General features: G+C 31.6%; 4 protein-coding genes across 8 annotated transcripts; 1 reads left to right on the top strand and 3 right to left on the bottom strand.

Moving 5' to 3' along the window:
* Positions 1-6,877: 6,877 nt before the first annotated feature.
* LOC133179451 (tenascin-like) lies at positions 6,878-16,624 on the bottom strand. Its single transcript, XM_061314207.1, has 19 exons — positions 16,518-16,624; positions 16,317-16,383; positions 13,668-13,690; positions 13,374-13,431; positions 13,050-13,069; positions 12,694-12,745; positions 12,439-12,461; positions 11,925-11,976; positions 11,649-11,668; positions 11,238-11,289; positions 11,104-11,120; positions 10,311-10,371; positions 10,140-10,162; positions 8,834-8,885; positions 8,513-8,553; positions 8,074-8,125; positions 7,508-7,539; positions 7,357-7,414; positions 6,878-7,048 (listed from the first exon to the last, which is right to left on the bottom strand). Exons 3-19 carry the CDS (start codon positions 13,668-13,670, stop codon positions 7,044-7,046), a joined length of 621 nt encoding a protein of 206 aa, XP_061170191.1. The 5' UTR covers positions 13,671-13,690; positions 16,317-16,383; positions 16,518-16,624; the 3' UTR covers positions 6,878-7,043.
* A 9,515-nt stretch (positions 16,625-26,139) lies between these two features.
* On the bottom strand, positions 26,140-54,704 carry LOC133179450 (tenascin-X-like). The gene is made up of 19 exons (XM_061314206.1): positions 54,605-54,704; positions 54,414-54,474; positions 43,986-44,002; positions 43,580-43,649; positions 43,407-43,475; positions 42,357-42,376; positions 39,354-39,411; positions 39,185-39,250; positions 38,072-38,088; positions 37,475-37,532; positions 37,307-37,372; positions 37,039-37,061; positions 35,885-35,942; positions 35,713-35,781; positions 31,619-31,638; positions 29,850-29,901; positions 26,663-26,721; positions 26,521-26,584; positions 26,140-26,310 (listed from the first exon to the last, which is right to left on the bottom strand). The coding sequence occupies exons 1-19, from the start codon at positions 54,683-54,685 to the stop codon at positions 26,300-26,302; spliced, it is 939 nt and encodes a 312-aa protein (XP_061170190.1). The 5' UTR covers positions 54,686-54,704; the 3' UTR covers positions 26,140-26,299.
* An 18,421-nt stretch (positions 54,705-73,125) lies between these two features.
* Positions 73,126-102,476, top strand: LOC133179093 (centrosomal protein of 164 kDa-like). Of its 5 annotated transcripts, none has more exons than XM_061313826.1 (36): positions 73,126-73,193; positions 73,485-73,603; positions 77,046-77,157; positions 77,310-77,440; positions 78,537-78,578; positions 78,742-78,815; positions 80,126-80,254; positions 83,862-84,044; positions 84,222-84,296; positions 85,375-85,461; positions 85,613-85,743; positions 86,060-86,098; positions 86,515-86,632; positions 87,055-87,152; positions 87,513-87,644; positions 89,290-89,407; positions 90,198-90,374; positions 91,024-91,143; positions 91,407-91,529; positions 92,173-92,316; positions 93,122-93,205; positions 93,392-93,460; positions 93,552-93,745; positions 93,980-94,164; positions 94,271-94,332; positions 94,463-94,557; positions 94,666-94,819; positions 94,977-95,024; positions 97,934-98,098; positions 98,325-98,457; positions 98,563-98,721; positions 98,964-99,084; positions 99,179-99,267; positions 99,418-99,487; positions 100,587-100,751; positions 101,757-102,476. In XM_061313826.1, exons 2-36 carry the CDS (start codon positions 73,516-73,518, stop codon positions 101,890-101,892), a joined length of 4,050 nt encoding a protein of 1,349 aa, XP_061169810.1. In that variant the 5' UTR covers positions 73,126-73,193; positions 73,485-73,515; the 3' UTR covers positions 101,893-102,476. The 5 variants fall into 5 exon arrangements, with proteins under 5 accessions (XP_061169810.1, XP_061169813.1, XP_061169812.1 ...); XM_061313829.1 differs by lacking the exon at positions 101,757-102,476 and adding an exon at positions 101,142-101,400; XM_061313828.1 differs by lacking the exon at positions 94,977-95,024.
* A 13,031-nt stretch (positions 102,477-115,507) lies between these two features.
* Positions 115,508-116,759, bottom strand: LOC133179449 (putative ankyrin repeat protein RF_0381). Its single transcript, XM_061314205.1, has 3 exons — positions 116,365-116,759; positions 116,081-116,179; positions 115,508-115,989 (listed from the first exon to the last, which is right to left on the bottom strand). The coding sequence occupies exons 1-3, from the start codon at positions 116,681-116,683 to the stop codon at positions 115,613-115,615; spliced, it is 795 nt and encodes a 264-aa protein (XP_061170189.1). The 5' UTR covers positions 116,684-116,759; the 3' UTR covers positions 115,508-115,612.
* Between the last annotated feature and the right edge of the window lie 17,543 nt (positions 116,760-134,302).

The raw sequence follows: 134,302 nt of genomic DNA, 5'->3' as shown, positions 1-134,302 counted from the left end.
TGACGACGGGTGATATTCCAAAAAATAGTGACTGCGCAGATTTATGCGCTCAAGGTTCACTATTATTTGTATTTGTATAAAACATTCAGTATAATATAATAAATATTGCATGTAGTTGGGTGTAATACTGAAAATTTTCACCCCTCGAAAACCAAATACGTCAAAAAGGGGATGGGTTTCTTTTCCAACTTCTACATAGTTTTGCCCCTGCAAAAACTGGTATAGACCTTGGAAATGTTTAAACGGGCTAAGAGAAATCAAATGCATCAAGAGTACTTAATTGTTTTTACCCAAGTTACATGCCAAAAAAGATTCAGAGAGACGTCACATAAAGTTTACGTTGATTTGAACTGAAGTTAGGGTGTCAAAAGTCATTCACGTCCAAAAGTGACATTGATCATGTGTGGTAGATAATAAACTCCTACGAGCTAAATATGCTGCCACAATCAAGTGAGGATCTTTCCCTAATCCTACATATAAATCCATTTACAATATTATATTCACTTAAGCAGCTGTTTATGACATTGTAAAATTATATAAACAAGACCGGTTTATATAATTTATATCAATTTATATAATTAATAATATAATTTATATAATTTTATCAAGATAAGTGTATGGGGTATAGGGAGCAGACATTGAGAATCAATGTTGTCGGACCTCATGAAACTAAACTAACAGTCTTCCAAATAACCCGGGAGTCCAATGCCAGGGACCTGTTAAATTTGCAGCCGGGCATGTAAATTTGCCAAATTACATGTCCGAAGAGGGCATATGTGAATCTTCTTTCATTGTACAATCTTTACTTGCCATTTATTCTGTCCTACCCCCATTATTCGCTTAAATGTTGCTATATGTAATGTCGATGGATTGCATGTCTACATTCTCGATACGACCTGTCAAATGATTGTCAATCTAATCATTGAAGTGTTTAGTTTAACCTATTTGTTTTCTCGAAGTTGCTTGCTAAATTACGAAATGTTCATCAATGCCACATACTGTGGCACTACAGTCATGATCCCATTTCTGAAATTCAGTTCAGTTAAACCGGCCAACAAATGACCAGCATGCAACTCAAAAGTTATTTATGAACAAAAACGCTTTAGAAAATGGCAATCACAGGCCATGGTTGGTTTACGACGCTGAAAAAATTAATATAAATCCTTTATCCCTAATGGTTTTTTTTTGTTGCACAATACTGGTAAATGTAAGAATTTTGATCAGTAGGACATGTACAAATTTGAATGGGCTGGGTAAAAATGATAGGTCTACATGCCCGAAGGGCATGTGCTGAAAAAGAATTGTTGTGAAGACTGAACTAAAGCGACAGCACCGGGTGATCATATAAAGTCCCCTTTATTACATAATAATTTGGCAAATTATCAACACATCAAGCTAAAATTTCCAACATATCTTAACGTTCAGAATTTTTATTTTTTAAGTTGAAACCTCGTGACCTGTGAAAAAAATGAAATTTGTATCCCATCTAAAGTCTTAAAATGTATCAAGGTAATTTTCGATACAAATTTGCAGTTGGGGTTATAAATGAAGAATAAAACCAGAGACCTCGGAATGGAATACTCGGAAGTCTCTGGTTTTATTCTACCCCCAACTGGAAGTTGTATCCCATCTAAAGTCTTAAAATGTATCGAGGTAATTTTCGTGGAATAAATGAGTGCTTTACAATAAACAGACTCGACCAGAGACGTCTGAAACGATTTATTTGACAAGAAAAAAGTCTCTTGAAGCGAACGATGTCATTTTAAAGTAGGTTAATGATTGATAATGATACATGAACAAAAGACGAGCTTGAAGCGGGGGTGCCTGAAATTGAGGTAGATACCTTGTGGTAAAAATAAGTAGGGGTGCACCATATATGGAACAAGTGCCTGTGATTGATAGTCTGAAATTTCTCTTCACCTAAATATTAAAAGCTTGCAGTGATCGCTATAAATCTATACAACAGTCAAGTTACATACGGTAAACTAACATAAAAACAAGATTACAACAGTCATGATTACAGAAGGTATATTTTGGAGACTCTAGGTCAGCAGGTGAATGTAAACAGGTAAACACACGTGGGACAGTCACCGCAAATATGAACCACAAAACGACTTATAACATTAAAATGTAAATATTCATCTGCACACAGATTTTTGCATAATAATAATAATTTTTAAAAAGTGTAAATTAAAATATAAAATAAACAAACCTCAAACCTTGTAACAAGGCTTGTTTCCCTACAATCTTATTCTGGTTCTCTGTCACTGAAAATGCAGGGAACCAGGCTGCGTTATTAACTCGTACACAGATTTGTTGATACGAATAAACATATATACGAAATAAAATATTATCATAAAAAATGAAGAATTTCAAATTGCTTGAAAAATTATCTTTATGTAGTTTATAATAAATGGTTTTAATTGTTTATTAATTTCTATCTATCCATTAAAATTTGATACGAATATCAGCTTAATATGTATCGGTCTGAACAATTATTGTTACATGTATTACACTCCCTGTCACATCTTCATAGTTAAGCCTGTAACCATGGTAAGTAGGAATCAATTTCAGTTGAAGGGGACCAAAACCAAACATTTTCCAGTTTCATTTGGTGGGGAGGGGGGGGGTATAAACCTCAAATGATCATTTTATCTCTGTCACTGAACTGCTGAAAATAATGAAGGGAACTAGGCTGCGACAATGATTTGTTGACTGAATTAAAATACGAAATAAATTATCATACATACGAAATAAAATAATTTTATGAAAAAATGAAGAATTTCCAATTGCTTGAAAAAAAGAAGCTTTTCATGTATGTGATTTACAATAAATGGCTGTACTTTTATATTTTCTATATATCCATTAAAATTTCACAGTATCAGTATTTCACTATTTGCAAACATTAACAATAATATTAAATAAATATTACACTCACTGTGGCTTTGACTGAGTTACTGTCACATCTTCATAATTAAACGAGAATATTCCCTTCCGTAAATATTGCTATATATGTCTGAACTGTTACCAATTAATCTTTCTTTGGTGAAAAAAAACCTCAGGGATGGAGAATAGGCCCGTACGTAATTTAGTTGGGGAGGGGGGGGGGGTGAGCACAACCAAACAACATTTTTCAGTTTCAGGTTGGGGGAGGCTACAAACCAAAAATATTTTAATAAGCAAAAGAAAAATACATTATCAGAGGTTATTATTGAGGGGGCCCAAAAGCAAAAGAAAAATAGATCATCAGAGGTTATTATTGAGGGGGCCCAAGCATAAAGGAGCAATGTTTTCTATAGTATACCTAAATTTCAGCAAAATTACAGGGGGCCTGCCCCCCCCCCCCCCGTTCCTTCAGCCATGTATTGTATCAAATCTGCTTCACCCCGATTCAGATTTTTTTTAAAGCATATATATTCTATTAGCAGAGGACCACATTATATTAATAAACAATTATTAAATTACAGCTATTTTTTTCTTTCAGGGTCTGTTTCATTTATACTATATCATGATGATCATGTCCTGCATGATGTTTACAGAAAGTTTAATTTAAATTTTTAAGCTCGAAATAGCTGCGTCAATTTGCGAGACTATTTTTTCAACATTCGGCCTAATCTTTAAATATTTAATTTGTTTGTGGACTTGCATAAAAGAATTAAAAAATATAGGGGCCTATCATTTAACTTTATTTCGAATTTCCTTCAGGATTTTATGTACCGAACTATAGTCTAACGATTATTTAAAATCATACTTTTTTTCTTGAAAGCTAAATTACTAGGCAAAAAAAAAACCCAAACAAAAACAAAAACAAAAAAAAACGAATGTTTGTCTTGAGTATTCTTAATTACAACTTATTACTGTATCATTTTAGTTACTTACCCAAATTTCTCAACATCCATGGTGTTCAGAGGTCATCTTCTGAAAACTGAAGGGGCATTCCGATGGCATTCGGAACAAATGACGGAAAGCACTTGCTAAGAATTCAAAACATGGTTCATAAATTTACAATATTTTTCCTTTTTAGGTTTTTAACATAAAACATGGAAAACTAAGTGAAAGAAACACTCATTTGAACAAATCAAAAGCGGAAAAAATATATATGCTAGATTTTTTGTTTAATTGCATGTTTTTCATGGTCTCCAAAATGCAGAAAAATTATCCTTTGAAATTATACGTAGGTTATAAATTCTTTTCTTTTTTAGGGAAGATGATAGAAATTAGACAACTTTTGAATGTTAAATAACAGAGTTAAAGATTAATAATATTTAATGGCAGACTGTTTATTTATCTTTAAAAAGACATTTGCAATACTGATGAGGTCAAAATAATAGGGAGACCGAAAAAGGTCGCCTTAATCCAGTGGTCTCCCTAAGCCAGAAAATATATCCTCCTTGGTCTCCTAAAGCCATATGTCATATATATATATATATATATATATATATATATATATATATATATATATATATATATATGAATAATGAATATATGATAAAACACTCTATAGAAAAAAAAATATCTTTGTATAATATAGTTACAGATTATCTTCCTTTTCTGTTAAATCCGCTGTCCTGTTCATGCATACAGGTTACGTTTTAGCTCTTTTCTTTTTATGTCTTGAAATTGAATCAATAAATTGTGAGCGTGTGTATGAATATACTTTTTCGGAACCTAGAATGTGGTTCGATGGTGACTTATTTATGTTCAAAACAGATTTTTTTTCCAAAGTGGCGTTAAAAAATGACCCCGGTAGGTTAATTTTTTAGATTCTTTCTAGGAAGTGAGTCAACAATTTAGACCCACCCCCACCCCCGAATCAAATGCATGGTCATCCCTTAAGCGAAGGAAGAGTCACAGTACTATACGTATGTGTAGACTTTTAAAATGTACTTGTATTTTGACTTGTATATAGAGAGCGGGAGTTTTTTCTTACTTTTCTTAAAATAAATGCAGGAGTTAAATCTGTTTTCCGTGTGATTTTTTTTCGGTCAAATCAGAGAATGTTAGAATCGTAAAAGCAACCACAGGTTTGTCAACTTGAATTACACCAAAGAAAATATGGGAATAACGTCGTCTTGAAACGCCTTGGAACAAAGATTTATAATTCTTTACGTTTACAATTAATCTATAAATACAAGATGTGTTTGTGAAACAATGATTCCCCCGTATGGCAGCTCACAGCAAAGGTAAAGTTTCTCAAATGCAAGTCAATCTCCAAGGTCAAGAGATCAAAAATAATGTTAACAAAAGAATCATCTTGTCACAAGGAATACATCCTTTTATATATAAAAGCCTTATATAAAAGCCTTAGCATCAACTACAAGTATTAAAAACATATGCTCAAGATTAAAGTTTTTCAAAAAGTAGGCCAAACTCCAGGTTATAGGTAAAAGGATCAAAATAAATGATACCCAAGGGAAGGTCTTGTCACAAGGATACATTTGTGAGATATGAAAACCGTAGCCGTTCCAAAGTTATAACAAAAGTCAAGATTTTTCAAAAGTAGGACAAACGCAAAGGTTAAGGTCAAAATTGTTGGTACCCAAGGGATGGTATTGTACAAGGAATAAAAATGTGAGGTATAAAAAACTAGCACCAAAAGATTTGTTGTACTGTTGTAACCCGAGGGAAAGCCATATCACATGGAATACACACGTGAAATATGAAAGCTCTAGTACCCATCGTTCTAAAGTTATGGCCAAAATTATTTCTTTTTCAAAAGTAAATTAAACTCCAGGGTCAAGGAAAAATAGTCAGAACAGTTGGTACCTAAGGAAAAGTCTTGGCAAACGAAGTACCCTTGTTAAATACGAAAGCCCTTGCACCAACTGTTCAGTGGCCAAGGTTCAAGTTTTTCAAAATGTATGTCAAACTCTAAGTTTAAGGTCAAAGAGTTTCACATGTATTTCTTCATTTTCCGAGGTTAAAAGAATTACTGACACAAGTAAATCGACTTCTTAAGTAGGTTATTGTCTGTAGAATTTGTGGTATCAAAAACTGATGGCGGATCTGTATTGTTGAAATGTATGATTAAGAAAATCATTTTTCCAATAATATTGGTTGCTTGAAAAGTAAAATCCAGGTCCAAATGTTGTGTACTATAAATTTATCTATTTCAATTTCCAAAATTATTTTAACCTGCTCATTGTAATATAATGACAAATTTTCCTTTAAATATGTATCTACATGTTACCTAATTTTTGGAGATTTTAGGGGAGGGTGCTTTCGGCACACCCTCAAACAATGGAATTTACAATTTTTTTTTTAAATTTCTTAATTTAAAAGCTAGATTCAAAGTGTCCAAAATTTTAAAGTTCTGAAAAGTTTTGGACGCATAAGAGTTGTACAAATTTAAATGGATGGATTTTTTTCTGTAAAAACTTTGTATGTTTTTAAATCTCAGGTGTTTATATAAAGGGAGGATCATGTGACTGGAAAATACTTACATGTATATTATTTGGGACATGGCTTATTGATGCTTGGACTGGGAAATGAATAATGTATACTCAGCACAGCCGTTAATTTCCAACACAGCCGTTAATTTCCATCTAAAGTGTTGCATTCTTCACCAAGTATTACAATTTCTCAAGATTCAGGCCATTGAAATTTGCAGTATTATTTTTTACCAGATAACATTTTAAAGTGAACCCCTACTGTGGTTACCCAGAGGGAGTATATTTTTTATTAGGACAATTGTGGCACATAAATCTCGCCAAATATGCTGACTGATATATTTTATTAATTCCTTTGTTATACATGTACATGTAATTACGTGAAATACTGGTACATGTACCTGTATATGTTTAATGCATGCATGTAGTTGCCATATTCGAATTTGCTTTGAACATTTTTTCTCAGAATAACAATAAACAGAAAAATATTATTTCATCATTTTAATTTTATTCTATTTATTCAGAATTATGCTTCCACAGCTATTGTCTTTCTTTCTTCTCAAGGAAAAAATGTTCGTACATGTCTTTCGGTTTATCCTCAACCTGTGTCTGTTCCTGTAGCCTTTCTTTCTTGTGACTACCATTCTTCAGTTATTAAACTGCAATAATTTATGATATAATTGCGGATTAATATTTATATACATGTATGATATATAATATAATACATGTATGATATATAATATGATACATGTATAAGATATGATATGATACATGTATATGACATGATATAACATGACAAAACATAAAATGACATGACATATAGTAATGCTCAATGTTAAACAATCTGCAATGAATCGAAATTATTTATTTTATTTCTCACATCTGGAAAACTGTATGTATGAGACACTTTTTAAAGAAAAATCATATAACCCTTTTTTCATATTTCATTTCATGCAATATAACTTACGGCGTCTTGGTATGCAGCGCCCTCTCACACAGCGGTAGCCAGCTTGGCATTGTGGGCTCTAATAATACACATTACATCATCAGCAATTTTACGAAAATCCTCATTAATTAGTTATAAAAGAAATGAATATAAAAAAACATTGTTATCTTACGCTTCGACAAAACTCCTGGTAATTTTCTGTACCTGAAAAGAGATAGTTTAATAATTAATTTAAGTTTATAGTTTTGGTCGCTCATATTGAATTATCCAATCTTGTAATGAAACAGAAATTTTCATTCATTGTTGCAATTCCCGTGGACAAATATTTCTGTACTAGAGTGGGAAAGATTTATGATATACATGTATATTTTAATATATAAAGATGCACAATAGGACATAAGGTCAAAGGAATGTGGGCGAATTTGATATGAATTAGACAGGAATCCGAATGTTTGCGCACTTAAAAGTGAAAATTTCAAAGATCCTTCAACTGATATTATAAATTCTAATGATACCTCGGGTTCCTGTGGTATAGGGAAAATATATATATAACCGATGTTTTTATTTGTTAAAATATGCATATTAAGAAATATTGCAACACGTGTCTTTAGGTACAAAATTTTTAAAAAAAAATTAAAATTAATTTAATCTTTCTTCACAAAACTTAAAATTGATTGTTTATTATTATTACTTATATCAGTGCATTTGAAAGAAATCTTAACATTTGGAATAACTTACCCATAGGAACACACTGAGAGTTTAGACACCGGTATCCTCTTTCACAGTTAATCTAAAGCATAGAAATGTATTTATATATACCTGCACCGTCATCACTACCATTTTATATCAACACAAAAATTATATCAATAATACATGTATTTGAATGTGATTTTCATTATTTATTTAAAGCATTCAAATTTCTTTGTATGGATAAAAATTGGCAATGAAAGACAAAAGAAATTTCTGAGCTTAATTAAAAATAGTCATTTAAATAAAATAGACGAAATTCATATTTCACTGTTCTATAGAAAAATAAACTGCAAACAATTATTTTCTCAATATTATTTAGCCTTTATGATTTCAGGTTTGACATATAATACTAACTGAACAAGACTAACATCTCTGTAAAGCTTACAGGAAGATGTTTGACATTAGGAATAAATTAAACAAGACTTACACCTCTGTAAGGATTACAGTAAGAGGAACCCTGGCCCTGACCTGAAGGAGAAAAACAAAGACTATAAAAATCTTGTTTCAGACAGAGAAGAGTTTACTGTAAAAACATGAGAAATATTTCGACGCAAGTTTAACATGGGAATTATCCACCTTTTTCGCTTTCGTTAGTGATTTGTATTTTTTTTTGGGGGGGGGGGGGGGGATGGGGTGTAAGTGAACGTTACGCTGATATTGTGGAGCTATTTTCAGATTAACAACATAGTCTTTTCATTATTTTTTTTTTATTCCAGACATTATATTAAGTTATCATATTACTCCATACCTTGAACACAATATCCATTACGGCATCGTTCGTACAACTCGCATTCTCTGTCCTACAATTATAAAGACGTTTATATTTTAGTAAAAGGAAATAACAGCATTGCAAGTACAAACAGATTAAAAATAAACTATGGGTTTTGATATATTCACATAAGCAATGACACTGTGTGGAATGCTATCTAAAATATCATGCACAGTGTAGTTCCAATAAACTCGCCGATAATGAAAAAGGTGAAAATAACTAACAGTGATTGATCTAAAAGAAAAGACTATACAATACACATCCGTGAACAGGACATAAAACACGGACTCCCTGGAATTCCAGAGTTGGGATCAGAAGCTCAGGAGGAGTAAGCATCCCCCGTCGACCGATCACATCCACGTGAGTCCTATGTATTGATCAGGTAGACGGAATTTTTCATAATCAAATTTAGTATAAAAGCAAGGGCCTTACAATTGGTATGAACTACGCCAGTCAAAACACGACCCAGTGAGAAGTTATACGTATTTGCTAACAAGTTCATTATAACATCAATAAAATTTACGAAATGCTGAGTTTAAACGAGGTTGTTGAAATCCATATAACATAAACTCATATGTGTCAGTAGCCTGACTCGGTTCAAAAATTGATCGTACTCAGAGCTTGCTCTTGAGTTTCGAATAAGGTGGGAGACATAAACACCACATTCAGGTGACAGCGGAATATTAACACTAAAAAAGGAAAGTTGGCGATGGAAAAATTGAAGTAATCTCGTTTGCTATACAATTTAATTGTTAATGGGCCCTTTTCATCTACAGCCAGTAAAGCATCCAAATATGAAACAGATATGAAAGAGTCTGTAGTGTCTTTTATTTCGAGTTTACTGGAATATAGTATGGATGTGTTGTTGATGTTTTCATTCAAATACTTATTTAGTCGAATATGATTTTTTTTTTGGAACAGAGATTTATTTTTGAATGAAAGTATATGTTGTTGAAGACATATTTGATACGTATTTTTAGGCACGTTATGTGTGTAGTGAGACCCCGATATAAATGTAAAACGATTAATCATTACCTGATCAATACATACATGTAGGGCTCACGGCGGATGTGACCAGTCGACAGGAGATGTGTACTCCTCCTAGGCACCTGATCCCACGTCTGAAATTTCCACTGGTCCGTGTTTGTATTGTTTGTACATATATTTTTTTTTTAGATCGATCACTGTTCGTTATCTCCACCTTTTGGTTTTGAACCTTCGATGTCAATGATTAGATTGATCATTATGCTATTAATGTTGAACATTTTTTTTCTTCTTTTCTTACCATCCTGCATCGCCTCGAACTTCCTGAAAGAATATAACACATTCACAAAATTATTTCTAATTTCATATTTATTCAATGTATCATTTGATCGGCAATTATGTTTAAATTTCGATTTTTAAAACGCTCTTTTTTTATTTACTGGTACTCAAATTGCAAACAATCTTAAGTTACCTAAGTTTGATTCCATACAGGTGCCGAATCGACAAACTTGACCAAATCCACAGTCATTGTCCTGTATTTAAACAAGATATAGTGATTTTTTTACTGTTACTATTGATTACTGGCTAAATTAATCCAATTTAATTGAAATCAAGTTTTTAAAGAAAAAGAATTCAAATGTTTTACATATATTACAGACTAGATTTCACTGTGAAAGTTATCCCTTTAAAAATATCATTTTTATTCAATGGGAAGTAATGAAAATAATTCTGCAGAATGAAGACCCACTTGTAGTCACTATTAATAAATGTCCTTACTTTTTGCTAGCAAACAAGCTGTCAAGACGTGCTCTCTCTCTCTCTCTCATTTTTTTTTATAAATATAATATTCATGGATTTTAATGTACATTTTGATACTGAAGAATTGGATATTTGAAGTGCTTTTAGGTGATTATGAAACATTGACAGCAAATACGCTCATGTAGTTTAAAAAAATCCTCTGAAAACTTTCAGAACACGGAGACGGTTCTTCTCAATCTAAAAGAGGATGATTATCGGAAAGTCTTTTTAACAATTTTTTTTGGTTTATTAACGCTTAACCTATCTATTTTCCGAAACTATTTAAAAGATATTTTTTAAATATGCATCAAGAAAACAAAACAGTATAGCCAAATCCATGCCGACAACAAAGCAATATTCATATTATTTTATTTTTCGAAGAAGAATAAAGCTATAAAGCAAAAACTGCTAGATGAATATCAAGGGATATAAAGTATAAAATTCTGATGTATCTATTTTATACTTACCCTATTGCAAAGTGTGTCTGAAAAAGAGAATCAAAATGGATAATTGCATCTTCTTCGATTTCACAAAAATTCAATTTGCCGTTTATTCCCAGTATATACAAGAAGTAAAATGTAACACGTTTCTTATTCCTAACCTGCGAGACAAGTTCCACCTCGACATCTTTGATTTGGTCCACAATCAATGTCCTTTAATACAAAAAACATAGTTTTTTTTTTTATTCAACAACTAAATAAGCAATCTCAGTAATTATTCCTGATTTCTTAATTGTCTACCATATTTACGTGAAAACTCAAAGAACGAGTTGGGGTACATTTTAGCATTGAAGGTCACAAATGGGGGGACACGCGTGGTCATTAAACACGATGCAAAATGGACAGATGCTCAGAGAAAAGGCAAAGAAAATTCTGGATGCACAGGCTAAAGACATTCCGCCCTAATGATATCAATAAACTGAACGACTTCGCCAGGATGAACTTGAATTAGGTGAAAATGTTTGACAATGCCTAGCAAAAAACATATGTATGTAACACATATTTCAACCTACTCTCATGCATTGTGTTGAATCTGAAATGAAAAAAAAAATAAATCTGTGAAACACCTTCCATACTTTTCACGTTGAACTAAAACGAAGTATAATTTCAGAGTAAATAGAGATTTGTGTTGATCTTTAATATGAAATCATTTACTAATCATAGACCAAAACATTTACAAGTCTTTAGGATATCTTCGTACAAAATCAATCAGGTTGTGTTCCTTTCATATAGGAGAGTGTTTGCATTAGGGTGTTTTGGGAATTGTGCGCACGATAATTTATTTTTACCTGAATAGCACCTGCCGCCAACACACCGTGACCCAAATCCGCAATCTCTTTCCTGTAATCAGAAGGAACTGTTAATTTATTATTTGTAGGCAAATACAGCATGCATGGTTAAACATGTTAACTTAATACAATTAATATAATCATCACTTGCTGTAAGTGTACATATCATTATACCTTTTTACTATGACTAATGATGCTACAAAGTGTTTTTAAGATATGTAAAAGTTAACCGATTTCATTATATATTTAATTTGAATATAATTGTCAACATTGTCTTTGAAGGGTACATTAATTCTGTTTACTATAGCATCGGGTCTTGAAATGAATATAATAGTACAAAGATTTTGAAACGTTCAATTCCTTAATAGATGTTAGACTTACATTGAAAAGATTTGCATAGTTTTGCATTTTATTTAATAATCCTTCTTTCGATACTACGTGTAGACTTCGAGAGTGAATAAACAATTGCATATCTTTTATTCCTGATCGCAGCTTCAAATTCTTTTTTACTTACTGATCGGCATTCTCTAGTGGTATCTGAAAAAAGAATGACAACTCTCCATTCGTACTGCCAACACATAATTTAGAGTAAATTTCAAATAAATCTGTTGATTTACATTCGTCTTGGTATTAATTTTGAATAAACTGTAATTTCAAAAAAGCTTTGTTTTCAATTAATAACATTTACTTTTTACAATTTCCAAAACATAATAAAGGTCTGTGTACATTATACATAAAGATTATACAACTTATAGTACATTGTACATACCTGCTACACATGTCCCCATATTACACCTTTGTCGAATTCCACAGTCGTGGTCCTTCAAAATTATGCAAAGAATATAGTATTTAATTGTGTTTTTGTTGGAAAAATTTTTAACAAATAAAGAAATTTTGAATTTTTTTCCATTCCTAAAAGAATTCAAATTATCTTATTCCTATCGTATGCGAAAATGAAACAGGGTTCAATATTTGGTTTGATTTTTCAAAATTATATGTAATTTAAATGTAAATTACATGTATTTGGATATTTTTTTCGTTGAAATAACCTTAAAAAATGAATAACATAAATATTAGATGGGGAAAATGTGATTAAATTAATTAAATTTGTTTGTGTATACTCACAAATCTACAGGTTCCCAAAGCTGTAATATGGAATCACATTTGTTTTACTTTATCATAAGATCATTATTGTAACTTATCAGGTACATTTTACATCCAAATAAAATGAAGTTAGAAATTAATATTGCTTAAACAATGTAATATTTGTTCCATCTTATCATACCAATAAATATATTTACGCAAAATTCTTAAACTCTTTTGGATAATATACATTTAAAGGCAATAAAGCCAATTCACAGAATATTTCATTCGTTTTGATACGTGCGATCCATGTTTATTAATTTTTGAAAATATGTAGGAAATTAGAAAAAAATATATTTTACACACTTGGTACACAATACCCTTTTCTGCAGGTGTGTGTAAAAGAATTTTCGCATGTCCCACCCTGAAAAAGAAAATTATTCATATGTTTTGTTGTCTCAGAATGTATTTCATGTAAGTCATAAGAAATCATTTATTAAGCATGTGTCAGTTTAATTTTGAACGTAATTTCAAATTATGCACAATTTGTTGATATATATAAATCCTAAGAAAGTATTTAGATAAATTTTTAGTGATGTTTTTGTTGTAAGAATGTGTAACAGTTATTCAAAGAAATTTTGTTTTCATTTTTTTTTTTACCATGGAGCATCTCTCAAAGTTTCCTGAAACAAAAAAGAACTATACTAATTAAAAAGACACAACAAACGGGGACAACAGAATACTAGAGATGGGTGAATTAAAAAAAAATGACCACCAAACTGAATTTTTTTGGCAAAATTCAACTACTTATAACATATTTTTCACTTATATCATCATATTGCAAATGCATTCTAGTTTAAAATCCTGAAGTGGCAATAGAATAGACAATTGGTTTAAAAAGTTTCAGAATTTTTATGAGTAAAATTTCTTTTGAAAAAATAAAATATCATTACACCTTAAAAGACTTTCTAAAATACATATCACAAGAAATTATAGTTTTTTTATGCTTCAAAATGGTAAAAGGGGTATAAATGATTAAATCTAGACCTTGAATGAGTATCTTCTCTTTTACATGTGACAAAAAATTGGCTTTTTGATTGTTATTTTACATTATTTTTTTCAATTCTGGTTTGAAAAGTTTTAATATGAAAAAAATATGAAGCAATAAAATTCTCCAAAATTCACTTTTTTGTCCATTCAAGTCAATTCTTTAAATCTAAGCCAAAAAAGAATTGTTACATACGAGTTCTCTTACAAAAAATACTAGATTTTGAAGTGACCCTATGTTACATTATTGTGTTGCACTCCTGACATCTGATATGTATTTTATTTAACATTGTTTTAAAAATTATAACACACAATAACCCATTCTTACTTTGTAAATCAATTTGTCGTGTTGATATTTTTCATCGTTTACAGCAGGTTTTTCATATTTTGAAGACCTTAAAACATGATTATTTGCAAAGTGTAATATATATAAATTTTATTCAAAATATATGTGAAATGATGAAAACTATTCCCTGAATTGATTGTAAAATTTCTCTAATTTGTTGATAGACATAGTGTTTTGAACATCAAATAGTATCAAGCATTTTTTTCAACTTATTTTTTAGTAAAGGTAGTTAAAAAGCATCAGTAATTATAAAGCATGCAGTTTTGTTGTACTCCTGACTGCAGTAAAGTTTAAAATTAAAACCATAGAACACAAAAATTCATAAAGTGTTGGCAACATCAAGTGGTAATGAAATTGTGCAATACTTATAGTCCAATACTTCATAATTAAAACAGATGATAGTATTTAAAATTCGCATTTTATCTGGAATTATACCCTATTTTATGCCAAAAAACTAGCTTAGATGTATATTTAGAAGATAAAATATATTTTAAAGCATATTTTCCTTTAGAGGACAAACATAGTAACCCACCAGAAAAATTCTACGCATCATTTTTTCTTTATTTTTATTCTTAGTGGATGATTTATAATTCTAACATATTTGTTGCACTCCTGACCAAAAGCATTGGGGCCTTTAAAGTAGAATTATGAAGTGAAAATTACATAAGAACTTGTTCTGTTGTTTCAGTGAAGTTGAGGAGGAATTACTTGAATTTAATGACAATGTTTTAGTGTGTTTATTTTTAACGTTCATTAAAAAAATCACAAAAAAGATAAAAACACATCCGAATTGATAAAATTGAAAAAGGAAGGATTTTAATAATAAAACTATCAATAATTTAGCATTAAATTATACAAAAAGATCACTATTAATTAATGAATACCTCTAAGCATGAATAGAAGTCTTTTCGACACACAACTTGAATCTTTAAAGAAATGTGTTGCATTCCTGACCAAAGAAATATGGATCTGAAGCACAGACAGATCCTGTAATTGATAAATCTATTTGGTAAAAATGTTCTTTGTGTCTTTATTTTCCAAAATAAAAATCAGAAGATTATATAATGACAATAGTGTTTTCATGCTTGGGAGCAAAACATCAAATGTTGCACTCCTGACATTTTTGGGTATGCACATGTACTTGACTCTCATTAATGCTGCTTGTGATTTATATAACATTTTTAAGTTTTAAAATGTATATCAGTTATTATTTTACACTTCCAAAATTCTTTTTTGTCTTAATTTTCTATCAGAATTTTACAATTGATGTTTTTTGGCAACACTACATTTTTTTTGTTGCACTCCTGACATGATGTAATATTTTTTTAAACATCAGTCATGACCACAACTTGATTAAACAAAAGTTATGACAGTCCACATTTAAACCTCAATACTTTGAATATTATCAGGAAAGTCTTTATTTTCAACACGAAGCATTGTTTTTTATTTCACAGATCTCCAAAAAATATTGAAATTTCAAAATGTCACAAAAAGGTGTTGCACTCCTGACAATTTTAGCATCATATTTGGGCAAAACTTTTTTGTTAATTGAGATATCAACGAGATATTTGGCAGGTATTTAGACGCTATCTTAAGACATATGCTGAGACTTAGAAATTTATTTTTATTGCCTGTATTTTTAGTGTGGGTTGATAAATATGCATTTGGTCATTTTTTTTTAATTCACCCAGATGTTTTACGTACTCTCATCTTAACATTACTGATATTTAATTATCCCAAATAAATGCAATGCAAATAAAGTAAAATATAAATGATCCTATAAAAACATAAGTTTTGTATTTCAGAGAGTCAAACAAACCAATACTAATAATTAAGTGATATTTATAAACTCTATCACCTTCATTCCTAAAACAGATCAAAAAATCAATGGTGAGAAAAATTTCACATATATATACCTCGAGCATTCTGACATCTTCCTGCCAGACAGACCTGATATACTGGACAAGTATCTCCTCTTGGTAACTAAGCAATTAAAAATTTCATAGGCTTGTCAATTAGAGGGAAAAATGAAATGCATATATAATGATAACTTAGTTTTAAAATATTTGTCTGAATATGAGTGTGATTGAAATCAATTAAACATGAGGAATACTTACTGATGTGCATCTTCGGTTAAAGTTGTTAAAATTATTAAAATTGTTAAAGTTGTCAAAGTTTTCGAATTGCGCGCTGACACTGGCTCCCAGTACAATCAATACACCCAAGTAAATCGACAACATTTTCGCCCTAAAAAAGAAATAGAAAAAAAAAATGAAAAAAATGTACAAATCGACATATTGCAAATCAAATTTTAAAAAATTTTCTTATTACATTGTACATTATGATTTCCCTAAGTTTTTTCTGAACAAACCAGAAAATGTTAGACCATTTTTCCAGTCATTTATTTCCTTTTCTCTTGTTTTCGTCGAATTGAGTGTACATGCATGCATGAATTTCTCTTAAAGAATAAAAAAAATTAAAGAAATAATGAATATAATTTTTTATGCTTAAACTATATATTTTGTATTAAGGGGACCGAGTGGGATTTTCATTGCGCAATACTTTGCACAGCATGGTAAAATAAAGCGTATTTACTCTTTTAAAGCAACTATTTTTACATAATTTATCAAAATTAACAAATTTAGGAAATCTTAGGTCAAAAATCTAATTACGTTTTTAAATAACTGATTTTTAAAACGATTTTTTAAATGATGGGTAGATAGACGTCGTAATGGTGTGTTTTTGAACGTTATGAATAACCTTTAAGTTCTTTAAGAGGGGTCATTAGTTATGCCATAAAATAAAAAGTATAAAATATATGCTCTTGAAGTTTTAAACGTAGGAAATAGAGAATCTAACAATTATTTTATCATTTTCTATGTAAATCTGTGGTATCTGTCATGTTTCGTTGTACTCCATAAAACAGGAAAATATAATGAATTTTGATATTTGAGATGCCCCCTCTGGAAACCAGACGGTAGAATTCCGTCTTTCTTGCACAAAATGTACAATATAGTGTTAACCATCAAAAAATATAATTTGAGCAGAAGTCTATAAAAGCATTTGTATAATTTGCTCCGAAGTGCAAAAAATGGTATTTTCCTATATAATCTTATAGTAAATGTACCTGTATTTTGAGATTGTCCCTAAAACATAACCAGGCGGTAGATTTTCACGAAACTTGGCATGTATATTGAAGTTAAAGTAAGAAACATATGATATAAAATTAAAAAGTTTTTTCTATTGTAGTTTTCACACAATAAAACCCCAGTCGACTCCCTTAAATAAAAAAATATGTACATAGATTTGTCGCCCCGTGAAGTAATTAAGTGGGTGCTTTTGGATTTATATCAGTAAAAGACTTGTGTTTGGAGGCTTCAAATAATTATAGCTCTAGTTCTAAGTTGCTATTATCTGTATACAAATGATAAACAATATTCATCTAGGCAAGATACATTTGTCATTTACCCATTGCAGATACGCAAAAATCTTTATAGCTCGTATAACATCATGTTCGCCTATTTGCATATGTATATAGCTACTGTACTCGAATATATATTTGCCAGCTACAAGGAAAATGATCTTCATAAAAATTATTTACACAATTATGTAGTACTATTATTATCATAGTAAATCGATAATCCAAGAGCAACTATTGTAATAACACCTGAGGCTCTGTAGGCCGCAGCAATGGGTTTTTTTCCTCAAAGAACATAGGCCTTCAATCATTTTTAATGTACACAGCGAAAGAATGTATCCGTCGACAGATACATATGCCTTGTATTCATCATTTTAAGTTTTATTGAAGTTGTAATGGTGTTTTGAATTTTTTGAAATCACATTCTAGTTGTCAGAAATGTTACTGACGGGGAATGAAAAGAACACACTTTGAATAAAGCTACTATGCCCTTTATTTCAAATAGGAAAATTATCGTCATATCCTTAGCAAAATATTATATAAATCGGGCAATTTTTCGAATATTTTTCCCGCAATTCCCCGTAAGATTCTTATTTACACCTTTAGTTATAAAAATAGAATACAAATAATATCTATCATATGTATTTACTAAACAGTTTAGTTTCCTTATGTGCGCAAGAGTTCCGGTCTTACAAAGAGTATAGTTCAGGACAAATTAATTAGTGAAAAGATATTTCTGATTACAAGAACTGAAAACCAACTTTACCTTAAAGCTGATCTCACCAGAATGAATAAATGAAAACTTTTATGATACTTTATAGCTGTTATCTGCGCAAATAGTGTGCTCAGAGAACTTATGCAATGTATCATTTGATCATTGACACGTTTAATGTATTGTCTAATTAACACTTGTTTGTTTTTTTAAATACCGATTTTCCTCGGTATCATCGCATGTTTTTAAATCACCCTTAATGCTCTTAAGTTTAAAGTGAAACTTTGAAAACTTTTGAACATCACTTAAATAATCGTGATAAACAATTTTGCTTTAACTGTTGTCCAGAATTTAGTCCCAAATGAAACACAAAAATGAGTGATTGAATGCGACTCATGGTTAATACTTTATCTTTTATAAACGCATTTTCAGGAAAATTACCGATGGATTTTTTTAATTGCATTTTTCATTATATCAAAATGATGTTATTCTTGCGTCTGGTGAATTGTAAGACATCTACCATGTCAGTATGTTGTAATTAAAAGTGAATTCAATAAAACCCTCCGTTTCCTTTATTTTTTTTAATCTCTGTGCTGTTGTAAAACAAAAAAAAAAATAAATAACTTGCTATGAATATATTTTCTAAAGCTATATATGGCGTATCTGAGCTAAATGATATAAAAAATACGAGATTAAGTGTAGATAAACATGACATATGTTATTCAAATTAAAATTTTCACCAATTTTGAACTTGAATGTTTCCATAGTAAAATTGACTTTAAACTGTGTCTGTTATTTAAATGCGGAGTCGGTAAATAAATCGGTTATTGTTTGAAATTTCTAATATCTTTGAAACGTGATTGATTTAAATTGTGTAATTTACAGGAAAGTCATATCTTTATGTAAAGTAATAAAAAAAATAGAAAGATCTTTTTAATTTTAGTTAGTCTGAACTTATAATAAATACGCCATATTTGACTTTAAGTATCTGATATAAATGACTTTATTTTTAATTTAATTTGATTTTATTGATTGATTGATTTTTGCTCTGTGTGTGTGTGTATGAGAGAGAGAGAGAGAGAGAGAGAGAAGGGGTCTGTGTGTGTGTTAAAAAAGTTTTTAAAAAAAAATAGAACTCGTTAAGAAAATAATTTTAGTTTTTTCCTATTGTACTGCTTGCTTCACAATTTAATTTCTTCCTTTTTATTTTCTTAGTTTTTCTTCCATTCATGTTAAACATATGGGGAACAAACAAGGAAATGAATTAGAATCAAAGTTATACTCGCTTGAATAATCTTTAAACACTACATTTTATAACCTTTTCATCTGACACTGTAAGTCGTAAATAGTGATGGATATCTCTATTGTTTTGTTATTGACCTTTCTAGCTGTGTAATTGTGGTGTATTAATAATTAGGCCACACCGATTTCTTACTATCCTCATCAGTTATGCTGATTTACGTATGACCTGAATCGAAGGCAGAAAGTTTCTTTTTTCATTCCTAAGTCAAATTTTTGTATAAAACATAAAGATAAAGAACAGAAATCAAGCTCAAATTCCATTGAAACAATACAAATTTGGAGCAGAGCAAATATTGAACTCTAAAAACATCAGAAGTGGGATCAGTTGCCATGGAGGAGTAAATATCCCCTGTCGACCGGTTACAGCCGCCATGTGTTCCTTGTCATGATCGGGCAAACGGAAAAATCTGTAGACAATTCAGAGTGAAAATAATGGCCTAACAATTTGTGTGTGAAAAATATCAGTTAACTTTCGATATAATGAAAGATGGTATTTGCTGACAAAATCAATGTATCGACTACAAAATTTGCAAAATGTAGACTTTAAATGAGTTTGTTGATATTTTTATTTCATCAACTTATTTGTCAATAGTTTGTCTCATTTTAGAAATTGTTCTTACATTGAGCATACTCTTGCGTTTCTGGAAACTCCATATGAAAGTGATAATGGTATATTGCTACATAAATGAGGGAAGCTGAAGATAGGAAAGTTGAAGTCATTACGTTTATGATAAAGTTTTATTGTTAGGTTACCATTAATGTGTATTTGTGTATTTATATATCATTTTATTTTTTCCTTCATTTTTTAAAAGAAAACCTTAGGGATCCTCTATACACTAATGAAAAATGTTTTGGGAACTTGAGGATAAACTTCACATAAAGGTGTAAATAATGAAAAATCATTTTCAACACATGAACCTGCCATATACCCTCAGGAAAAAAAAAGTCAAAGACAGCATACATGTAGTATTGATAAACAGAAATAAAAAAAAAACAGATGCAAATAAGTGTTCAATTAATTTTTTTGACGAAATAAAATGTTAGAAATTCTTGATTTGATTACAAATAGAGTAAAATGCTGTAAATTTCATTTTACATGTATTTCGTTTTAGATCTAAGAGCAGATCACTCTCACTGCATAAAAATACTGTGGAATTAGAACTCTTCAGTGCAGTGTATAGAGAGGGTCCTTAAACTTCACAGTCAGACGTTATGCCAATTTACTGATCACAGTCAAAGTTGTCCTATTTCGTTTAACACGAGCAAATATTTTAGAATTAAAAACTTGACAGCTACGTAAAAATCTGAGGTTACAAATCTTGCTCCACTACGTAAGATTTGTGTTGGGTGTATATACATGCATTGTATGTACTTCGCAATGCTGAGCTACATAAAGTAACTGGGTGTTGTACCTTGTCGTAACGCTTTGTCTGTCGTGCTGGGTGTTTTATCATTATGTTGTTTTACTGTTCTTCATGTCAGCTAAAAGTTTTTTATATCACACTTTTTTTTATTTATCTAGATTAAAATGAAGCTTATTTAACGAGGTTCGCTCCTGCGCTTTTGAGCAGATTTTTGTCTTAACCTATATTTCAAAAATTCTGCATAATGTTTTAGTTCTTACAATAAATTTGGATTCTACAATACTAATTAAACTATGTTCAGTTAAAACTCCATGATTAAATTCCATACCAAATAATTTACGTGAGGAACTATATTATGTGGCGGAAGGTTTTTTTTTAAGAAGAAAATGATAATGTTTTCTCTTTCGACGTATTTAAAGTATGTTAAGTTTGGATTCTTAATTTTCCATGCAGCCTGCACACAGAGTTATTCTGTGACGTGAACTGTTTTATGCTGGTCCTAAATTATATATTAAATAAACTATCATGAATTCTTTCATCATATTTGATAAATATAGCAAATATATTGTGTAAATCCAGAAAAAATTAGCTCTAATTTAAGCTTAAAATTAGCACTATTTTAGTAATATCTAAAATTTAACATCACAGACCCCCACTTTTAATTTTCTTTTCTGAATATATAAGATACTTTTAACCATTCTTCTTAAATTCAGTAAAGTGTCATTACTTTCAGATGATTTTATTGCTTGTTAAATTTTTAATGCCAGAAAAATGATATTCTTTGAGTGCAAAAATGTCAAATAATTGAACGTGTGAAGTAATTTTAAAAATTTTTGTTGTCACAAATTTTAATGTGTCTATTTAAGATGAAACAAGACTGTGTATGTTCCCATAATTTATTTGAATAGAAAATATTGGAGGAAAAACTTTAAAAATTCATTTATGTGTAAGACGTATTTACAGTGCAAAAAGGTCAAACTAAATGCTCTGTAGCGCCAAAAGAAGCGCATTGACCCCCATTTTTTGTTTTTATTTTTAATTAAGCTATGTGTGTAGATTCTAAAAATATACTTGATAAAAAATTGTCATTACTTTTGATGGTAGGATTCAACCTCCTTAAATCGTAATCGGTTTTAAAATAATAATATTAAAGAAACAGGATTATAAATGCATTACATGTATTTCTTTTGATAAGATATTTTCCTTACTTCCTAATGTCACAAACCGTTCACGGTAGCTCAGTCGGTAGAGCGCTCGCTCCGTGATCGGGAGGTCGTGAGTTCGAATCTCGGCCGCGACAGACCTAAGTCGATAAAAAATAGGTAGCAACTGTTCCTTCGCCATGCGCTCGGCACTTTGAAGTGAAAGTTGAGGGTCCTTCGGATGAGACCTTAAAAACCGAGGCCCCGTGTCACGGCAGGCGTTGGCACGATAAAGATCCCTCACTGCTCAATGGCCCTGAGTGCCGAGTAAAGGTCAAAATTTGAAGCCCTTCACCGGTATATGGTGACGTCTCTATATGAGTGAAAAATTCTCGAATGGGACGTAAAACAATATACAATCAATCAATCAATCCTAATGTCACTGGATATCATACGTTTACAGGGAGTCCACTGTACGGTAAATATGTGCTCTACAAACGGTTCCTATAGCATGTTATAAAGCCCGTTCAGAATTAATACAACATACTTATGACTTGTCAATGTCCATTATAGTACCTCCTCCCTAAAAAGCGAGCTTCATGGAATAATCTTATAAAGTTCACTGCGTCGTGGTGTTTGTATTTTATCGGATCACTTTATCCACTAGCATTTTCGGAGCTTTTTCAGGTTTCTTTGGCTGATACAATTTACATTATTTTCTGCGTTGAAATTGACTGAATTGAATTCATTTCTTACCTGTATTATCCTAGATTACTCAGAATTTACATATTTTCACTGAGAATGTGAATTAATATAGAACTTTTCTTAATATATATACTTGATAACTAACGGAATAAAAACATAAAATGAGAGACTTTTTTATTAAACAAAATGATATGAAGAATGCAGAATGATACTGGACATAAAGAATAATGATATTAATATTGAGAAAAATAGCAAAGAAAATTTAAAAAAAAAAAAAAGATGCAATATGGAATCTTACCAAAAAAAATAAGGAAAAAAACGCGTCAAAATGAATTGTTAACTATGATTGATTTCAGTGCATGAGTAATTATTTGGGACTACGTCGACTTGCCTCTCATGAAAGCAACACTCCATCACAACAGTTCTATCTTTTGTGTGTTATGAGGCATACATTTTCCACAGTGGAAATTGAAATCTTTGACCTTAAAAGTATTCTTATTAGTTAAACAGATTTGCTGCTTTAAAAAATGTCGGCTTTTATGTGTTACCGTTATAGTCTATATGTTTATTTCATTGAGAACTCACTATGACAAAATAAATTTTAAGGCCTACAAGCGAGATACAAACGACTGCGAAGTGTTATGCCTTTTATATGCAGATTTCATTTCTGTGCATTATGGCATATCAAACGTTGCACTCTTTCTTTTTGATTTGTATTAATAAATTTTCCATTTGTATTGTAAAATTTTCCATTTGTATTGTAAATTTTTCCGTTTGCACTGTAAAATTTTTCATTTATATTCTATTTTTTTATTTGAATTCTAAATTTTCTATTTGTATTCTTTAATTCACCATTTTTATTGTATAATTTTTATTTGTATTGTATACTTTTCCATTTGTTTTGCAAAATTATACAATACAAATGGAAAATTATACAACACAAATAGAAAATTATACAATACAAATAACAAATATACAATACAAATGGAAAATTATACAACACAAATGCAAAATTATAAAATACAAATGGAAAATTATAGAAGAAAAATAAACATTATAAAATACAAACATAAAATTATACAATACAAATGGAAAATTATACAATACAAATGAAAAATTATACAATACAAATGAAAAATTACACAATACAACTGAGAAGTATAAAATACAAATGAAAAATTATAGAATGCAATTAAAAATTATACAATACAAATGAAAAATTATACAATACAAATGAAAAATTATAGAATATTAATGGAAAATTATACTATACAAATGAAAAAGATCGAATAATGCAACATTTGACATGCCATAGTATATATGATAATTCTTTTATTAGAACGTAAGGCTTTTCAGTTTGTATTGATAAAACATATCCTGTCATTGATTAATCAAGCGGAAAAGCGTGATAGGAAAAAAATAATGAGTATATAAAATGGCATCTTTAAACAACCCTGGGATAGAAGCAATGTTAGAAAGCATGAGTAGCATTGAAAGTATACAATCAGCTTTATTTAAATCCAACGGGCAGGATTTTGTTTTGAGATTTCAATACACGTACTTCGGTACAAATAAGTAGTATATTATTTACATTAATCCCAGATGCAATGAATAGTAACAAATATTAATTTTACACATTTATTGTGAAACAATGATTACATTTTGTGGCGACTATTTGTCACAATCTATTTATACATAGATGTAAATACCCCGGCGGAACCCAGGGAATCACTACCTGCCTACCGGGATGACCTCCCTAGATCCTTGGCGCGATAGCGCCCCCACAGGTGACTGTGGTGGGAACAGACCTCTTGGTACCAACAAGAGTGAGTGCCACATCAAATGAATGAATTCAAGTTCTGACTCGGGCCCTAACTCTATACCTGCCTCCCCTGGAATACAACAACAACCTGGGGATAATACCCCCAGGGGTAGGCCCCAAAACTTGCCTTTGGTACCCACAAAGATCAAGCTGGTCCCTCAGGTACAATCGGGGTCATAAGGTGCTTGATTAAATTGCGTCCTCTATTTATACCTCATGGTCTCAATAATGTTTAACCACTACCAAGAACGCACGAATTATCGCTCTTGCACTGGTATTAAAAGCATTTATCACAATATGGTGATAAATGCAATAAATTAAAATACTTCTTTTTAAATCAAGCTAGTACAAACATATTCGTAAAAATTATAGGCTATAGGTATACCTGCTGCCCAATCCCATTCACTTCATGTGAATAAAATTATGTATAAATAATTAAAAAAACTATTATAGGAATCAGTCAAGGAAAACTGCAGATCAAGAATTCAATATATGTTTCAATTCTTGCAGCATAACTTTATACAGTGACTGTAAATGAGAATTAAATCCTAAAGAGAAGAAAAGAAAGCAAATGAGATCTGTGTACTTAAAGAAAAAATATGCACACAAACATCACAAATCTACAAAATCCATTTCTTAGCCATTCATTTTCTGTATTCTAAAGTCGTTAACCAAAGTATTTAAATATACATGTATGGAATGGTGAACTATAGTTAATTATGATATATTTTCAACCAATTCCTAAAAAAAAAAATGCAGTGAAAATTTTAAAAGTTTGATTTATTTCAGATTTTGTAAAATATTAAATTTCTATCAACCAGAAGAAACTGACTCTTGAATTTGATGCAGTTTTATGGAAGTTTTTTTTTTTTTTTTTTTTTTTTTTTTTTTTTTTTTTTTAGGGTTTCTTCATATACTCGAGAACATTGATATACATGTATTGTAGTAATTTTACATGTAGATTGAAGTTCAGCTTGCCGAATGCTTCTTGTAATAAACACAAATCTTATCTTTCAGTTTACTTTTATTTTTACCAGAAACAGACAAAAACAATTAGTCCTGATAAGCGTACGATTCTTTTCATGATTGAGATTTATGAAGATGAGCAGGTATTTTCCGACATGTTTGATTGCAAAAGCATGCTATCATATATATATATATATATATATATATATATATATATATATATATATATATATATATATACAATCGTGGCAAATGTAAACATGCATCAGACGTCCTAATCTTTTGGTAGATTAATGAAAGAAATAAACTTGGCTGATAATGTATTTATTTCTACTCATAGTGACAACATTTGCAAATCCATATTTTGTTCCAAATTTAGCTTTCGTCTTTCATGGGGAAACTAGCTATCATATACGCTAAACTGTGATCGATTCCATAAAACTCAGGAAGTGTAATCTCGTGGTTTCCTTATGAAATCACTAGAATGAATGCAAAATTGATAAGGAATTATGAACAAAATGCCATAGCTTTCCAGGAAATCTAATTGTTGATTTGTTGATCAAAAATCCACAATTGTTGAATTGTTGTTCAAAAATCCACAATTTACACTTCAACATTCAATATATGGAACAATTGATTGGATTGAGTATTGAATAAATTATTTGTGACTCTTTGTCAAATTTACTAACCGAACACGCATTGCCTTTGCGATCCGATTCTTAAACACTCTTGTCCACGTGGACAGTCACCATTCTACAAGATAAAAAAAAATAGTAGGTAACATCTAAAACTTACGCAATCAATAAAAAAATTTCGTACAAACAGTCTTACATTTTGACATCCGGTTTCAGAGGGTATGGGTGGAAACTGAGTAGGTCTGGTTGGTTCATCTTAAAAAAAGGAAAAGCTTGGGGTAATTTAGATACAGAAGTGTATTTCACTTTCTCTTTTCTTTTAAAATAATGCTGTAAATATTTATATGCCTTACATATTATTAAGTTTTTGTTGGTGCCAACATTTTTCTCGCATGTTGAGACATTACACCTTTGTTTATCATTAAGTCTCTGGACATTAGTTGTACAATTCAAAGACAAGACATATATTGTGTAGTACTTTTCTCTTTCTTAAATTGAAATTATGCCTGATGCAAGTACGTGATTCCTAAATTCAATGCAGTCTAATCTCGTATGCACAGAAATCGTAGACCATGATGCAGAAAATTGTACATTCATCTTTTTAGTCTTACAATTACAGACATTTCCTAGCTGTGTGTCAACTCAGTTGCTATTTATGTAGCATTGAAAACGATACAAACATTCCTTGAGGAAAGGAAGAAAGTGGTTAGGGTCTATAAGTGAGTCAGATTTTTTTCCGAAATGGTTTTCAATAAGAAGCATATCATCATCTTCACTTAAAATATTAGTTTTTTTTTCAACGGTGTTCAGTGAAATTAAAAGAAATAGTTATTTCTAAACTGGTTACATTTTATTCTACATTGAACAGGCCTCTCATCATCATGTACTAGTAATTCAATTCAACATTTTGATAAATATTTCATGCATTAATTTTTCCTAATATGCCAAAGCCGTTTATACACTATAGCTTTTGTATGTGGATTTTAATGAAAGGAAAACAAATACATGACATTAAAAACCACAGCTTATAGTATTGCTGTGTAACAAATGTCTAAACAAACTATTCCTTCGAATTTTGATGGATATTATGTATGTCAAACTCTTATTGAAATTTTGGTATTAATATTGTTCATACAAGACATGATATCATTATTAAAATATTGCAGAAAATAACGAGAAAAGTCATTAGTGATTGCATAGTTGAAATATGCCTACCCCACTGGTATTAAAGGAACTTGGACACAGATTTAAAGTTAATATTTTCTTAAATTTTCTGTATTTTATCATGACTTTTACATTGCTAAGGCAAATGCTAACGCACTTCACACGGAAATATAATAAAAGTGTGTTCAGAAACTGCTTTTATCAAGAAAACATTAAAACTACGAATTTCGAGACGCGTTTGATTGACAAAAATCATTGCTCTTCACGAAGTTAACGTTACCCTTTATAATTTAAAAAAGTAGAAATTTTGTTGAGTATTAATAAAAATTATTAAAACTATAATCCAGAAAAATCAGAGTCGAAATGTGAGAAAGCAAAGCCAGCACACAAGTGTTGTCAGCCCGTGCTCAGTGATTTGTGCAGAGTTTAATAAATTGAACACAGTCGGTAAAATGTTAACTTTAACAATAACAGGGCTCGTGCCCTGTTTTCAAAAACAGATGTTTGACGTGATGTAAAAAAGAATGTCATTGTCATTGAATTTTAAGAATTTTCATGCTAGTTCAATTTATTTAACTGGTTTTATTTTATTTATTTATTTATTTATTTATTTATTTATTTATTTATTTTGAATAACCAAAGACATTAAAAAAAAAAAAAAAAAAAAAAAAAAAAAAAAAAAAACATACTATGTAACTGTGTGTAGGTCCCCTTAAATAAGTTCTTAAAATGTCTACTTATGTTGGTCATTTAAGTTCTGGAAAAGATTATAATTCCAGTAGGATCATAACCATACCCAGAAAAGTACTACAATTAAATAACTAAAAAACATGAACGTTTAAGGTAATTTAGAAATAACTGCTGGACTGTATTTTAAAAAAAACAATAAAAAACAAACCTGAATTCAATAAGAACTGTATGTGAAAAAAACCAAAATATTCAGAAAATGTATATTGTATTTTTTTTTTTACTTTCTCTTTTTGGAGATACTCTTTACATCATTTTGTTAATACAAAGTGCCAATATTGGAGGGTGTCCTGGCCCTCAATACAGGTCTCAATGGGACATGATGGACTCTATTTCTCCACAAATTCCCTCTGCAACAAGGGTCAGGCATATACATATGAGTAATTACATATTTAATAGAAATTAAAGATTTGATTATATAGAAATGATGTCAGCCTGTAAATTTTTTTTAAATTGTCAAATGCATTGCTTTTCAATTTTGGTATTCTTACTATTAGTTTTTTTTTCTTTCGTTTATATATCATTTTACAGCATCCATCACTGCGCGTCATTTTTCATTATGTTCATTATTTATCATTATGTATAAGGTTTATATACTATGTGGAATTATTAATTATCGAAATTTTTCCTTGTAAAACCATTGTATTAAATTATTATCAAAACTGTGAAAATTGTGAACTTAAATCTTTGAACTCTGTATGTATTTGAATGTATTGATGCATTGTACAATATAAAAAAAATTTAAAGAAAGAAAGAAAGAAACGTGAAGAGGAAGCAGCCACAGTATAGTTGTACATTCTAAGGGTAATGATAAGGAGCGCGGGTAAGTTGAGTGCGATCAGGCCACCTTATAAACGCCTGAAAATAGCTGTTTGAAATAAAAATATTATTTCGTCTTTTTAAAGTAATGGTGCTAGATTAATTCCAGGTAGAATGAAGGCAACTTTCATGTTTTGATCGACCTTTTTGTGTGCACAAAAATACAAGAAACCTTTTTGTGCATGTACACCACAATACCAGAATTAAAACAGCCTATATGCCATTTGTATGACCAATAACTGATACATATGCAATTTGTTGATCGTTTTCTCAAGTAAATTACATTTCTTTATACAAAACAGCGGACAAATCAATTAATTAAAATTTAATCGATTATACCTATCGATTTTACTCTTCTTGAGAATTTCCTGTACCTATAAATATATCTTTCAAGTAATCTTAACGGTAGGTGAGACCTGAAAAAAATTAGTTGAAAGGCCTACACACTGTATAAGGAATTTATTCAGGCGGCTTGAGATACCTGTTGTAACCGTCCTTAATACAATTACTGATTGATTTATGAAGCGGTTTTCATTTTAAATAAAGGAAAAAATCTTGAATGTAAATATAGCATGTTGAAATTGCAGAAAAGAAAACGATTATCAACAGTCCTTTTACTGCAGTGACGGAGGCAACCATATATCATTACTTACATGGTACACACTTTCCATACAAACAGTAATATCCTGGTGAACAATCATCAACCTATTAAAGTAAAACAACCAGACATTTAGCGATTATTTGTTTTCTCCATTAATTTATTTACGAAGTACAGCAGATAAGATATAAAGATATGAAATATAAATAAAGAAATGTCTCCTTTTCATAAAAGTATAACTAATTAAACCATCTAATAATGTTTAAACGTGAGTGAGTTTTATTTTTTACTTACGTTTTGCGCCAGAGTTAAAACTATAATTTTATTTGTTTCGTAAATTATCATGAAATCAAGATGTAACCAGTACGTGAGGATATGCCTACTCCTCCATGGCACCTGATACCTCCTCTGATACTTTAATAGGTCCGTGTTTGATCTGCTTCCGATTTGTATTGTTTCAATGGACTTTTGAATTGAATACTGTTCGTTATCTCCATATCTAATTCCTCTGTCATCGTCTTGACATTTATCATATTCGGATACCAATTACTTTGACCTTTGACCTTGACTTAGGAGTTTGACCTACTTTCGGAAAACTTTAACCTTGGTCGTAACTTTTGAATGGTTTGTGCTTGGGCTTTCATTCTTCACATATGTAGTCCTTGTGACAAAAATTTTCTTTGGACACCAACAACTTTGACCCTTTGACTTTGACCTTGGAGTTTGACCTACTTTTGAAAATCTTCAATTTTTGCCATACATTTTAAACATTTGTTGCTACGGCTTTCATACTTCATATGTGCATTCCTTGGCACAAGACTTTCCTTTGGATACCAACAATTTTGGCATTGACCTTGACCTTAGAGTTTTACCTTCCTTTACAAAACTTTATCCTTGGCCAAAATATGTGAACGTTTGGTTCTAGAGTTTCACATTTCACGAACATGCGTATCACTTTTGACAAGACCTTCCCTTGGGGCCCCATTTTGGCTTTGAGCTTTTACTCACTTTTACAGGTATATTCCTCGAGACAAGACCTTCTTTGGATCCAACATTTTTGATCTCTTGATCTGGATTTTGACTTGCATTTGAGAAACATTAACCTTCGCCATAAGCTGCCATACGGGGGCATCAGTGTTTCACAAACACATCTTGTATTTTATTATTATTATTATTATTATTATTATTAGCTGAAATCTAGATAATTTTTTAACAAGTTAGGATGTTTTTGTTTTTTTGTTTTTTTTTTAATCAAATTCCATTCAAAACGATACGGTAATGAAAACGATACGGCACTAAGCTACGGTTAAAGAATTACTGTACTTTATGTTTAATAACTTGCGTCAATAAAAAAAATTATTCCATCAGCTTCACTGAACAATCTTTCAAAAGATATTATTTTTTAAAAAAGGAACTTCAAGCGCTTTTCATTCAATGGACTTTTGAATTGAATACTGTTCGTTATCTCCATATCTAATTCCTCTGTCATCGTCTTGACATTTATCATATTTAACCCCTTCAGAGACAACGAGCATCTTGCCGCAATACTTATCGTTAGTTGAACGAAAACTTTCAAAAGCAGCGCTAGCGGACGTTACAGAATTTTCAGTAGTAAATAATACATTTTCATATTTCCTTGACGATCATGCAATAAATGAATAACATTATTTCTTTTCTCTTTTTTTTTTTTTTGGATAAATGCTAGTACTTATTCTATTATACATAAAAGAAAAGAAAATATTGACATTGTTTACAGACTTCTTTGATTAAATAAAATAAGCTTATTTCATGAATTGAAAGGATTATTTGATGCATTTTACTCACAAATCTGCATTCTGTTGAACCTGTATTAAAGAAAATGATGAAAAACAATTTTTTACGTTTTCATGGGGGAAAATAGAATAATTATATTCTTATCAAAATTGCTTTCTTTCTTGCCATGACATTTGTTACTTGTTTTATTAAATCTTGAAAACTGCAAGGCTCATAAAGAAATGCTTATATAAATAAATAAGAAAATGAATAAATAAATTCCCAATATAACCTATTTTACATTTTATTAGATTCAAGCAGATACTTTCCTCAATAAAAATCTTAAATAATTACATCTTATTCGGTTAAACATATGTTATATACCTACTTCTTGTACAGCGTCCTCTCCTGCATTCATGCTCAGATGAACAGGAGTAAAATGAGTTGGGACACCTCGCTATTTCGAAAATAAAGAGCATCTTTACAAATTCGAATGAATATTTAGATAAACAATTTCCCAGTCCATCTAGCTAGATAAATGTAAACAAAATCATATATACCTCCAGGTCTCAGGACACACCGACCATCTTCACAGATGATATCCGGGCCGAAACAAGGCTATAATTAAAAAAAGAAGATAGCAATAGTCTACGACATGGTTATTTCGTATTCTGCACCGTAAATCTCTACATGTAACTATTTATCAACGCCAGGGCGTGAATAAAATTCTCGAATTCTTAAAATTAGTTTACACAATTACTTCAAGACAATGAGAATTTTGACATTAAGATCAAATATCAATGTATATACTAATGATAAATTGGATTTTATCACTGTTAATTTATTGTAATACTCCTTTGATAGCACATTTGTTTGGTGACAACAGTAATACTGGTAACAACTATACAGCATTCTGTTTAGAATGGTGCTTACTGTTATCGGATATGCATGCCATTTCTGTAAGGAATTCTTTTTAAGCTAATTTTAAGAATTTGAAATCTTTAGCCGTTTTTGAGAATATCCGTGGACAAAATTTCATTTTGATATCAGAAAATGGTCCATAACATGGAACCGGGAATGATTTTTCCAGTTTCCTCCCTAACAAAATAACTTCAGACTACAACACACTCTTCCTGCAAATTTCATTCAAATCCATCAAGGAATCTTTGAGAAATCGCGTGCACAAAATTAGAAGGTTAGAATAATAATAATATACTAGATACTCTTTTTAATGAAAGTATCACTAATTAAACCATCTATTATTTTTAATTTTTATGCCCCGTATCGAAGATTCGGGGGTATATAGTTTTTGCCCTGCCCGTCCGTCTGTCTGTCTGTTTGTTTGTCCGCAAAAACTTTTACCTTGCCCATAACTTTTGATTGGTTTGAGCTATGACTTTCATATTTCACATGTGTATTCCGTATGACAAGACTTTTCTTTGGGTGCCATCATATTTGAACTTGACCTTGGAGTTTGACACACTTTTTCAAAATTTTATGAGACTTTAACCTTGCCCATAACTTTTGATTAGTTGGAGCTTGGGATTTCAAACTTCACATGTGTATTTCTTGTGACAAGTCCTTCCTTCGGATACCAACCACTTTGACCCTTTGATCTTGACCTAGACGTTTGACGCTTTCATACTCCACATATGTAATCCATGTGACAAGACCTTCCTTCGTTTTTGAGAAGTTATCTCTTGTATGCAAGTAGAGGTACATTTGTATATAATATAATTGAAATATAGACAATCTAAAGAATCATAAAGAAATTCATTTTGAATTCCAAGTAACTCCTCCGTCCCGAAGTACATAAAATGTAAAAAAGTTTAAAGTTTCAGTTTAAAGTTTCAATATATATATATATATATATATATATATATATATATATATATATATATATATATATATATATATATATATATATATATATATATATATATATATATATAAGCACTAAAAACCAACAACACTGTATATCTTAAGTGTCGGATCTACTAAGTAGATACAAGGTCACGGATGGAAATTTATATAAAGCACTAAAAATGACCAACGACACGAACAATAATAATTGTCAAATTTACTGGACGACCTGTCCCTTCCTCAGGACAAAGAAAAGAGTTAAGAAGTAATAAAAACAAAGGAAATAGAGAAACAAAACAACTAGCACTACTACTGAACTACCAAACACTAAATATTTACAGTGTTACATGTTTAATTTGAAATTAATAAACAGTTGTGAACAAAGAAATCCGGAGCGCTATGAATTGCGTCCGGTCTATCGGGTGTACTCTGGTGAAGTCTGAGAAAACATTAGATTGAAATTCTGGTTAGAACTTGAATTTAATTCCTATGTTTTCTAAGACGTTCGAAATAAATTTGATGCGGACGTCTGTGAAAACATAGAATTGAAATTAGAGTTCTTTCGACTCGGACGTCTGAAAAAAATATCAGACTGAAATTGTAGTTCTTACTGGAATTTCAATCCAGTGTTCTCGCAGACGTCCGTGACAAATTGTATCCGCCATTTTTCAATGTTTTCAAATGCTTTGACTGCAACAATTGTAAATGTATGTTCTAAGTTTCAAAAATGGCCAATAAATATTCCGCGGTCCCACCACATATCATTTTCAAGATAAAAATGTTCGTCTAAGCTAAAAACGTGAGAAAAAGTTTCGGGCAATCGATGGATCGAACCTAGGTTGCCTGCATAGAAATCCACAACGTTAATCATTAGGTCATCAGAACCACTGCTTCAAAGTAACAATGGCGAATATTTAGAATATGTTTTATGTCATTTTAAAACACAATTATATATTTAGCATTCTGAAAACACCATCTATTATCCCTAATAATATTGTAGAAAAAGAAAAAGTTTTTAAAAATCTAATTTTGAAAATCACTTTCGTGAGCGACCGAATGTGCCGACGAAGAACAAAAATTGCGACAAATTTAGTATATATTACGATCTATTATTCCTGAAAGTTTGTCTTTGAAATCTTTAGCCGTTTTTGAGATTATCCGTGGACAAAATTTCATTTTGATATCAGAAAATGGTCCATAACATGGAACCGGGAATGATTTTTCCAATTTCCTCCCTAACAAAATAACTTCAGACTACAACACACTCTTCCTGCAAATTTCATTCAAATCCATTAAGGAGTCTTTGAGAAATCGCGTGCACAAAATTAGAAGGTCAGAATAATAATAATATACTATATACTCTTTTTAATGAAAGTATCACTAATTAAACCATCTAATAATGTTTAAACGTGAGTGAGTTTTATTTTTTACTTACGTTTTTGCGCCAGAGTTAAAACTATAATTTTATTTGTTTCGTAAATTATCATGAAATCAAGATGTAACCAGTACGTGAGGATATGCCTACTCCTCCATGGCACCTGATACCTCCTCTGATACTTTAAGAGGTCCGTGTTCGATCTGCTTCCGATTTGTATTGTTTCAATGGACTTTTGAATTGAATGCTGTTCGTTATCTCCATATTTCAATACCCTGTCATCGTCTTGCCATTCATCAAGTTTAACCACTTCAGAGACAACGAGCATCTTGCCGCAATACTTATCGTTCGTTGAACGAAAACTTTCGAAAGCAGCGCTAGCAGACGTCACAGAATTTACAGTAGTAAATAATACATTTTCATGTTTCCTTCACGATCGTACAATAAATACATAACATTATTTGTTTTCTCTTATTTCGGATAAATGCTAGTACTTATTCTATTATACATAAAAGAAAAGAGAATATTGACATTAAGATAACAGACTTCATTGATTAAAAAGAATTAAAGCTAATATCATGAATTGAAAGAATAATTTTATACATTTCTACTCACAAATCTGCACTCACTTGAACCTTTAAAAAAATTATGAAAAACTATTTTTTTACGTTTTCATGAAGAAAAATAAAATTATTATATTCTTATCAAAATTGCATTTCATTCTTGCCATGATATTTGTTACTTGTTTATTAAATCTTGAAAACTACAATGCTCATAAAGAAATGATTATATAAATAAATAAGAAAATGAATAAATTAATTCCCAATATAACCTATTTTACATTTTCTTAGATTCAAGCAGATACTTTCCTCAATAAAAATCTTAAATATTTACATCTTATTCGGTTAAACATATGTTATATACCTACTTCTTGTACAGCGTCCTCTCCTGCATTCATGCCCAGATGAACAGGAGTAAAATGAGTTGGGGCACCTCGCTATTTCGAGAATAAAGAGCATCTTTACAAATTTGAATGGATATTTAGATAAACAATTTCCCAGTCCATCTAGCTAGATAAATGTAAACAAAATCATATTTACCTCCAGGTCTCAGGACACACCGACCATCTTCACAGATGATATCCGGGCCGAAACAAGGCTATAATTAAAAAAAAAGATAGCAATAGTCTACAACATGGTTATTTCGTATTCTGCACTGTAAATCTCTACATGTAACTATTTATCAACGCCGGGGCGTGAATAAAATTCTCGAATTCTTAAGATTAGTTTAAACAATTGAAGACAATGAGAATGTTGATATTTCGATCAGATATCAATGTATATATACTAATGATAAATTGGATTTTGCCTCTGTTTAAATTTGTATTATATTCTTTTTGATAACACATCCATTTGGCGACAACAGTAATACTGTTTTAAGCTTTGCAGCATTTTGTTTAGAATGGTGCTTACTGTAATCAGATATGCATGTCATTTTTGTAAGGATATTTTAAAGAAGAATTTAATTTTATTTCTGAGACTAGATTCGATCTGCAGTAAAATGAAATATTATAAGCTATCTGATGCAAGTAAAATTATGCTGAACATAATGTGAAATGCAACTAGAAACTTATTGCGAGAGGCCTTCCATCCGATTGACCACCCTTATATATCATTTTGTTGCCTGATGCCTTAAGTTCGGACAGATTAAAGATTAATTTTTCCATAGTGCAAACCTTTACGTTGTAGTTATCGCATTTTCACTTGAAGTCCTGTCTTTTCTTCTTTGAGATACAGACAATAATCATCTTTACATAAATTTATTTTTTTTTTTCTTATTTTTAATTTTCTTATTTATTTATTTATCTTTTTTAAATAGTGAGGATGTTATATCAAATTCCATTCAAAACGATACGGTAATGAAACGTTTCACACCAAAGCACATATTGCACCAAGCTACGGCTGAGGAATTGATGCACTTTATGTTCAATAACTTAATCTATGAAAAATAATTCCATCAAATTCACTAAGCAATCTTTCAAAAGATTTATTTATTTATTTATTATATATTATTTTGTAACAAGAGGCCCATGTTTGTATTAGATATTCTAATTATCTTTTTTCTGTGATACTGAGTAATACTGAGTCAATACAGGGACCAAACAACGAATAACAAAATAAAATGATGAATAGTTAAAAGATTAAAAATTTTTAAATACTTTGTTTCTTAGAAATGAATCCCTAAAATATCATACCTGCAGACAAATTGGATCGATGACTGAAATGAAAAAATACCAACTTTTAAAAATCAACAACAATTTTTTTTTTGTAATGACATTTGTCAATTTTTATTTTTCTCTACCTTAAAAACTCTAACATCTTAAATCGTAGGCATAAAAAATAAAGGATACAGATAAATTGTATATTAATTCGTAAGCCTTATGAATAGTAATCAGATTCAAGCAGAGCGAATCTCAATAAAGGATCTTTAATAGCTACATCTCATTCAGTAAATATACTTACGTGTACATCTTCCATTTCTACATTCATAGCCAGATGAACAGGGTAACAGTTGTAGGGCACAATATCCTGTTTTAAAGTAAAGAGAATCTTTACAAATTTGAATGAATGTTCAATTAAATTAATTTGTATGAATAGTTAAAAGATGAATGAAAACAAATTCATTTATACCTCCAGGTTTCACGACGCACTGGCCTTCTTCACAGATGACATCAATGCCGACACAGCGCTTCAATTCAAAAATAGATCATATAGACTAAGAATAGTTATTTTGTCTTCTGTACCGTCAATCTCTACCTGTAATTATTTGCCAGGGCGTGAATAAAATTCTAGAAAATTTAAATGAGTTTAAACAACGGTTTCAAGACATTAAGAATGTTTTCATTTCGATCAGATATAAATATGTATACTAATGGTAAACTGGACTTTGCCACGGTTTAAATTAGTATAACACTGTTTCTTGATAACACATCAACTTGGTGACAATAATAATACTGGCATATCCTTTGAAGCATTTTATTTAGAAAGGTGCTTATTGCAGTGAAATATGTATGCCATTATTCCAAGAAATTATTTTTTACAAAAGAATATTTTTTTTTATTTTTGAGAAAAGCACATAAGGTGCTGTATTTAAAATATATATATATATTATTTGTTTTTATCTGAATTATTATGCAACCAGAACAGAGATCCTGTCCATAAAAGTTAATAACGTAAGTAAAAATTTACTTTTCTTTTGTATGAAAGAAATTCATAAGAATATCTTACCGGACATGATGTTGATACTGAAATGAACAAAAATATCAAAAGTAAAATTTAGGAATCAATAGTTATGTTCCCATAACGAAGTTGGGGAACATGTGCGAGCGCGTGCAATATGTAATGATCAATATTCTTGATATAGCCTTCACTTTTGTAATGTTCAATGAAATGCTTTGATACTCAGAATGTATAGACAAATTATAAGTGTAGACGAGATGGCATGGTCAACGTGTATGCATGTGCGCGCGCATTCAATGAGTAAAATGACCAATATGACCTATGTTCGTGATAGAATCATTAGTTTAACTTTTATTATGAAATGCTTGGATACTCAGAACATACAGTGTAAAGATATATTAATAGTGTAGACAAGATGGCATAATAATCATGCACATGCGCGGACAATGCATAAAATGACCAACAAACTTGATACAGCCTTAACTTTTATATTTTTTCCTGATTTTTTATACTTAGAATATAAAGATATGTTAATAGTTTCGACAGCACTTATTCATGCACGTGAGCGCGCGTTTGTTGCATTGAATGACTAATATACTGTGATACTTCATACTATGACTTTTATATTTTTTAAATGTAATCCTTAGATACTGAGAATATAAAGATATATTAATAGTGTAGACAAGATGACACAGTTTTCATGTGCATGCATGCACTTGCGCGCATGTAATGCATCAAACGACCAATACATTTGGTATAGTCAATTTGATATTTAGAAAATAAAGATATATAAATTGCGGAGACAAAATGGTATGCATGCACGTTCATTTAGTGAAAAGGTCATTAGAAAATTATGGAAAACAATTTTTATGTGTTCGTAATGAAAAAATTATGTAACTAAACTTTTACCAATACTTGCTTTTATTTTTTTTTTTTTTGCCATGACATTTGATACTTGCATTGCTGAACTCCTGAAAACTGCAATGCTCATAAAGAAATTGATTATATACATAATAAGAAAACGAATAAATAAATTTCTAATATAACCTTTTTTTTTTTTTTTTTTTTTTTTTCATTTTCCTAGATTCTAGCAGATGCTTTTCTAAATAAGGATCTTAAATAACTACATCTTATTCGGTTATACATGTGTAATATACCTACTTCTACAACGTCCTCTTCTGCAATCATGCCCAGATGAACAGGAGTAAAATGGGTGGGGGCACCTCGCTATTTCGAAAATAAAGAGCATCTTTACAAATTCGAATGAATATTTAAATGAACAATTTCCCAGTCCATCTAGCTAGATAAATGTAAACAAAATCATATTTACCTCCAGGTCTCAGGACACACCGACCATCTTCACAGGTGAAATTACGACCCACACAAAGCTATAATTTAAAAATAGATAACAATGGACTACGACATGGTTATTTCGTATTCTGCACTGTAAATCTCTACATGTAACTATATATCAACGCCATGGCGTTCGAATTCTTAAAATGAGTTTAAAGAATTACTTCAAGACAATGAGAATTTTATATTTCGATCAGATATATATATATATATATATATATATATATATATATATATATATATATATATATATATATATATATATATATATATATATATATATATATATATATATATATATATACAAATGATAATTTGGATTCTGCCACTGTTTAAATTAGTATTATACTCTTTTTTGATAACATATCTATTTGATGACAACAGTAATACTGGTATAAACTATACATTTACTGTTTAGAAAGGTGCTTACTCTTATCAGATATGCATGTCATTTTGTAAGAATTTTTTAATAGTATTTTTTTTTAGCTCACCTGAGCAAAAGGCTCAAGTGAGCTTTTCTAATCAAAATTTGTCCGTTGTCTGTCGTTGGCGTAGTCGTCGTCGTCGTTGTAAACTTTTCACAATTTCATCTTCTTCTCCAGAACCACTGGACCAATTTCAACCAAACTTGCTACAAAGCATCCATGGGTGAAGGGGATTCAAGTTAGTTCAAATGAAGGGCCATGCCCTCTTTCAAGGGGAGATAATAGAGAATTGGTGAAAAATTAATAGCATCTTTTAAAAATCTTCTTTTCAAAAACCACTGGGCCAGGAAAGATGAAACTAATGTGGAAGCATCCTCAGGTAGTGTAGATTCTATTTTGTTCAAATCATGACCCCGGGGGTAAGGCGGAGCCACAATGGAGGATCAAAGTTTTACATGGAAATATATAGGAAAAGCCTTTAAAAATCTTCTTCTCAAGAACAGCAAAGCCATGATGAGTCATATTTATACGGAAGCATCCTCAGGTAGTGCAGATTCAAGTTTGTTCAAATCATGACCCTCTGGGGTAGGGGGGCCACAATGGAAGATCAAAGTTTTAGATAGCTATATATAGAAAAATCTTTAAAAATCTTCTTCTCAAGAACAGCAAAGCCATGATGAGTCATATTTATATGGAAGCATTCTCAGGAAGTTTGAATTCAAATTTGTACAAATCATGACCCCCGGGGGTAGGGTAGGGCCACAATGGACTATCAAACTTTTACATCGAAATATATAGGAAAAATCTTTAAAAAAAATCTTCTTCTCAGGAACAGCAAAGCCCTTATTGGTCATATTTATGTGGAAGCATCCTCAGGTAGTGTAGATTCTATTTTGTTCAAATCATGACCCCCGGGGGTAGGGCGGGGCCACAATGGAGGATCAAAATCTTAAATAGAAATATAGGAAAATATCTTCTTCTGAAGAACTGCAAAGCCATGATAAGTTATTTTGATATGGAAGCATCCTCACGTAGTGTAAATTCAATTTTGTTCAAATGATGACCCCCGGGGGTAGGGTGGGACCCAATGGGGGATTGAAAATTTTACATAAGAATATATAGGAAAATACCTTCTTCTCAAGAATTGAAAATCATGTTTAGTCATTTTGATATGGAAGCATCCTCAGGTAGTGTAAATTCAATTTTGTTTAAATGATGATCCCTGGGGTAATGGCGGATCCAGGAATTTCGTAAGGGGGGGGGGGGGAGTAGAGTGCAATGAAGCCCCCAGTGGGTCTGGAGCAAGGCCTTGGTGGGGGTCTGGGAAGCTGACAAATTCTTACAGAGAAGAGATGTTTTTCCTTGATTTTAGGATAATGGACATAAAAGTTCTACATTTAAAAAAATTCAAATGGGGGGTGCACGCCCGGCGCGCTAGCCCTGGATCCGTCTTTGTGGGGATAGGGTGGGGCCCAATGGGGGATCGAAAGTTTTACATAAGAACATATAGAAAATATTTCTTCTCAAGAACAGAAAAACTATGTTTAGTCATATTGATATGGAAGCATCCTCAGATAGTGTAGATTCAAGTTTGTTCAAATGATGACCCTTGGGATAGGGAGGAGCCATAATGGGGGATAAAATTTTTACAAAGGAATATATGGGAATTTTTTTTTAAAAACCTTTACAAGTACAACAAAGCCATTTGTAAAATTGACATCAAAGGTAGTTTAAAATTCACCCCCCCCCCCCGGAATCTTTTCAATACTGAACTGATTTGTGCTTGTGCCTAGCCAATGTTTTCAGGTGAGCAATATGGCCCATCGGCCTCTTATTTTATTTCTGAGACTAGATTCGATCTGCAGTAAATTGAAATATTTTAAGCGATCTGAAGCAAGTAAAATTATGCTGAACTGAATGAGATATGCAACTAGAAATTCATTGCTAGCAATGAGAGGTCTTTCGTCCGATTGACCACGCTTATATATAATTTTGTTGTTTGATGCCTCAAGTTTGGACAGATTAAAGATTATTTTTTCCTTGATGCAAACCTTTAAGTTGTAGATATCGAATTTTCACTTGTATCCCTGTCTTTTTTACTTTGAGATACAGACAATAATCAAATTTACATGAATTTATCTTTTTTTTTTTTTTTTTTTTTTTTTTTTTTTTTTTGGATAAGTCGAAATTTACATACATTTTTAAAAAAATTATAGGATGTTTTATCAATTTCCATTCGAAACGTTACGATAATGAAACGTTTAACACCAAAACACATATGGCACTAAGCTACGGTTGAGGAATTGATACCCTTTATGTTCAATAACTTAATCTATGAAAAAAATAATTCCATCAACTTCTCTAAACACTCTTTCAAGAGGTATTATTTTTTAACAAGAGGCCTAGGTTTGTATAAGATATTCTAATTAACATCTTTTTTCTGTGATACAGGGGCCATACAACGAAGTAAAAAAAATGAAATGATGAATATAGGTAAAAGATTATAAATTTAGAGATATTTTGTTTCTTATGGATGAATTTATGTGATATCATACCGGACAAGGTTGATCGATGTCTGAAATGAAATAAAAATATAAACTTTTAATTATCAACATCATTTTTTAAAAACAAAAATGCTTTTTTTAAATTTATTTTTTTGTAATGATATTTGTCAATTTTTATTTTTCTCTATCTTTAAAATCCTTACACCATAGATCATACATAAACAAGAGGCCCATGAGCCACAACACTTACCTGAGTAACTTTGGCCCTGCTGTTCTTCACCAGATATTCCCCATTGTAATACTTATTGTGGCCCCACCCTACCCCCAAAGATCATAAATTATGAACTGGTATACTTTTCCACATTGAATAACAGTATATCAAATATGTCTCAAATTCTTTAATGAAATATGAAGATAACGAACAGTATAATCAATCTTAAAAGTCTATCGAAAGAATACAAATTTGGAGCACAGGAAATACGGAGCTTTAAAAAGAATGAGAGGTGGGATCAGGTGCCATGGAGGAGTAAGCATCCCCTGTTGCTAGAGCGCTTGACCGAGTAGGTAAGTTACAAAAAAAACTTGATTTCGACGTCGATGGAATTTTACACTACACGGTCATTGAGAATGGAAGTGAGATACAGCTATTTGGACATTAATCTTATTAGATGATCGTTAAAAATACAACTTGCAATGAAATTATTATTATTGAAAACATATCTAAGTTACAATGACTCTAAAACTAACATAGCTGCCGAAGGTGAAGAAATATTATATAGAAAGCAAACGGACTCGTTGAACTCTTGTAAATATATATATATATATATATATATATATATATATATATATATATATATATATATATATATATATATATATATATATATATATATATATATATATATATATATATATATATATATTAGATCGAGAAACGTCAAGAATGAATGAATTACTGTAAGATCAAGTAAAGTCAAGAATGAATAAATTACTGGAAAAAATAGAGATATTACTTTCTAAGCCAATACAGCAATTTTTTAGCAGTGAATGTCCTTAACAGGGATCTTTAATAACTACATCTTATTTGGTTGATATACCTACTTCGTTGACAAATTCCATTCCTACACTCATGTCCAGATGAACAAGGGTACTGTTGGAAGCGACATGATGCTGTTTTGAAAGTTAAGAATATCTTTACAAATTTGAATGAATATTCAAATTAATTAATTTTTATGTATATCTAGCACGATGAATAAAACCAAACTCAGGTTTACCTCCAGGTCTCAGTACGCATTGACCATCTTCACAGAAGGTGTCAGGGTGCTCGTTATGACAAGGTAGAATCTATAATATATAAATCTAATTGATATACTTAGATATGGCTATTTCATATTTTGTATATGTTCATATCTACACGTAACTATGTCATTTACCTTTGTTCAGCAATATTTTCACAGCTGTAAGCATCGTTTGAAAATAAGGATTAATAACCATTGAAATATATTTAACCCTCAAGTTATATTATTTTGGCATTAGAAAGTAAGCCACATAAAAAAAATATTATCTGTTTTTTTTATCTGAATTATTATGCAACCAGAATATCGACCCTGCACATAAAAGTTTATCACATAAGTAAAAAAATAATGTGTTTTGGTAATGAAATTCATAAAGATATCTTACCGGACATGATGTTGATACTGAAATGAACAATAATACCAAAAGTAAAATATAGGAATCACTAGTTAAATATATTTTTCAATATCATCATTACTCAGTGTATTTATAAAATATCTGTGAATTTACTCAATTTACTCATGCTTTAGATGGTATCATTCTCACAGAAACAATTTTATTGTTATATTCTCCAAAACCAAGAATAATTATCATCATGTATCTAACATTCTTGTTTGACTAAGTTTCTGGCACATTTGTATGAAAACTGGTATACTTTTCCATTTTGATTAACAGTATATCAAATATGTCTCAAATTCTTTAATGAAATAATGCTCTGCTCCTATTTTGTATTGTTTGACAGACTTTTGAGCTTGAATACTGTTCGTTATCTCCATATATTTCATGAAGATAACGAACAGTAATCAATCTCAAAAGTCCTTTGAAACAATACAAATTTGGAGCAGAGCAAACATGGAACTCTAAAAAGAATCAGAGGTGGGATCAGGTGCCATGGAGGAGTAAGCATCCTCTGTCGTCTGGTCACACCCGCCGTGTGCTCATTGTCATGATCGAGCAAACGGAAAAATTTGTGGACAATTCAGTGTTTAACAAATGTCCTAACAATAAGTTTGAAAAACGTCGGTCAGTATTCGACTTTATGAAAGATTGTATGTGCTGACAAGGTCATTGTATCAACCATAGAACTTGCAAAGTGATGACTTCATACGAGGCTGTTGATATCCTTATTTCATTAACTTGTTTGTCAATAGCTTGCCTCGTTTAAAAAATTGTTGGTACCTAGATCTTGCTCTTGCGTATCGAATCAACTAGGAGATATTAACCCCATATGCAGGCGATAAGGGCATATTGCTACACAAGTAAGAGAAGCTGACGATAGAAAAGTTGAAGTCATCACGTTTATCATTAAGTTTTGTTGTAAAGTTACCATTAACGTCTTTTTCTAGTAAAATATCTAAATATGAAATAGGTATGTAAAACTCTATGGTATCTTTTAAATCAAGTTCATAAGGATATACAGATATATATATATATGAATGAAAGTACATGTAATTACACATGTATTGTAAATTGATAATACGTCGTCGATATATCTAAATGTCGAGTCGAAGGTCACAGCAAGTGTCTTTTTCTGAGATATAAGTTTTTTGAATAAATTCTGCTTCATATGAATTAAAATAAGTCTGCTAATAACGGGGTGCAATTAGACTCGTTGAAATTCCGTCAGATTGTTGGAAGACCTGATTTCCAAAAACTACATAGATATTATAAATCAGAAACTCAAGCATCTATTCTCAAAAATCTATTTCAGGGTTCACGTACTTGTGTGTATAATCAGGATGTTTATTTTAAATTTTTGTTTTAAATAATTCCGTAAATGACCAATGACAAGGTAAGTAAATTTTTGAGTTCCATTTTTATTGAAAAGGCAGCTGTCTACAAAGTCAAAGAGCCTGGATATTAATATAGTGACTTAATTGATTTTGGTATAATTTTATGATTTCAAATTTTCTATAAAAGTTCCTTGGATTTTTTTTTAATATCCACATCTGATTCTCAACACTTTTCCTATATATTGTTGAACAGTTCTCTTGAATTTTCTCCTTTACTACTGTTAGTATTTAAGTGACGAGTAAAGTAAAAAGGTTTGGTAGGACATTTAATGCCGCTACCTATCTTTGTTTGTAATGTTTTTTTATGTAATTAAGGTATGGTAATACAAATACAAATTGTTGGGAATATTAAAAATATTTAAAACGGACATATGCGTTTGAAGAATTTCCTCCTAAGACAGGGCGCTATGGCCGAGTTGGATTTCCACCTGCAGAATTAATTCCCAGTTCCTCTAAAATACAACTAAAATAATGAGCCTTAATTGACGACGTACATTTTCACGCGTTGGAAAACATGATCTCAAAGCCCTGCAAACGCTAACTTCCGTTTCCCACCTACATTTTACGCACTCATATTTCAACATGTTTGGAATTTTGATATTAAATCTTCTTTTTTTTTAAATCCAAAGTTGACTTCATTAATGATTAATAATAGTTTTTTTTTTTTTAAATATTTTCTGTTTCCATTGATTTCTATTGTGAAAAAAAATTATTATAAATATCATATAAACTTTTGAAACATAAGTTGGAGGTAGGCGATTTGCAGTTCTTTCCGTGGATAGAATAGATGGACTTAAGAGTCCTAAAAAATGCAGGGCTCTAATTGGCGAATGATCTAGTCGCCATGGCGCCTAAAAATTATGACTGCCGCCTAAATTTTTTCTATAAGTCGCCAAATTGGCGACCATTTTAAATTGACTTGGTGATCGTCAAATTACTGAACTATAAACATTTTCAATTTTTTTTAAAGAGTAGAAAAGAAGTTTAAAAGTTAGCATTTGACAAGTCTCTATATATTGACTAATATCAGTTTTTAAATTGGCGCCTAAGAAAAAATTGCCTGGCGACTAAAAATTAGCATTGGCGACTAAATATTTTGGATAAGAAGCCAGTTGGCGCCTAAATTTTAGAGGTCACATAGAGGCCTGAAATGTAAATTGAAGTTTCATAATATGATTATTTCTTCCCATAATATAAATCACCGATATCTCAACTGTGTATTTTCAATACATATTTGAATTAAAAAATTCTATTTAAGGATGACCAAATCAAAATCTAAGGCAAGAGGCTCGAGATTTCTTGAAAATCAATAAATAATCAGTCGTGCTATTTTAATCGTCTTGATGCATAGTCAGTGCATGTTTGTCGGATGTTCTCAAGAAAACTGTAGTTGTATATTGAATAAAATAATGTCATATTAAAGGGAGAAGAGTCAACAGACATGCATTTATACTAAACTTTACAATACATGTTCATAACAAACTTGTCTATTGTAATAACTATGTTAACCAGGATTTGACTCCGATTGACCTTTTTAATAATACAATTCATCACGTGGTGTCCAGCTGCGTATGTACTTATGAAAACAATTATTTTGGTCTAAATCAGGTCTGAGAGCGTGTTTGGGTGGTGAGTCATTTGCAGAAATGCACAAATGAAATATCCTCACATATTTACAAGAGAAGTCTTTTAACTTCAAATTGAAATCGCTGTAATTGTTGTATACGATACCATACGCTTGTTCGAGTTTTAGAGAGAGACATGAGATGACCGATAGCCCCGACTCCTAAAGTATCATTAAGTGCCCCCAAAACCACTCCGGGTAGATGTCAAATCCGAACAGCGACACTGATGTATCGTTGCTTCAATTTTGATTCATAACACCAAGACATAACTTGTATGCAAATGTTATATGGAATATAATCATGTATATGTAGATCTTGCTAATGTTTATAAAATATTTTGCATTCACTTCATTTACAGAGTGGTAGAGGATTAGCAAAAATACCCAAAACAGGGCGTTAATTCCACTCATTCTTTGATACAGTGTGTTAACGTGCACACAAGAAAATACAAGAAATCTTCGCAATCTTCTACCCGTGGATGGCATAGAAACTGTGATATCGCAAGGATCTCATGAAAAAGTACGTTTTCAGTATCTATAAGAAGGTTCAAAGTGCACCAAAATTCCAAATAGAAATTCACAAATATATTGATATTTCATGTGTAATTATGTTTCAAAAATTACGTACCAGTTTTTCAACACACAGAGGAATTTAGAGAGATTGATTGAAAATGAAAGACATTAATTTCTCGTGTAACCAATACCAAGTATGTTGACAAATATATCATTCGTCTTATGATGCATTTGAAAACTTACCAAAGTATACATAAGAGGGGTAATCAAAGAGCTCGCGAACTAGTTGAATTATTTTCTTAACAGAAATAAAATGTGGTTTCAGTGCTCATTATCTTTTTTAAGGAGCCCTCTCCGACTATAATACAAAACTTGTCATTGTTCTGCACATGCGCGAATCACTTGATCCAGGCGGTCACGTGACATGCTCCGTAGCGTTCTGTTCACAGAAGCTAAAAGCTTTTTCCAAGTCTTATATTTCTTAACATACAAGTTCTTTTTCATAACAAGAACAGTCCATCTGTGAGAAATGGCCAAATTTCGGCAATAGGGTGGGTGGAAAAGGACATCCCCTTCCCAGAATTAGCATGGTGATCATCAAAACCCGAGTCCTCTGTCTCGGAACTGTCATTTATCCAATGTGGATAAAGTATGGACGATCTCTTTTTATCATATCTCATATATTTAAAAACTGTAAACTACATTTTAGGGATTTAAAAATTATATTATTGTTAAGATGTTCAACTATTTTTCTAATTGTAACTTGGCGATTTTTCGTAACAAATTGCTCAACTAAGGACACATCTTTTCCTCAGCTTGCTTTCGCTGGGCAACAGAACAAACATAATTTTTAACCATCTTCCTGCCTTCACTGAAACAATCAATCCAATTAATGATTGAACTTCTGGTGAGTCTTTTGTCTTCATAAACCTTGTACAAATTATCATATTCTACTGCAAAGGAATTTCTAAGATATGCATTAAACTTTACAGCCGTTCGTTGCTCGAGCACGACTGGGTCAACCATATTTTGTTACAAGTCACCTACATATTGACGTCATTTTCACATTGTGACGTCACAAACACGGAGGAAAACAATATACAACACCTGCTATTTATAGAATTTATGTATGGCTTTATGTGTGCCAAATTTCATTCTGTTCTGAATTGTGGTTTTGTAAATATAGAGATAGTTGGCGAACTTTTTGATCACCCCTCGTATTCGTTTAAGTGACAAGGTGAAGATAACGAACAGAGATTGATCTCATAACCAGAAGTCTCTGATGAGACTGTAGCTCTACTGGTCTGTTTGTATAACAAAAGAAAAGTAGCACTTGGATTTGAAACATTGCAACATGCAACAATAAATAGAATTATGTATCTTAATGTAGTCTACTTTTGTGACAAGTTATATTGAAATCAAATGAAAACTAGGAGTAGTAGCGTTTTGAAAGTATTTCACGGAAATTTCTATTTTTAGTACCGGTAACCATGACAACACCACTCATCCAAATAAAAAAAAAACCGAAATACATATTATGTATCGTAGTGTATTCTAACTGTGTGCAAAATTAGATTGAAATCAGACCAAAATTGTAGGAGGAGTAACGTTTTAAAGGAATTTCACAGAAATTTCTATTTTAAGTAACCATGGCAACACTGTTCCTCGAAATCAAAAACCAATGCAATAAATTATGTATCTTAGTATAGTCTACTTGTATGCCTAATTATATTAGAAGCAGACTAAAACTGTAGGAGGAGTAGTGTTTTAAATGAATTTCACAGAAATTTCTATTTTTAGTAACCATGGCAACACCGTCCATCGAAATCAAAAATCGATGCACTAAATTATGTATCTTAGTGTAGTCTACTTGTGTGCCAAGTAACATTGAAATCGGACTAAAACTGTAGCAGGAGTAGTGTTTTAAAGGAATTTCACAGAAATTTCTATTTTTAGTAACCATGGCAACACCGTCCATCGAAATCAAAAACCGATGCACTAAATTATGTATCTTAGTGTAGTCTACTTGTGTGCCAAGTTATACTGAAATCGGACCAAAACTGTAGGAGGAGTAGCGTTTTAAAGGAATTTCACAGAAATTTCTATTTTTAGTAACCATGGCAACACTGTCCATCGAAATCAGAAACCGATGCACTAAATTATGTATCTTAGTGTAGTCTACTTGTGTGCCTAGTTATACTGAAATCGGACTAAAACTGTAGGAGGAGTAGCGTTTTAAAGGAATTTCACAGAAATTTCTATTTTTAGTAACCATGACAACACCGTCCATCGAAATCAAAAACCGATGCACTAAATTATGTATCTTAGTGTAGTCTACTTGTGTGCCAAGTTAGATTGAAATCGGACCAAAACTGTAGGAGGAGTAGCGTTTTAAAGGAATTTCACAGAAATTTCTATTTTTAGTAACCATGGCAACACCGTCCATCGAAATCAAAAACCGATGCACTAAATTATGTATCTTAGTGTAGTCTACTTGTGTGCCAAGTTATATTGAAATCGGACCAAAACTGTAGGAGGAGTAGCGTTTTAAAGGAATTTCACAGAAATTTCTATTTTTAGTAACCATGGCAACACCGTCCATCAAAATCAAAAACCGATGCACTAAATTATGTATCTTAGTGTAGTCTACTTGTGTTCCAAGTTATATTGAAATCGGACCAAAACTGTAGGAGGAGTAGCGTTTTGAAAAATTGTTTACAGACAGACGGACAGACAGACAGACAGACAGACAGACGGACGGACGACGGACACCTTACTATCGCATAAGCTCTTCTGGTCTCTGACCAGTAGAGCTAAAAATCAAGCAGGGAATAAAATACGAATCCCAGGAAATTTCAGAGGTGGGATCAGGTGCCTAGGAGGAGTAAGCATCCCCTGTTGACCGTGAGCTCTATGTATAGATCAGGTAGCAGGAACCTTCCGTAGTCAAATTTAGTAATAAAACCAAAGGCATAACAATTGGCATGAAACAAGAGAGCCAACATACGGCCCAATGACAGGTTGTATTTGCTAACAAGGTCATCATAACGACCATAGAATTTACGAAATGCTGACTTTAAATGAGTTTATTGAAATCTCTGTAACATCAACTTATCTGTCAGTAGCCTGCCTCGGTTAAAAAATTGATTGTACTCGGTGCATGCTCGTGAGTATCGAATAAGTTAGGAGATGTTAACACCTCATGCAGGTGATAGTATGATATTACTTCACAAATAAGGAAAGTTGACGACGGAAAAGCTTGTCATCTTGTTTGTCATACAATTTAGTTGTTAGTTTGCCTTTATCATCTATAGTTAGTAAAACATCCAAATATGAAACAGATGTTTAAGATCTTGTGGTGTCTTTTATATCAAAGTTCACTGAGATATATATAGTCGACATATGAATGAAAGTATGTATTGTTTATTGATAAGATGATTTATCTAAATGTCGAGTTAAAGGCCAAAGCAAGTGTTTTTTCTCATGTAAAACTTTTTGAATAAAGTCTTATTCATAGGAATATTAAAACAGGTAGGCTAATAAAGGAGCACAATTAGTGACCAACAGTTTGTTGGAAGACCTGGCCTCTGAAGACTACATAAATGTTGTCAATGAGGAACTCCAGCATCATTTTCAGATCAACTTCAGAGTACTTATGGAAGCTCTAAACACTAACATAAAGTGCTTTTTGGACTTGGCGAAAAATATATCATATAAAGGTATCCATATTGAGACTATTTAATTTATTTTCAATATAGGGTACCTGCCTTATTCACACAGGAAAAATGTTTAATGACAATGGACAATTCGTGAACAGAAATCACTCTTGTTTACTTAACTGGGAAAATCAATGGAAATTATGAATCCAATTACTTATTCTTGGTCTAATATAATGCTAAAAATATTTCAATCTATTACAAATTGTGTGGTTGACTGTATAAATAACTATTTATTTCTATTTTACTTCTAAGGGCAGATCACTCTAACTGCATAAAACTACCCTACAAGAGTACTCTTTAGTGTGCAGTGTTTAGAGCATCCTTATGTGTAGAATCAGAGTAGTTTTTAACAAAGTAATTTTTTTATGACCAATAACAGATATAACAGAGATACGAAAATTTTCGACTTCCATTATTATTGAAGATGCAGTTGCCTATATAATATCAAAAAGCTTAGTTTTTAATTTATCATGAGGAATTGTTGTATAAAGTGTAGAAAAGTCGTACGTCTTGATGTTACTGAATTTTGAAAAAATTGGCGATTTTAAATTTCTAAAAGTTCTATGGAGTTTTTTTGAGAATCCACAGAATGATCGAACCCATCTTGGTTGACTTGAATATTAAAAGTATTAAATACTGAAATGTGATTTTGAAGGATTACATCTTTAGAAAGTGAGCTGCGAGTATAAGTTGGATTTCCAGACGTGGAGTTAAAACCAAGATCTCCTAACATACAGTTATAATAATGAACCTTACTAACAAAGACGACATTGTTACAAGCCTTGGAACCAAAACATATTGTTCATGAAGTCTTTTTAATTCTTTTATCACCTCCGATCTTATACTAAATCATACGAGGGTTGTTCGGAAAGTTCGTGGACTTCTGTCATATCTTTTTTTATTTAACGCCATATTATATCCAAATTTGGTAGAAATATTTCAACAATAAATTCAAATGGTTTGTATTAAAATTTTTAAAATATCTTGATTTATTTCAAACTAATTAGTAGTTTAAAAACTGGGAAATTGGTTTGCGGAGCAAGTCAAAATTAAGTAATTTACAAACAATACACTAATTAATGTCTGTAGTCATATCCTTTGTAATATGGCTCAAAAAAAATCTAGACGATAAAATTAAGAATTGTTACATCGTTTCATATTCCAAATTATGACTTGATAGTTTGCTTCATGGAAAAGAAATCAATTTCTGAAGATAGGTAGTCCTCATTGAAAAAGGCAATAAATGTGACGTCGAAGAACGTCACGGAGCAGCAGTTCAAGATTCAATTTTGAAATTATGCTACTGGAACAATTGTTAACTAAATGAATTTCAATTGATAGAGACACGTTTTAAATGAGCAGATATTGGACCAGACTGTGTGAAATGTATAGGGAGAATATTTTGAGAACCTCGTGACAATATATTTTTGACGTTATAATGGTGTTTAGTTTGCTCCGGGGTTATTAAACATGTTGATTTAAAATAAAGTAAATTGATTTCTATTAAATTGAATGGAATGAAACTTCACACATCAACATAATAAATATTTTTACATATGATAATGTGCTTACATTAAATTTCTTGAAAGTAGTATAACGAGAATTGACATTGTCCACGAACTTTTCGAACAACCCTCGTACAATGCAAGTCTTCAAAATCGTATTTCGATAATATGTTTATAAAGTTTTTTGTGGTATTTAGATCCATGTTTCTCTACCATTAAGTCACTAGACCAGAGTTGTACTCATAAATTCCTTTTTTTCTTTTTTTTTTTTTTTTTTTGCTGCTGTATTCTTTTTTACTTTGTTGACATTTTTAAACCATAAGTCTCTGATGAGACTGTAGCTCTACTGGTCTGTACGTATAAAAAAAGTAGCACTTGGATTTGAAACTTTGCAACTTGTATTAGTAAATAGAATTATGTATCTTATGTAGTCTACTTCTGTGCCAAGTTATATTGAAATCAAACGAAAACTGTAGGAGGAGTAGCATTTCTATTTTTAGTAACCATGAAAACACCATTCACTGAAATCAAAAACCGAAATACATATTATGTATCAAGGTGTACTCTAATTGTGTGCCAAATTAGATTGAAATCAGACCAAAACTGTAGGAGGAGTAACGTTTTAAAGGGATTTCACAGAAATTTCTATTTTTAGCAACCATGGCAACACCGTTCATCGAAATCAAAAACATATGCACTAAATTATGTATCCTAGTGTGTGTAGTCTACTTGTATGCAAAGTTATATTAAAATCAAACCAAAACTGAAGGAGGAGAGGTGTTTCTAAGGAATTTCACAGAAATTTCTATTTTTAGTAACCATGGCAACACCTTTCATCAAAATCAAAAAACGATGCACTATATCATGTATCAAAGTAAAGTCCACTTGTGTGCCAAGTTATATTAAAATCAGACCAAAACTGTAGGAGGAACAGCGTTTTAAAAGAATTTCACAGAAATTTCTTTTTTTAGTAACCATGGCAACAACGTTCATCAAAATAAAAAACCGATGCATCAAGTTATTTATGATAGTGCAGTCTACTTGTGTTCCAATTTATATTGAAATCGGACCAAAACTGTAGGAGGAGTAACGTTTTAAAGGAACTTCACAGAAATTTCTATTTTTAGAAAACCATGGCAACACCGTTAATCGAAATCAAAAACATATGCAATAAATTATGTATCTTAGTGTAGTCTCCTTGTGTGCCAAATTATACTGAAATCAGACTAAAACTGTAGGAGTAGTAGCATTTTGAAAAATTGTTTACAGACAGACAGACAGACAGACGGACGGACGACGGACAACTTACTATCGCATAAGCTCTTCTGGTCTCTGACCAGTAGAGCTAAAAAGAAGAGAAATAAAATTGAACCACATTTTGACAATTTGATAGAGAAGGTTATTTGAGATTTTATACAGTTTAATGAGTCTTAAAATGCTTTAAATTCATTCATAAATTTTATATTTTGAGTAATACAGAATTGGTTAATTATAGTACAGTATGTATTAAATAACTCATATGTAAAACAAAAGTGTGTTCAAATAACGATCACACATGCCGTGAGCCATATGTATTTATAAGATATACAGAAACATTAGTAGTCAAATTTATTCCAGCCACTTAAATGTGACATTCTCAATTGTTAAATAAATGTACTTACCAACTGTCTGACACACTCCACTCTCGCAACGTTGTCCTAAAGGACAATTTTGCATCGAAAACTAAGAAAACAATCCAGAGATTTGTCTCATTATATCATAATTAAAATGGTATAATTAGTCTCTATCGTATATGCAGAATTACAAATAAAGATTTAAATGAAGAATTTATATATAAAAAAAATAAACTTACTGGAGGACAAAACTGTATCGGTGAAATCTGTGTTTGAACACTGGATAACAGAAGTAACAGGATACTCAAAAATAGAAACATCTCCACTCTATTGTACACTGTAGCTAGAAAATAAAACAAGAAAAAAAATCATTAAACATCCAATGTCATTGACAGAATTTTAAAATGAATGTCTTTAATTTCTAATGAAAGTGGACCTAGCTTAAGAAATCCGTTTCAGTAAACCAAATTATTACATTCTTTTAAATCTTCGTGATACCCATTTCGTATCGGTCGGAATTAAGCATAACTTGTTTGAAGAATTGCGAATGTTTCCTTAAAAATATCCTAGAAATGATAAAAGTTGAAGATGACATGTAAATTAAATTCTTTCTGATGACAAAACATAAGAATTTAATATTCGCATTCAATGAACATGTATGACCATTGAATCGATTTTCAAAAAAAAAAGTAATTTAAAACATATTTGTGTTTAGATTTGCATCGATGAAATGTGAAGATATCCAAAAGATAACATGCTCAAACATTTAATTAAGAAAGAAAGACCATAAAAAAACATAATAAAGTTGACTCAGAGTGGGAAAAAATACATATTTTTTTGCATAATTTATCATAAAACAGTTCACATGCCTCAGACTTGACTTATGGTAATGTGTATATATATATAGTTGTTTTATGTTCCCTGCAAATTTTGTAATCAACAACTACATAGTATTAATTCTATCGCATCAGTCCACGAACTTTTTGATAACCCCTCGTATATATATATATATATATATATATATATATATATATATATATATATATATATATATATATATATATATATATATATATATATATATATATATATATATATATATATATATATATAGATAGATAGATAGATAGATAGATAGATAGATAAGAGCCAATAGCCTAACAACCATCTCTTTGATCAAGCTTTACAATATATACATAAATCATAATGGGTTTTTTTTTTTAGATTAGCGGCCTTTTTAAGAAATGATGAACGATAATTGTTATGTTCAAGTGATGCAGCAGTAGCGTTAAGTTTTTTTTCTACTTTTACAATATGTTTATTGTTTTCTTAGCCGTCTTTTTTTTTTACAATAACGACGCTTCGAACAGAATCGTGTGTTTGATTTTAATAGCGCACAGGTGCATCAAAATAAAAAAAATAAACAAAGTACAGAAACATTTATAACCGCTTTTAAGTGTGAAGTTGACCAAAAAATTAAATTTTCATGAACGGAATAAAGTTCATAAATCAGTCCTTCGACATCATTATGTGCCTTTTTGTTATGTTTCTACTCCATCATTAAGACAGGCGAAGAAACTGAATTGTATAAACAAAGGAAACTTAATAATTAAAACATTTTTATCAAAGTATTCAAAAAAAATAAATAAATAAAAAATCCCCTTGGAAGTAGTGAAAAGATTTTCTTTTATTAATTATGATTTCTTTATGATACTTAAAAAAAAAGTTTACACAACATGGCGTTTCTGAATTTGTTTCCCATTAGAATCCTTCGGTAATACAGGAAATACATGAGGTGTTATTATCCCTTAGTAACTAAGTTATAGAGATAAATATATCCGAAAATATTTTTTTTATATCGAGATCGATGTGCTTTTTCGCGAGGGGATGTCCCACTTTAATCGCACGAGGTGCCCTTCTGGAACATCGACCCCCCACCCCCCACCTCTTTATGAAATTACTAGATCTACTCTAATATAGTTGAAAATAGCATGCAACTTCCCTCATGAATAATTATATACTAGTTGCTTGGAAGAAAAACAAATCTCAAGTTTATATGTGTCAAAACGATTAAGGTTATTTAAAAAATGTAGTTTTTCAAAGAAAGTTTGGAAACTGAATTTGACGCTTGCGACGTCATTACGTTTTAAGTAAGTGACGTCAACGTTCTTTTGAAGCGGCCTTACTAAAATGCTCATAAAATACTGAAAAAGTGAGATATTTCAAAAATTGATGTATATTTGCATTCAGAAAGAGTCAGGCTATCAAAATTTACAAAAAAGTCAATTTGTGAAATTTTACCTTAAGGGCCCTTTTCTCATGACGGCAGTCATATATATATATATATATATATATATATATATATATATATATATATATATATATATATATATATATATATATATATATATATATATATATATATATTAGGGATGTCAAAATATTTATTTTCCTTAGTCGATCATTCGATTGCATTATTCGAACGATAGTCGAATATTCGGAACATTTTCTGAAAATAAAATTTTATTTCATACTTCATTGGTACATACTCAGAAACCTTTTTACTTAAATCTATTTAAAAAGTAACATCAAAATTAATGCAACGTAACGCGTGGATAGCATGATTCTATGAAATAAATTTAGAAACCTAATTCTCCAAAATTTATTATTTCCCCATAAATAGAATTCAAAAATCGGCCTGTACATGCGGTCATTTTTTTTTATTAAGTAAAAGTTAAAAAATTGCCAGCCGATATTTTTTAAAGTTTATTTTGAAAAAAAATGGAGGGGGGGGGGGGCTATCAAAATGTCCTCCAACAGTTTAAAATGTAAGCGCATTGTTTTAATAATTATCGATGTATCAAAACAGGTTTATTCCTTGCATTTGAGCAAACTTAAAATAACAAAAGATAATTGTCCAATGAATAATTTTACAAACAAAGCCCATTATATTGGTTAATTTATTACAAAAACAACACAGACAGTTACTGACAATTAATTCTCGCAGTAGTGAAGCATTTATAATTGCTGTACTTTCTATACGTACATGGAAAATCTACCGTTTTTGTTGAGGAAAATTATCGACTGTCTATGAGAAAAGACTTTTTCTCATTTTTTGATGAGAATTCCATCTCATCTATCACTCATTTATTGCATTTATTTAGTTAAAATAATATTCGAATGTCGTTTCATTATTCGATCGTCGGTCCATTCGACTGATAGTCGAATAGTCGACTATTCGTTGACATCCCTAATATATATATATATATATATATATATATATATATATATATATATATATATATATATATATATATATATATATATATATATATATATATATATATATATATATATATATATATATATATATATTACAAAAAATACATAGATTAAAAAATACAAAACATACATCAGCATTGCTTTATATCATTCTACAGCTGTGTGCTAATTACGGTTAGCTCTGATGTTTTTGTTATTTTCCTTGCTAAATTTGCATGCCTCAATGTTGTGGAATTTGCCCATACGAAAAACCCCTTCTTAAGACGGTAGGAAAATATACATGTATACAGCTGTATTAGCTAAAGAATAGAGATGGTGTACGATATCGTGATTATTCCAATGCCTCCCCCCCCCCCCCAATGATAATGATAAAAGCCAATAAGGATTTCTTAATTGTTTATCCCTTCGTGAGCATATAACTTTTGCTTTGTTTAAAATGACATTTTCTTAGATTGTTTTGTTTCTTTTAGTTCGAGAAAAAGATTTCCAATATCCGTCATCGGTTATAACGTTTTGTCATTCGGTGTCTTTTCATGGTAAATAGTCGTGAAAACTTAGTCAACATGCTCGTTAAATGCATGCAATACTAATATCATCATATTGTATTATCTATATTTTCATTATGATGATGATGATGTTAAATACAAGACAATATTTTTCGTATTTTCTATTCTAGAGTATGGAAAGCCGTAGGGTACCCCCACATTATTATTATTTTTTCCTATATAATTACTAGTATACCAAAAATAATTATCTCTTCCAAAAATAAAAATCTTGCTTTTTTGACAACATTATTATTTTTTCCTGCAACAATTATAATCTTGTCTGTCAAACGTGTACACATTATTTTTATTTTCTCCTAAAATTATAATTATTTACACTTCACAATTATAATCTTACCAGTCAATGTGGACACATTATAATGTTTCGCCTCCAAAATATAATCTTGTCAGTCGCTGTCTACACACATTATTTTATTTCGCCTCAAAATTATAATAATTATTCTTACTTATATAATAATCATAATCTTGTCTGTCCATATGTACACATTATTTTTATTTCGCCTCAAAATTATAACAATTATATTCCACATACTAGAGAATTATATCTCAATTATCTGCATATAATCATTTATTTTTTCAATATTATATTTACACAGTTGTAAATGTCGCCAAAATACGTTTCATTAAATCAACTCTTTTCCCTTATCCTGTTAGATTGAATAATTTAAGTTTTAAAATTTCAAGAATTGTCATTTAGGTTTGGCTAAAAATATACCTCTTACAAAATATTTACAAGTTCTAGACCATATCATCTTGTTTAAAAGAAAATATCTTTCTCCCATTTTATTCTTTAAAACTTATTTTCAATTTAGCAATACTCTACTTCTGAGAATTTATTATGATTATTTTACACTTTTTAAAAACTTCGACATTTTCTCTTATTCGGAGTAGGGATGGGGTAATTAAAATGAGCGATTGTTATTTACTGAAATTAAAAACATTTTTAGAAGTAATTGAAAGTATTTGTAATTGAGTTTGCTTTCAATTACATGTCATTTTTTTTTCAAATACATTTAAATTACATTTCAAATATTTTATTTTTCAAGTTAAGTATTAAAAAAGGTGTTTTACAATGATGCACACCGGTACTGTTGAGTTTGTGTTTATTCAACAATTAAATGCTTATAATTTTTATACAGCATAAACACACTGCCCAGGGCAATAGGAAAGGTCGAATTTAACAATATTGCTGTTTCAACATATCCATTTATTTGTTCTTCAAAATTTGTAGGAATAAAACTAAAGTAATTGATAAATATTTAATTACATTCTTCAAAGTAATTGGGAGTATTTAATTACATTTGTTAAAAATCAATTTAATTGTAATTGCAAGTAAATGATAAAATTATCAATGTATTTGAAAGTATTTAGTTACATTTTCAAGTAATTGACCCCAACCCTGATTAAGATTATATAAATGAAAGTATGGTATCTTAAATATTTATAAGACCGTTTTTGTAGTCATATTGTCAGCATTTGCAAAACATGAACTTTGATTTGATGGTGAAATATTTTGAGAAATTTAGTGCACATTAATTTCCATTATCATTATGCTTGCAATATTACACTTTTTTAAATGCACTGCTATTTTTATGTCAATTTATCGTACGGGGGGGGGGGGGGGGGTAGTCGTTATTCTTCCTAATATGACGTAAATCCATTCCGAACCTTCGAGACCTGTATCAAAACAGAAAATTGGGGTTTAGGATATAATGTTTTACTGCTCGCAACGTCCTTGAAAGGAATGGCACTTATGCATTTTTATATAAAATGCGTAACGTAATGATGTTTGTAAGGCTATCGTCAAAATTGCTAACTTATGATTATTTTTTTTCCCTGATTGTTTCTGTTAATCTCTAAAAGGTTATGGTAGAGATAACGAACAGTGATCGATCTCATAAAAATCTAAAATCAATACAAATTTGTGAGAAGAGCATAAAACACGAAACCCTGCTAATTCCAGAGGTGGGATCAGGTGCCTAGGAGTAGGCATCCCTTGTTGACCGGTCACACCCACCCTGATAAAGTAGACGGAACATTAGTCAAATTCATTATAAAAACAAAGGTCCAACGATTTGGTATGAAACACGTTAGTCACCATAAGGCCCAAGAAAAGGCTATTTTTCTCGTAAATTTTGATGAAAAAATGAAGAAAAAAAAGTATATTCCTGTAATTCAACAAAATTGCAGTTGTTTTGAAACATTTTCTGTCAGAAGATAAAGAGAACACGCCTGAAAACAGCTTTCAGTGTCAAAATTATTTAATCTACTTGGATGATGTCTGGGTAAGTTTGACGCTTTTAAAAGTCTGAGAAAAATTCAAGAACTAAAGTCCACTTGTTCTAAGGAAAATTTTTCCAAACATCACAAAAGTAAATACTAAATATGTAAATTATATGAATACTAAGTATATAATATATTTTCAAAGTTAATTATTATTATTATAATAATTATTTTTATTATTATTATTTCTCAATAGTGTTTTTAAAAGTGATAAATGTCATATTAATATGGTACCGGTCACGGTAGCCTAATGGTAGGGCGCTCGCTTCGTGATCGGGAAGCCCGTGTTCGATTCTCGTTCGCCGCGCAGCGTCAAACTTAAGGCGTAAACATAGGTAGTGACTGTTCCTTTGCCGAGCGCCCGGCACTAGGAGTGAAAGTCACGGGTCTTTCGGATGAGACCTTAAAAACCGAGGTCCCGTGTCAAGGTAGGCGTTGGCACGATAAAGAACCCTCACTGCTCAATGGCCATGAGTGCCGAGCATAAGTCTAAATTTGAAGCCCTTCACCGGCATACGGTGACGTCTCTATATGAGTGAAAAATTCTCGAATGGGACGTTAAACAATTTACAATCAATTAATCATATTATATATAATACGCATAGCAAAAAGGAAAGTTCTGAACATAGCAACTCTAAATTTTCCTCATAATTTAGAATTTGGGTATTTCAAACATTTGCAACCAAAATTAGTCCAAAAATGTATCCTAATCCATGCATCTAATTTTTGTTAGAAGCAAATGTCTTTAAGCATTACAGGGCTACGGACTGATTTTTCTCACTTGTATACAGTATTGATAGCAAATTCTTTCTTTGTAAGGCAGTTTAACGTTAGTAATTTTGTCTCATTTTTATGAAAAGACATTTGAATCATATTGATTTCCCTTCGAGATGCATTAATATTATACCAATAAATCTTGTTCTACAAATAATTATCTATTTTCATCACATGTGATATTATCCCTAAAATTTTGAGCATCAAATTTCATAACGTTCCGACCACTGAAAAGAAAATTATAAGGGTCTGAGAAGCCATCTCATGAAAGAACGAAACATGAATTTTAGCTTCCAATTTTTACAAGTTTGTACCCTTTAACATATTTTTCAAAAGTGTTTCTTCGTTGAGTTGGCTTTTGTAAATAATGAATTACAAATAATTAAAGAAATATATGTGTTGGGTAAAAAAAGCAATATCATGTGCCTGAAATAAATAATGGTAGACATTAATATAGCATAGCTGACGACCTTTAGATGACATTACTATAAATGTACTAACAAATGTTTTTAAAACGACTTCAATTCATCACAGATGAGATGTTAGGGTAAGTAAATAAAATAATACACAATTAATAAAACAATCCAAAAAAGAGAAATGAAGGCTTGAAGTAATAATAAGAATCTTTGAAAATAACTACATGTACATTTGAGTCAACAACATATGTGATCAACAACGATCATTTTTTCATTCCCTTTTAAGCTGTTTATTTTGATTAAATTATCCAAATTAAACATCTTTACTAAATTATTCAAAATTAAATCATCTTTATACATTCCCTAATTTTTCTCTGACTATGCATGAGAGATAAAATTTAAAAAATAAAAAAGCCAAATTCTTTCAGCGCATTTATCCGCCAACCCTAATATCTTTACATGTATATTATACCATGATATAGTGTGGCGATTTGAGATTGAGAATTCACAAAATATTCCCGTATCTACATCTTTCATAGATAATACTGCAAATGTTTAGTGAAACCAGAAAAATGCCGAATTATCCTATTTGCATGTCAATATGCCATTTCTCAACAAATAAAGAAATATTGAAATCATTGTATAACCTCAAATGTCAGATATACGCATAGCCGAACACAATCCTAGCGGAGATACAAAATAGTTATAGCTATGAAATGGAATATGTCATTTTAATAAATTAACTGTATTACAGATTTCTATATAGAGTTTGCAAAAGATGAAAGGACAAGGCGAGGATAACGAACAGTGAAGACGATATTCATTACGATAGTTAAGTAATAAATGTTAAAACATTACCTTTCTGTAGTAGACAACGTTTTAATCTTTAAAGATTTCGAGGGTATTTATATCTCATTCAATTAGCAAAAAAGTATTCGACCTTCCAACTAGATTTGATACATCATGGTCTGATACATGTATATTACATAACTGAAACGGATTTTTATGGATTTTCCATTTTTTTGAAATTTTAATGCAGAAAAATCCATAGGGTTTTTCATTTCATTCTAATTAGATAATCTGGAGTTTCCAAGGGTGTTATATTTTTGTCGATTTTACATTGTTTTAGATAGTACTAGGTATTTCACTGTCTTTAATATTATATTTTCTTAATTCTTATAAGAGATTTCAGCCTTCAAAATCTTCTGGTCTTAATTTGACCTTATTTCTTGTCTGTTTTAATGAAAGGTTCACTTTTAAAGCGATCAATTTAAAAAAAAAATGAGGCAAAATATTGACAAATAACAATTATAATATACAAAATTTCATTTAAAGTCAATATTTTCCAAATTCTATGATCGATACAATGACCTGGTTTGCAATGAAAGTTAAAGATAACGAACAGTAATCAATCTCAAAAGTCCATTGAAACGACAACTGCAACTACAATTTATGGTTAAGTCGAATACTGATATAAAAATGAGACTGATATCTTTTATGCAATTCTTATGGCAATGTTTTCACACTGAATTTTCCACGGATTTTTCCGTTTATCCGATCATGACAAAGAGCAAACGGTGGGTGTGACCTGTCGAAAGGGGAAGCTCACTCCTCCATGGCACCTGACCCCAATTCGCTAATACTCTGTTTTCAGAGGTTCGTATTTGCTCTACTCACTACATGCATTGTTTGATTGAACTTTGAGCATGATAACTGATTTATCTTCACATTTCATAAGGCCTACAATGACTTCTAATTTAAAATATTTTCCAAACTAAAACTGTATGATTCAACGGGTTTTGATCCAATTTAATGACTATGCGAAGCGAAGTTTAATTGTAGATAATACTAAAAGTGTATGACAAACGTTTTCCATTGTCAGCTTTCTTTTATTATGTATTAATATTCCACAGTCACCTATATATGGTGTTTGTGTCTCCCAACTCAATCACGGTAGGCTGGTGGTCAGGCATTCTATTCTTGATTGGGATGCTCGGATTCGACTCTTGTTCGCCGCACCGTTTCAAATTTAAGACAATTTCCTAAATTATTCAATACGTAAGAGCATACTTTGAGTACGATCAATGTTTTAACCGAGGCAGGCTACTTACAAAAAAGTTGATGTTACAGGAATTTCAACAACCTTGTTTATTAATTGTTTGTTTGTTTAACGTCCTTTCAAGAATTTTTCACTTATATTGAGACACCACCACTTGCCAATGGTGTGCTGCAAATTTAGACCTGTACTTGGCACTTACGGCCTTTGATCAAGACAGAGAATTCGCTATTGAATAAAAATAACTGCACATCTAATATTTTCTGCATTGTCCCATGAGTTTTGTTGGATTTTTTTAAAAATTGTTTACTTGCAAAAAAACAATAATTAATATTTTTTTCTTCCAGCAAGTCTAATTTACAATTATTAGCTTCACAAGCTATAAAGATTTATTCTTTAAAAGTACTTTCTGGATCCAGTGGGATAAATCATAAACAAATGCACTACTTTATTTCTATTCATTTTTCTAATCATTGACTTTTTTCTATTTGATATTCCCGATCCTAATGAATGCCTTTAGATCCAAAAGTAAGTAGGTAAGTGGGTATTAAGTAATTTATTTATTTACATGTATTTACGAGGGTTGTCCGGAAAAATCGTGGACAAGTAGTCTATACTAGAGCGAAAAACATTCAACACTGCTTTCTAATATTTTCCCTGCTCTTTAGTACATTTTTCATCAATATACATACAGTAGCAAATTTCAAAGAGTTACTAGTACATGCTCAAATAAACAAAATATGGGATTTAATGTTTTGTGTGGTATCACCTTACGGTGCACGGATGAATGTCAACGTCAAAATGTCAAAAGCAACGTCAGGTTTCATCTTCGCTTAAAAAAGTGGGATTAGCCGCACTTAAATTTCGGGAATTTTTGCCAACGCACACACTCTAGTTTGCCTTATTTCTCCAGAAACAGTCGAGTGACACACATGAGACCTTATGATAACTTGTATTAGTAAGGTATGGAAGGTACTCTCACCTTCACTGAACTAAATTGACAGTCTTTTTTTCGACGGTCTGCAATGAAAGGGTCTTTCGTTATTGCCAATATAGCTGATTGTCTGTAAGTTTTGATCTACCGGGGGACACGATAAAAAAGCGTTTAAAAATATGTCCATTCCACTCGAGTTTTAATGTTTTAGTGATATATGTTTTTTTTTCATATTTTGTTATCATTTAAAGTCTCTTAAGGCGTCATTACTCAGTGAACATATAACTGACCTGCTTTCCGGTGCGCCATAACGTCATCAAACGTCGCCATTTTTCGTGTGTTGCGTTTTTCACTTTCCTCATTTTAAAGTCCCGGAAAACTGATAAGAATTAAGCAAATTTCTTGAAATTTTTTTAAAAAACGACATAATAGATAGGGAAATATAAAAACATTTTTAATTTTTACCTTATCAATCCTGATTTTTTTTGGTCGTACGCCGTAGGATAATATCCTGTACACATTCAAGTATAATAAAATCCTTCGTTTTGCCTATAGTTTGTTAAAAATATTAAGATGTACTTAAATATGATTAATAAACATTTCGTGAAAATTTCAGCTCAGTGTGTGCATTATTTTTCGATAAAAACGCGATGTCCAAGATTTTACCGGACAACCGTGTACATTCTCAGGCAGTATATTAACAGGCAGTATAATATTATATAAAGTGATTACACCATATTCAAAATAAAAATTGAATTCAAAACATGTCTACTTCTGATCTACAGCTGTAAAATAAAAAAAAATAAGACGTAAAGAATCGAATAAAACACAAATGATCTTAGTCACACCAAGAGAATATAGGAATCCACAATTAAATGGATGACTTTCAGTCTAATTCAATTTATCATTTCTATTCTAGAACTTTCAAAAATCCCTCATCCATCATTAACCCTTTAACTACAATGGATTTTGCTCTTTTTTACTGGCTAAGAAAATTCTTCCCAGAAATACCAACAAATTGGCAAATAATAATTCCATTACAGAAGAGTGTCTGAAGCATGAATTAGTTTTTTTGCTATCCTGGTTAATGTATTTTCTTTGGTAGAAAGAGTTTATGCAATGACACTATGTACGTAAGTTTGGCTTTCCAGCTGTCTGATTTTCAACAAACAATTTTTCAAATCGCTTCTCCTCCTACAGTTTTCACCTGATTTCAAAAATCCTGGAATACATGTAAGGTACTCTAAGATACGCAATTCTTTGGTTATTTTTTTTTTTTTATTTCAATGAACAGTGTTGCCCGGCGGGTTAAATAAACCTAATTAATTAATATATTATTTTTCTTGATCTCTTTAATGTACAGTAATAAAGCCCTTTAATTCTTTAGCTTCTGTATTATTTAACTTTGGAGTATCCTTTATTACTTTATATGAGACTTCTAGCACTCTCAGCAGAATGAAATAGAAAAAAAACGGAAGGTTCAGACTGATGGTTTTCAACGGAATTTTGCAAAGACTTCTGGAAATAGCTCGGACATTTTGTTGTCAGATCAATTAATTACTCCTAAGAGATTAATATCCTCTCTATCGCACAAAGACATGGTATGAATACACTACCAAAGGGCGAAAGGCCAGGACAGTTTCTCAAAAACTGGCGCCCAATAGAACTTTTAAATACTGTATATACAAAATTGCATCAAGTATAATTGTTGCTAACAGAATAAAAATAAACCTTATTAAACTAATCAATAGTGATAAAACAGAGCTTATTTCCGATAGGTACATGCGATACAATACTCGTTTGATTTATGATATTATTTAGTACACAGAGAAGCAAAATATAAAACTTTAGATTTTTGGAAAGATGTCTTTAAGGCATAGTCTGAATTAAATAATAAACACTTTATTGATTGTTGGGTGTCAGGAGATATATCTATTTGTTTTAATCCTAAAATTGTCATTGGTGGGAAAACCTTTTTAAGAAATATATGTATGACCTGAACATTAGAATTAGATAGATTACACGCTCAATATGTACAGGTCCCAGCTGATAAAGCAGGTCTTTGTTTGTAATTAATTGTATTTTAGAGGAACTTGGATTTAATTCTACAAGTGGTTATCCAGCTTATACTCATAGTTCCATTCTAGGGAGGAAATTCTTCAACATCATATGTTAGTTTAAAAATTTTTAATTTCTCACAGTCAAACTGAATTTGAATTACCATACCTATACTTGATTTCTAAACTACATAAAAAATCCTTATAAAGATTCATAGCGGGTTCCAGTAAATGTTCTATCAAACCTATTTCTTTACTTCTCACTAAAGTATTAACAGCTGTGAAGGAGAAACTTCAAGAGTACTGTGCAACATTATATTCGAGATATATTCGAGACGTGGTGTTAATAAGATTTGGATACGTATTAAACACTCCAAGGAACATTTAGAAAATTTGAAATCACAAAGGACGATTCTCTATAAGGTCATTTTCCGGATACGATAAAATCACTTTAAAATGTGATTTTATATAATTTTGATCATTTTATTTTATGATTTTGATGTTTTTGTTTTTCAACATCGATCACCTAAGTCACGTGATTTAGAGATCACGAATGTCTCTCAAATAAAGAAAATTGGGGGGGGGGGGGAGTGGTTAGGTCTATTTACATCAAGTTCCTATGGTTGTTTCTAAATGTTTGATCAAAAAATGTTAATTTATGTCGGAATCATATCAAACTTAAGCAATAAATACAAAGATTCTTTCATTTCAGGGTTAAGATCAGGCCCGTAGGAAGCAATTTCACTTTGAGGGGCACAACCATACATTTTCAGTTGGTGGGGGAGCATTATCAACTACCAAAATTCCTTGAGAAGCGAAAAAAAAAAGAAAGAAAGAAAAAGATCATCAGACGTTATTATTATTGAGGGGGGCACAAGCATATAATAACATGGCCGTAGGAACCGGGGGCAGGGGGGGCCGTGCCCCCCAATAATTTTGCCGATATATAGATTACTATAGAAAACATAGATACTATATGCTTGTGGCCCCTCAATAAAAACGTCTGATGAGCTTCTTTTTTTTTTTTTTTTTTTGCTTGTCAAGAAATTTTGGTAGTTGATAGTGCCCCCTCAACTGAAAATGTATGACTGTGCCCCCCCCCCCCAAACTGAAATTGCTTCCTACGGGCCTGTAATAGCTATACTTTCTATTATAGTATTCTATATATCGGAAAAGTTATTGGGGGGCACGGCTGAGAGCAAAATCTGAGAGTCGATTGAAAATCGGAAGGGGTCAGATTTTCAATCGACTTTCCAGTGAAAATCGTGACGTCACATTGAAATTTCCTGCGACGCGAAATGAATGGTCGTTATTTTTATACCCCCCGCTTGAAAAGTGGGAGGATATATAGTGATCGGGGTGTCCGACCTTCCGTCCGTCTGTCTGTAGTCCGTCCGTCCGTCTGTCTGTACGTCAGTCCGCCTGTTACGCTTTGGGGTACCTATCTCTTATCCCCAACTCCTCTTATACCACTGAATGAAATTTAATGAGACTTTCACAGAATCTTTGTTACATAGTGCCATTGTGCACCTCCTATTTTACTTTTTGGTCTGACACTTATTTCGGGTCTCCCAGGGCAAAACATGGACTTTGCCATTATAATCATATGGGAGGCAGGGGGTATCATTTAGTGAGCTCAGTGCTCACAGTATCTTTAGTTGTCATCTATAATGAATGTATAAATTTTAAAAAAAACATTTCTGTGATGTCATTCCTTTGTTCGTGCAGTCTAAAAATTACCTGTGGCATGCAGTCCGATATTAGTGAGCAGTCTAATATTAATCGTAATATCACTAGTACTCAGACTGTCTCAGTACTGATATCCTTCAAAATTGGACTGTTACTGAACAAAAGAAGTTCAAGTGTGATTATTTAGCAAATACCAATAATTTGATCTTAGTTATGTGTACATAATTTTTTTAACAGAATATTATTTTGTGATCATACAGAATTGGAAAATTAAAAACATGACTCATTCTGAAAAAGGAAGGGATAAAATTAAAGATTCAAACACGATCTCTCTGAACTTGTAATAAATATGATTGACTGCTAGTGATGTTTTCATCCAGTGTAACAAATTCAGAAATTCTCTTATTCTGGGTTGAAACCAAATTGAATGGATATTAATACAGTAGAGTTGACTGGTAAATCTTTCATTTTAAACATAAGTGAGTTCTACTTCTGGTTATATTAAAAATTTATCCATTAGACTTGTAATGACATTATATCCTAGTGTCTGTATACATTTTAGTAATTAACATAATTTTCCTTTGTTTTCCACTCAAAAATAGCGCATATATATACCTATATCTGACCACCGACATGTGGCCTGTGACTTAATTCTGTCCTTACGCATGAGTCAAAATTTAATTCGAATTAGCTTCGCTTCGCTTAGCGTTCACACGGAGCTAATGCGAAGTAATTTAATGCGCTGTAAATTAATTCGAATTAAACTAATTCGCATTAAATTCTCCGTGTGAACGCGGTTCAAATTTAATTTGCAGTAACTTACGTTTAATTCGAATTAAACTCTCCGTGTGAACAGGACATAGATTGACAATGAACGTATAATTCTGTTTTCCAGGTAGACATTTATATGCCTTGCAACTGGAAAAAAAATCAAATAATTATTTTTTTAAATATAACTTTTTGTCTCTTTACGTATTCTTGGGGTATAAATTTACGTAAGGTATATACATTAACATGTATTTAATTTTTAAAGTTTAAATAATGATCAATGTGCACTGAGAAGTCTCCCTAGAATTTAAAACTTCTCCCTAAATTTCTCTGAGGGAGAAGTGATGTCTCCCTAAATTTTGGGTTAGGTAAGTAGGTTGGTCCCTGAGTCTTTTTTTTCCTTTTTTTTTTTTCTTTGTATTTACCAGTATAAGGAACTTGTTAATTATTTTTTTTAATTTTTAAAATACATGTATATTAATCTTCAGTCGCTAATGGGCTTGTGGCGGAAGCATTTATTTCCAAAAATCTTCCTAAAAAGAAAAAAAAAGAGGATTAATAGCAATTAAAACAGAATGCTGCGTTTCAAATGTAGTCAGTGGCATTTCCATATTTTTTCGAATTGTTATACATGTATATAAGTTATTTTTTGTTCCTGTGGGAGGGGGGGGGGATTGAGGCCCGTAGGGCCGAAGGGGGAGGGCATGGGAGGGGGTGTCCCCCTCCCTTAGGTGGGAGTTCGGGGGGCCTCCCCCGAGAAATTTTCTTTAAAAATGGCTCCAAATGGTGCATTTTCCAGGATTTTAAATTGAATTAGTTAGTTTTTTGGCCTTTTTTTCTAGTTGTTTTTCAAGGCTGACCTACCCAAATTTTCGAGAATTTGATCAACAAATGAAAATTTGGGGTTATTTCTAACTTATATGTAGACATGAAAAATAAGACTTTTTCTAGAAAAAAAACGAAATGCAAAATCTAATAAAATTAGAAATATCGCCATTTGATTTTATAATAGTACAGTATCCAATTCTTCATTTTAAAATGCAGGTACAATGTGTCGCATGTGAAGCTCTAACTACCAAAGTACAACTGATGTGCAATTTCCCAACACTTAGAAAATTTGGATTCTGTGTAGAAACCCTAATTACTCTTTTCAACTACTTGACTATACTGTTCATATAATTTGCAATATAAAAAATAATGATATTTCATATTGAAGAATAAATACAAATTATTTTGGGAAATTTTTTGAATTATGGCTTATTCATTTTTGGGGGGGGGGGGGGTAATTATATGTACTTTTAAATTCTTTTTTTTTACCCACTTACCAGCCTATAATTTTTGAAAAAAGTCTTTGGGAAATTGTTGGAATTATAATTGCTTATTCATTCGGGGGGGGGGGGTAATTATATGCATTCTTTAAATGTCAAGTTCGGAGATTTTTGTAAAAATTGAATTATATATACATAATTGTCTACCAGTCACCTGTGATTAAAATTCACGTATCTGTTTAATTGAAAATTTATCTGGCGGCCGCCAGATAAGTTTCTGGCGGCCGCCAGTTATTTATGTGGCGGCCGCCAGATAAAATATTTTTCTACCTGGCACCTACCGGCTTCCGTAGGATAGAGTCTCATTTATGAAATATATTGTTAAAATGACACTTGTAAAAAAATTTTTTTTGATTGGGCGGGGGGGGAGGGGGACCCCCCCCCCCAACCCCCTGAATCCGCCACTGTTAAAAGTGATGATTGAAGTGGTTATGATGTACTTGGATTTGGGGTAATTTAAAGTGAAATAATTAAAATCACTTTGGAAATTCAGAAAGAGAGGTTTTTTTTATTGTATTAATGCTAGCTGTATCAGTGATTAATGTGGCTCCGGGGCCATAAAATTTAGACGAGCTCATTTTTGATCCCAGTCTCATTTTTACAAAAGGAATTTTTGTGGAAAAGTGAGACTGAGGTCAAGAGTGAGCTCATCTAAGTTTTATGGCCCAGGGACCTGGACACATGCCTCCCTTTTTTTACACATTCATATGGCAAAGATTCTTTTATTAGTATTTTCGCATTTATTTAAAAGTAACTAGTTCAGTCTTTTATAGATCAAATAAATTATCCTTAATTCTCATTATATCGCGGGTTCCATTGTATCGCGGTATTTCCAAAAAATTAGGATACATAGTTCATATCCTTTTTGTTGACGGACTATCTGTCTGTCGTCTGAATGTTGACTTTTGTAGTGATTAAAAAGTATGAAACACCGTTGGAAAAATATTTATTCAAATAAAACGAAATTTTACAGATTTCCATTCCCGTTTTTATGTTTTATTTGTTCCATAGGACTGGCGGTAAATTTAGATTTTGCTTTGATGTTGCTGTGGTGTATTTGCCAGAAGAATCACAGATTTTTTAAGTCACGCCCACGTTTTGGCATCGAGCCATACTGTGACAAGAACTTGACTGATGAATGAATGATGTCAATTTCCAGACATGGCTGATGAATAAATTAAGTCAACATTTTTAATTTAAAAAATACTAACATTAGCTTGTCGATGTTCGCTTCATAAATGGTTCTGTATGTTTGTTCCGCGTATCCTTAATCAGTAAATGATACGTCTTGTCTCGAGTTCTCGTCATTCTCTTTCCCGTCTCCAAATACAAATAGCAATTTCACATCAGAAGTCCCCGCGTTTTTTTTCCTCCAATACCATTTCAAACTTTCATTAAAATGTCAGAAATCATTTCATTTTTTCTGTACGCCGATTGCCATATAGAAAAAGTTCAATGGAGATGTTTCCCATACCCATCCCCCCTTTTTTCAAAAAAAAAAAAAAAAGATCTAGAAAAATTTTCTTTCAGAGTTCACAGCTTGAATATAAAAGCCTACAATCGCTACCCCTGTACCTGTACCTGACAAAAATCATGTTTTCTGCGTCTTAAACATTCCAAAGGTACAATATCTTCACTCGTACCAATTCCGAAATTTTTTTCCAACAATATTCAGTAGCAGTGACGCAGCTAAGTATGATCCTTGCAGATGGAGACAGCTATTTATACAAACTCCGGACCGTGGCTTGACACCTCGTAGTAGGCGGTGCTAATTATCAACTTGCTTTTCTCTCATTGGTCCTCTGGTACAAGTAACTTACACAATAGATATTAATTGGTTAGCGGTAAATACACTCACAGTTTTTATTCACTCGGGGCTCCGCCCCTCGTGAATGAAAAACTGTGAGTGTATTTACCGCTAACCAATTAATATCTATAGTGTAACTATAACTTAGACCATTGAATATATAACCAAGTAAAATCCATAATAAAGTTCATCTTTTGAAAACCTTAAGTTTGTATTATACTTAAGTTTTCATGTAGATTTACATCATAAATTAAAAAAATAAAAATTGTGCTTTGTGACCGTGCCAAACCTCCATGTTTTTTTCAATACCGCGATACAATGAGACTCCCCACTTTTGGAGGTAAATAAGACTTCCTGTTATAATACGAGACTACAAAGTAAACGAAGAAAGCTTAGTAAATAATTAGCCACTAAAAAGTTAGACCATTGATAGGTTTATGAATAGTATTTGGTGAAAAGTTAATGTAAGAATTTGGAATAACTTTTTTTATGCAAAAGAAATAAGTACCGCGATATTATGAGACACCAGTATACATGTGCAAAATACATTTGTCGTATTGCACACTTTTTGCTTTCCAGTGGATTTTTATTGGGGGTCTCTTGATGTGAGGTTTTGTATATGCCAGTAACTTGGGGATATATTTCACATTTTACTGGAAGACGTCACCTCGGTTCAGTACTTCCAGTACTTTGATTTATTTTAAAACTCCCGCAAAGGGAAGATTAATTTACCCACAATTCCGAAAGCGTCGAGGAAGTAAGATGGCGGATTTTGGATCGTGGCTGGGAATGGATTGACGGATCGTCACAAAAGATTTACGTCACAAACAGAAAAAACAACGTTATGTTTTGTAAATAAGAATCTGTTTGGGTAAATTTCGTTCTTTTTATGTATTTAGATAGATTTTAATAATTATACTAGCTGCATTTTTTGCAAAAAAGACTGCGCATCGAAGGTAAACAAGTTTGGGCACGGGTGTTTCAAATTAAAACGATGATCATGCAATGTTTACTCATTCATTCTCAAATTGTAGGCATATCATTAGAAATAAATTCCAGCAACTCCAGATAGAATATCAAATTGACTGTCTAAGAGAATGATTATTACAGTCCAAAAATATCACAAACCTCGTTTTCATCTCTGAAACTTAATTTTTTTTAGGTAATACTGAGGCATAAAGAAGAATTCTGTGATGTATGAACAAGGTAATACCACCGTCATCAATGATCAGTTGATCCTTGAGGAGGACTATGATGAAAATTATCAGCCTAGTGAAGAAGGTATTGCATTTAACTGATAATTCATTTGAACAGTAATAGTAATTGGAGGCAGTTTTGTATTTTGGATGCACACTTAGTATGCTCACTGAAGTGACCGCTGAAGCCTTTATTATACCTCATTATAATTATTCTATACAACATGTTATCTGATTAGTTCTAGATTATCTTTTGACAGGGCCATTAAACTTCATATTTCCCTGTCATCGCCATGCTTTTCATCATATTCAGCCTCTTCGGAGACCTAATGCATTTTCCTGCAATAGTTATCGTTCATTGAAAGAAAACTCCCGAGAGTAGTAGAGGTCACAATAGCCTGATTTACGCCACAAAATTGCTGATAGATTTCTGTGTTTCAGTAACAGTACATTAAAATTGAGAGTGACATGATTGAGTTTAAGAGCGGTGCTGAATTTGAAAGTTTATGTTTATTTTTAAAGTTTTTGCTTGTTTCAGTATAATAAACAATTTATTGCATGAATGTTCGGGAAACATAAGAATTTGTTCAGCCAAGAAATATCATATTCCCCTCTGGCAAAGCCCTTGGGGAATATGATTTTTCTTGGCTGAATAAATCTTTTTATTTCCCTAACGATCATGCAATAAATGCATATTATCATACCTCATTATAATTATTCTACACAACGCGTTATCTGATTGGTTCTAGATTATCATGTGATCGGGCCATAAAACTTGATATTTCACGGTCATCAGGCCTAGATAACTAAATTGTGTGTTTCCGGTTCCCCGACCGACCCTAAAATACATGAGCCAACCCTGAAAAATTTATTCGCCGATATTTTTCCGGAAGTAAACAGTTCCATTTTCACTATTAGAAATCGTAATCTCAACCACTTTGGTGTTTGAGAAAATGCATATCCTATACACATTAAAAACAAATGCCATTAGTAAGCCGCCCTTTTGGGAAAATGAAAGGAACTCTTTGTTTTTCTTATTTTGTTTATTGTCAAAGTTGAATTTTAACTTATAAAATGTTAAAATAAAATAAAATGTTTTGCCTACCTACCTACCCTATTTATTCTCGGGTTGGAACAGGAAACACACTATTTATTTATCTTGGCCTCAGCATGCTTTTCATCATATTTCCCCTCTTCGGATACCTAGTGCATTTTCCCACAATATAGTTATTGTTCGTTGAAAGAAAACTCCCGAGAGTAGTAGACGTTACAATAGCCTGGTTTACGTCACAAAATTGACGATTAGTGATGTGTCAAAGGGTTTCAGTAACTTTACGTTAAAAATGAAAGTGAATCTGAGAGTTGTGCCGAATTTGAAAGTTTATGTTTATTTCAAAGTTTTTGCTTGTTTCGGTATAATAAACAATTTATTGCATGAATGTTCAGGAAACATGAAGATTTATTCAGCCAAGAAATATCATATTCCCCTCGGGCGAAGCCCTGGGGAAATATGATATTTCTTGGCTGAATAAATCTTCATATTTCCCTCACTATCATGCAATAAATTTATATTATTAGCCTTTCTCAGGGTACTGCTGTCTTGCAGGGCAAATTAAGAAGGTTTTTCAAAGTTTTCGTTGGCAGCTAATTAAATGACTTTATTTAACAATACTGTTACATCATATTTCACTTCGACAAATCCTGGGAGTCTGATGCCCAGGACATGGTGAAGTTGGAAGTGGGCATGTGGAAATCTCATGCTTACAAGCTGGAAAGGTGCATAAATTGAGAACCCTTAACTTCCATATTGTTTATAACAATCTACTTAAGCTTTTGATTTGAAGGATCAAGTCATTCATTAGATGTTTCATTTTCGTTCATGAATAACATAACATTTCAAAATATAGGTTGAAAACAATAGCTTGCATGCAGACAATAGATGCTCTTTGAAAAAAAATGTAATCGGCATGAAAATGCAAACAAGAATAAAATTATTTAATGAAATTCTGGGCATGTAAATATTTGTTGCTTGATATAGTTAAATATTGGCTTACATCCTGGTGATTTTGTTTTCTGGAAGAAATTAACTTTACATTTTTTTCCAATTAATCCTTGCATAATATAACAAAAGTATGAATTTTTCTGTTCAGTGACGGAAAATTGAAATAAAATTTAAAATGCCAGCCCATCAAGGAATGAAATGATCTTTCAAGAAAGTTTATGCGGTTATGGTTAAGCATTTACAATTGCAATTAAGGTGTGTCATTTCTGACATAAGTTATATCATAGATATTTTGAGAAGTATATGTTAGATAAAAACTCATATAGCATGACTCAAAATCACAAAGAAAACTGGGGTCAGTGTGCATCTTACTGAGCAATATGGTACAATTAATTTGACTTTTTTGCACTAAAATTGTAATATTTAACTTTTTTAAGTTCATCACTTTAACCTTTATCATATTTTACTACAATGTATTATGTTATCATGGCAATAAATATTATTTTGAATAATATTTATTTTTTTAAAAATCCTCCATATTAATGCGTGTAAATAATTGTGTGACCTTTTTGCACTGAAAAATATCCTCTTTGGGGTATTAAAAACCTAAATACCGTAAGGCAATAAAATATTTTCTTGCACCAAGCTTTTAATGATTTTAGTGCTGATTGGTTGGAAGCATGGTGTAGTTTAAAGTTATAAAAGAAAAAGTAGGGGCCAGTGATGTAAATTTTGAGATTTTGGTCAAAATATGCAATTTTCAGGCAAAAAATAATGTAAATTTTATCTCCATTTTCAGCAAAGTCTGTTGAGTGAATGTGAAAAATTTATTCTAGAATTACTAATTGAAACCTATATTTAATATTCCTAGCATATATCATGATATAATAACAAAAAAAAAATCTCTATGTATGACTTAAGTTTCAAGACATTGAATTTAACATGACATTGATGACATTGTCAATTTCTCTGTGCCATTGTTCACCATGCTCTTTCACTGTTGCTCAAAGTTTCTTATGTTCTCCATGAAGATTTGAAGAATTTTCTTCTAAATATCCTATCGCTATAAGAAATAGTCCCACATAAATCTTGTTTCTTTATGTTTTTGTGAGCAGTTTTTAAAATGAATATTGTATAATTTGTATTGTTTTATTCAAATATGTTATAAAAATTGAATTGTAATAAATAGTTTTGAAGTTACTGGTTCTGACCAAACTTTTCACAAAAGCTGACAAATGACGTAACTTAATCGTTTCCTTTCTTGAGATGACATGTTTAGCAAAAAAATTAATGTTTTGCACTGCAAATCAATTTTCAGATTTCTAGGCTTTATATTACTATCAGACTTTAATGCTTTGGTGTGCATTGGATCAATTCATTCAGTGCTCTATTCATTTTATATTCAAAGATGTCATATTTGCGTTAAAAAAAGGAGAAGAGAAAAAAAAAAATGGGGTTGATTTTAACAGAATATTTTTGTGCATATATACATTCTGTAAATATGGTGACATTTTTTTCATTTCAGAAATATTTGAATATGCACAGATAATAGGGATCGATCCTAAAACAGAGCCTCATTTGATCTATATAGCTAGGGAGGGAATCAGTGCCCCACTACCAGACCATTGGAGGCCATGGTGAGATTAACATGATGTACTATTGAAATAACAAACTTTGTTCCTGTGTTAAACTGAGAAAAAAATGAAGTAGAAATATACAATGTTGTTTGTTAATGTATAAAAGAATCACACAGAGTAAAAGCATTTTTTTTCTTTTTTATCTGTTCTAGTCAAGATCCAAAAGGAGATATTTATTACTTCAACTTTGCCACGGGAGAGAGTATTTGGGACCATCCTTGTGATGAGTTCTACAGACGGATGGTCATGGAGGAGAGAAAGAAGTTGGCCATGAACAGAGGAGGTCTGGATATCCTGAATTTCAATAATGTTTAGCTAGTGTATAAATTGGTTACTGAAATGAATGAAATTAATATTTATTCAGGGAGGATGTAACTAATTAGGCATGTTTTGATGGATTGACTGTGATTAACAGAGCTCCAGATAATTTTTTAACTCAAAATGTATTTACTCCCTGATTTTCAAATCAATGCAGATTTTGCTTTTCAGCAAAATAATCAAAAAGTATTTTTGTTAATCTATTGCTCTTTTGACATCCAATGTGATTTTTAGGTTGTTAGGCGTTCTTTGAAAGAGGAATGTAAAAAAAGGACAGTTTCTGCATTTATCAATTAGGTTAATGAAATATATTAGGTTTTGCTATATAAATTGTTGGCATCGATCGAGGTAAAAGTTTTAGAGTTACTCCCCATTTGCATTAAAAGTCGCGTTGCGCTATTTATAGCAAAGGAGCCATGTGGAAAGCAAAAAAGCATTTATTTTCATATAATTAATAAAGGTTGTCGGCGGACTTTAGATGATATTATTGCTACAGAAAATGGTAAATATATAAGAACTGTTCAGCAAACAGTGATAAATTAGACACCATGCGTGTTTTTGCGGAATTTTGACAATATCGACGCATACGCGTCAAGAACGAAAATTTGGATATTATATGAACAGTGGAAATCTGTGATATTTTCAGACAAAATACGAGTATTTAATATTCAAATCCTTCTGCCAAACTGGAAATAGGCCTAGGTTATTCCGAATACGTTTATAAATCAAAATTTCATTTTCATAAAAATTCAAACACTGAGCTGACCTCAATTCACATAATTAGTACTTGTATCATTCAATCCGTCGTACATGTACGCAGTACTTTCGTAGTGCAATGCTTATTTATGATTGCTAATGCGTAAGTGTACGCCCTGTTTTAACTTTTAATGCGTATTTTGAAAAAATCAATGCATATTTCTGCAAATACGCACCTTATCTGGAGCTCTGGATTAATCATTTAATTTAAGTTGGCTTAATTGTTTACCAAGATTAATCATTTATCTGAAGTGGGCTAAAGTATATTCTTAATTATTTATTTACTTTTTTTTTTTGTTTTGCAGGTACACCTTCTCGTGGTGGTCAACCAGGAAATAATGCAGCAGGTAAAAAAAAAAGCAAACTATAAATAAAAAATAAATAAAACAAAAATTGTGTTTTAAAGTATGTCATTTCATTTAGATGATTTCTAAGCACCTATGTATTTTATATCATACATGAGTAATAAAATGCCTCTTTGACATACATGTATTAATGTCATTGATTAAGGTCCAAAGAAAGGAAAAGGAGGCAAAGCAGATGGAGGGAAGAAAAAAGACAAGAAAAATAAAGCTGCAGAGAAGGTACAGAAGTCTTAATATATAAGTAGAATTGAAATATTTAAGTATGCTTGTAGTAAATTGTGTGTATGTGTAATGGATTGATGGTGACAATATAACTACATTAGGGTGAGTTAACCATGCATCGGACACATACCTTGCTTCGGACAACTTTAAGCAATCAACTTTCATTGAACCCGAGTCGCCCCGTGTTTTTACTTGTTTCTGTCTTAAAGGTGAAGATTTAGACTTTTTAATGATGCCGATTTTTATTTTCATGTTGTGATAAAAATACCACAAGAATGGCCTTGAAATTACGTCATATTTTGCATCATCAAAGGGGAGTAACCAGAATTTTACGATTTTGCAATTTTTAGAGTTGTCGTTCTTTTAAATAGACGTCAACGGAACGGGTCGGACCTACCAAAAATTTGTCAATGATTGATAATTTTACAGAAATTTTCAAAAATTTTACTTCACTGTTTGTATAATATTTTTTAGAGTTGTTTTTAACTAGTATGTTTATTTCACCGTACATCGGACACAAATTAACCATGCATCGGACACTTTCCGATGCATGGGTAATCACTTCCATTTTCATGTAAAACCCAAATGACAGCTGCCTTTTACGGAAATAGAAAATAGAAACCCTAAATTTTCAGTGAAAATACAAATTATCGATATATGACGACTAGAAGTAGACTCAATTTATTTCTTCAAACTAGATGATGATAACCCACGAGACAAAGGTGCGAGTTGCCATAATTACTAGCATTGTAAAGCTTTTCTCAGGCGATGTGATGCAACTAAAATCTCTTCACATTTGTGGATAGAAATAGTCATTCAAATTTAATTAGAATGTTAATTTTTAAATAAAAGATAAAAATGTTTCGATATCACTAAATTTAAAGCATCGAGATAAAGGTATAATATTTTTCTGGTTTAAATATCGTATGTCCGATGCATGGTGAATATTGTCCGATCCATGGTGAATTCTGACTAATTTCGAAAAAATCGGTTTTTAATGATATTTTCTTAATAAATAGGGCACGATTGTGTCAAAAATTTATATTTTAACCACATACTATATGTTAAGTTCCATTTTGATAATATTCGGTCGGTAGCGATATCGCTAGAACTTATTGAAGTGCGAGGGTGTCCGATGCATGGTGAATTCACCCTATATGTTGGGATTTTTTTTATATAGTACACAGACTAAACTCAAGTTTTGGAATTATCCTATTGATTTTTTTTCAATATACAGTTACTAAAATATGTTGATGTTTCTTATTTACGTATAAATTACATATATTTTCGTATATTTTCAATTTCAGCTTGGTCCACTGAAAGCTGAGCAGAGTAAGGGAATTCCATCTATGCACAGAAACTCCAGTCTTGACTCAATGAAATCTTCCACAGGCCAGTTAGCTCCCCTGAGGGGTTCAGCAGGGAACAGCCAACCTGTAAGTCTCTGATCACAGACAAGTATCAGTCCTTTTTCCATTGTGATTGGAAGATAAGCAAAAAAGAAAAAAAGAGAAATACTATAATTTCGAGCACATCAAAAACATTGTTTCTAGAATACCAGTACCTATATTTTAATGGTTATTGTGTACTGTCCATCTACATAATTTTTAATGAAAAAAGACTCAGATATACATGTATGGACATGTATATGTTTTGTCAGTATTCAGTTTTTTTTCAACTGCATGTACGCGTAGTATTTACATATAAACCACAACTTTCTTTTTTGTCAGTCTAAGAGCTCCTCATCTGTAAGTTCCTATACAAGCTGACTAGATTTTAGTGTGCATTGGCAATTCATGTCATTTCATGATATGCATGCCAGTTAAATCATGCAACACATCAAGTATGTTAAGTAAACATTCATTGAGCATTGTTTGAATTTAATGTTTTTAAATAAAAAAATGAACTTTAAGAAAATGTTGGGTTTTGTTCTTTTAATCTTTTTTTAAAAAATCTTTTTATTTTGTGCTTGAAATTTTTAAATTCTAAAAATTTAACTTTCAGAATTTATTTTTCTTTTTGCTTATTAGATACATGTATTTATGTATGTAAATATATACATGTAACTACTGAACATGATGAAGATATAAAATTCACTGAACTAAAAGACATCTGGGTTATTGACTATGATTATAAATGGCAAATTTTATGGAAAAAAATGTTCAGCATATTTTCATTATCTTCATGGAGATACATTTAAGATGTGTCATATTTCATACAGTATTATCACAATAGTACCCATGTACTTGTATTACTAAACAATTATATATCATGGGTAGCGTAGATCCATCACATATATAACTCTGGAACAATTTTAAGACCTAAGAACAAAATGTATGTTTGTTTACAGTTACTTACAGTATACTGATCCTAATTTTATGCTCTGACAGATTTTTTTTCTGTGTTTTCAATTTGATGGTTTATAGGTGTAAGGTCACTTTTTAGTGGCAATTTTTAGAGCTGTCGGGTAGATTATAAGAAAAAAGTGATTAAGGCTAGAAAAAGAGAGCTTTGAACTGTGTTTAAAAAAAAAAGCATTATATAATTTTATGTAAATGAAATTTAAGAAAAACAACAGCAAAATCCTACCTACCAATCCAAATTTTATTAGCATGTAATATAGGGCTGCAACAATAAATCGCGGTGCACTCAAATAACGATGCAAAGCATTCAAATCAATTTTATTTCAACATCTTCAAGTTGCGATTCCATTCATGTGTACATTTTGGGGTTGGGGGGATTTAAAAAGTTAACATTTTTGTTTTTTTTCTTTACAATTTCTAAGGGCAGAAATGACAGTCACCAATAGTCAAATCTCAGAAATTTGAATTAAAAATCCCAAGGGAACCTTATGTCTCTGCTGTGGAAATATTTTGGCCTGAAAGAAGAGTCAAGTGCCGAAATGGAGAACTTTTTTTTACAGAAATTGATTACAAATCCAGAAATCCAGAAACCTGGTTAATTATTTGAAATAAAAACATAGTATACTGTTTTTGCTGGTGTTTCAAATTATAGTTGCAGTACTTAAAAGTTTAGAATTTAAAATCTCATTTTACGATGAACGTATAATGGGTATTCATAGTTTATAGTTGTCAAACTAAACTCATTTAAATCTAATGTCTTTTCTTGAATTGAGTTATTTATTTGTCTATTCATGTTGACAGGGATGTATATATGCTAACAGATTTATTCAAAAATGTTTTTAAAATCCAGTAAATAAAATTACCACAATACAGTAGAAGCATTGATATAACGAGAATAGAGTATTACATCTCTATGATGGACCAGCTGTAAGCATATGTAAAAATTAAAAAACAAAATGAGAATAAAACAGGAAAGTTGTTATTTCTTATTATACCCCCCGCAAACGAAGTTTAGGGGGGGTATATTGGAATCAGCTTGTCCGTCTGTCTGTCCGTCTGTCTGTAGACGAGATTTTGTCCGGACCATTTCTTGGAAACTGTTGCAAGGATTTGTCTGAAAATTTGTACAATTTTTCTTTGCCATATGAAGGTGTGCACCTGGTATTTTCATCATGATTGGATAATTATTTTGCATTTTACAGGTGTTTTTTTTTCATTTTTATTATGTGGTTTTGTCTGGATCTGTTCTCAGAGACTATTGCATAGATTTGTATGAAAATTTGTACACTTATTATTTACCATATGAAGATGTGCACCTGGTATTTTCAACATTATTTGATAATTTTTCTGCATTTTACAGGTGTTTTTTTTTTTCATTTTTATTGACTTAATGTTTTCGGGTTCATGTCTAAGGTTTGAGACATAGAATTTAGAACAACTGTACAAAAATGGGAATTACAGCTTAAAACTACTCATTAGAACTAAAAAAAAAATCATAAAGTATTAAAAACAGTTTTTACATTACACAGCAGATAGTGTAAATCCATTTGTCCCTTGGGAGTAATGAGTGGACATGCATCCAGTTAAAGATTAATTAATGAGTTCAGTGTGGGAAGCTGTTAGGGCATCTCTGATCAAGCAGGTCTTATCTATATCTCCTGGGAATTGGGCAGAAAGAAATAAAGATCTCTGTTGTCTAAGTCTCTTAATTGTAATTTATGTCTGTCAAAATACATAGTTACTGGAACCAGCCTTTTATTTTTAAAATGAGTTTGATATAAACATGATAAAGGTATTAAGATCAATTTGATTTTGTATAATTAATTATGATTTTTTTTTTTTCAACAATTAATTTGCAGAGTGTCATGTTTCACAAAGATGACAGACAATTGCAAACTATTTTTTCAATGTTATAAAAAAACTGTAATTACTAGTTTTGATGTTTTATTAGGCTGCACCTTAGTTTCATTCATTAAAAAAATATAATGAGTAATTAAATTTTCACTCTAAATGTTTAAGCAAATTTGAACACCTCTCACATCTAGAAAACATTAGTGATTTGGTACCTTCTCTGAAAAACCCAGCGGGGGGTATTTGTCCCTTTTGGACAGTTCTAGTTGTATTATTAGAGCTTTTGATAATTATTGAATCAAAAATACTGTAGACATGGTAGAAGCACAAATTTTCGTGGGGATAAAATTTTGTTGATATGTCATCTAAAAAGGTTTCATTGGCGTTAAATTTCATTGTTTCGAAAGTAACCTTATCTAATATAAGTCATATAAAAATTTGGGTGGGATTTAATTTTGTTGATAATTCTTAACAACAAAATAAACAAAATGTAATTCCCAATGAATATTTCTGCTTTTACAGTAATTAAATCGTGGCCTAAGAAGAAAAATCAAATCATGAAGCACCTGAATCGTTGTAACCTTAACGTAATAGTAAACATATTTTCTTCTTAGGCAAACTAAAATGTCAAAGGAGCATATCATATGTATTAAGACTCCTGGATTAAATCATTAATTTTATCTTTCACAAAGTAAGATGCAGTGTATAATGTAACTGTATAATGGCAAACATAGCAAATATGAAGTTTACAGTAAATTAAATTACTAGACTAAGTATGTTTTCTTTGAAGTTAGTTATTTTACTGGAACACTTTGGATTTATGGTATAGGTGAAATCCAGTCTGAACACAACTGGATCTCTGAAGTCCAATAACCCAAACATGCTCAGTAAGAGTGGGAACCTGACCAGCAGCATGAGTATCCCCATCTACTCTACAGAGTATGAAGAAGACGAGATGGAACGTCCACGAAATGATCTGGATGCTCACGATCTCGCCATGCTCGGATACCAGGTAAAGAGATTAGCTGTAGATTAGGTTATGTTTGTAATTAAATGAACATGTAGCACTGTTAAACATTGCATAAACAGCTAAAAAAAACTTTAATTCTACAAACATTGTGTAGCAAAAGTCCATTTCCACATGTGTATTTGAATGTATTAAAGAATCCTTTTTTACTTGAATATATAGGAGTCAGAAGAGGGGAGTGATAAACTAAAGATTGAAACAGAATCAGAAGACAGTGAAGATTATGGCAAAGACATTGTAAGTACAGTCAGTACTCAGTGGTGTTTGTAAGTACAGTCAGTACTCAGTGGTGTTTGTAAGCACAGTCAATACTCAGAGGTGTTTGTAAGCACAATCAATACTCAGAGGTGTTTGTAAGTACAGTCAATACTCAGAGGTGTTTGTAAGCACAATCAATACTCAGAGGTGTTTGTAAGTACAGTCAATACTCAGAGGTGTTTGTAAGTACAGTCAATACACAGAGGTGTTTGTAAGTACAGTCAATACTCAGAGGTGTTTGTAAGTACAGCCAATACACAGTGGTGTTTGTAAGTACAGCCAATACACAGTGGTGATTGTAAGTACAGCCAATACACAGAGGTGTTTGTAAGTGCAGTCAATACTCAGAGGTGTTTGTAAGTACAATCAATACTCAGAGGTGTTTGTAAGTACAGCCAATACTCAGAGGTGTTTGTAAGTACAGCCAATACACAGTGGTGTTTGTAAGTACAGCCAATACACAGTGGTGATTGTAAGTACAGCCAATACACAGAGGTGTTTGTAAGTGCAGTCAATACTCAGAGGTGTTTGTAAGTACAGCCAATACTCAGAGGTGTTTGTAAGTACAGTCAATACTCAGAGGTGTTTGTAAGTACAGCCAATACACAGAGGTGTTTGTAAGTACAGCCAATACTCAGAGGTGTTTGTAAGTACAGTCAATACTCAGAGGTGTTTGTAAGTACAGTCAATACTCAGAGGTGTTTGTAAGTACAGTCAATACTCAGAGGTGTTTGTAAGTACAGTCAATACTCAGTGGTGCCTGATGATTCAGTGTATCAAAATTAGGACTCAAATACACAAATTAATTTTGACACTTTTATAAATTATCTCTGAAATGTGACATAAATATTGATTGATTGCATAGAAAACTGTATTGCTAAAGTGATTTTTACTGGTGTACATTAAACTGTATCCATAGAAGCAGTTGTGCTGATTCTAAAGTCAGTAGTTTGTCACTTTTGACAGTTTGGTAACATAGCAAACTTCTTCGGAGAGTTTTTTAGTTATGAAAACGGAATTTTGAAACTCCACTATATCATTATTTTCTCTTTTGAAGGATTTTGGGATTGACAAAAATCTGTCAGAGAGAATAATGGACATGGCCATAGAAAACTTGGATCCTGTCAGAGGCTCCTTGGAAAAGGTCTGTCCTTGAACTTAGGTCAAAGATAGAGGAAAAAAATCCTTTAATTTTACTAATTGCTGAAACATGTTTGCTTTGGAAAGAAATATAAAAGAGTGATTAATCTGCCTCCTTTAATTTTGTAATTTTTTTTTAATTTTGTAATTTATAGGATTTTGAAGGCACTATGTCTGCAATGTCCACTGCAAGAGTTGAGTCCCCTGGGGGCAAGATCAGCCCACTGGATAGAATGGAGGAAGAGAGAAGAAGAAGAGCTGAAATGGCTGCCAGTGCTGCAGAAAGGTATTACTATGCACCTTGTATTGTCTTAAAGTAGAACAAAAGAGTCTAACAATTTCTTGTAATTGTTTTTGAAGATTCTATATTCTAATTTAATCAGTTCTTCATTAACCTTGTAGACAATTATAGTTATCTATTCGTTATTACTTTCATTTGTTTATATCGCATTTTAGTGATACACAAACATCATATCTTCTAATTTTTCCTTTAATTAAGACTGAGATATGGAAGAAAAATAAATTCCATTTTCAATAGCTTTATCATTAAAATTATTTCTGCATGAAATCAGAAAAATAAGCATGGTGTTTATTTTACACAGGCGACTTATAAATCAGGATGGTTATCAATCTTATGAAAAGTAGGTTGATCGTGTGAGCTTTCATTGGTGTGTGAAAAAAATCCTGTAACATGCTTTGATAGTGTCTATCAGTCTATCACCTAACTATACCCTTTTCTCAGAAAAAAAATTAACAAATGCTAACCAAGATTTTTTTTTAATTTTTTTTTAATTCAAAGATCAAACTGTAACTGTTTTATTTCACAGATGTTAAATTGGGCATCCATGTAATTTTCCCTATAATCAGTATTTGCTAATATTCACAGTATAATTTTTTGAAATTATCTGCTCTTTTTCTCGAATTTTTCCTGCTTATTTTATCATCCTGTAAGGTTGATTTTATTTTGTTTCTTACTTACTGTATTTACTATTTTTATACCTGTAAATTTAGTATGAAAGAGTAGGGTATTTATAATTAACAAAAAACTTATTTTCAGGAAGTCTGACTTTCGAGAAGAGGAAAACCAACTGCGGGTCAGTAATGACCGATCCATAAAAGAACTCCAGGACAAGCTGCTGAACGAGCTGGAGAGCAAAAAACTAGAGCTCCTGGAGGTAAGCTGATACAAGTCCACGCATTTCCATATGTCCACAAATGTATGCTATAAGAGATCATTTACGTCAATCAAATGGCATTGTCTGAGTGAGCATGATTGATTATAAATCTATGTCAAGTTGTGGGAAAACTGTGTCATGTAAACATTATCCTGTAGATTTACAACATCAGTGTGAATGTACATGTAGTAGATATTTCCCATAATGAATTTCAGTCATTATATTAACATGTTCATGCATCTTCAATCCAAAGTACAGGGATTAAATTTTTTTTTTTTTTAAATTCAACTGCTTTATAGTGTTACATTTTATTTATTGTCTCCGTCCAGTTTGACTACTAACTTAATTTGATACATTAGATAAGTGACAGATTTCTTGATATTATTACAAGAAATGAAAGTAACGGTAATTGTAACTTTCAGGAGAAGGATGCCAAAATAAGGAAACTACAGGATGAAATTAAGAGAGAGTTGGCTGAGGAGGAGAGAAAGATAATGAGAGACAAGGAGGACCAAGTCAAGTAAGTCATATCAGTCTTATCTGTCATACCAAGTCAAGTAAGTCATATCAGTCTTATCTGTCATACCAAGTCAAGTAAGTCATATCGGACTTTATCGGTTCTGTCATACTTATCAAGTCAAGTTAGTCATATCAGTCTTAATCAATTCTGTCATACTTACCAAGTCAAGTAAGTCATATCAGTCTTAATCAGTAAGTTAAATAAGTCATATCAGTCTTAATCAGCTGATTCTGTCATATTTACCTTGGATTTCATCTTATATTTCAAAGAGGGTGTGATCATTTTTTAAATACATGTACATTAAAAAAGGCCAGTGTCTTTACTTTCATATTCATCTTTTATGCCTCACATATGTATCAGGGAGCTAGAGACTAAAGTAAAAGAGGAATTAGATAGACTCCAAAGAGAATTAATGGACAAAAATAGTGACCAGATTAAAATACTGCAAGAGCAGAATGATCATGAACAACAAGAAAAAGAGTCAGAGATTCGGTAAAAATAGCAAAATTGGTGTTGTTATGTATGCATGTTTGGATAGAATTGTGAAAGTCTTGTTTATGTTCTTGTTCTGCTCCAGATGGGTTGTTAATTATAGCTCACATCTCAAAGAATTGAATTTAGTAGAATGTACTTGTAAAGTAAGCATGCATGCTAAAATGTTTCAGTGAATGGCATATCTGTTAAATGTTTCACATATTTATGCTGTAAGAGGAAAAGTCATTTACGTGGCACTGTCTGGGCATGAGTGATTATAAACCTATGTCAACTTGTGTGTAAAACTGTGTCATGTAAACATCTGGTAGTTTCATTATGTGTGAATACAGCAGACATTTTTCTTATGTGTAAAAAGTGTAATACAATTACCGGTAAGTCAGGCATTCAAAAGTCTTTCAAGAAACCAATTACAGTTACAGTATCTACATACCACTAATTTAATGAAATACATGTACATGTTAAGTATATAAGTAAATAAAGAATTAGCTGTCTAATAATTTCTCAAAAATGCTGTATTATAGTTTAAATTTGGGTGTGTTCCAAGTTTTCATTTGTTCCCTTTTATGGGTGTTCCAACATGTAAACATCTTAAAAAAGTATTTATAACAGAACTTTTGACTTAAAAATATTCACAGTTTCCTGACTTTTTAACTATTTACATATTTCTTCTTGGCTGCATTTAAATGACTCGTAGAATTTCTTTTTTTAAAGTCAATTCACTGCATGCATATATAAGTAATTAACTGGTAAATAAACATTTTCAAAGAGAAAGACTACATGTGTTTACTTTTGGTTGCAGTAGTTTTTCAAACTTAAAAATTAAAATAAAATAAGACTTAAAAACTTATAATTTACTTAAAAATTGAGAATATCTAAAAAGTTATGTTACAAAGTTGCTTATTAATTTAAACATTTATTTATAAAACACAAGAATTGATAGAAATGCCAGAATTAGAGAGTGCACAGTCATGACCTATCAGAGCGAAATATATTTTAGTGCAATTTGACGTCATTTTAATCGTGACGTTATTGTATTCAATTGTGATGGCAATCAAGGGTACTGTGACAAAGTTGCATGAAAAACATATGCACAGACCAAGTAGGTTGGGCCTCGTTAAGAAGAAAGTGTGTTATTTGATGTTTTAAAATCTACAATTAAACTGAAGTCTTCCATTTTATTGATTAACTGAATCAGACAAAATTAAAATGGTCGCTAAAAATTCCTGTCGTAAGGTAGTATGGCATTAGAATTATATCTATTAATATACCTGGTTAAAAACTTTAAATCAACATTTCCTTGATCTTGTCATACTAATGTACGATGTCACTGATTTGTTAGACGCAAAGTCTTGAGAAACAGAGAAGTGGATCAACATATTTCATATAATTTTTGTTACTGACATATATATAAAAGCTTGAAAAAATCTAAATACATGTTTAAGCTCAACAATTTATTAAAGTTTTACACATACATGTATATTGACATTATAATAATGTTTTGTATCTGTAGTGTATTCATTTTACAAAGTCATTGACTTGGTCAATAAAGTCATGCAGCCATCTTTAATTATGTTAATACTTAATATAGTTTGCCCATCACAGAAATTTGCAACCAGGTTGCATGTTTGTATATATGTTTCAGAAAGCAGATGGAGTCTGCTCTGGAGAAGCTGAGGAATGAAGTGGGGTCTCTACAGAGAGAGGAACAGACAAAACTGGAGGAGGAAAAGAAAAAGTGTCTAGAGAGGCTACAGCAACAGGTAAACAGGCATAAACTGGGGGAGGGGGGGTCTCTACGGAGAGAGGAGCAGATCAAGCTAGATGAGGAAAAGAAAAAGTGTCTGGAGAGGCTACAGCAACAGGTAAACAGGCATGAACCGGGGGGAGGGGTGTCTCTACAGAGAGGAACAGAACAAGCTAGAGGAGGAAAAGAAAAAGTGTCTGGAGAGGCTACAGCAACAGGTAAACAGGCATGAACCGGGGGGAGGGGTGTCTCTACAGAGAGGAACAGAACGAGCTAGAGGAGGAAAAGAAAAAGTGTCTGGAGAGGCTACAGCAACAGGTAAACAGGTGAAAAGGGGGGGGGGGGGTGCATATAAAGGACATGTTGCAGTATCAGGTAATATTGATATATGCTGCAGTATCAGGAAATGTAGGTGTGTGTATTAATTCAGAAGTACATGTAATGGTTGGCAAAGACAACAACACATGAAGAGGGCATTGTAAGTTCAATGAATTGTGGATATTTTAATCTGCAGATGTTTCATTGTAACATAAGGATTAAATGTGTTATTTACAGGTTAAAGAAGCTGACACTGATGATATTCTTGTCTTTGACCTCTGAAGCTTTCTATTAGAACAATTTTGTCTTTTTAAAAAAATAACTCATATTTACCAACATTTCTTCTGTGCCCATATTAACCATATCTTATGGAATATGCAACAAGATTATTACAGCTTGTTTACATTGAATACACTACCTTGAGCATTTTAACTATGTGTGTATCTTGAGAGGAAAATATACTTAAACAATATTATTGTTGACTTTAGGTTGAAACTGCTACAGCTAGTGAACAGAAGAGACTAGAGAACCAAAAACAGGAAGCCATAGAAAGCATGCAGTCCAAACAGAAGTATGAGCTGGAAAACATTAAGGAGGACCTGGAGAGGAAACATAGAGAGAAGTTGGATAGGATGAGGACAGAGCAGTCCGAGAAACATGAAGAGGTAATTTTAGAGGAGGGGATCTACATGTATAGGGGGTGGAGGGAACTCATGAAGAAGGTAGTTAAAATGAGGACAGAGCAGCCAGAGGAAGGTGAAGAGGTAATCATAGTGGAGGGGATCTATAGCGGGCGAAGGATAATTAGAGGTGTATAGGATGAAGACAGAGCAGTCAGAAATCTGAAGAAATGGTTATAATGGAGGGAGATCTATGGGTGTTGGAGGGGGAACTCAATAAAGAAGGTTATTATAAGGAGGAGCTGTCTGAGAAACTTGAAAAGGTATTTGGAAAGAAGAGGGATTGATAGTTAAGGGCAACAGCATGAAGAAGGAAGCTGGAATGAGAACAAAGCAGTCTAAAAAATATGGGGAGGGGTTACCTGTAGTTATAGTGGTGGGGATCTATTAGTGGATGTATGCTATATATATATATACATATATATATATATATATATATATATATATATATATATATATATATATATATATATATATAAAGCAAAACAAAAAGAATTACATATGTAAATGTTAATACTAATAATTTACAAGAAGAATTTTGTGCATGTATTAAAAAGAGGAACAGGTTCTAATCTTCCAGGTTAATGCATAATGTAGAATGTATTGATTCTAAAACTTTGGTGACATGTTACAGGAGATAAAGAGAATAAAGGATGAGATAAAACGCCTACAGGAGCAGGAGAGGGAACAAAGGGAACAGGAGCTAGAGATGGCTAGGCAGAGGCAGAAGGCCATCGATGATCTAGACAGAGGGGTAAGTGTCCACTGACAATTTTTACAGGGAATGGGGAGGATAAATTACAGAAAGAGATTTCTGACTACTGACAATTTGACAGAGGTCAGATTTTACAAAATACACAATAATGTTGTTTAATGTTTACCATCTTTTAGTTTTCAAAATATAAACAATAGATGTTCAGTATGAAGTTAATGTTAGGAAAATAGAAAACTTACAGGATTAACATATTTATTTATTAAGTTTTGAAAAATTAAGAGGAGATTTTTTTGCATTATCAGTTGGATGAAGTGTTGTCAGAGAGGCGACATGAAATCAAACAGCAACAACAGAAGGAGTTGTCCAGACTTCAGGAAGAGCATTCCACCAGACTACGCAAAATACGCCAGGATTACCAGGACCAGGTAAGATAATATACACCAGACTACGCAAAATACGCCAAAATTACCAGGACCAGATAAGCTAATATACACCAGACTACACAAAATATGCCAAGATTACCAGGACCAGGTAAGATAATTTACCCCAGACTTAGCAAAATATGCTGGGATTACCAGGTCCAGGTAAGATAATTTACACCAGACTAAGCAAAATATGCCGGGATTACCAGGTCCAGATAAGATAATATAAACCAGACTACACAAAATATGCCAGGATTACCAGGTCCAGGATTTTCCTTCCTTACATGTTTAAAACATATGCAATCAAAATAACAGCAACAACAGAATGGATAAAATGAGTTACATTTACATGTGTATCGAATCGAAATTGTTTGTCCTTGGCACTCAATTTAAGCATGTTTTACTGTATACACTATACAAAATACAATAGGAGCAATTAAAACTAATATACATGTACCTCAGTGGAGTGGTTAATATTATGCATTTCATGAGAGTGTTTAATATTCTGTAGGAATATTTCATCCATATTTTTCAACAAGTACACCAAAACGGGTTTCTCTGCTTCAAGGAAAAAAGCATCAAGAAATAAAGTGCACTGTTTATAACTTAATTATTAGTGTTTTATTTTAGTCACTTTTATTTTCAGGAAGGGGACGAGAAAAAACTTTTAGAAGAGAAACTGGAAGCAGATAAGAAGAAAATGCAGAAACAGTACGAAAGAGATTCTGATGACATCTGCCGAACTTATGAACGCAAGAAAGAATCTCTGTCCGAACAGTTAGAGGACGAGGTAAAGCCTTAAGGATGCCTCATAAATTACATTAATTTCTCTGAGTCTGCATTTAATTATCTCCCTACATCTGCTTTAATTAGAAATACTTGTGATGCTAATTGAGAAAATAAAACACAATCTTGGATTTTTTCTTTCAATGGAAGTTGAAATTTACTGTGGCGAGTACAAAGGACAAGCTAGACAGAAATGTCCTAGTGGGACAGGTGATATGTGCATGAATGTACAAAACTATAAAGTCACATTACAATGTCCTAGTGGGACAGGTGATAAGTGCATGTCAATGTACAAAACTAAGTCACATTACAATGTCTTAGTGGGATAGGGATATATCACAGCTTATTTGACATTTAAACTTTAAAAGAACACATTTCAATATGTTATGTTCCATTCACAAATTCAGTTATTCTTAATTATTATGTATATACATGTATCATATGACAATTTTGAGTTGCATTTTATTTATATGTACTTCACTTTTACTGTAAATAGTATTGGCTTTCTTTCCTGATAACAGACATGAAAATTAATGGTAGAAACAATTTGAGAGAAAACTGCATGGCTTGTGAAAATTTTATTTTTAAATGCATCTGAATGACAGCAAGCTTCTAACTGTAATGACATTTCCAAAGGTTGTTTGCAAGAGCCAAAAAAAGGTGTATGGTACATCTGTAAATATTTTACTTGTACTGTAAACAAAAACATTTACATCCTGAGTTTCCATAAAAGAATAACAATTTGCTACATGTACATGTATAAAGTTATTGAGACATGATACTTTATGTGTGAATGATTCTCTAAAAAGGAAGAAGAGTTCCAGGACAGAAGAGCAGAATTAGAGAGAAAAAAGATGCAAGTTGAGAAGGAATTCAAAAACTTAGAGACACAGGTATTTAAAAATATTGATGACTAAACTTACTTCTGTTTTTCTCAACAAATGCTTATTTTATAAAAAGCTTACAGGGACAGGTATCCAAAAATTTACTTTAATTCTGTTTTTGTCAACAATATTGAATTATTATAAGCCAATGGTACATGAAAATACATGTATAAAAACATATATTTGATTTTCTAGGAAAGAAAACTAGAAGAGAAGAGGAAGCTCTTCCGAGAAAATACAGCCAGTTTTGACAGGGAACAAGATGTACGTTACATTATAATATTGTACTTACACTGCATCTCAGTATTGAAAAAAATATTTCAAATTTAATTTGAATTAATTTCTTATTGATTAGGAAGCATTTGGCAGTAGGACCAGTAATCTGAGTGCCAAGGAACTGGAGAGAATGAAAGAGGAGAGACGTCAATATCAGGAGGAAATCCAACAGGAACGAGAGGAACTCGACCAACTGAAGGCAGAAAAACGGGCGCTAGAGGAAGAAGTCACAAAACTCAAAATGAACAAAGAACAGCTCATCCGAAAACTTCGGTAAGTTTCATATAGAGAAGTTAAAAGGCAACCAAGGAAACAAGACTGGAATCTGCACAATTTGCCATCATTGAATCATCTATAGTTTATGTTTGATATAAATTATTTAGGTTAAGTTATTACCCTTATTTCAAAATTGCTAGGATACATGTACTACTTCAAATTGTGAAGTTCATATACATGTATAAAGGATTGAAATGTAAATTGTCTATCACATTTTTTTTTATTTGATAGTGACTTAAAGGATAGAATAGACAAGAAAGGTAAAGATATTGATCATCTGAACCAAAAAATCATTGATGCTGCGGAGGAAACCAAGTCCATGGCTGAGGAGAGAATGAGAGCCACCCACACGATAAGGCGTCCCCCACACCATGTCAGGCTAGACAGTGTAGATGCAGAGGAGGATCTTATCAGTGGTAGGTGGATCCAGTTTCTAGGGGAATGGGAGCGAAGGACCAGTTTAATACATTGTAAATGAAGAGTATTATGTTTAAGGATTATTTTTTGATGTGCATTTTACAGATATTCCAGAGAGGCAGCATAGAAAGAAATTCAGCTTTGCTGAGGATAGAACTGATGATGATGTAAGAGCTAAGATTTTTTTTACAAGTGCCTTTTGGTTTAGTCAAAGATACATGAATTAATTGCCTTTTGGTTTAGTCAAAGATACATGAATTATAAGTTTGTAATATTGACTTTGAAATTAACTTTCAGGATATATCCTCCATGACCGGCAGATACTGGCAGGATCTTCTTACGGAAGAAGACAGCACTTTCGAAAACATTCCTATAGAGAAGCAGAACTATGGGTATGAATGTCATTGAAGAGTGGGAGGAGGGAGAAATCTAAACAGTACAACATTTGGCTTATGAAAGATAATACTTTGTGATGAAAGTTTTCTTTCTCCATTTTTCAGGGAAGTGAAAGTTCAGATTGCAAAAGAGAACGATTCAATACTAATGGCCAAAGAATTCCTCAGGAAGCAGAGACAATCACTAAAGAGAAGACATGCGGCTCTGTTGGCTGCCAAGCAGGAGTTGATGAAGGACGTCATAAAACAGAAACAAGGGGTAAGCTAAAGCCTTTATCTCCATGGCTCAGGTTTTACCATCTGGCAGCAAGTGAGAATGTCTGAGATAATCAAAATTATTTTTCTGGACGATCTAGATATGAATGATTTCTCTGGTCTTAAAATAAAAACTGTGTATTGGAATTGTTTTGTTGCAGAACACATTTGATTCACCCTCTAATCAGCCCCAGGGGCATGTGCGATTTGTAAGGGAACTTTGAATCTTAGCTTGTGGTGAATCATGCTTGCATGTCCTCCTTTAAATGTACATTTGTGTAACCCTCCAACAAAGTTGTAGGGGATAATGGAGTCACCATGTCTGTATGTCTGTCTCTATGTCCTGGGGTAGATGCAACATTAAGTTTTTAGGTTACATTTCTCTTTATCTTTTGGAGTACCCAAACCAAATGTGCAGCTATGATGCATCTACAGATACTTCGTGTGATGCCCTGATAATACTGCATGTGACTTGCAGCTTGTACTCGGGTTATAGCTTGTTAAAGACAAGGTTAAGCTCAACATTTACATATACAGTCATGTAGACTATTTTTAATCTCAAAGGATATCCAGATCAAACTTGCAGATAAGGTGTATGCTGGAGCACTCAGTATAATGCATCCTCCTGATGCTGCATCTGACCTTCATTTCTTGCTTTAATGATTCAGAATTTACATGTAGGTCTGTTCTTACTTATATTTACATGTACAGGTTATATACTTAGCATTTAGGCAACTAACTTTGCAGTGTATCCCAAGGGAAATACAAACCAAACCTATGCATATGGTGCATCTGTGGGTGTTTACTTTGATGCTATATCCTACCTATATTTTATGCTTGATTCACTGATCTGCTTCATTGAACCATTATTTTACACCTCAGTGGATCAGAAGAAAGAGAGGATAAAGTTCATTCTTAGCTTATCACAGATCACCTAGATAGCAAAAGTGTAATGATGTGTCCTTGTATTCATGGTTGATGCAGTATTTGGATATGTTTAAATCATGCTTCATTTAGGGGATTAGTTTGGTTTGGACAACTCCTATCTTTTGGTTGGTTGGTTGGTTGGTTTATTTTTTTTTCTAACGGAATGTGAAAACCAAAATAAAACAAAAAAGTCCTGATACATTTAGCTAGGCAGAGAGATTTTAAACCATCTTGTACCAGGTTATTAACATGTTTTGTGTGATAGTCATTAAAATCATTTCTACTAATACAAACAAACATCCAGATGTATTTTGTATATGTATCAATAAAAACTGTATTTCTCATGTAAAAGAAAACTATATAGAGGAGGTCAAAGCACATCTTCACTTGCCAAGGGTTTCCGATCTGAAATCTACTCTAGGTTTCAGATCAGAAACCCTTGACAAGTGAAGATGTTCAAAGAAAGGTCCATATAATAGAACTGCATGATAAAATTTCATTTAAATATCTACTTGTAATCACTAACAAAAGCATTGGCAATTGGAATACAGTATACATAGTGTATATGATTATATAGTATCATTCATATATGTATTTAAAGAGAACAAACATATACAGTGGCGCCTCGTTAATCCGGACGCCTCCGTCCCCAACGAAATCGTCCGGATAAATGAATCGTCCGGATAAGTGAATCACTTCTTAAAAGACGTACCCTCTTAAAGCATGTACATATGAACATAGTGGTATCAAATGTGAAGGCAAAGAAAACACCTTTATTTTACCTTGACTTATTGATTTCATTTTTATAGTTTTAAAAGAAATAATAAATATTTAAAAAAGAAAAAAATTTAAAATGTAATTTACACGATGAAAAATGGATAGGCAGTTTTATGTTGAGACTTCCTTTTCTAACACAGGAAACTTTACTCGCCTTCTATTTGACGTGTAGTTACATGGGCTGACCAAATTTTGATCTGCTACTGTTTTATTTCGGCACATTTTTTTTTATTTATTCAAGCTCATATTAAGTAGAACTGTTCATTATCACCATTGAGAATGTTCAAATGACTAACCGCGTATATTCACTACATAGGGAAGTAAGTAACTAAATACTGCAATCAGTGTACGTATTGCAAACATTCAGCGTAAACACAAGCCATATTCAGGATAATCAATACTTTTTCTATAAACTCTTAAGTTATATATCTTGAAAAGACGTGATCGGCATTTATAACTAACGCCAGTTACGTATTTCTTATTGCATTAATAGAGATATATATTTTTTGAATTATGTATCATAATATTAAATTGTCTTATGAAAAGAAAAAAAAACGTTTCAAATAATGTACGATCGTATTTTGATAAACTTACGCAACACGATATCACAACGAAATCTCGTGATTTATTATTCAGTAAAATATTTTATTTACAGCTCTCCAAAATTCTCATATATTTGTATATCGTTAGCAATTTAATTAATGCACAATATAAGCTAAATTCTTCGGGCTTCATAATATAAAAGACGTGTGTTTTATTTGAGGTAAACACACGCTAATTATAGACGCTATTGTTTAGAGGTCACATGTAACCGCCTTCAAACTGACTCCACGGACAATGTTTTTACAATAATTATCACTACTGCAAGAAAGGTGTGAAAAGTCGTTCCTCGAAAAATTACCGTCCGGATAAACGAGTCATTTTTCAACGAAATATTACGTTTTGTAGTAGAAATTGACCGTCCGGATCCGGAACGCAAATTTCCGGATTAATGAGACAGGATAACGTGGAAAAAATTGGTTCCCAAAAAATATCGTCCGGAAGGTGAAGCGTCCGGATTATTGGCGTCCGGATTACCGCGGCGCCACTGTAGACTAAAATGTCCCTGTAGATAGTTTAAATCAGGGATATCTGGTATTAACAATCTGTTTTGTGTTGATTAATACATGTGTCAAAAATTGATGGGTGTTTGAAGTTGTCTGCATTATTACTTTTATCAGTTTTAAAAAGATACTGTTACATACATATATATTTTCAGTACAAACGTGTATATCATCACATGATCAAAATTTCAAATAAAAAAAACTATTCATGTCAGGCACAATTTTTATTTGTTTAAGATTATAAAGAGAAATTTTTGAAGGATGTTACAAGTAATTTCAGTTCAATGTACATGTGGGTTGTGGTTTTGCAGAACCTCCCCTCTGATAGTCCCCATGTCTTGGAGGAGGTGAAGCAGAAGCTAGATAAGGAATCTATGGACATTGATCACATGGAATCACAGGTCAAAACTGGTTCTCGTCTCGTGAAGGAGAAGGAGAGGCGAGTACGGCAGATGAGTAGCAAGCTAAATATTGAGGTAGGTTTCTTCATAAGTACAACTTGTAGACCAATATATTTTATAATTATTATATAAGTTGAAGTGATGGTTTGCTGTTAAAAAAAAAAAAAAAAAATCATCATTAGTTTTAGTCTGTGACATTCATAAATTTATTATTTCTTTTGTTAGAATTTTTGGAAAAAAGTTTAATGTAACTGTAAAACAATTAAATGAATGAAAAAAAGGAATATGCACTCTTTTGTAGTCTGGCAGTGAGGAGGAGTATTCTCCCTTTGAACACCATTGGCGGCCAGCCAAGATTCCAAACTGTGACTTGTCTGATGATGAAAGCAGTGGAGTTAGTAGCACAGACAACAGTCTGGATAATGTCCTCAAAGGTAACAGGTCTTCTTTCACAAAGTAAATAACAAACTAAAAAGAAATAAATATTTAAAATTAAAACATACATTGTTTATGAAAGGAATATGTTCTTTTTCTTTAAGCCTTACAGAAGCAAAATGCTAGAATACAAAATGGTACTCCATTAATGTCCACATTACGGTCTGAGGGAGATCCCATTGCCCAATCCCTACAAAGAATTAACTCTGATTTGGCCAAAGTAATAACAATGATTGGGAGCAATGGAAACAACAGTCTACAGGGTGAGAAAGAATGTTACTGAGAGATTTGTAAGAGTTACTGTTCTTATAACAATAACTAGGCAGAACAAAATGTGAGATTGGAAAAAATTCTCTAAAGTATCATAATCAATTGAAAATTTTTGTTCCTTGTCACTTTTTACATGTATCATTTTTACAAATGAAGCAGTAACAATATCAGTATATGTAGAAGGTTCGTTTGCACTGAACTAAATGTAACACAATAATTTTCATTTATTTTGTAGGAATTAATGATAAGCCTGGGAACTATGTTCCTATATATGCCCCGTCAGCCCCGCCCAGTTTGCTAGGGAGTACAGTACCTGCTTCCCCAATCCAGGCCTGGACAACATCAAATCCCTACCTGTATGTATCTGTAAAGATAAAGTTTGGTGTGTATTATAATCTGGTATCATTTTTTTGTTCTCATTTGTAATTTTTGTTGAATGATGTTTTATAGACAAAATCCTCAGCACAAGATTGATTATTCCACCCTAGTTATGAATGCAGAACAATCATTAGAGAGAAAATGGAGAAAGTATTTTGGAGGTAAACTTTTATTTATGCAGTACTGAAGAAAGTTCATGTTCTGATAATATGATGTAATCCAGTCATTTAACCATCTGTTGAATCTTAGTTATAATTTTACTCTTCTGAAGTAATTGTATCCTAACATTGATAAAGCTCATTTTATTGCAGATCGCCGCCCACCTCTAACTAGTGCTGTGCCAGGAACTTTCACAATTTCTTCAGGGCCTGTACCAGTCAGGTATGTTCATAGGTAGAAATTAATATCTTCTGTTGACTTAAAAAAATAACAAGTTTGGAATTAGGACTTTTTCAGTTAAAAAAATAAATATTCTCTATCCCCCTGGATGGCAAAGAAAGGGGTGCTAATGAATAAGCTAGGTTATTTAACTGGCTAGTTCACATCTACCCATGGTACTACTTTCAGAAATATCTTCTGACTCAGCCTTAATAAACATAGGAAATAAACATGGCTATAATTTGTTTCCTCTTTAAAATGTAGACAAGGTTCTTGAAAGCATGGTTAGAATTTACAAAGTCAATTTAAAATATACAAAATTTTAGCAAATCCATACTGGCAATGAAGAGTACATGGAATCTCAAGCCTGATTTATTTTTGGATTATTTCTATTTATGTTCCAAGGTTGTTATTGTTGGTACTGAGGTAATAAACTAATGAACAACTGCATATGCTAAGAGATTTGCACATTTAATAATATCTCATTTGTAATGTAAACTTTTATGACATTTATTAAACTACTTATCTATAGACTACATTGTATTTAAAAAAAAATAGCAAAAAAAAAAAATCACAACCAAAAATTTTATATTAAACAAATTAATAACTTCTAACCTTGGTCCTTGTATTTAAAAAAAGGAAATCTATGCATGGTCCCCATTTAAAAAAAAAAAATTCTGATTACAGAAGTTTTTTTAAGTCCAATTTTCTACTAAAATGATTTGTTTGATGTATTCTGACCAACCCGTTAAAATTGCCCCACCCGATCTTTTTTTTTTTTCAGTACTTTTTTTTAAAATAGGAAAATTCAGATCATCAGTATTGGTTTTTTTTTTTTTTTTTCATTTTAACGAAACCATCAATAGCTTTCTAAGTTTGTGATTTTTTTTTTGGAAGTTTATCAATGTGTTAGGTACCCACATTGAAAAAAATATGGATCATAGTACATCAAACAAAAAATTTTTAATGATGGCTAAGGCCATAAGTTCAGTTTTCTTTTTGTTTGGTTTCTAAACAAGACTAACGACTGATAATTGACAAATCTTTCTTCCTCTATTTCTCCTTAAAATTATTAAAGGAATAATTTGTTTCAACCTTACAGAGAACAGCTCAGACAGTACCGCATTAGTCTCCACCAACAGTTACCTTCATCTAGCACCACTCAGGACAAACTGGCAGAGCAGAAGGAGTGGCTCCGAAAATTTGGTCAGGACTTAAACCTTGGCTCCTCATTTATCCATCCCCCACAGTCAGATCAGGGCTCAATGTATCCTTCTGTCGATAGCCACAATTTACGGTAATTAATTAGGAAGGGGGGAGAATTTGTAGAATATTTATTTATACATGTAGATAAATTGAAAATACATTAATTTTCAAGATCTGTACAAACATTCTTGTTAATTTTGTTATGGAGTAGTACACTGTCTATGAAGGAAATAGTTTTGCTAGTTTATTAAAGATACCAGAAACCAGGCATATTTTTAGCAGGTAGAGGGGATATACAGAGTGTTAGAGTTGTGTGTGCATGGTTTGGGCTGTTTGCAGTAGTGCTATTTCAAAGCTGTCATTGTCAGAATATGCTTACGTCATAACAAACATGCATTTACTTGAATATAGAAGCTGTAACAGAATTTCATTAGTCCTTAACCTTCATTAGTAATCACTAGTAATGTGTGCTCAGAAAGGTTTTGTGTTCGGGAAAACTCTGTTGTTGCAAGGTGCCAAAACAAGCCAGGACTGTGTAGTAACTAGAGCCACTTACATCTGATTTAATCATTTGTTAATATTTTAATGCTTTTTTATATACACATTTTCATTGTTCTTATTTGCAATTGTTCACATGCAACAATAACATGTATCATTTTCTACCTCACAAATGTATTGGTCTTTCTTATTAACATAAAGCTTTGTTTAATTGTACATTTTTTTGTATACCCTAGTACAAGGCCTGTTTTATCAATCATTAAGCACTCATTCTTTGGCTATAGCTGACAGATTGTCTGTTAGATTAAGCTGTGTTCTTCTTTACTCACATTCTATGCAGTACTAACCAAAAAGTATGCACGATTTTGAAAATTGATAGCACTGAAAATGTTGAAATTATGCACAAAGGTGTTTATCAAAAGAATTTTACACCAGTCACAAGTTTTCTATCAAAAACTTAAGTGGATCCAAAAATTTTCGATTTCGTACTTTATTATATATTTGGATCTGCTTAATCAAGTGTGTGAAGCCGTGAATCACCTGAGTTAACCTTAACCCACTAACCTAGAGACAGCCTCATGCTCCGTTCCCAGGTAAATGACACAGAACCATTGTCTTCCACGCCTCAGCGATGCCCGTCTGTCCCGGGAGTCACTCGACTGGAACTGGATGAAAATGATGAAATCAGAGTGAGACATTTCTAGAGCTGTCAAAAAAAATGCATGAAAAATGAACCAAGATAGCAATGTAACTATATGTACTTAATAGTGTTAGTGATTGCAGAATACTGGATGAAATTTCTTGCAAGTTCGGAATTGCAATGTAAAAATATACAAATTTGTATCTCAGAAATGAGAATGTATTTTTGATTAAGAGTGGAAGTTGTGTTTTTTGGTACCATGATATAGTTTTGCATTTTTTCTGAATGCGCTTATTTGAGCGAGACAGAAATTCCCTGAATAAAGTTTGGGAATAAACTGAACCAAATTTTTTTAAGATGCAAGAAAACAAAAACAAATCATGATTGTGATGTAAATGTAAGTATGTGTATGTACTAGTAGTAAGGTATAAGAGAAGACATTTCTACTGTGTTCACAATGTCTGCATAGATTTATAAACTGCACTGGATTTTTGCAAGAATGGAAATATATTTATACATATGATCTGTTTTGTAGATGGTTGTAGCATGGGTATAATATATTCTTTCACAGATAGATATTTTTCCCAGTTGGAAGAATAATTCCTACTTGTATGATCATTGTGATTGATATTGTCATTTTGTCTTTTGCATTTTGTCTTAATGAAAACAAGGTTTAAATTCATGTAAATGTACCATATATATATATATAGTGTTTTTTTTATTACTGCAAGAAAGTCCATTTCAACGAAAACTGAATATTCCTTCCGTTCGGAATAGTGACACAGCCTTATACACTGAATATCTCATATCAAGCATTTGTATTGTGGAATGATTTATCCCACCATTTGTAAACTGATAATTCGTCCAGGTATATTTTTATATGTTCTACCCTCACATATTCAGCATTACAACTTTTTATTCGGTCTTTATTCATCTGAGCCAGAAGCCTAAATGAGTTTTTCTGATGAAAGTTTGTTGTAAGTCTGTCATAAATAATCTGGTGTCAAAAGCTTTGTAAATTTCTTTATTTAAAAAAAAAAAAAAAAAAACAGGTCTAATTGCAGTCAAACTTGGCACAAAGCATCCTTGAGTGAATACAATTCATTCAAATAAAGGTCAAGTCTCGTTTGTAGACCTCTTGAGAAAGAACTAAAATTTTTTTTTTTTTTTTTTTTTTTTTTTTTTTTTTTTTTAATGAAAATAAATACATATACTATATCAGATTCCCAATGTGATACTTGTCTCAGATCAAGTGGAAGAATAGAGTCCAGTTTGGATTTAAATGTATCCTCTTTTCTCTCAGACAACTTAATGGAATCCTTAATATGCAAATATTTATGCCTTTTTACTAAAGGTTTGGGCCACAGGAGATTTCATTCTGTAGAAATGTTTGCTAACAAGAGAGCCATATGACTTAGGTGACTGTTGTGGCCCTTGAGTTCATTGTTATAATTTTACAATAAAATTCTTTACCTAAAAGTAGGAGAGCATGCTCACATATTGGGTGAAGAATCAGCCTTGCAATTTTGTAGTGAAAAAGGTTTTACAAAAAGATATTACTGTGTAAGTGTTGGGTAAAAGCAGACCAATATTTTTGAGTTTACTATGAAAAGAGTGCTGTTTTATTTATAACTCTGAAACTCTGTGATAGAATGTTGTTAATTATCATGAAATCTCATTTGTTACAACAATAAATATAGCAAAATATTTTATGAATTGCTTTATTTGTTTTGAAGTTGTTTGAGCAGTGAAAGATAACCCCAACCTTGAAATTTGAAAGAAATTCACTTGCTGTACAAGATTTACTGTAACGGGGCTTCATAAAACCAAATGTGGGGCTTTATCAGAAAACCTATGAAGGATCAAAGGGCTAAAGTTATGATCATTTTTGCAATGTGTGTCAACTGTTTGGAATGTAGGCCATTTCTGAAGAACCCTTCGGCAATTTTTTTTATTAAATTTGTCACAGAGAGTCTTTGGCTCAAGAGCTTTCATTGATGCTAAAAAAAATAAGAATGTAACTCTTGGACAAGGGGAGATAATTAGGGAAATAAAAAATGATTTTGATCCCCTAGAGGCCCATAGATATGCCAAATCGGAAGCAAGTCAAGGTGACGCTGTAGTGCAATTCATAAAAGGAGGATTCTAGGCCCTTGTTAGCTCTACTGGTCAGAGACCAGAAGAGCTTATGCGATAGTAAGGTGTCCGTCTGTCTGTCTGTAAACAATTTTTCAAAACGCTACTCCTCCTACAGTTTTGGTCCGATTTCAGTATAACTTGGCACACAAGTAGACTACACTAAGATACATAATTTAGTGCATCGGTTTTTGATTTCAATGAACGGTGTTGCCATGGTTACTAAAAATAGAAATTTCTGTGAAATTCCAATAAAACGCTACTCCTCCTACAGTTTTGGTCCGATTTCAATATAACTTGGCACACAAGTAGACTACACTAAGATACATAATTTAGTGCATTGGTTTTTGATTTCGATGGACGGTGTTGCCATGGTTACTAAAAATAGAAAATTCTTTGAAATTCCTTTAAAACGCTACTCCTCCTACAGTTTTGGTCTGATTTCAATATAACTTGGCACACAAGTAGACTACACTAAGATACATAATTTAGTGCATCAGTTTTTGATTTCAGTGAACGGTATTGCCATGGTTACTAAAAATAGAAAATTCTTTGAAATTCTTTTAAAACGCTACTCCTCCTACAGTTTTGGTCTGATTGCAATATAACTTGGCACACAAGTAGACTACACTAAGATACATAATTTAGTGCATCGGTTTTTGATTTTGATGAACGATGTTGCCATGGTTACTAAAAATAGAAATTTCTGTGAAATTCCTTTAAAACGCTACTCCTCCTACAGTTTTGGTCTGATTGCAATATAATTTGGCACACAAGTAGACTACACTAAGATACATAATTTAGTGCATCGGTTTTTGATTTTGATGAACGATGTTGCCATGGTTACTAAAAATAGAAATTTCTGTGAAATTCCTTTAAAACGCTACTCATCCTACAGTTTTAATCCGATTTCAATATAATTTGGCACACAAGTAAACTACACTAACATACATAATTTAGTGCATCGGTTTTTGAATTCAATGGACGGTGTAGCCATGGTTACTAAAAATAGAAAATTCTGTGAAATTCCTTTAAAATACTACTCTTCCTACAGTTTTGGTCTGATTTCAATATAACTTTGCACACAAGTAGACTGCACTATCATACATAATTTAGTGCATCAGTTTTTGATTTCAATGAACGGTGTTGCCATGGTTACTAAAAACAGAAATTTCTGTAAAATTTCTTTAAAATGCTACTTCTGCTACAGTTTTAGTCTGCTTTTAATATAATTAGGCATACAAGAAGACTATACTAAGATACATAATTTAATGCATCGGTTTTTGAATTCGATGAACAGTGTTGCCATGGTTACTTAAAATAGAAATTTTTGTGAAATTCCCATAAAACGCTACTCCTCCTACAGTTTTGGTTTGATTTCAATCTAATTTGGCACACAATTAGAATACACTACGATACATAATATGTATTTCCGTTTTTTTCATTTCGGTGAATGATGTTGTCATGGTTACTAAAACTAGAAATTTCCGTGAAATACTTTCAAAACGCTACTCCTCCTACAGTTTTCGTTTGATTTCAATATAACTTGCACAGAAGTAGACTACATTAAAATACATTATTCTATTTATTGTTGCATGTTGCAAATTTTCAAATCCAAGTGCTACTTTTCTTTTGTTATACGTACAGACCAGTAGAGCTACAGTCTCATCAGAGACTTCTGGTTTTTACATTTGACTGCAATTATTTAATCAGAAATGAAACAAAATACATGTAGTATAATGTTACGTTACTGAATGCATTCAAGAATTTAATTTTTGTTTTATTGTTGGCACTAGTACTTATTTTGAAAAAATATCCATTCCATTCATTTGGAAAATTTGTTTAATATTGTATTTATAAATGGTAATATACTTGTTGGGTTTATTGACAGGTAGTTGAATCATGGATGAATAAAATGGCATTCTCTAACTATACATGATTTCATTTGGGGTTACTAAAATGCACCCTTTCATAGTCAATTTGCATATTTGTAATCTTCTCTGGAAAATTCTTACTAAGGTGATTTTCCAATTGGTGAATACTGGCGATTCTGACTGCAAGTAAATGCTGAACCACTAATTACATGTATCAAATAGGTCAGTTTTTAGTAACCGGTTACTCGCTTGTCTTTCAGATGGAGTACTCGGCCATTATTCAAGAAAAACTATTATAATAAAAATTAAACTTATATGTCTTCACTATCGTTTATTGTTTGTTTTTTTTTTTTTTCACTGAACATCGTTTTATATTTTTATATTTATAAATTTATATATAATCTAAATGCCGACGTTAATCAGGTCTGGAGTGAAAAAAAAGAAAATCCAAATAATTTTAGAAAATATATAGTACTATATTTATTGTTTTACCTGCATTTTCTCTCTTTGTTGTTGTTTATTTACTTATATTACTATATTTATTGCTTTACCTGCATTTTTATCTTTGTTGTTTATAAAACTGTGATAAACATTCAGTTTTGTATTAAGGGAAGTTTGGAATGATTATCAATATCAAATGAACGTAAATATATTTCATGAACTTCAATGTTTAATCATGTTCTCGACCATACACGAATGAGTATTATCAATAATAAAGATGTAGCATGTCAATTATATTGCTTTTATTATAGCCTCAGATTGTGTGCCTGACAAATTTTTACTTCGCGTAGAATTTAAAATGTTTTGAAACACCTTTTTTTCGGTGTTATACTTTGATGTCACTATACTTGATACCTATATGATTTAGTTTAATAATGAAGTTTATCCTATAAATAAATATTCAGTTGAAGAAGACTAGGAAGCACGTTACTCTAAATGCATTGCATTGATACAGTGTCAAAGTTAGGCATGTTAGGTGACAATTTGGGTCCGTCATTTACACGTGTAGAGCAAGATTTCTGTCAGAATGAAACATTCCCGGACGAAGTTCATGTAATCAGAAAAACAAACAGGTTTGAACATAGTTCTTAAAAGCGACTGACATGCATGGAATTTGCAAAATTTCAAAATTGAAGATGGGAGGTATTAGGATTCAAAAAAATAACACGTTTAACAAAGTTCTAGCTAAGTCTAGGAAATCTGATTTTGTCAGTAAGCATTGCAGAATTGTAATAGGACAGAATGATACAGCATTAATTATATTTCATCTCAAGAATTTTGATGTTTATAAATTTAGACTCTAGAAAATGATTAAGAACAGTAACCATGCTCAATTAAACAATACAAATTGTGAGCAGGGCAAACACGGACTTCTGAAAATATCAGAGGTGGGATCAGGTGCCATGGTGGAGTAAGTATCTCCTGTCGACTGGTAACCTACGCCGTGAGCTCCTTGTTCATGATTGGGTGAACGGAGAAATCCGTAAACAATAATTTATATGAAAAATCCCCTTCAACATTCGACCTTACAACAGATTGTGTTTGCTAACAAATCATTGTATCGATTCATCAACTAATTTGTAAGTAGCCTGCCTCCATTAAAAAAATGAAGGTAGAACATTGCGTATCTAATCAAATGGATATACATATATGTATATTAAACACTACATGCAGGTGATAATTATATATTGAGCACTACATCAATAAGGGAAAATGACCATAGAAAAGTCTTTACGTGTTTCTTAAAGTTTAGCTGCTAGTTTGTCATCAGTGTCTTTCTCTACTAAAACATCCAAATACGAAGCAGATGTGTTAGACTCTGTGGTGTCTTTTATTTCGAGTTCAACGGGATATATTGAAAATGATTATTGTTAATAGATAAAATAAAGACCATAGCAAGAGAAATCTTCTTTTCTTGTGGATTTTTGAATAAATTGTGCTTCTTAAGAATACAGAACAGGTTTGCTAATAAAGGGGCACAGTAAGTACCCATGAAAATTCCAACAGATTATTGGAATACCTTGTTTCCAAAGACTACATTTATATTGTCAAAAAGGAATTCAAGCATCTTTTTAATATCAACCATAAAATACTAGTTTGTAGAATCAGAATGTTTTTTTAAAACAAAGTAGTTAACTTTGTAGATGACCAATGACAATTAAGATACGAAAATTTGCGAGTTCCATTTTATTATAGAAGCAGTCACCGTTGTCTGTGATGTCCAAAACCTTTATTTCCTCGTGAAAATGGTTGTATAGCGTGCTGAAAAGTCATACGTTTTGATGCAATTGATTTTGGCGAAACATTTGTGGTTTCGTTAAACATTGACACTAAACAATTCGAAAGAACTTTGAAACCACAAACGTTAACATCTCAAATATGTAGTTGCACTTTACTGCTGAGGGTTCTCCACTGCTATTAATATTTTTGCGAAGAATAAAGAAGCTTGGTAGAACATTTACTAGATCCCGTTAGGTATCGTAGTTTTAGGGAGTATACAGGTATAGGCTATGTCTCCATCGTAATATATTTATCATTAAAATTCCAAGTGCTGGGATTTAAATTGGAAGAGGATGTGTTCCTGTTCAAAAAAAACATGTATACTCTAAAACTATGGTATATTTTAATTTTAAATTTTGGGGGGAGGGGGGTTGAAGAAATTTTGATTTTACAAATTTAAAATTGTATATATAACATTGAAAGGTGTTTGTCAATGCCTTTAGAGACAATACATTAGCTAGATTTCTGATTTAACCTCTTTTTTCCCCTTTTTTTTTGAACTGTTTGACCTTAGGTTTTACTTATTTTTTCTAGAAATCGTTAACATGCTCAGTAGACATGCTCTTCGTGATCGCTTAATATCTGAATTGTTATAATAACATAGAAATTCTTGTCACCAAGGAAATGTTTTTCTTGATTAAAATTGAACGCTGTCCATCAAAAATAACGATTGGCTTCTTTTGTCATGATTACGTTGTTCTACTTGATTCACACGGGAAATTCATAGTGTTTGAAATCGTGAATATAAAAATTAAGATGCCAAAACTTTCATATGTTACCAGAATAAAAAGGCGAATATCATCACACATTTGGCTTTCATGTCAAAAAGTGGCTTTGCTGTTAAACTTTTCACCTCTCCGAAACACATTATTCATATCATTTTACCAAACCATAAAACCATGTAGATGTGATTGTATATATATCCTCAATGTAGCGCAGTAATGACCGCTAGATACTGTTAAACTTTTGATCATCATAAATAACATTCTATTACACATAGGAAATAACCTATTGGAGAAAGCATGAGGATGGGGGATCAGTATTCTTATTTATATTCCAGTCCGAAAATTCCATTAGACACTCATAGAAAAATTAACCTCTCCAAGATCTTAATAAAAGGAAAATGACATGCTTTTTTTTTTTAAAGTGAAACTGCTTTTCTTTGAAAAAAAAATTAATATCGTCTTACAAAAATTTTGCTGCCTTAATCTAATCTTGTTGAAAAATAACCAATCAACATCTCTAACCCTGTGACCTTAACCTTGATACGCGGTCGAGACGATCTCTATTTACAAGCACCTATTTTGCTAAGTGAAGTATTATAAGATTCTCCGCTTCAAAGCTTATGAAACTTTTGGAAAATCTCAATTATCAATTTCAAAAATCAGTTTCTACATGAAAACAAGCAGTTAATTGCTGCGGCCTTAAATTTGAGAGTAAGATATATCGACCATACCATATTAATTTTCATTCATACGTTGATTTAATGTATATCCTATTGAATTCGAAATAAAAGACTACAGAGTCTGAATCATCTGTTTCATACTTGGATGTTTTACTGACTACAGACGTTAATTGCCAACTAACAACTAAAGTACACATATATGACAACCGAAATGACTACAGCTTTTTCTATTGTCATCTTTCCCTATTCATGTAGTAATATTGGACAATTTTTTTTTTTCGATTTGAAAGTTAAGTCTGTGGGCGGATGTAATCATAAAATAGATTGTAGCCTAGCATAATATTTATTTTTTTTTAATTTGAGTATAAAATATATGATATGTTTTTTAGGACAGCTTTCGCCAAATTGAAGTCTAAGAAATACATTTAATGCTGTTTTTCTATATCAATTATATTGTTAGAAATGCAAAAGTCCTTGTCGACCCTTAATGTAAATAACATGAACACAATTTAAATTATATAAAGATTCTTTTTTGAAACGTAGAACTCAAAATTTCACTTTAAAGAAACTGGTTGCAACAGAGAGTGGTAAACAATATCAGCATAATTCATCTCTGATGTAAAGTTGGTTTTGCTGATGTAAACTTAAAAATATGTATAAATAGTATGCAGCACATAAGCGTAGAATCCACAAAAAATATGTATGTAGTAGATAAATTGACTTCTTTTGTTTTTTGTTCAGGTTAAAAAAAGTTGATCATTACATATACGTAAATAGGTCTGTGTAATTAAAATACAAATGTAATACATTTACATATGTTACGTATTCTCTTTACGTTATTTGGTGTAAGATAATCCTAAATATTATGTTTACATGTAGATAACACACATCAAACTGCACCTAAATTTCAAGACATTAATGACATCATCGATCACTCCTGTGGATGTAATAAACATGTTGATCTGTTAGTGTCAGTATGTAGGACCTCGCATGCTTAGAAATAGGTAGAAATTAAGAAAAATCATGTAGATTTTAGCCTTCATGAGTAATAAAAATATATATTACAATATAGAACCCTGCTGCAAAGATCTCTGTTAAGGGCATGGGATTCTCAAAATTATGTGTAAGAAATTTGTTAAACAGATTATACAGGTTTTATTATTGCTAAAACACATATATACATCATGGAACTTTCCTATCAAACCAGATTTTTTTCCCATTCTACCCAATCTAGACTTTTATATATACGGTGCATGCATTTTATATGGCTGAATTGCTTTTTCAAAAAATTAGCGTGGATTTGATTTAGCGCTTTCAAAATGTACTTTATATGAATGTGTATCAAGACATTTAGCTTTGTACTTAATTTAGCGGAAGCTGCTTTCCGCGAAAGGAGCTAAATAGATTACATAGCCAAATAAAATACGCTTACAGTATATTGAAATTAAATACAAATTCATGAAAACGTGAAATTTGAGTTTTAAAACAACGAAAAACAATCAATGTTTTGATAAAAACCAACTTAATAGTCTTGATTTGGGGGAACCCTATGACCTTGAAGATGAAGAATATTACAAAGCAAATTTTCATAGATGACCTCATTATTTTCACGCTAAAAATTGAAAGATCTATAATCTCTTCATCATTATTGATTAAATTTTACATGCTTTCAAATGGCGAACTATATATTATTGTTTAGATCACCCGATTTTGAAGACACGAAATTTTAATCATTTGTTTTAAAATGGTAGTTGGAATACTGATATTAAGAGTTTTAAACATATATGCATATTCTTTGGGAATAAAGCAGTATTTCTGTTTTGATCTTATTATTAGTAGATGTCTTTCGGCCACTAACACAACATTTTACAACTTGATTTTTTGCTTCTTAACGATTTAAATCCATTCAGTCTTTCTGTCCCTATCTGTTGTAGTGAGGAACATAAAATATAAGTTGGAATGGGCTCTCGTAATATAGGCAATCAGAAGTTAGAAGGTTATTCCCTATTCCCGTAATATATTCTATCCTTAATATTCATTTGGACTTGTGTACATATACGTCATTTGCTTTGGGTAGACTTTTAATACCTTGATTCTCTTCTAAGTCAGGAAAACAAGCTTCCTTAACACTTTTACACTGAATTAAGAAAGTTTAATTTTGACTTTTGTTTAATATTGTCAATAATGTCTTAAGTGACATTGTTTATATTGGCAATTATCTTTTATTACCGCTTTATAAAATAATAACGACTTTCTTGTATCTGAACATTACGTAATCAAACTTAAACTTTAAAACGTACCAAAATATCATACATATTATGTCTCTGCATTTCAATTTTCAAACGTATTACTTATTGAAACTGTTTGTTTATTATCAATACATTCATGAAAGGTACAAAATTGTACATGTTTTAAGTAAAATTTTCCAGGGAAACCTCTTTGGGCAAGATTTATTCTATGATAAAACAAATTTAAATTATAGAAATTATATTAGAGGCTTGTGTAGGGATTGAACTCAAACATAAAAAATCCTGCCTTAATTTAATCTGTTTTCGATAATGATACCGACATTTTACCACATACTGTATACGGGTACGTTGCCATATAATTCACAAGTATTTAATTTGATATCTAGATCCTGTTTGTGATAAGACTCGTGAAATGGATATTTGATCATAAAATTGTACTTTAAACATTTATTGGGTTTTCAGTTCATGATCTTTTTCCCCGAAAAAATCCATACTTTATATCTGGACTTTTGAGTTTGAATACTGTTCGTTATCTCCATATATTTCATAAGAGAGAAAGAACTTGTTCATGCGTATAAAATGGCAATAATAGAAATTGTCATTCGTGCCAAATCTGGTGTGTAAATACTACTCAAGTCAATACTAATATACTACATAGATCTTACAGCTTAGATTCATTGATATTTACTTCATAAATATGCTGTTTTAATTTTCATTATTCTTCAAAATTGTTCAACCTTTGGCAATTTAGAAGGATATTCGCTTACGTTATTTAGATTCTACACTCTTATTTCAACTGTTTTGATAATTTCAGAGGTAAGGTACTGATAACTTGTCTCAAGAACGCCAATGTATTTTGATCCTGTTTAACATGTTTAAGGTGAGATAATTTACTTCCTCCGCGTCTCGGAAAAAAACCTCTCATTTCTCTATTTGTCCACACCTGGCAATGGAAATTGCTAATTAACCAAAAATTTCAACAAATTCCTTCCTATCATGCTTAATACAGTCGTATCGGTGAACAATTGGTTAAAATGACTTGTGGTATTCTTTATACCGGATCTCAAATGCACCAAATTTTCTCTTTTAAAACGAGAACAAATTAGTTGTGGTCGACATTTAAGCATGTTACGATAATTGCAGAAGAAGATAAGAAAAATGTCATTGCCACCAAGGGTCTGGCAAAGAGATAAATAAGTATACTTACAAATTATAGTGTTCACTAATCATAATAGTTGTTAAAGTCAACAATTTACTCTTTTATCTTGCTATAATTGTCAGAAATTACGACAAAAACTCAAGATAAACAAGTACATGATTTCTGCTTTTAATCTTTACATTTATATAATAGGCACACCGCAGTATTCTCGCTTACTATTACTATGAGATTCAGAATTAGAATTTTCTTACAAAACCGTTTAACACACCTCTTCGTTAAACATTATTGCATTTTCATTTGAAGAGAACATTGTTTGCCGTTTTTACAACGCACTTTGATACGGAAGCCGATTGATGCCAGGGAGAAAAAATATTTTATCTGGCGGCCGCCAAATAATTTTCTGGCGGTCGCCAGATAAAAAGATCTGGCGGCTGCCAGAAAATTATTTGGCGACCGCCATATAATTTCTGGCGGTCTCCAGATAAATAGATCTGGCGGCCGCCAGAAGGTTTACTGGCGGCCGCCAGATCTTTTTATCTGGCGATCGCTAGAAAATTATTTGGCGGCCGCCAGATAAGTTTCTGGCGGCCACCGGTTATTTATGTGGCGGCCGCCAGATAATTAGATAAAATATTTTTCTACCTGGCACCTAACGACTTCCGTACTTTGAAAAATTACCCACTTTGGAAAAAAAAATTCATTGTGTTAAATTTGGTATAAAGTTTACGCACTTTGAAAAATAAATATTTCTATTCAAAGTGCGCTAATATCGACCATATCAACGCATTTTGAAGAAAAATGTGCATGGCTTGGTAAATATTCTTGCAAATGATAAATAATTATTTGAACCTGCATGGTTAACGTTTTTAGGGGATGTCTTGTTCCCAAAGGTTCTCGTAAATATTATAAAAGGGAAATGGGTCTTTTAGAAATAATGGAGGAATGATTGTTTAATAGCATAATTTCGTTTCTTTTTTATTTTATCCAGTCTTTAATAAGTTCGGTAGATTAGGGACCGATAAGTGACATAGAGTATCGAATTTTTCTTAGGGAATAGGGAGTAATGATGATTTATCCATACCATGAAGATTCTCTCTTTCTGTCTCGACTAAAATTTTTACCTCGTTTACTTATAATTTTTTTTCAAAAAAAAAATCTTTTTTCATCTATGTTTTGTTAACTCAAATTTATTGAGAGAAGGTAGATCAATGCCATACCAGATATGTAAATACATATATATTTGGGTAGGAAAGATAAAGAGTTTTGCCGAGGGACCTTCTACCTGTTTTTTCCTCGTTCTCAATAAGAATAGATCAATTCATCAGGTTTTGGAAAGAAATATGATAAATGATGCTGTCCATTACTAAAATCTAAGACCAGAATTTTTGTTTTTATATATATATTTTCAAAGAATTTCCATGATAGAAAAAATGCTGATGTACACTCTAAACGTACACTGAAAAAAATTTCAAAGTGCATTAATTTTGTCCCAAATTTGACGCACTTTGAATTTTTTTTAAAAATGCGTTGATTTTGTACCAATTTTAACGCACTTTGAAAAAAAAAATTGCGGCGGCAAAAGGTTACATGTAGGTCAACTAGAGAGAGGCCAGTTAAATCACTTATAATACACTTAATGTGTTAATGAAATAATTCCTAATTTTAACACTGGTGTTATTTAACAATATAGTATGTGTCAGTTACTTGCATTTAAGTGATTTTTTTTCAACAAAAACAATTCAAGTAGTTTTAATGATATTGTAACAAACAGATAATGAATATTATTAATCATGTCAGTGTACATGTAATGCATATAAATTGATATACACCTAAAATTATATACACATATTTATATACTAAGGTATTGATATCTGTTCAGAAAATATATCAGTCGGGGGAGTTACAGAATATTTACACAATCTAAGCTAGAAATTTATATTCATAAAATCAAAGGTAAAAACAAACTAGTAATATTAATAGAAATAAACTTGCAAGAAGACTAAAGAAGCTATTAACACGTGTATGTTAAAGCAGAGTACATGGAATACTTAAATGCACTATGTGTTTAAGATTTTACACCGTTAATATATGATGCGTTCAAGTTTTAACACTGCCGTGGATCAAATAACACAAGAACATGTTAAAAATGAACACTACTTTTTACAGTGTACTCGTAGGATAATATTGAAAGAAGCAGTAGTACCCTTTTTGAATAAGTTCTTTCTGTCTTATATTTTTGAAACTTCAATTGTATAAAATCAGGAAAATATGCTTTAAAAGTACAGTTCCTCATTTTAAACCTGTTATACTTAATATCATAATATACAGATATATCTTGAATATACGTGTATCAAATTTTTAAAATTTATTTTCAGTCCACATATGATAATCGACGACAGTCGAAGCATTTATTGAGATGATGTATTTCACCGACCGTATTGGACATAAAGATTACATATATTTATCCTCATGAGATACATACTGAACTAGTATTTTTAATCTATAAACCTTTCTTAAATGATCTGCATTTGATTAAAAAAAATCAAAGAATTTGTTGGGTTTTTTTTTGCCTTTATTAGATGCAGAAAGTGTACATAGTACATACAAGTATTATTAATTAAATTTAACAATAATCTGTTAAACAAATGAAACGGATTTCAGTGTGCACAAATATCATGGAATCAATGAATATTCAGAATTGCAAAATTAGGCAAGTCAATATCTCGCTTAACTGGACCAATGCAATTCTTTTTCTTTAAAACGTATTTCTTCGAGAACTTTAAATTCACCTTCAAGGGTGTCAGGTTTTGCGTTTTCTCTGCTATTTTATTTTTGACCAGTCCCTTCTTTTTCTTAATGTTGGTCAGGAAATTGATTAAAGAGTTGACCACAGTGCCGGACCTCTCAGATGTGGTCAGATGATTCAGGTGAATGTTATCCATGGTCTGGGATTCATATCCATTCTGTAGCAGGAAGAGACATGTGTTCTCTCTACCAGAAGACAGCGCATACTCGATAAGGGTTTGACCCGAAATGTCTCTCTGATAGGGATCTGCACCTGAAGAACATACAAACAATTTGATGATATATGATCAAAATTTATGATAAGTTTTTTTTCGTAAAAAAAGCAAACAAGAATTTATATTTACCTGCTTTAAGGAGAGTTTTAACAATCAAAACATCATCAAAAAGAACAGCTCTCATGAGAGGAGTCTGACCTAACAGATTCTTAACATTGAGGTCGGCACCTGGAAAAGTAAAAAAATATAGACAAACATCGTTTTTATAAATTTTACTACAATTTAGTACTGAATTAAAAAAAAAAAAAAAGAATTGGTGGTAGTAATATTTTAGATACCTGAATTTATATTGCTTATTCTTATATCTATTTTCATTGCTTAATAAAAATGAAAAAAATATTGCAAAGCCATACCATATTCTTTCAGAAGTTCTATCATTGCTGTCTCTGACTGATCTACAGCTTCGTGTATGGGGTAATGGTTCGCGTTATCTGCTTCATTTGGATCACAACCCTTCTCCAACAACTCCTTGGCCAAGCCTTTATGTCCAAAACGAATTGCATAGAAAATTAAGGACTGTCCTTTGGCATTTTTGGTAGTAATCTCTTCTCCCAAAGCAAAAAGATTCTTGGGTTCGGAATCAGCCCGTCCACGTGCTCCCCTTCTTTCGAAGTAAGGCGAAAAAGAAGGCAAACTGGAGGATAGTTTCATTTGTAGCCCAGATCTAGACATTATAATCGATTTACAGAAGTTACTTTATCCCTGTTAGAGAAAAAGTAATCTGATTCGACTCTATGTGGGATGGAAGGAAAATGCTACTTCTACTCCGAGTGTTAAGATTTATATAGAAACCTCCGACACTATGAAGCTCAACCCCTTTTTCTCACGACGTCATGACGAAACCTTGGATCTCATTCATAGGTAAGCTGTTTACCTTGTTAAATCCTGCACGAAACAGCATACGAGAAAGGTAATAAAGCACATCTAATGTCCAATCACATCGTGTGCGTAATATTTTATGTTTACTCATCACACAATGATTAACGATATGTGTAATATCTTGTTGTTATAATTTACTATGGTTTTCCTTATGATTGACACTCAACAAATAGAATGAATATTCAAAGCAAAACATAAAGGAAAAGTTTTTTTTATTTATGTTAATGGTATCAATTGAAATAATGCATTTCCAGTAAACACAATAAATGTTTGAAGCAGTATATTACAAGGGTAATACAGCAGTTTGACATTTTTGTTTGTTATTTCGAAGAAATTGACCTATTTAGAATAAAGAAACAATTAATGATTTTTTTTTAAATTCAAAATAGAACAAAAATGATGAATTGATAATAGAACAATTCCGCGAAAGATTCCAAATGTTCTGGAAACGTTTTTAGTACAACCTTGTTTAAAAATGACATTAAACCAGTTATTTAAGAATGAAATGTGAAGATAACGATTAATTGATTGTTGTTTTACATTCCTTACGAAAAAAATTTCACTCAGATGAGTCGAAGTCGAATACCGGTTGTTTTATTTTTATGACATGCCAATGCCTACCTTGACACGGGACCTTTTAAAAGTCATATCCGAAAGACCCTGATGCCGGACACTTGGCGAATGAATAGTCACTACCTGTTAAACGTTTAACTTAAAAGTTTGACGCGGCGCTGGGAACCAGAATTGAACCCGTACCTCCCGATCACGACGCGAGCACCCTTCCACTAGGCTACCGCGATCGGTTTGAGAAAAATAAATAGTTGTTGATCTCAAAAGTTCATTTAATCAACTCAATTATTAAAGAGCCAACACAGACATCTGAAATCGCGGCGAGTGCTCCTTGTCATGATCGGGTAAACGGGAAAATCCTTAGGAGTTATATGTAAATATGATGGTCTACCAGTTTTTGTGAAAGACGTCAGTCAATATTCAACTTAACGACAGATTGTATTTGCAAACATTGTATCTACGTCAGAATTTAAAATAAACTTTATAGGAGATTGTTGATATCGTTGTATCATTAATTTACCTGTCAATAGCCTGACTCGTCTTAAAATTAAATTGTTCATACGTAGAACACGCTCTTTTGTATCGGATCAACTGGGAGATATAAATTTTTATGCTGGTGAATATGGTATATTACTATATATAGAAAGGAAATCAACAATAGAAAAGTTGAAGACATCAAGTTTATCATCATGTTTAGTTGTCAGTTTGCCATCAAAGTCTTTCTCTAATAAAGCATATCCAGATATGAAATATATGTCAGACTCTGTGTGTTGTCTTTTATTTCGAGTTCAGCGGGTTACATCCAAATATTGTAGGAGTGAACTGAATATTGTTAATTAATAAAACAACCTCGATATATCTTAATGCAGAATATAAACATTCGTTTCATGTGGAAGTTTTTAAAAATAAAGTCTGCTTCATATGAAGACAAAAACAGGTCTGCTAACAACAGGACACAATTAGAACCCATGGTAATTCCAACAGATTACAGGAGCCTAGTTTCGAAAAACTACAAAGATATTGTCAGTGAGAAACTCAAGAATCTTTTTAATATTAACCTCGGAGTCTTGAGTATAGTATCAGAATGTTTTTAACAAAACAAGTTTGCAGACGATCAGGGACAAGATTTGAAAATTCATGAATTCCATTTTTATTCAAAATGCAGTTGTCTATGATGTCAAAAAGTTTAGTAGGCATGGTTGTATAAAGTATTGAGAAGTCTACGTTTCGTTGCAACCGAATTTGTCAGAATTTTATGATTTCAAATTTTCTAAAAATTCTTTAGAATCTTTATGTATCCAAATCTGATTAAAACCGCTTCTCTAAAATATTGTTATACGATACTCCAAGAGTTTCTCCTTCACTGCTGTTAATATCAGCAGTGAGAATATCATATCAGCGTGAGAACTTAAAAAAATAAGGCTTGGTAGAACATTTATTAGAACCCACTTTTTAATCTTTGTAAGGATTTTTAAAAGTTAAGGAATCCAGTGAAGGTATAGTAATTCAAATTAAAATTGGTTTTTGGTAATCATGAGAATATTCCTAACTGACATATTATTTTGGATAGTTTTCTCCTTCAAAAGGTAAAAATCTGGAAATCATGCTGTTAAAACTAGTAAGAATATAGTTTGCGTTTTGTGAGGATATCATTTGAAAACGGATACGCGTGCACATTTCTGGAAGTTCATCTGTACATGCATATTGGCATTTTAATGAATAAAAATAACGCTCGAATACCTCAAGAAAATTACTTAAATTAATTTATTAATCCTGACAGAGAAATAAAAACGTACAGTGATATTTCATGAAAGAGTTATATTTCAGATACTACAAAATTCTTATTTCATTATATCTGTATATGAAGCTGACTTAAATGTGGAAAATTCATGTAAGGAATGATTAATTTTTTTCTCAATTTTCAGGCGTAATGAGATAATGGTACAATTCTTGAATACAAACCGAGATTATGTAAGCTACCTGTAAAAATGATACATACATGTATATACATTACATAGTTGGTACGCTAGTTAAATCAACTCTTGCAAAGACAAAAGTACATATGATCAACGTTAATTTTTTTTCACCAGCTCGAGTAAACATAAAGAACCCAGTGTCTGTCATCAATGCGTGATTATAAATTTTATAACAGTTCAGAAACTTAAACTCAGGTAGGTCTAATAGATAAACACCTGTTCGGAAAGATTTATAATTGTACGTCATCATAGGGTTTAATAAATAGATGGCGGATTTAATAAGACATTATCGTGACTACATAAACACATGAATAGTGCATGTTGTAACAAATTATTTTTTGAATTAATTTATATTAAAGAATATTTCTCGACAGAGCCTGGTTGATACGAAAATTGAAAAAAAAGAATAGGGAAGAACTGTAAAGTGGCTGAATAGTTGACAATTATAGAGAAATTATCTTCAAGGAACAAAATCATAATATTTTTCTTATATTAGACTGAAAGATTTTTGACGACACCGGTCACATCCACCGAGTGCCCCATGTCATAAGGGGGTAAATGTATAATGACCTAACAATTTTAAAGACGTCAACCAACATTCGACCTAATGACATACATGTATTGTATTTCAAAAAAAAAAGAGATCAATGTATCGTCTTTAAAGAGCAAGAGCCACTTACGGCCTTTTTTGGCCCTGAGAATTTTTGAAAAATCGAAACTGCTCAGTTTGGGTTAAAAATGCAGTATTTATAACTTGGACCCCTGGTGACCGTGTATCTATTGAACATGACGTAATTTTCTCTCTAGTCAATGCATTATGACGTCATAAAATGCGTCATTTTTCCCATATAATGTAAATTCCATTAAAAATGGCCAAAAGTTGGGGTATTTTTTCAATATTTCATATAGAGCACAACCTCTGATCCAAAATGTGTAATTAAATAATGAAAGAATTGTTTCTGAAGATCGCAAAACATGTTTTAATTTTTGGATCGTGAGCTGTGCTCATATTTTAATTCTTTGCTGAAGGTAGTCAAATACGCATGTTTTCAGCAAAATTCAAGAACATTGCATTTCCTCAAAGTCTGTTTTCCAATACCTGGATTCTCAGAAAGAAAATTTGTAATAGGAAATTAAAGCACTAAGTCTCTACTTTATTTTGATACATGAAATGGGACAGAGAGTGATAATCAATTAATTGATATAATGACAGGGCCATTTTATGTAGAAAGTGAACCTAGCTCTTTGTTAAGAGAACGAGAATGTTGATACCCTTCTATCATCAACTTTTCGTCAATAGCCTGCCTCGTTTTAAAAATTGTTCGTACGCAGAACATGCACTTACGTATCGAATTAACTGGGAGACATAATCTTCATATGCAGGTGATTGTGGTATATTGCTACATAAGTAAGGGAAGTTGACAATAAACTCATCACGTTTATCATTATATCGAGTTGTTAGTTGCCATCAGTGTCTTCGTCTAATAAAACAACCAAATATGAAACAGATGAGCATTATTACCAATAGGTATTGTCAGTGAGGAGCTCCGTCTTTTTAATTTAATCTCGGAGTACTTGCGCGTAGAATCAGAATGGTTTTTAAGAAAGTAAATTTGTAGATTACAAATGACAAGATATGAAAATTTTTTAGTTCCATTTTTATTTGAAAATATATTGTCTATGATGTCAAAAAGCCTGGCCTTAATTTATCGTTGGAAATGGTTGTATAAAGTTTTGTACAGTCATTCGTTTTGATGCTATTGAATTTGGCAAAATTTTATATTTTATGCTTTCTAAAAAGTTCTTTGTATTTTCTTTTCCAAAATCCACTTTTGATGAACACTACTTGTGTTGTTGCACAGTATTCCTGAAGTTTCTCCTTCACTGGTGTTTGTGTTTTCGTGATAAGTAAGGAAAGAGGTTGGTAGAACATTTCTTATCCCGCTGAGTATCGTTGTTTTTTTAAGGCGTTTTGTGTACTTTGGGGATCCAGTATAGGTATGGTTATTCAAATTCAAATAATATATGTAACATTTTGTCTTGCATTAAGTTTCTTATCGGATTGCCAAGAGATTTAAATTCTATAATATGAATATTTTTTCTTAACAAAGTTTGATATTCAGTTTTTTTTAAAGATACCAGAAATAATTATAAAGTATCTTAATAATAAAAGTTATATACGTTATTCCATTGTCCATTTTAATAATAAAACACCACATTGTCACACAAAGCTTATAAGCAAGATAAAATATGATTTATTCAGAAGCTGTCTCATGAAATACCATCTTCACAAGCTATGGATTTCCGATCCGCTCATCCCTTTCTCAGAGAGAAGAGAAGCGGATTTGAAACCCTTGGCTTGCGAACATGCTGACATATACACCCAAAGAATGAGTCATAAAACATTTAGTGATAAATATAGATTCTTGTACAACGTGCATATCGTGAAAAGGAGATTAAATACTGCAATTTCACTTAGTTAAATTCCAACGAAAAAATAATCTTCATTTTGTAGTCAGCGACTTGCATCTATTGACAAGTAGCATATATTCTACTTATAGCGGGACAGTTGTAATGTATAATTATTGAAAGAAAAAAAGATTGAAAATCTAAAGATGGAAAACTTTTACATGGGTGTGCATGATTTATACTTAACATCGGATGACACCGGTCAATAGCTTGGTGACCAGAAGAATTATATGACAAAACAATCGCCACAAACAATGACCAATACAGAGCTGCTTATGGTCAATGATATGACGTCGTGTTACTTTGTTGTAAAGGTGTAGTACATGTTTTGATTCCTTTACCACCAAACAAGGACATAAATGGTCAAACATTTTGAGTTGTACAGGTAAGTTTATTTCCAATATAGAAGTGAATATAAATTGTAGACAGCTGGTCGTGATATTTTTGTAGGCTTTGCTTATGACCAAGTTAACAAAGCAAAAGTCATTCATTAAAATCTACAATATTATCACAAATATGTTTGTTAGAGAAGCCATTCTATGTTTAGGATAAACTAAAAACATTAATGTTAATTGAATTATTTTTCTGTTATGATTTATTTGTTATATGAATAAGAAGATAGTGTAATTCATAAGTACAACATTGCCAACAGGTACAATAAGACCAGCCCTTAAATTACGAAGTCTATAGGTTACAGAGGTCTAATATGAGAGAGTAAAACAACCAGAAAATAAACCAAACTTTTATTTTATTTTATTTTTTAATTTTTTGAGTTGGTGCCTAGAGCACATTAATCGTTCATTAACCTTTTGCCAACCTTTCCTTTTAATAACTCTTGTACTGATGATTCATAAAATTTATTCACTCCGATAATTAATATTTTGTTCATTTTCCTTCAAAGGTTATTTTTCTAAAGAGTAGAGTCTCATGAGAGCTCATAGTCTAAAATGGAACCTGTCACACCCGAGGACAACAGAAGTAAACTAATATTTTGCCCAACTTTTCCAAAAATGTTTACAAATTAAAGGTGTAATACACTGGTTTCCACATACGATGTACACGTAACGTAACTAATTATCTGTTGCTGTAGATATGCTAAAATTCCAATTGTTGTGAAATCATTTCAATATCTACAATTCAATACTTCGACATATTTTGCCATATCAGATAATTTAGATATTCTATTCTTTAAACATCTACTTTTACATCTAAGTTTTTTTTAATGTGTACAAATTTCTTTAAAAGCTCTCTCTCTCTCTCTCTCTCTCTCTCTCTCTCTCTCTCTCTCTCTCTATATATATATATATATATATATATATATATATATATATATATATATATATATATATATATATATATATATATATATATATATATATATATAAACTGAAAGATTTTGATATGTTATATCACATTAAAGTTACATATTTAGAGAACGTGAATATTTTTTCTCAATAAATGTCTCAGATTAATTTAGAGTTATATTATAATTAAGCTTGAAATTAATGGTAGTATTTCTCATGTACGTATACTCCATGACATCCATATCATTAGTGTTGCCATGACCTTATTTTACCTGAAACAACGGACGGGACAGGCTACATATAACAGAGAGACCTGCTATTCACACCTTTTCACATTTCTGATTTGTACGTTTTTTTTGTTTTACTAATGAGTTCCGCTTGACCTAAGGCTAACTCTCATACTCATCTGTTTGGAAATTTTTTTTTGTAAAAGCAATTTTTCATGCTTTCTGAATATAACTATTTTATGACCATGTCGGTAATATTATTAGACTATGTACTGAATATGACAATTAATACTTAAATACCTACTTTAAGACATTTCTTTTCTTTCTTTCTTTTATACGATAACTCTTCACAGAAATAAAAGATGACAAAGAATTGAGACCTGTTAGCATGTTCATGTAATAATTATTCAAAAATGGTAGCCACATGTACCTAAAAATGTAAGGTAGTAATTAAGTTTTCGAAATGAAAATCTTTGGGGTCTTTGAACTTAAGATGTAGACACATTGAGTTCATATTAATCATTCCGCCGTTCTACAATTTGCCAAATATAACAATAATAATAAAATATATTTCATTTATATGAAGGGCAATTTGAAAACCATCTATCCTTCTGTCTTCAATAATTCAGAAGTGAAAAAAAGAATAAGATTACCCTATCAATATATAAAAGTCCGAGCTCACAAAGAAGGTAACATCATTGACTTTGTTTTTAAGGCTCAGTATTTTAACTGTATTTAAGAGGAACTTGGATATTATTCTGTAGATGTTAATCCAACTTATACTCATATTTCCATTTCTAGGGATGAAGTTTCTCAAAAATATTCATGGTTCTCTTTCTTAGGAGGAAGTTTTTCAAAATCACATGTGAGTTTTAAATACTTTTAATATTCCCAACAATCAAATTGAATTTGAATTACCATACGTATACTGGATTCTTAAACTACAAAAAAATCCTTTCAAACAAGATACATAGCAGGTTCCACTAAATGTTCTACCAAACCTCACTGAAGGAGAAACTTCAGGAGTACTGTAAAACAATATATTCAAGACGTGGTGTAAATCAGATGTGGATACCTAAAAACTCCAAGGAATTCTGAAAATTGAAATTTGAAATCACAAAATTTTACCAAAATCAATAACACCGAAACGTACGGCTTTTCAACACTTTATACAACCATTCCCCACATGGCTCGTGCTAAAAATAGCACCAAGCGACTTTTCGTACTAAAGGGGTAACTCTAACTCATGGCGACCGACGATTCTAACCTTATTGCAGCAGCTCGTTTTACCATGGCGCACATGAATTTAACTATGACAGGACGCCATGGTAAAAAAAAAAATCCCTTGTGTAAAACCCCGAATTTACTTTTGAATCTGAAAGAAGCACCTTATCATTTTTATGGGCACCACGAACATTGCATCAGGTAAACCTTTCATCTTATTTATGAATAACACATTTTTAAAGTCATTTTGAAGAGTTTCAATTTATACTTTGTTTTGTTTTGTTTTTGTTTTGGGTTTTGTTTTGTTTTTTTTTGGTTTTTTTTTTTTTGGTTTTTGGTTTTTTTTTTTTTTTTTTTGGTTTTTTTTGGTTTTTGTTTTTGTTTTTTTTTTTTTTTGTTTGTTTGTTTGTTTGTTTGTTTTTTTTTTTACATATTTTTGATAAATTTAGGACTTTTAAGAAAACTTCCATGCAGTAGAGTATTCAATACCTTTTTTTAACAAAATGATATACCTAAAGCAATTTTGAATTGATGTTTTAAAAGAGTTCAAGGGATTACTAACTGTCTTTTGCAAGAAGACACTGAATACAAATTTCCAGCAAACACTAATGATTTGCTCAACTCGATATTATTCAGTTTGTTTTGTTTTAACTTTTAACATATTTCTTTATATATTTCATAGAATATTTGAAAGCAAGAAAGTTCAATATTATTTATCCTTAAATTAAGATTGTGCTAAAACGTGTTATACTCCGATGTTGAATCCTTGACCCCCAAATATCTCTAAGCCCATTTAATTATACATGGAATGAGCACAGCATGATTTGCAACCACACCAATTAAAGTGTAGACGGACACAATTTTGTGTTAATATATACTTTTCATATTTTGTTTTGTGTTGAAGTGACACATGCTAATAAATATAACTCTTCAGCCTGTTACCGAAGACATAAATTCGAACATTCGCTTTAGTAGGACACAAAATGACCCTTCAGTGCCTTATGTAAATAGTCATGTCTCTTCGTCCAAGAGGATAATCCAAGTCAAGGACAAGTAGTGTGGTGTGTAGTACTTTTTAAGGATCTAGTAGAAAGAATATCACGTGGGCTGGTAATTAACCGACAAATATGTCGGCAACCTTTGAAGATAAACACATGAAAGCGTCTCAAGTGTAACATTAATTTAAAAGTTATTTGAAATAAATCATATAAGAAAAATCATTTTAAAATCTTTTTAGAGCAGCAATAGACTAGTTATTTTATTTTACTTTATCCCCATGTATTGTATAATAGGTTTGTTCAAATATGGCTCTTTGTGCTAGGTTTTGGCCACAATAAGGGATAAAGGTTTTATATGAAATAAATATAATGGAGAAATCTAAAAAACGAACATTAGGGCCATGTCAACACAAAAGTGAAGCATCCCTATGTGATGTTTTCATACCCTGGAACTTGGATGAAACTTTGAAATGGGTATAAGTGTTAGACGGGGATGCATAGAGGAATCCTTCTCTCGAGAAAGTGCGTAGGATATACTGGTATGCACGGGTCCTAATGTAATGACAGATTATTCAAAGATGCCTTTACCGTCGGAAACCAACGGTCGGTTTGGCTTCTCTTATAAGCAAGACGGACTGTGAGTTCCAACGATGACATGCCTTTGGACTAGGCTTCAGCCACAATTAATGATCAAACTTTTATACAAGTTATTTTCATAGTCGCAAAAAGAAAATGCAACAATTTAAGAAGTTGACCTCGAGCTTCAATTCATTGTTAATAACTATTATGGGCAATAATTTTTTGTGACTGAATTTATCAGAACAGATCATGCAAACTCTTCAACACTGTCTGCATTATTTGAAAGGAAAATTTCATGGAAAGTTACTATTACTTTAACTATTAGGATTCCTAAGAGTGAACAATAAATGTGGTAACTTGGGCTGGGGATTAAGTTAATAAATATTACAATCATGGGTATACCTTAATTGCGAGGTGCTCTTTTGGTTTTTTTTCTTCAATTTTATCCTCTTTTAACTTCGATGATAATTTAAATAATCTTTTAAAACACGCTCTATATTAACAGTATAGTGGTCAACTTTGATGAGATTCCTGAATTCATGTTTATAAGCTATACAACTGGATTTAATAAAGGTTTGAAAAAGTACAAACCTTGTTGTTGACTTACACGAGAACGTTAAATGTAGTTCACTGGTTACGTATACACATGTCTCTCTAATTTTAATAAAATATTTTTGAATTTTTTATTGTTTTTATACATTTACAAATTTCAGATATTTACAAAAATCAATGCTCCTACCAGACATTCAATTAAAGTACATATATAAAAATGTACTTAACGTGTGATAAAGAATTAAATTCAAACAGTTTTTAAAAACAAAATTCACGTGGTTCTTTACAAAACAATGATAAACTTCTAAACTACTTTACTAGCATCTTGGAGTTTAATGCATTTTTGTAAAATTGAAAAATAAATAACGGTGATAATTAGTCAATGGAAAACATATGAAAAGTACTTAAGGTCTGCTCTGTAGATAATCTTTATTCAGTTGTACTTTATTATGTTTTGTATAATGCACTCTTCCCTATTGTGTATATCGGTTTTCGAAAAAAAAAAAATCGACCGCATAAGCAATTTTTTTCTTCGATTTTAGATTGTATAAAATGCATATGGTATTCAAATTAAAAAAAAAATCATCTAATTTCGAAGCAATGGGTGGATATGCTAGACTAGTACTATTTCTTGAAGCTTTTAAAGTTTTCTTTTGCAATAAATGCATTAATATTAATGTGGTAAAATCGACAGTACTTACATATGCTTATTAAAGCATGCCGATGGAGCATTAAATCAAAAGTTTTGTCTGGATGCAACAGAAATGATAATAGTTCAGATTTGTAATTTAAAGGTTCAAGAAAAACAGCAAGCAAATACATATTGACATTTCTTAATATTCTATTTGAAATGTCAAATACAGTGCATCATGAGGTTTACCTGTCTCGGGCATTATGAAGAATGCAATATACATGAACACAGGTTCCAGAAAAAGTGAACGTTTTCAATAATTAATAGAATTTCTCTAGAAATATTTTTTTTTCACTCATTTAAACAAATCTTACTGTCGCCCGCGTGGCGCAGTGGTTAGAGCGTTTGCTCTAGAGTCGCGAGGTAAGGAGTTGATCCGTACGTCGCGAGTTCGAATCCCACTGTGGGACGTGGAGACAGGTCCTTCGGATGAGACCGTATAAACCGAGGTCCCGTGTCGCAGTAGGTGTTGGTACGAAAAAGACCTCTCACTGCTCAATGGCCGTAAGTGCCGAGCATAGGACAAAATTTGCAGCTCTCCACCGGCAAGTGGTGGCGTCTCCATATGAGTGAAAAATTCTCGAGAGGGACGTTAAACAACATACAAACAAATCTTACTTAATATATGTACATGTCAGCACAAGAATTGTGCGCCTTAAAAATAATACCTACATTTAATTTTCAGTTAGAAACCGAGGTACCATCTCATCCATACTTCTGCAATCCAAAGAACCCAGATTCAGATTTAAATCTTGGAATAGACCATTTCTCAACCCTGATCATGATCTCAAGTTCTCGAATACTTAAACGATGAAGTCCAGCTTCTGACTTTTAATTTTTCATTTTTGTTGGTCTGTTAAGCGCCCCTTCTATTAAATAACCAGTCCAAAAAACACCTTATCCTTTTTTGCCGGGTAATAATCAGTGTCCGAGACAGGTTTGTGCAGTTCTATCGTTTTCATCCTTTAGAGTCTTACCCCGCCCACACAGTACTGGTTTGGTGGGCCGCAATATCGGCATTATTTTACAAAATTTAACGTAAAACCTTTCTGTGTATAACGTCATATTATTGCCATCTATGATGCCAGATTGATTTATTTACGCATAAGTACTCCGGATCATAGATTTTTTTTATGTAAATTTTGTCACATTATATTTCCGTATAAACAAAACATATCAATTCTACTCTTAGTGTGGGAAAAAAATGTGGTGCGCCGACCATATCGATATTTAACATCAAAGTCCCTTTTCACATGCATATAACAGTACAACATCACAATATTACTGCAAAATAACGAAGATATCATGTCCCAACAATGTGCAGAAAATGATTAATTTTGGTTAGGTAGTTAATGAAATATTTTGAAAGAAAATGATTAATTTTGGTTAGGTAGTTAATGAAATATTTTGAAAGTTCGCCTTTTCTGGGACAACGCTAATACTTTAAATAGAAATACATGTACATCAAACATCATGAAAAAAATATATGAAATTAATCTCTGTTGAAATTAATTTTTATGTTTGGTTTGGAACACTTTGATTTGAGAAAAAAAATTATTACAGACTAAATATTTTTAGAATTGAAAAAAATAATTATTTGAAACTTGACGTCCGTGAAACTTTTTAGACATTTAGATAATTAATTTTAAGGAAGAAATGGTATGCGATAATTCAGCCACATGATACCGTCACGGTAGCTCAGTTGGTAGAGCGCTCGCTCCGTGATAGGAGGATCGTGTGTTGGAATCCCGGCCGCGACTGACCTAAGTCGATAAAAAAAGGTAGCAACTGTTCCTTCGCCAAGCGCTCGGCACTTTGGAGTGAAAGTTGCGGGTTTTTCGGATGAGACCTGAAAAGCCGAGACCCTGTGTCACGGTAGGCGTTGACACAATAATTAAATCTCACTGCTCAATGGCCCTAAGTGCCAAGTAAAGGTCTAAATTTGAAGCCCTTCACCGGTATATGGTTACGTCTCTATTTGAGTGAAAAAAAATATCGAACGGGACGTAAAACAACAAAAAATCGATCAATCAATCAACCACATGTTTATGTTCCAAGTGATAAACTTTGAGCAATCATCAGGGAATTATTGACATGTTTAAGAGTATTAATTACACTATAAGAAAACAATAAGAGGTCGGAAAAAAGATGTACAGAAATGCACATGAAATCCAGCCATCTTTACCTTACTCGTTACCTGTAATGTAACATCACAGGAAAGAAGAATTGTATATAGCTCATCAAAGTTATTTTAATAGGATGAGTTATAAGCTTTATAATACTATAATAAATGTGCACTGCTTCATTGTCCGTCAAAGTGATTACATGATTTTACGAACTTATAATTGAAATAAATATTCCTTATAAAATTCCAGAATCTGTAATTCATCATTATCCCTTAATGATTTTTAAAAGGTGTTCACAAAATGATCAATTTATCCCAGTGCTAAACCTCATCTCTGGATCTACGAATTTCACGATTCACGCCATTATTTTTTATCCTTGATTCTGAGAACTTTAAAATGAGATCCTAGTATAGCCAAGTTTTCTCCTGTTTTCCTTTTTTTTAAACATAGATTCCTTATCTGAATCTTCTGAGTTAAATGTACTATTCAATATAAATGTAAAGTGTCATGGTTAATTTCTTAAGGCGAAGTATAATTTTCAATGGACTTCCAAATTTTCTCATAACAGCCCCAAACCTTTTTTATAATTGTAAACGAAGCAATTTGGTAAGTTAAAAAAAACCCTTTCTTTTCAAGAAATTTCATAAAACATATCAAGCAAGAAACTCTTTCTCTCATACATGTATGTTAAACTGGAATTTAGAAGACAAAAAATGTTTTTAAAAGAAATTAATTGATTTCTAAACGTAGGCACAACTTAAGTTGATTCATTTGTCTTCCAGGGAAATCTTCAATTTCATTACGTTTAAAACATTAGGACTCAAAAATACAAAGAGAGTTGATAAAGGTGAGGATAACGAAGAGTGATCGATCTCATAAAACTTACAAATATTTGCAAACGAGGTCATTATAACGACCATAAAATTTACAAAATCCTGATATTTAGTGAAATTTTTGAAGTCTTGTAACATCGACTTATTTCTTAACAGCCTGTCTCGGTTTAAAAATTGATCGTAATCAGGACATACTCTAAATTTGGAGACATGAACACCATAAACAGATGATAGGAAAATATCACTACATAAATATGGAAAGTTGACGATGAAGAAGCTGAAGTTATCTCGTTTGTCAGACAACTAAGTTGGTCCTTATCGTCTATAGTCAGTAAAATATCCAAACATAAAATAAAACTCTGTGGTGTCTTTAATTTCAAGTTCACTGGGATATATCGAGTCGTCATAAGAATGGAAGTAACTATTGTATATTGATATTAAAATGTCGTCGATGTATCTAAATGTCGAGTTGAAGGCCACAGCAAGTGTTTTCTTCTTCTCATGTAGAAGTTTTTGAATAAATTTCCTGTACATAGGAATACAAATACAGGTCAGCTAATAAAGGATCACACGTCTTTCCTTTGGAATTCAAACAGTTTTATGGAAGACTACATAGAAGTTGTTAATGAGAAACTTCAGCTTTCTTTTAATATAAACTTCAGAGTACTTGTGTGTAGAATCAGAGTCATTTTAACCAAGTGATTTTCTTGATGACTAATCACAAAATATGAAATATTCGAGTTCCATTTTTTAAGATGCTGTCGTCTATGATATCAAAAAGTCTAGTTTTTAATTTATCGTGAGGAATAGCTGTATAATATATATATATATATATATATATATATATATATATATATATATATATATATATATATATATATATATATATATATATATATATATATATAACATACTTTTTGATGTTGCTGACTTTCGAAAAATTAATTTTTTTAACAGTTCCTTTGGGTTTTGAGAATCCACATTTGAATTACACCACTTCTAGTCTATGCTGTAGCACAGTACGTCTGAAGTACCTACTTTACAGCATTTGATATTTTGTGAGGAGTAAAGATAGGTGCTTGGCATTTTCTGGACCCAGCAAGATATCTTTGTAAGAATTTGTATGACGGTTTGGAATTCAGGATAGGTAAATTTAATAAATAGCGTCTTTTCCGAAAAGATTGGCAAATTACATGTATCTGCTCACCTAATTATAACTTTTTTAATCTGTAAGTCGTTGAATAAGTCCGAGTATGGAGTAATAGGGTAAACAATGAAGTAACCCTCCAATTTAGGATCAAAGATTTTTTAAGAAACATTTCCAGATCTGGAGATTGGCAGGCGTACTTTATTTCTGACCGAAAAACGTCTGACTTCGAATTATCGCTCATGATACCGGTATTTGTCAAAACTGACTTGATGTCACCAAATATATCATTTTAAAAGAGTGCTGGATAAGTCTATTGGTCTAAATAATTTGAAATGTTTCTAAATAATTGTGGACCTTGGTTCAAAATCAAAATATATATATATATATATATATGTGTGTATTTGAAATCTTTTGCGAAATCACATCAATTACGAGTATAGCCAATTAACGTAAGCTTATTTAAGTGTTGTTCAAATATGTGATGATGCTGATACTGCTTCATATCAAAACAAGCGATAACATAATTACACTACCGGTTTCTTTCAGTAGCAGCTTTTATTAATACGTACTTTTGAATTATTCAAAAAGTTGCATAATACAGCAAACTACGTAATTACTTCTCATTGAAAGAAAATACTTTTTTAATTATAGAACATGAAATGAATCTGGATATGTATAATATTTATTCTGGGATACAAGCAATTAGAAATGACTCTTATTGTTACAAGCTTGATTATTATGCACTAGCATTTTTCGCCTATTCTCTAAAATTAAGTCATATTTTAAGAGTACACTAATATACACCCTTGCGTTTGATAATTGTCTCCTACTAAAAGTTTTCCACCCGATCATGATTGTATAATTTAATAGAAACTACTTTTTCATTGATAGCAAATAAATTAATCACTTGTCCCTGTGATTATGTGATACAGTGTAAAATCATGACGCAAAGTCAAGACTTTTCCAACAAGATAATGTATTTCTTATCCGTTTTCAGCTAGAGTATCTTGAACAGTTCTGATAAACATTTAATACACATCTGTACTACATATGAAAATAAGGGATTCTATCAAACCGATAACATTATAACAGAAATAAATATTATTCCTTCTGTATTCATACATGTATTTTGAAAAGCCCTTATATTCGTGAATAATGTCTTTTCCTCTTCTGTCCCTTTGTAACAAGGAAAAACCTTCAATAACGTTATACACACCGTACAGTTTATTTCGAATTTTTTCCTTTTGATACAATTCCTGATGTTGAATCCTTGTTTCTTGGCTACAAATTTGTAATGATGCCGGTGAAGTATTAGGTATGTAGTACTTGGAGTTTTTCACTAGCCTTACGGGATGAGAGGGAAAAAATTGAATCAGTGAAAATCAGTGAAAATATGAATGTATTAAAATATTAACAAATGGTACTCATAGGGCAGTGGATGGTTTTGACAATACACGATGTAAATTTACGTATACTCTATCATAATATGTGGCTGGCATCTTGTTAAGAAGTCCCGATAGTCACTTTTTTAAGAGAAAAAAGATAAGTTAATAAATTTTGACAACACCGTTGGGCCTTTGTTACATCTTGAATTGTTTATCATTCTAGCTGCTCTTTGCATGATATGTGAAGTCCATTTGTTTTCACATGAACAGTAGCTAAATCTCAAGCATGTTTATACCATCTGGCTTCTAAACCATAACAAAGAAATGTTAAAACTTAGTTTTTGAATAATTTGGAGTTTATTTAACAAGCATGTCTAAATAGTTGCACGTTCATATAAATATCAAATACAAACATAAGCTGACAGTTTACTTTTTTTATTTTCAAAAGTAAAATTTTCAAAGAATTGTCTTTTAAGCATGAATCTTTGGCTATGTATTTTCGTACATTTTCACGAGCGATTATATTTCTATCATATTGTGAATTCATGCATTAGAATTCCGGCCCCAGCGCACATCAACCTTGTATTTGCATAGTATCTGTGTTTAAAAAATAACCGCCAGTGTGGGCTTTACGGTGGCTGGTATAGGGCATAATATAAGAAATATTTTAATTAATTCGTGGCCACAGAATAAAAATTCGTGGCCACAATTTTTTTAGCATATTATTTATATTTTGTAATAGATAGCACAACTTCGAAATATGGTCTGTTCCTCTAACTCTAAAGAAGTAAGTCTGAAATTGTAAACCTACATACTGAAGTTGCTAAATCAATCTTTATTTTGATTAATTATTGGCTATAGACGACTACCTGATCAATACATAGGCCTCAGGGCATTGTGACCAACAGGGGATGCTTACTCCTCCCTCCTAGGCACCTGATCCCACTTTCGAAATTTCCAGGGGCCATGTTTTATGCCCTTTTAACAAATTTGCATTGTTTATAATTTTTTTGAGATCGATCACTGTTATCATCACCTTTTTCATTATTATATTCGTTACACTGTATTAATAATCTAGGGACTTTACCTATATACTTTGATGTACATTGTATATACATCTAATTTTACAGACGTAACCTCACCTTATAAAATTAATGTTATATTATATATATATATATAAATGATTTTCATATTTAAAACTTGGGAAATGCCCTTTGTCTGTACCTGAGGGACTCCGACACACCTCAGCCTGTAACGAAGGAAATTATGTATTAAAAGCTCAGAGCTTCGCCATCTCCTTAAACAAAACTTTATACTCCTAGCCAGCC

The sequence above is a fragment of the Saccostrea echinata genome, unplaced genomic scaffold (genome assembly GCF_033153115.1).
Source record: "Saccostrea echinata isolate AGI-Se365-2 ecotype Australia unplaced genomic scaffold, CSIRO_AGI_Sech_v1 ptg000004l, whole genome shotgun sequence".
NCBI classification, from domain to species: domain Eukaryota; kingdom Metazoa; phylum Mollusca; class Bivalvia; order Ostreida; family Ostreidae; genus Saccostrea; species Saccostrea echinata.
Note: the sequence above shows the minus strand (reverse complement) of the source record. Positions and strands in the feature narration are given on the sequence as shown.

What these genes read in the sequence shown, in the direction of transcription:
- LOC133179451 (XM_061314207.1), bottom strand. An exon ending in AAAAGGGTATTGTGTACCAA is followed by an intron (nt 13,070 to 13,373) that starts GTGTGTAAAATA and finishes TCCATATTACAG; the next exon opens with CTTTGGGAACCTGTAGATTT. An exon ending in CTGTATGGAATCAAACTTAG is followed by an intron (nt 10,163 to 10,310) that starts GTAACTTAAGAT and finishes ATATTCTTTCAG; the next exon opens with GAAGTTCGAGGCGATGCAGG.
- LOC133179450 (XM_061314206.1), bottom strand. Translation starts at nt 54,685, where the DNA reads ATGTTTCTATTTTTGAGTATCCTGTTACTTCTGTTATCCAGTGTTCAA. An exon ending in GAATGGAATTTGTCAACGAA is followed by an intron (nt 42,377 to 43,406) that starts GTAGGTATATCA and finishes ATTTCATTTCAG; the next exon opens with ACATCGATCAACCTTGTCCG. An exon ending in ACATCGATCAACCTTGTCCG is followed by an intron (nt 39,412 to 42,356) that starts GTATGATATCAC and finishes TTTAAATTATAG; the next exon opens with CTTTGTGTGGGTCGTAATTT.
- LOC133179093 (XM_061313826.1), top strand. Translation starts at nt 73,516, where the DNA reads ATGTATGAACAAGGTAATACCACCGTCATCAATGATCAGTTGATCCTT. An exon ending in GAAAAAGAGTCAGAGATTCG is followed by an intron (nt 87,645 to 89,289) that starts GTAAAAATAGCA and finishes TATATGTTTCAG; the next exon opens with AAAGCAGATGGAGTCTGCTC. An exon ending in TAGAGAGGCTACAGCAACAG is followed by an intron (nt 89,408 to 90,197) that starts GTAAACAGGCAT and finishes TGTTGACTTTAG; the next exon opens with GTTGAAACTGCTACAGCTAG.
- LOC133179449 (XM_061314205.1), bottom strand. Translation starts at nt 116,683, where the DNA reads ATGTCTAGATCTGGGCTACAAATGAAACTATCCTCCAGTTTGCCTTCT. An exon ending in AGAACTTCTGAAAGAATATG is followed by an intron (nt 116,180 to 116,364) that starts GTATGGCTTTGC and finishes TTACTTTTCCAG; the next exon opens with GTGCCGACCTCAATGTTAAG. An exon ending in TAAAACTCTCCTTAAAGCAG is followed by an intron (nt 115,990 to 116,080) that starts GTAAATATAAAT and finishes TATGTTCTTCAG; the next exon opens with GTGCAGATCCCTATCAGAGA.